Consider the following 120,780-nt stretch of genomic DNA (forward strand, 5'->3'; position numbering starts at 1 on the left):
AATGTCACTGATTAAACTTCGCTGCTTCAAGGACTGGCACAACATAAAGTAAAAAATACACGTTTGTGTGCCTTTAGACCTTTGGTGTCCTATCTTTTTGCCTGCCTGGGCCACAGCGAGCAAACAGGAAATCCAGTGAAAGTGGAGACACAAATATACAAAAAAATTGGTGTTTTTTTTTTTTTTTTAATTCTTGAACACTGTTCTCAATCCCTTTATCAAAAGGAAAAGCTGAGCTGCGTATTTTTTTTTTTTGCTATTCACGGGACTGTGCTTAGACAATGTAGCAAAATGCATCCACAACTTCAGCTTGCTATAATTTATGTTTCCAACCATAACAGTGTTTGAAAAGAAACAGCACAGATAAATTCATTTAAATGAGTGGTCAAATCTACCAAAAGTGCTAAATCTGTGAGCCATTTTTCATCCTCATGTTCTGGCACAAATATTCCTTTGGATTCCATAAACGATTTCGTTCTGCAAATCATAAAATCGTTTTAGTGTTTTGCTCATACTTAGCCATCAGCTTCTGGCTTCAGAAAAGTGAAAGCTATGTCCAACACAGACAGTACCTATACTTCTAAGGAACTGCTGGAATTGACAATGACTCGCTCCCTTAGGTGTTATGAAATTCACAGCTTTATCAATTTATCATAGCATCATTAAGGTTGGAAAAGACCTCTAAGATCACCTAGTCTGCTTGTCCACCTAGCACCAATGTTGCCCATTAAACCATGCTCCTTAATACTGCCTCTACCTGTTTCTTGAGCTCTTCCAGAGCTGGTGACTTCACCACCTCACTGGGCAGCCCGTTCGAGCCCCTGACCACTCATTCTGAGAATTTTTCCCTAATATCCAATGAGAACCTCCACTGGCACAACTTGAGGACATTCCCTTTCATCCTATTGCTAGTTAGAAGGGAGAAGAGGCTGACCCCCACCTTGCCACAACCTCCTTTCAGGGAGTTGTACAGAGCAACAAGGTTTCCCCTGAGCCTTCTCTTCTCCAGATTCAACAAGCCCAGCTCCTTCAGCCACTCCCCGTAAGACTTGTGCTCCAGCCCCCTCACCAGTTTAGTTGTCCTTCTCTGGACACACACCAGGGCCTCAATGTCATTCCTGTAGTGAGGGTCCCAAAACTGAACACAGTACAGGGGGATGATCACCTCCCTGCTCCTGCTGGCTGCAGTGTTTCTAATACAAGCCAGGATGTCGTTGGCTTCTTGGCCACCTGGGCACACTGCTGGCTCATGTTCAGCTGAGCGCTGACCAACACCCCCAGATCCTTTTCATCTGCATGGTCTGTAGTGTTGCCTGGGGTTGTTGCGATCAGAATGCAGGACCTGGCACTTGGTCTCAATAACCTTCATCCCATTGGCCAGCTATCCAGCCTGTCCAGATCCCTCTGAAGGGCCTTTCTACCCTTAGGCAGATCAACACTTCCTTCTATCTTGGGGTTTACCTAGGAACTTACTGAGGGCAGACTCAGTCCTCTCGTCCAGATCAACAATGAAGATGTTAAACAGGACAGGCCCCAGTTTAAGATCAGACAGGACTGATCCCTGAGGAATGTGATGGTGGTGGGAAGGTGGTGGCCACACTGCAAGCTGAGCCAGGCTGCGGATTGGGCATGCTTGCTTTAGCCACTACCTCACAGAAGTAGAAACTTGGCTTTGGACATCAAATGACCTTGTCCTAAGGCCATGCTAAAAGCTTCCAGCCCACAGAAGTTTCCCACTGTACTGCTTCCCCATACGCCTCAATTTGGAGGCAGAGATATTTCCTCTGCTGCATCAGATTCACCGCTGGTTTCCTTGGTTGCTTCACCGAGCTTGCAGACCTGGGTTATGCTGTAGCACCTGTTGTGATGATGTTTTTTTGTAGGATGTATCTACACCTCAGATACTGATTGACGGTACTCACTAGTTATGGTCCTTGCAAATTTAGAAGGCTTGCAGTTTGTTATCAAAGGGCGATGTGCAGATGAAAGATAATGTTTGTAATGCTTATAAATAAATACTTATGCTTATAATAAATAAATAAAACCCCATCCAGGGGTTTATGATGGCAAGCAGGCAACAGAAAATGCTGGGCTGAGATGAAAGAAACTAGGGAAGCTGTTGAGACCATGTTTCCTCTAATTCTTATTTCAAAGCCAGGCAGAATCTAAAGCCAAAGTCGAGAACCTTTCTGCTATTTTCAGTGGCTTAATAAGGCTGAGAGCATCAGCCACAAGAAACTGTACTGCTCACAAAGTTCTGTGCTTTTGCCAAAGGGAGCCAGTGGGGTGTATCCTGCATGCAGTAGCTTTGTTTCTTGGCAATTGTTGGTCAGGAGGATGGACTCCAGCACTTCACTATCAGTGTCTAGAACTTCATTTGTCCTCACTTCTTTGTCCTCAGCCTCACAAGACCTACAGCAGGCTTCTTTAGAAACAGCAATGAATGTATTCAAAGATGTGCGCTGATGCAGAAGTTTTTGTAAACCCATAAAAAAGAAGGAAAATAGCTGAAAGTGCTTCCATTACTCTATTTTTATCCTACCTTACATTGCATATAGAAGGATACTGAATTCAGCAAACATCCATTTTAAACACCTACCCAATCCCTGGGCTATCTGCATAGACTTCTGCTGCTTTGCTGCAGGCAGCCTATGTGACCTTTGGAATTCACTGCTACTGGTGAAATCAAGGCTCAAAGTACTCTACGTTTCAAAGGCCTTTTTTGGAAAGTAATTGCTTGACTGTTATGGTATGAGGATTCATAAAGTGCAAAATGAATAGGGGCACTAGATGTTGGTGATAATCTGCTGGTTTTCCAAGGGAAGCAGTGCATGTGGAGACTAAATAATTGCCCAAAATGTCAAATTGTCAAAGCTAGAGGCTACATTCATAAGCAATGTATGGAGTATTTAGCTAATGCCATATCAATGTAAAAAATTGATTTCATAGCCAGGGATAGGATGGGATGGAAAGTTTCTTGCTAATTTTTTAATGAATTATACCACATGTTATACAATGTGTCAAAGCCACAAAAAGGAACATTGGGTAACACTGGAGTGGCTGGACTCCAAGTTGAAGCTGCTGGTTCTTGTTACCTGATGAGGAACATCGCAACCTTAAAGTAATTTGTACAAGCATAGAGTCACAGAATGGCTTGGGTTGGATGGGACCTTAAAACCCAACTGTTTCCAACTCTCTGCTGTGGGCAGGGCTGCCACCCAGCAGCTCAGGCTGCCCAGAGCCCCATCCAACCTGGCTTTGAACATCTCCAGGGATGGGGCACCCACAGCTCCTCTGGGCAGCCGGTGCCAGGGCCTCACTGCCCTCTGAGTGAAGAACTTCCTCTTTGCATCTAATCTAAATCTCCCTTCCTGATGATTTTCTTAGTAACTCTTCTGTATCTATAGCAGAATAAGCATGATGAACCAAACCTGAGCTGCGTATCAGAAACTGCACTTGCAAGCAGAAACAGAGTTTTTCAGCTTGATTAATTAAAGTGTAATCAATAGCTGGGACACAGCTGTTGACTAGGAAGTGAGCATATGGAGTTGGTCTGTGATTTTGTGAAGAAAATATGAAGTTGTGCGCACATTAGCCATACGCTTCTGTTACAGCAATTGCTGTTTATATTTAAAACTTGTCAGATTGACTGTAAGCCTAATTGTGACTTGATGTTTTTAATTGTTTGGAAAAATGGCAAGTTAAGATGTGCTTTGTGCTAAAAGTGAGCACAGTGCAGTGCTGCTATCTATAGTATTTCCTGTCTCACAATAGTCCACCCAGCTGCCTTCTATATAGCCGCATGCTCAGTCGCAAATAATGATGCACAGAAGACGTAATTCTGCAGTGCAGCACAGTGCTGATGACAGCTGTGGATTCACTATCTCTGCACATTAGAGAAGGCTACAGAGGTCTCTCAGATCCATCAGAGATGCACACAAGCCAGTTGCTGAGCTGAGCAGTGCTGTCGCTGATAGTCACCCCAGAGTATTCAGAAGACGAAGACAGCACTCACATCGAGCCACAAGAAAGTGTTTCACATTCTCTGAAATCCTGCAAAACATTGGTCCAAGTTACCAGACAGCCTGTGTCAGAGAATCACAGAATCATAGAATGGCCTGGGTTGAAAAGGACCACAACGATCATCTAGTTTCAACCCCCTGCTATGTGCAGGGTTGCCAACCACCAGACCAGGCTGCCCAGAGCCACATCCAGCCTGGTCTTGAATGCCTCCAGGGATGGGGCATCCACAGCCTCCTTGGGCAACCTGTTCCACTGTGTCACCACCCTGTGTGTGAGAAACTTCCTCCTAATATCCAACCTAAACCTCCCCTGTCTCAGTTTAAAACCATTCTCCCTTGTCCCATCACTATCCAAAAGCTGTGGAAGCAGCTATGGCAGAATTCACTCATTTGCTTCTCTGTCTTGTGCAAGTAACACAGGCAGGGAATTCACAAGGAGCCCTCCTGGTTTGAGGACAGCTCCAGCCTCAGAAGAGGAGATGCAGCAGGAGGCAACCTGAAGCCAACATCCACTCCTTCTCCAAGCCTCTTCCACTGCTTCCCATCTTTTTTCTTTTAAATTAGATACGTTCTTTGTTCTTTCTGACTTTCTGAAAGGTTGGTTATGGCACAGAGCAGCCCCCACTAGGGTCTTCTCTTCTGGTCAAAAATCAATGTGCTGTGAAGAGGAGGGCTTGCCACTGCTCACCTTATCAAAAGTCCCTCCTTCTCCCTTTGTAGCAATATCTCTCAGCAAGCAGCGAGCATCCCAACATAAATACCTCTTGAGGATCAGGTTATTCCATCTACTGTTTCATCAGAAAGTTTTCAAACTTTGTCTTGGTCTTACGATAAATATTTACCAGACCAAATACGTCAGGAAACTCCTGCCTGATTACACACTTCCCACAGCTGAGGCCAGTCCTGTTCCCACACATGGGCATAGCTAGTCCAGCTAACTTGCCAGTGGTGCTGCTGCACTGATTGGTGGGCACTGTGTGCAGCGTGATGTGCTGAGATGCATTATGATAGATGAAAAAATACACTGTAGTTTGCCATCTCACAAAATCCAGATTATTTACACCACGAGTGAATGTGTAGGAGCTTGCTTACCACTGGCTTCCTTCTCTTGCTACAGCTCATTTCCTTTGTTCTGGCTCTTTCTGTCATGAATTGGAAACAAAAGAAAATTGCCCCTTTTTTGAGTCATCCCAGAAATGATGCTTTATACAAGCGGATGCTGAATTTTCTGCCTTCCGGACTACTTGTCTGTTATTCTAAGCTTAGAAGCTGTATCTTTCTTTTGAAACATTAATGATCCAAGGAAAGCAGATAGTTTCCTTCATCACATGGACGTTATGTGAAATGAATTAAATGAGTCAGGGCTGGGGAAAAAAACACACCACATTGCATTTATTGCTCATTACAAATTCCTTGCTGCATGAGGGCCATCTAAGATAACCATACGCTGAGCCTGATCCCCAGCTCACATACACTGGCATGGTCACGTGCAATCACTGCAGACACACCATCTTCCTCAGCATCTGGCCTGACGTATCAGCATGCAGATCTGTAATTTAATGGACAGATAAAGACACAGAGCCAGGTGAGTGCCCAGTGAGTGTACATGCAGCAAAACAGGTTATTCTCAACAAAGTTTGTGCTAGCTTAAGTTCAGAAATGTTCCCTCCAGATCTGCCTGCTTTGTCTGTTAACGCTTGCTTTAAATGTCATTCTGTGCTGTTTTGACATTTCCCCACCCCTGCAAGCTACAGAGCTTGTCTAAGAAGCTGGAGGGGCTTTTTCCATGAAGTGGGAGCATTCAAGCAGATGGGCAAAAGAGCTGCAGGGCACCAACAAATAAATGATACCAGCCCTCACTGAACATAATGTGGAGGCAAATTTCAGCTGTCAGAGAGATATGCTTGCTCCTCCTGCTCCATCAGAGGATGTACCTTAGAACATGACACAGCTCTGTGGTGTCCTGGCCTTACTTATCAGCCCACCACATTCCCTGGTGCTCTGTATTGTCAGATTAGCTGGTGTGAAGCTGGCAGGTTTCTCCTGTACATTTTGATCTGCTGGAAGAGATGGCTGCTCCAGATGCTGTTAGCTAAGTGTCCTGCCTCTACTGTTTCATTTCCCCAAACACCTCTTTTGGTAAGCATTCATTTCTGGTTTGTGTTCAAAACAACACCATCCTTGCCTGGGTCCTTCTCTTCATGATGGAAGAGTGCTGCACGCTGCCCCAGGCTCTGTGAGGGATGATGATGTGCATAAGAAAACACTTTGCACAGCATCTGTTGGAGGAATGGTGCACATTCCTCAGAGATGCATGTAAGCACATCTCCTGCTCTGGAAGTGCCCTAAGCCTTGTTCTCCCTTTTCATTTCCTGCCAGGCTATCTCCTTGCCTCGCGATCCCATGTGGCAACAGGTGGTGGAGTCTCCTTCAGTCTTTTTCACAATAATATTTTATTGATGCCAGAAGCTCAAGTCATCATTAACAGAGATTATTTCCACGTGTGAAATTCCAAAAGGCATTGGCAGATGTGTTTGCAGCTAGCTGCTTCCCCACTTAAAGCAAATTCTCGCTTAAACAAATCTTGAAACTTAAGGCACAGGAGGGGACACAGCTCAGAGCAGAAGGCAAATTAACTCCCACCACCCATTTTGGAAATGCCATTGCTACGCTATGGGTCAGATGAGACAAAATTTTTGCAGCTGCCTGAAACTCATCTTGGTTGAATTCTACGTCAGTCTCCCCACATACCGTCGATGCGTGTCTCCCAGTTAATGCGGGAGCAATCAGCTGCATAATTTTTATGAAAAGCAAGAGTGCAGCTTGCCTTAATATTCTCCTATATGTAAAATAAGATATATTTAATTTAAAAATACCACCACATACATAATGCAGCTTTGGTAGCTCACAGCCCATATTGATCACTGTAGGCAATAGGGGTCCTGTGGGCTGGATGATGATGGAGGACATGAAAGCCCTAAGATTTTTAAGTCTGTTTTTTCCCCCATTATATTTTATAATAAGAAATGCAGAACAGCTTTTGTTCTGCTTTACCAAAATGCTCTGATAATCTCCTGTCATCTGGGTGGGGATGTGGGCCTCCTGTGCTGTTAGATAAAATAGGCCATGACTCTATTGCAATCGGTATGTTACCAGCTCCTTGTTAAATGCCAAATGCTGCCCTTCCAGCACACAATGGGGAGAATACATGGCACTGGAGTGGAGGACTGTAAGCAGAGCTGCTTGCTTCTGCAGATCTCTGACCTTGACTAAAACCTTGCTGAAGTTGCTGTTCTGCTCAGCCTTACCAGTGGTGTAGCAGCAGAGTTGGCTGGGGACAGCCACTGTGACCCAAATGATGCAAACCCCCAGGCAAGTGCCTGCAGTAGAGCTTGGATAGAAGTTGGGTCCCAAAACATCCACTGACGGAACCCTTGCTTAGCATCATTCAGCTCAGGGTCAGCCTGCTAGCGCCACCTCAGCAGATATGCAGGTCCTGCTGGGAGGGACAATGGAAGCACAGGCAGGTGGGTGTAGAAAGGAGGCTGGATGACAGCCAACATGGCAGGAGTTGGGCCTAGGGCTCTGCAGGGAAGGTGTCTCTCCTGAAACCTCTGGTGTCTTCCTGGGAGATTTCAGCACATACAGCGGCAGTCACAAGCACCTCTGATGGCATCAAATGCTTTGCCCTGTCTCTTCCTGCTCTGGTGCCTTCTCTTCAGTGATGTTGGTACAGCACCTGTGGTGGGCCTCAAGGCAAGGCTTTGGCCATGAGCTGACTCCAGGGGCTGGCAGGCCCTGCTCAGCCACACACAGCCACAACTTCTGCCTGGGGACACCACCAGGCCCCACAGCCTGGGGCGCCATTTTGATGCAGTCCTTGAGCTTTGGCCTGGTGGTGCCAAAGGGTGGTTGCCCAGCCCTGTCCCAGCTCACCGCCTCGCCTCAGGGCTAAGCAATCTCAGGAGCGCTGAGCTGTTCCTTACATTAATGTTCAGGCTCACTTGAGTTGAAAGCTTTGTTCTGTTTTGTTCTGTTCATTTGGTGCTTTTTTTTGCTGGCCTGATGGTCAACAAGCTCTCTGAGGAGGGTGGAGGTGCTGCACAGGTGGCTGGCAGCACTGCTGTGCCCTCAGGTGCTTCCATGCATACTGACGGGGCACTTCATTAATTTACCCTCTTGCGGGCACATGGTGTAATGTGTACTGTGCCATGTGCATCCTGCCGTGACTGACTGAAGGGTTAGGGCTGCTGCATGTAGTGTGTTAAGAGCTTATGTATGCATACATTTATTTCACGTGTATCATTCTCTCCTAACACAGGTCCTGTTACTTACACACGTGTGGGTCCTTAACTAAACATAAGCATGGGCTGCAAAGAGAAGCTGGCCTGAAGTCTACCTGCCCAGTGTAGTGCAAGGCACATCACGCTCAGCTTTCTATCAAAGGGGGACCACCGTGACGAACAAAAACATTTACCCATCTCCTGCAAGAATAAGGAAACTGAGAATTTGTTGTCTTATATCAGCAGTGTGTGCATGCAGGGTGGAGGAGCAGTGCTGCCAATAGCCTGCTGGGTGTCCACACACTCGGTTCTGAGTGCACACGCACATGAAAAACCGTTTTCTCCTTCAGTATTTACAACCAGCTGCTCCGTTACCAACGTACTGTTGACAGGAGAAACAATGGAAAGCTCCTCATAGCGTGTAGCGTATTATTCATAAAACCTGACTCATTCAGACAGATCATTTGCAGCTAGTGAACTCGAAGTGATTACTTCTGACTGCAGCGTCCCTCAAAGCGTGAGGACTGGGAGAGGTGGTGTTTTCATTACTCCTCTTCATTCACATATTTTTGGGCTTTAGTTCCCAGTTAGTTTCTTGGGTTTGAATTTTTCCTGTATTTTTATTTCAGATTATTCAACGCATTCAGCTCCAATATTCTTTCTGCACATATAGAAAAATTACTGTTATCAAAAGCTGGTTCAGTTCAGCCAGTTCTTGTTCCAGATGTTCAGATGGTAATTCCATCACTTCAGAGATTTTATGTTCCTTTAAAACTTTAACAGCAAATGCTTATGGCTTTCACCTTAGATTTTATGACACTCATCTTTAAAATTATATTGTTTCAATAGCACATGGAAGAACGTCACACTTGATTTTAAATAGGCTTATCTCTAAGTAGGATATTGAATTACTAATAAGTCCAGTTCAAGTGTTTACATATGCATACGTAAAAGCATACAAATATACTTTAAAAGAAAACAAGATTTTTCAATGCCATGTACTCTGAAGTCCTAGTTTCCAGAGATTTAGGGGAACATTTATGTTTGCAAAATACCTGCCAAAAGATAATGGGTACTTCTGACTCATGCTCTATCTTAAATGTGAAAACACCATTCCTCAGATGCCTAAGATGGACTGAAGCTTCTTTTGAATGTTCCTTGTATTTGTTTTGTATATGAATTAAAGACCTCATATCTGAATTTAATGACATTTGGGGTTGAATTTTAGGGTGGTTTATGTATGAATACAGCAGTGCTGCATGCAGCTTTACAAGAATCCATCTGAGGAGGGGGAATGGGAGGATACATTATTTGGAAATACTAAAATGGTTCTTACTTGAGTCCAGGATTAGCAGAAATCGGGCACAGATGTTAAGAAGAAACAAGAATAACTTTGGTCATTTAAATTTGAAGCTTTCTGTGAGAACTATTTTAAAATTTAAAATTTTAGGAACCAGAGACTTTATTGTAAAAAATGGATGTAGGTGTTCTCACTGAAGCAGATTTTCTGCACTCATTGACTGAATTAAAGGGGAACTGTTGCTTTAAAGGTGTTAACAGAAGTTTTTGGCACAGAGACAAAAGCCTCACAACAAGGCCGCTGGTGCAGAATCCCGGCCCTGCTGCCTGTGCATTAACAAATTGTGCATTAATTAGCTGATAGGGCTCACAAAACCACTTCGTAGAACAGTGTATAGCCATTGAGGAGCAACAACCACATGTATTTTGTGAAGCTGCAAGGGAGGTGTGCCTTCCATCTTCAGCAAGATTAGACTGAGAGCGTAATTAATCTTGGCTGAAATGCACATTGGCCATGGGCTTATCCAGACTTTGTTTTCTTGTACTCTGTTTTCTTTGCCTTACTTTTTCTTTTGCACAAGTTTAGCTTTTTATCATTCATCAGCCTGCTTGTTTCTGTAAGATAATTCCACCCATGTGTTTGTCACAGTGAAGGAGATGCAGCAGGAGACCTGAGAGGCACAAAGAAGGCCCAGCTCCATGAGGAGGAGTGCTCCTGTGGCCTGGCAGAGCTTCTGTGCTGCTCTGCTTGCCCATGTGTGCATTCCAGCACAGCCTTCACTTTCGATCTTGTTCAGCACTGCTTATCAGATTGAAACTTGAACAACCATTGACATACTCCCATGAAATACCTCAACACCTAGATTCTGATTTTAATATTAACTTCCTTGCCTCCTGTTCTTGGAATATTTCATTTCATGAAAATCCTCAATATTCTTCTCTTTTTCCCAAATGCGTTGCTCTGTTTCTCTGAATATCAAAGCCAGTGCTTTGTCTGGGTTGGAAGCTAAAACATGTAAGCAACCTTAATGGAGACAATGTCAAATAAATGCAATCTGAAAAAGCCTTCTGGTATCTAAATTGTAATATAACTTCAACAAGATACTTCTGTAATGGGAAGAAGCCACCATTTCTCCCACGAACCAGCAGACAGATGAAAGTGTGATCATCCTGCACACCCTTTGATGAGAAAGCAGAAGTATGGTTTTAATTCCTCCCCATTGTTGTCTTGTGAACGATGCCTGAGTGGTTCATTTTAGGTAAACAAGGTAATGAGCTTTACAAAGTCCTATTTATAAACCCTTCATATCAGCCATACTAACTCAGATATGACTTATTACCCACTTAAAATCTCTTTGTCTCTTCTTTTCCTTACCCTTAATACAAAAAGACAGGGCTCACAAGTGATGTGGAGAATAAAGATCATTTTGATGTTTTCTTTGTAACCTAGAGAATAAGTATCTTTCAAAAACAAAAGCTTTATTCTCCTTCTGCCTAAAGTGAAAACTCTCTGGAAAGGGAGAGATCAAAAAAAAGTTGCAAAATTGATGATCACCACCTCGTGAGGTGTGTTTTCCATGTTTCCCTCTTCTTTCTCTAAAATAATCCCCATGTTTCAGTTGCCTGGCACTTTGCACTGAGTGAGGCAAGTGTCCCATTGACTGATGCAGTAAGACAGCATGGTCACCATATTTGTCCTCCCCTAAGACTTCCCCTACCACCACCTGTTTTCTCTAGACCAGAAGATTTTAGTAACTGGGGGTGATTAATTGGCGTGGTGCTTGCTGCCTGTGGCCATCCCTTCCTACCCTGCATGTTGAGGGTGACTCAATCCCGCCGTCCCTCACGGTTTCCCACGCCTGTGAATCACCATCAAAATGCGTCCCACCAGAAGTCACTGGTGCAGGAACGCCATGGTTCAAGTACCTCATGCTGCTTGAAGTGGGAAGCAGGCTCAGTTCCTGTTCTCGTTGAGGCAGGATGTGTCGCCTTCCCCCGAGGCACTTGTGGCACTAGTATGTAAGGAATGTCTGAACCTGCCTTGTTTTCCTCTTTCGAAGGCCAGCTCTGCAGTGAAAGCACAAGGCCAGCTGGTCGTCTGGCTTTGACACTGACTCATTGTCAGATCCTGAGCAAGTCACTACAGTTATGTCTATAGCGTGCCAGGCAGAGATATCTGCTGCTCGGGGCTGGGGCTGGCCCCACATCCTGGCTGCTGTGAGTGCAAGGACTGGGCAGTGTGAGCACAAATATTTGGCTTCTCCATGTTGTGCAGACATACTGCCTCAAGCAGAGGTTTGCTCAGTGGTCTCTCTGTGGTGTTACGCTGCAGGCATGGAAATATCCTTCACCTCTTTATCCCTTGTTTTCTCCCTTGGCACTAGAGAGCGAATAACTTCTCTGCAGTACGGTGCAGTATTTTCAGACTCCCTTAAGAAAGGCACTTTATTGATGTACTGGTGCTTTACTTGCTGAAGATCCCCACTAAAGGGATTTGGGGTGTAGCTATAAGCCTGATTTTAGCAGAACTGTAAGAAGACTACATGCAGCAGCACCAGCTGCTGTTGGTTGGATTTTTGTGTGTGTGGTGCAGTCTAGGAGTTGGTGCAGGTAACAAACTGGCTAAGAGATGTGCCTGGAAAAATGAAGCAGGCATCATTATGAGAGGAACTGATGGATGACAGTGTCTGCATGCAGTGTGAGGCAAAATGGAGCAACATCAGTTCAGAATTAGTAGGAGGTGATAGTGAGAGTTGTACTAAAAGTCAGGGCACAGAAGCTGATGTCACCACCAGCCAGGCAGAGATGCAGGGAAGTGGTGAGGCCAGACGCGAACAACACTGTGAGTTGTACAAGAAATGGTCTTGCTTATATCTAGAAGTGAAGACTCTTCAGATCAGGCAGGTGCTACAAAGGGTTTTCAGTAAGCACCAGGAGAAGTCAGTGCTGTTGGCTGTGTGTCCTGTGTGTCCACCGTGCCTGCTTTTCTCTGTTAATACTGTGCCATGCTGCATGGACTCAGGTGTTTGCCTTGCTGGCTGATCACTGTGCAAGCTCTGTGTGTGTTTAAGTGGAGATGTGCTTAACTGGCACGTTCAACCAAGACCATATCAGTAAAAGTTAGTTCCACTACCTGTAATGCCTCTCTCGCTGACTACTGAGACAACACCAAGTTGTTGAATGTTTCTTTCTTGTGTCTGAAGCTTAACATTCTGGATACCCAAAAGGCTGCTGCCTCGCACTGGATCAAGCTGTCATGTTTACTGAGCACATTGGGAAGCAGCTACAGAACGTAAGAGTTATCTTCTGGTACAGAAAGACAGCAGTGAAAACTGCATGGGCATGATTCTAGAGAGTATTGAGCCCAGTGAAGCTACATCTATAGCCACATGAGTGAGCAGCAGAACTCCATATAAAGAAAAATATGTTTTATATACTTGCAGAAATTTAAGAATGTAAATTTTCTGCTTTTAGTCATAGCAGTCAACCAAAATAATGGGAAGACAAAGCCCAGTTGTGCTGCTGTGGACACAGAAGTTGTTCGTATTCCTCCACCAGAGCCCACAGTGCTTCCCCTCATGCCAGGAGGGTGTCTTGCTCTCCACGGAAGGAACACCATCTTCTTCTCCCCAGCAGTATTATTTTTGTGGTTGGGGTTTAGCCTGGCAATTCTCTGAAGTTCACCTCAGTATTCAGGCTGGAGAAGTTTCTGCTGCCGATTACTTTGCACACTCACAGACACGTAGAGTTTTACAGAAAGATTATGGGTCCACTTGAAAAAAAGCCTTGGGTTTGCTTTTTCTGGTAACACTTCCAAGGGTAACTGCACAAGCTTCCAGATAAAACAAGCAAGACTGCTCATCTCATTAAACAACCTCACAAGGAGGAACAGATTGGTCATCTCTTAAATGGCCTTCTTCCTTCTGGGACACTTAAAACTGGAGAGAAACCTTGGAGCTCCTCGTGTCTCTCTGGCCAGCAGAGGCAATCGGAGGCAGCATCCCACCTGAGCGCAGTAGTGCATGCAGTGTGCAAAGCTTCCTCAGCATTTTCAAAAGCTGAGCTGCAGGAACAGGCAGCGACAGGACAACCAAGGTCACAAGTTTGGCAGTTCTTGGGGCATTATATACTGAGGTTGCTGTGTACTGTTGATGCTCTTAGCACTGAATCTCCTCCGCTTTCCTCCTCTCATTTTTAGTAAGAGATTGGAGGGGAATTTAAACACGTGAAGGAAAGTAAAATTGTTGATTTGACAGCTGTAAGTGGTTTGTACAGTGCTTTGTCCTAGGATGTGATAGATGAGCTCAAGTTCGTGGCTCAGACAGCCAGCTCTGTGATAGCTAAGGGTTTAACAGACAGGGTACCTCAGGTAGCTGAAAGCCAGGGCAGCTCGGACAGCACAGCTAAATGGCAGCTCAGAAAGCAAACACTCCCAAGGTAGATGCAGCTGCTAACAGTAAAAGTGAGCTTCTGCCGAGCAATCAAATCCCAGCTCCCTCAAGCAAAATAAGCCATCCTGACAGAAGCATGGTTCTCCTGCACGAGTGCTGGCGCTGGCACTGCTCTGCCACCAAAGGGCAGCTCTCACTGCAGCCATAGCTGACAATGCTGTGCCAGGGGGAACAGGAGCAAAAACCTGGCCCTAAACCACCTTGACTCAGCTTTGAGGTTAACACTAGGCTGGGAGCAGCTTGCTGAATCCACTTTTTAAGTTCTCCTAAAATGAAAGCATGTGTGCAGCCTTGGTGTGAAATTACCACCTGTGTGGAAGGAGATCTCTCAGCACTCCCAGCTGTCACGTTTTGGTAAGTGATTTAAGTCTAAATGTAAAATTTCTGGGGCCCAACAAAGTGGTGAAATTTTAAAGTAAATGAAATAAAAGAGAATTGGCTTCAGAGTGCACAGCCTGTTGTTGTAGCTAAGGGCCCTGCCCATAAGCCAGAACTGATATCAAGGAATGGGGCTAATGATGGCTGTGCTTTTAAAACCAGAGGAGGGCAAAACTGGAAAGTGAATCACTCCCAGTTAACCAGTGTGGGTCACTTAAACTGTGCAAAGTGTGATAGCGATGCCTGTGAGAGAGTGCTAAGTATAATCACATTAAAAACTGTTTTAAACAATATTCTTATCATTCAGGAGTGAAGCTGAGGAAAAAACATGGAGAAGATACAGCACAGATTTAATAAGAGTGCTGGTAACATGTTTTGCAGTGGGTTTAATCTGCTCTCAGAGTTGCTGAGAGTGGACAGCACAGCCCTGCCCTGGTCCTTTACATGCTGCTTTGCACCAGCAGTCCTGGGAGCCTAATCCAGCTGAAAAAAATTACACTGTGAAAGAAAACAGTCATTTTTCTACGAGTTAAGATGAACAGAATGGGGAAGCTCCTGGTCACTAAGGCAAATGCAAAGGAGGGGCTGGCAGCAAGGATGTGGCACTGTGGAACACAGCCTAGTGGGATGGGCTGATGGTTGGACTAAACGATCTTAGTAGTCTTTTCCAGCTTTATTGATCCTATGATTCTAGTCCATGATTCTAACATGATGAGGAGATAGAGTGATGATAGGAGCTGGAGGAGCTGACATGCAAACCCAGGTCCTGTGTCGTACAGCACTGTGAATATACCAAACACTCCAAACACTACCTGCAGAAGTCAGTGTAAGACAGTGTTTGATGTGCCTTCAAAATGCCTCCAGCTGCTCTTGAAATACTGGGCTTACCACCACTTACTGATCTGTGTTACGACTGCAAAGAGGGGAAAGATCTTTCCCTCACCTCCTTAGGCAGTGAAAAATGCAGAGAAATGCTCCAATTTGTCATCATGTCCCATGACCCTCACGAGAGGGACGTCTCATGTGTTTTCACAAAGGTATAGAAAATCAGCTTTTCCTTGCAAAGCAGCCTGGGGCAACAAGGACTAAGCTATTCTGGGAGATGAGAGATAAGCAAGCCAGAAAACCTTATCAGAGATTTGCCTCAACTTGCATAGGTATTTTCTGTAACGCAAAGGTATTTTCTCGGACTGATGGCTGTTTGAAAGCTCTGTCCACTCAGTTTCTTTCAGATGAATCTCACTCATGCACTGTCCTAACAAAGCCCTTCTGAGCCAGATGCTGTAAGAAGAATCTTCACTTTCTGAATTAAAGGATTAATAAAAATGAAAAAGGAATTAACAGAAATGAACAGTTGACTCAGAAAGCAAAGACTGCTGAATGTGGGACTCCAGTTGGGACTGAAAGCTGTTTCAGGAGTTAGTTATGATGCAAGTCCAGCTCCAGTCTGCCCTGAGATGGGAAATGGACAGAGAACAGGACAGGGAGCCTTGTGTCTGAAGCCAACAGTAAGATGCAGAGCAGTGCCAGCCTTGATGGATTAAATGGAGACTCAAGAAAATGAGCAAAAAACAATGGCAGAAATGGATGTTATGGGGTTGAAACTTGCAGTTGGTCACCAAAGCGTTGAGATGGAAGAGCTAAAGGACAGCAGGGAAGGAGAGGGATTAGGATTGCACAGCTGCATTTACTCCTTTTCTTGCAGCCTGTTCAGTCAGTGATGTGTGGAGCTCTGTGCCCTATCCACAGATGGGTAACCTGATACAGGAAGGTTTTTGGATCAGCTTCTCCCTGTGCACACTGTGCTTGAACAGCAAGCGGTAGACTCCATGTTTTGCTGAGAACCCAGAATGTTTGCTTTCCACACAGTTTTGAATGGAAAAAAAAAATCACTTTAAGAAGTTACGGTAAGAAGCGAAGCAAACCAAGTCACTTTTTCCACATACTAAAACATCAAACCCAGCGTTCGCACAATCCAGCTCCGGGAGGAGGACACGAGACAAGCAGAATAACGCGGTTCGGGGACAACCGAGCCCCAAGCGCAGCTGGCCGTGCCCAGCCCTTCTCCACAACCAATACCATCCCAAACGCCCATCTGAGCGTTTCGCACCGCGTCAGCGCAGCTCCACGGCCCAACGCTCGGCCGAGGGCCGGCCGCCCAGCCCGCTCCGAGGCGCGAAGGCGGCGGGAGGGACACCGGCACCACCGCCCCCTCCTCCCCTCCCGCCTCCGCCGGCTGAGTGACCGCTGTCGGACCCAATCGGCTTCGGCTCTGCCCGGAGCTGCCGCCCGCCCCGTCGGGGAGGCCCGGCCCCGGGGCGGGGAATGAGGCGAGCGCCCGGCGCGGGGCGGCCCCGCTGGGTCCCGGCCGCCGTGTGCCAGGCGGGGTGCGGGTGGGGCGGGCCGGAGGCCGCCCGGAGTTGGCAGAGGCGGAGACGGAGAAAGGGGCGCCCCGCGAGGGCCCGCCGGGGTTTGGACGCGGGTAAGGGGGCACCGGGCGGGCGGGCGGAGGGGGTCCGGCCCCGCGGGGGGGGGCCTCGCCGCGCACCCTCGCCCCGGGGAGGCGCGGGCCCGCCTGGGGCGGAGGAGCGCGGGTTCCTCCAGCCTGGCTGATCCGGGCCGAGCCCAGCGTACCCCGCTGCATCCGGCGGGAAGGGGACGGCGGGGCAGGCTGTGCGGTGAGCTGGTGGGAGTTACTCTGCGCCCGGCGGGGAGGCGTGCGGGGCTGAGTTCCTCTCTGCGGGGCGCTGCGGCTACAAGTGGTGGGGAACTTCGACCGGGAGTTGTGTCCCGAGCGGGCAAGTGCGTTTCGATGTAAGGCCTGGGGTTCCGGCATCCTGTAATGATTTCTTCTAGGTCTGTTTCTTTTAGGTTTGCCACTGGTACGGGCCGAAATAGCCGTGCTGGCTCACGCCCTGGCTGGGTGCAGCCGTGGTAGTGAAAAGGTGCTTTGTAGCTGTTTCCAGGGGGGAGAAGTGAGCTGTGCTGTTAGTGCTCCGCTTCGGTGCGGCACCACGGGTGTGCGCTCCTGGGCAGGGGCAGCGCGGCTGAAGCTGTGCTTGGGACGCGGGTTCGGCCCGCTCTGCGGCTGTCGGGGGCTCTGCTGTGTCAGCCCAGGCACGACAGCAGAACGTACAAGTGTGGGGTGGATTGAAATGGCAGCACGACTGAGCAGTGTGAGTGCACGTATTCCAAAAATGAAGCAGCAAAAATGGGTCACCCGAAGCGAGACTGTTCTTTGTGCTTCCGTGATGGAGTGTGTCTGACAGCAAGAGGTTCCGGTGTGCAAAACCCAGATTTATTGCTCCTATTAAAGATAGCGGCCATCGCTTCAGATTTACGTTTGTGAAAGACAAAAGTGCTTTATAATTGCCGTAAAAACCCGAGTGCGGATCTCATGGAAGCAGCGTACAAGGGTGGCAGAGGCATCCCACAAACCAGGTGAGCTGAAGTCTGTGTGAGGTCTCAGCTCCAAATGCAGCTGGTGTTTCAGTCTCTTGGATTCCCTGTGTCAGTAGGAAGCAAGGAGCCGCAGCACTGCACAGTTTGGGTGGAAGCCATCCCGGCAGAGTTTTAGTGATAGGGTTTAGCACAATTTCTTAAAAAGCTGTATGATGTAGATCAGCTCCTAGCAGCAGGGGGATCGTTTGGCGAATGGGTGACAGTCACTGCGTGCCACATGCCTTGTGCATTAAGATCGCTGCTGCTGTGCCTGGAGTACAAAGTTGCTGCTGTTCTCCTCCACGAAGGAGTTGCACGTGTTTGCCTGGCAGCAGAGCTGGGCCTCTAGGAGCTGTCTCTCTCTACTGCAGCTCTGCTTATGTTTTGAGGCACGCTGCCTGTGAGCTAGGCAGTGGTAGGTGCTCTGCTGCCACGATAGCCTTCCAAAGTAAGATAATGGCAAGGGCGCCAGACAGAACACACGGGGCCAGATTCAAGTGCTTTCTTGGTGAGTTCTGGGTTTAGCAGTTCATCTGAAGAGCATTTGAGCTGCTCTGTCCTGCGTGTACATATCTTGTGTGGTGGAAAAATTAGTGAGTAACGTTTCTGCTTCCATTCAGGGTGGAGTGCCTTGAGGTCGGGTGTCACACGAGGCAGAAGGCTCTGAGTGTTGTCTTTTCCTGAATGCTCTTTCTGCTGTGGCCTGTGCTGCCTGCTGCAGTTTAAAACACATTGCAGGAAGTGATGTGGTCCTGATGAAAAGGCCTGCAGAGATGTTGTGGGAGACCTTTTTTGCAGCAATTGGTGTTCCTGGAATTACAGACACTCTGGGAGATGGTCTTGTTCTGCTGTGATACTACCATCCTGGTCCCATCAGGACCACTGCTTTCTGCTTACCAGATAGGTCAGGATGGTGTGAAGACATCTGTGTGCTGACATGCAGACCCAGCATTCTGCAGAAGGCTTTGTGTCTTATATTTGCACAAGTGGGGCTTCTGTGGTGTTTTCATCTTTTGCCACATCAAGAAATCAAGGTGGTTTCAGTGAGCAGAAAGTTCTCTCCCTGAAGTAAGAGGACAGAAAGCTTAGTCACTTTCTTAACAGTGAGTGATGGAATCAAAATGTACCTTTGGCTTACTGGGGGCTAGCAAGATAGCACTGCTCAGAACCTGCCTGAGTTCTGCAAACCCAACTGATTTTTGTTGTGCTTCATGTTAGGTCTCTGTAAAGGTGAGGGAGCACCGGGAGGTGCTTGGGTCATGGCTCCGGTGTGATGGTCAAAACATTCCCTTGACTCCTGTGGTGGGGGCTGGAGGGGGGGGGGGGGGGAGGAGGAGAGGGATGTCTGCTAGTTCTTCCTAGGAATAGTTCTTACTAGAGAAAGAAATAGGCCAAATATTTGCCAGGATTTAGGGAGAGAATGGAATATCCTGGAAATTCCTCATGGAACACTTGAGAAAAGCCCCCATTCCACTGCTGAATCTATGGGCGTTTTGGCAAGATCCAAGGTGCCTTGGCTCAGAAATGGCCATGGTGGTTATACCCAAGATGGCTTCTTCCCCTTAGGGTCTGTACCTTTGTTATTTTCTGCCCTCAAAGCAAAACTCCAGTGTTGTTACCTCTTTAAAGCTGTGCAGACGTGTTCTGGCCCATTTTCATATGGCCTCACTACATCCATAGCCTTGAAAAATGCAGTAGTTTTTTTGGAAGGGTCAGGCAGGTTTTGTTGTGTTCACTCCTCTTGTGTAGCATCTGCATACAACCGCACGTTAAGAATAAATAAAAGCACTTAGTACCTTAGTAATAAAACTGCTTAATGCCTTTCTGCACTCAGGCTGAGCAGTGCCCCTGACTCCCCCCCAACTGTAATTGTGAGATCCCATTAGTCATCTCATTAGCAACTGTACTCTTGGGTGCAGTCCAAGAGAGGTAAACTACATTGCCTCGCCTTGTGTTTACTGCTGGTGTCTGTACCCAGGCGGTCACTTAACGTTTATTGAACGTGTACTATAAATTCACACCCTGTCCTGCCCTGTGGTCACTTTGTTTGCGTGCCCAGAGCTGAGCCGGTGTTCTGCAGTGTCTCCTTAGCAGAAATACCGTGTCTTTTTCTCCTTCACCAATCTTTGCATTCGCACCGACTGTTCTGGTTTCAGTAGGATAAGGACATCAGCCTGCCCTGTGTCATGGTAGGAAAACGAAGATTGTTGTTGGAAGGTTCACCGCTGCCATTTAATCACTGCCTCAGGAATTGGTGGGTGTCACTGTTCAGGTAGCTCTTTGGAGGTGGCTGATTTATAAACAGCACTCACTGCAGCCTGTGCTAGGAAAGGCTGCGTGTTCCTTCTGAGAGATCACATCTGCCCAGTTTATGAGAAGTCAGCATTTTGTCCAGAATTCAAGCCTGGTCTTTTTGGGTAGCAGTGTTTCTCTTGCCACAGGGTTGTCTTCCACAGCTGTTGCATCTTTAATTTCATTCAGCTGTTGGTTATGTTAAGTCCTAACGCCTATCTCAGTGGGTTTTTCCTTGCTCTGAAGACTCCAGCAAGGGTGTTCAGTGATGAACATGCTGCGAGGTGCAGGGAAGGATGCATCCATTCTCTCTTTTTCACACATTGATGTATGGTTTGGTCCATCTTGGCCTTTCATTTTTCTGGCACTGTCATTTTTCTGACACTGCTGCCTAGATTGTACTTCACTTCTATGTAAAGGTTGGAAGTTTCTCTTAGTAATTCAGTCATCGCACTGGGTTTGCTGTTGCTTCCCCACAGTTTGTGTTGCCCTTTCTGTGGGCATGTATGATTTCCCAATATCTTTAGCTTCCAGAGTGTTTTGTTCCTCTCTGTCTTCTGTTATTCTTGAAGAAAATGTGGTGTGTTAAATCTTTGTGCTTTTTCCCACTGCTCTGCTTCTATTTCTGTAAGAAGACCAAGATAAACCAATTAAGAAGAGATGATTTCTTCCCTCAGCGGAAACACACTTAGGTACAGAACTTGACATTGGCTGTAGCTATAATCTTCTCCCTGTGCTTCATCTGCCATCTTCATCTGCTGCAGAGGAGGCGGGAAGAGAAGTGGAGGGGCACTGGCTGTGTGATACAGCGTTGCAACCTTTGAATGAATAGTGTATCCCACTGAATGCTATTTGTGAGCAAAGGGTTCTGAGATCAAGCATGCTGACCCTGAAGTTGGTGTAGACTCACATCTTTAAGTAGGGACTTTTTCTTTGATGGTAGTAGAGAGCTCACGCCAGAGAATCGAGCCAACTATTGCAGCATCTGAACTCTAAACTGGAGAATCTTTGCGTTGTCAAAGGCAGCCATCTAAGTACATCTCAGGATGATTTAAAATGTGCTGATTTATGGCAGTGGTTATCAGATTTTCAGAGCTTTCTCATCGCTCCAAATGTGGCAGATTTGGGAGAGCAGCTTTATTTTCTTGCTTTGTAACAGCTGCAGCAATGTAAGAGGAAGTCATGATAACGATACAGACTTACATGCCTTTTCTCAAGGTGATGAATTCTGAAGCGAAACTCTAGGGAGGAAGTATAGCATGCATTTTAAATATGAAGGTAGAATACAGCCCCAAATAGTTCCTAGGACAAATGGTATTGAAGGGAGATGCAACATATGTGAAGTTCAGTTGGTAACAGAAAAATAGCTTTAATGTGGTGAAAAAGAGCAAACTGCCAAACATCCCCCCCCCCCCCCCTCCACGCACACCCCCATTCCTTTCACTGTCAAATTGTTTCTCTGCATGAAGGACAGAATCAGGAGCACATGTGCACTTACTGAATAACAGAGGGATCTGTTTTTTAGTATGAGGAAGGGCGACGCCTTTTATCCCATGACAGCTGTGCATGTGGCTGTCCATGTGCTCCATGAGGTGGGCATGCTCTGTGAACCCAGTTCTCTCTTGGTTACTTGATTGGACATTTGTGACAAGGCTGAGGGGCTATCCAGCACACTGAGAATAGTAAGACATTTCATAGTAAGTTGTGAAATGCAGAAAGAAGGTTCTTAAAAATTATTATGTATTTTTTTTTCCAAGAAGAATCGTTTAGTAAGTAATCAGAACCCACTGTGTTGGCATTCACCTCTTGAAGCAGAGCTCAGCAGATACTTCAAGGCTGGCTTCTCTGGAGCAGAAAGATGCTGCGGAGGATTGCTCCTGTTTGCATTTGGAGAGTCCAAGCCATGGCTCACAGACTGTGTTCTGTTCATTACGGTAGTTTCTGTGGCTTGTGGTTTGCTGCTAGCTGCCTGTTTCCCTGGGCACCCACTGGAGTGCTCCACGCACACCCAGCAGTTGGGCAGATGTTCTCGCTGGATGTGCAGAGTTTACTCGGTGTGCTTTGACTACTGTGTGCCATTGAGCAGCTTTCTGCAAAACAGCTCTTGACTAGAGCAGAATCTGCTTGGAACTTAAGTCATTCAAAGAATCATAGAATGGCTTGGGTTGGAAGGGACCTTGAATACCCTCTAGTTCCAGCCCTTCTGCCAAGAGCAGGGCTGCCAGCTGCTAGATCAAGCGCTGGATCAGGCTGCTCAGGGCCCCGTCCAACCTGGCCTTAAACACCTCCAGGGTGGAGTATCCACATTCTCTCCAGGCAGTCTGTTTAGTTCCTCACCACTCTCTCAACGAAAAACATCCCCTGACATCTAATCTAAATTACCTTTCTTTTAGTTTAAAACCATTCCTCTTATGTTGTCCCTGTCTACCCACACTGCTGGCTCATGGTAAGGGCTACAAGTCCGTAAACGTATCTGGGATTGCTACACCCAGGTGCAACATGGATTCAGAGGACCTAGAATCATCCAGGAATTCTGTGTAGGTGTTTATCCTGACGTCTTGACTTGGTATTTTCTCTCCCAAGTGTAGAAAAGCATTAGCAGAGGTGGATGTGTTGAGCAGCTGAACCCCAGGAAAGGCACAGGGGAGCTGGATACCTCCTGATGGGTTTAGGAGCTAGCCTTGTAGTGCCCCAAGTCCTGCTTCCAGAACAGCATTAGTTGGAGGTTATTTCTTTACTCTTAACTGTGGGAAGTTGGTTTTGCTTCAGAGCAGAGACCTGAAAAGGCTTGTCCATTCACCCTTTTTTTTTTTTTTCCCCTCTCTCTTAACCAAAGCTCATTTGACTTATAACAGCACTTTTAATTTGCTATGTTTCTAAAGGAAACATCAGGGCAAGGTTCAGAATTGCATATTTATGTTTCTTGGCTAAGTGTGGATCTGAAAACCTGTTTTTCTTATTTCAGCAAAGGAGATTTTCTTGTCTTAGGTAGAACATTTTTTTCTGTTTGTGGTTTTTTCCTTTCCAAAAAGAGCATGCAGTGGCTTACACTCATCTGACCTTCTTTTGGGCGTGAAAATTGTTAACAGGTCCTAACCAGAAGTGTCCTCTTGGACTTCTCCTAATTCATTCTGGTGTTCCTCCCACTGTGTAGTCTGGACTGGTGCAACTGTGCCCATGCTGATACAGAAACATGGCTTCAGGAGCATCCTCAGGCTAGGAATTTGGACACCACAGGCATGTGCAAGGAGCAGTAGCAGATCCCTCATGGGTGCAGATGCTTCTGCAGCAGCTTGTTGTGCTGGCTATCCCTCCATTTGCAGCATTGCCTGAGAGCATCCTTTTGGTGGGACAGCTGTGAGGCTTAAAATGCAACACAGAGATAAGAGCATTGTGATTTGTTTTCAGGGTGGTGCTGGTAAACTTCCTGCTACTTGGTGGGAAAGATAATCCTGCAGGTTCAGGCTCCATTGTTGTAACTGGGTCTAAGGTGAATTTAAGAAAAATATTTTGGCTGAAAAGGCTTTTCCTCTCTGTTTTATCCAAAGGGAAAAATCTGTTTCAAGCCTGATATGTCGTTCTCATTATTGAGAGATTCTGAATGGGACCTGAATCCATAATTACTTGCCTGTCCTTATCTGTGTGACACAGTGTTTTCCAGCTTGGTTGCTTGGGTTTTGGAATTGCGTGTCACAACATGCGGTCTTAAATCCACGTATGCAGAAGTGTTTGATGTCAGAATGGCAAACGGCGTTTCCCTTGGGGTTCTTTTGGATATCAATGTCCTTTTGACCTCTAAAGGACAGGGTTTACTCTGCTTACAGCAGGCTCTTAGAGCTACTGTTGGAAAGGAGAGCGAAGTGCAGAAGATGTTGCCAGTATAAAGTCTCACAGCATCTCTAGAGAGCTTTGTGTCAGAACAGAACAACAACAGGCCTTGGAAATTACCTCCTTTTCCATGGGATGGTGGCAGACAAAGCTGCAGGTGTTATTCCTTCTGGACCTGGCTGGCAGGCTGTCCCTCTTCTGCCCACATGTTGCATAGCGGTGAATGTTTGCTACCTTGCACTACTGGCGCAGTGCCTGGAGCTCAGGGCTTCTGTGCTGCTGTCTCCATCAGAAATCCTTCTGAACCTCCTTCAGCTTCCTGCTCTCAGTCCTCGTGGGAAGCTCCTTCTTCTTTCCCTGCTCTTCCAAGGAATTTTTACAAACAAATCAATAGCTGTCTAGTTATGACAGAAAGAAGGTGGCAGTAATGTCTCCATGGCTACCTAAAAAGTACTTGCAAAATGCAAATGGAAGAGAGTGCCCTCCAATTATCTCTTATGTTCCTTGCATGCAGACTGAAAATCGTTTGCATTAGTTAAGTCATTGTTGCACGCTTGTCCAGCATTTGATTACTGCAATAAATTGCTGTTCTTTTAACCTTGCGAGGCTGAAAAACAAGCTGTTTTAAATAGAAAACTAACTGACCTGAACTCCTGGTAGATGAGCTGATTGTAAGTGCTCCAGCTTAATCCAGTTTTTACTCCTCCTTTCGTGTTCCGTGTAGCATCTGAAAAGAGACAGCTTGTGGCAAATTAGCTAGGGTAAGGCTACAAAAAGATTGAATTATTCCTGTTTGAACAGCTCCCAGCATGCGAGCACTTGCTGGCTGATTTGTACATAATCTGTATCTTGGGTGAGCTTGCCAGAGCTGCCGCGATTGAGGGGAAAGTAAATAATTTCCAACTGGAAACCTTGTCTTTGATGTAATGATAATTTATGCATTCATTGGTGAAAATACCACCGAGATACGGTGAGCGGGAGTCGCAGTGAACATTTGTTCATGTTCTGGCAACAAATGCCTGGGCCCATTTTGTTTGGTGAAGAAAAAGCAAGTGACGTCCCTGTCCTGCGCTGTCCTGGAAAGTCACTTTGCTCCCAGTGAAATACAGCACTGGTAGGAAAAAGCAGCTGTCAAAGTATATGTGAGGTCGCACTGTGCGTGCTGTTGTTCTGCATGCTGCTCTGCTCCAACTTCAGGGCATGGCACAAAAATAACAGGCTGCAGAGCTGGGTCTGCCGTGGTTAGGCAGGGCTAATTGTACTGTCAGGCATCTGTAAGTGCAGAAGAAGTTGGAACAAGATAATGTTTCTGTAGGGACTTGCCTCGATACGCTGATTTATTGCAGTACCTCTTTGGGAGGGGAGGGACTGGACAGGGAGGGAAGTTGCAGCGTGTGGCAATAGCTGTGGATTGGATACCCGCTTGTTTGGGACGGTGCTTCCAGCTGAACTGCTGCTGCTAAACTGGAATTTGACCGTGATATTGTAGTTAATTCCTCTTCGTACAAAATGTACTATGCCATTTTTTATGGCTGTGGGGATTCAGGCCTGGCCTCATTGTTGCATGCAGTGGAGTCCTGCCATGCCTTACCCTGAAAAGTGAGGAAGTGTCCTATACCCTTGTAACACCTGGTACTGTCAGGGGACTGAGACTGAAGCAGTCGCTCAGACTAATGCTTGATTAAAAACAGCAAAGGAGGCCCTTCCACTTTTGTACTGGACATGCTTACCCTGTTGGCTGCCTTTCTCTCTCCCTTGCATGCTAACAACACTGTGCCAGTGTCCCTGGCCCTATTTGCTGCTCTTGAAATCAAGGAGAGGATCCTGCTCTGGTCAGCTCAGAGTTCTTCCTTTAACCCTTCCTGTCTAGCTTGCATGATAGGGCCCTGAGGCAAGGGCTTCGTCTCTCATCTGTGCAGGTTCCTGCCTGCATCTCGCCTGTGTTTACACAGAAATGTGAGGGCAGCCAGAGGTTCTGCGGAACCTGATAGAAGCCATACGTGAGATTAATCCCAATGAAATTATGTTACGCCTTCTACAGTAAGCAGGAGATTCAACACGTTGCATAGCTTTAAGACTATGAAGTATGTGAAGCCAATCCTCCTCCAACAGTTGGCTGTGCCTGTTCAACTTCACGAAGCTCTGAGACGAGCCAGAGCTCCGAGTTCACTGTGTGGGTGTTTGCAAGAAGCAAAGCTCCTTGGATGGGTTTAGGAGGAGGACTGTGGGTGCTGGGAGGTGGAGTGGTGTCTGAGATATGAAGTAAGGTAGCAAAACGTAGCACAGACCTGCTCAGCATGAGGTTGTGGTTGTGGGCTCGTGTGCTCCTCCCTGCAGCACGGGGAGAGGCCAGGTTGCATGCCGCAGGCCATCCTGGAGCTGGTTAGCCTGCCTGGTGGGAGCTTGCTTATCATCTGGATGGGTGTGCTTTATCCTTGTGCTTGACAGTGGCCGAGCTGGCAGCAAAGACCTGGCGCAAGAAGAGAGGTGTGCTGCTGAGGGAGCTTTCTGGGGCTGCCTGTGGTCCTGAGCCTGTTGGCCAGCAGTTGGGTAAAGGTGTGGAGGAGCATCCAGCAGGAAGGACAGCCTCAGCGGCCAGCAGGATTTCCCCTGGATGGGATCCAGGTCACCCTGCACTGCCACAGTATGGTTTCGAACTGCACATCAGCAGGAGAGCAGGACAGTCTGGTGGAGGGAAACAAGCATGCAGCCTGTCTGTGAGGCTGTGCAGGCTGAGGGCAGCTGTGATCCCACACCCATAGTTGAGAAAAGGAGCAATTCTGTGTTGCACAGTGGGAATCACATGTTGGCTTTTCAAGCATGCTTCTTAGGAATAAAGGACAGAGGAAATGCTGCTGAAGGCGAGGAAGGAACGTGCCAACTCTGTCCCATGTACCGGCGGGGTCCCTCCTCCCTTTCACTGCTTGCTCAGCATATGAGCGTGTTAACTACTTGTGGTGCATTTCCAGAGAGGAGGCTGCCTCTCAGGGCTTCCTTCCTATTGTAACTCATGTATGAGGTGGATGCAGATGCTGCGCTGCAGGCAGTGATTCATGTCCATCTGTGTGCATACAGAGGGAGAGGTGTTATTTTGGCTTCTACAATGACAACTTCCTAAAAATAGTCTGAAGCCATGGACTTGGCAGCAAAAGGAGTTGTCCCCAAAGTTTTGCTTGATGCATCTTTCTGATGGCGTGCTGTGCAGAGCCCTTGCCATGTACAAGTGCTGAGTGAAAGCAGTGTGTTTTTGAGGAGGCAGAGCTGGGGCTGTCACGCTTGGCATTGCTGTCATAAGGTTAGTAAGGCAAGAGGGGCTGGGACCTCTGGTGGCCAAGGGCTGGCTTCATTTTCAGACAACAGAGTAAGGCTGATAACTATTAGCTTGCCTTCACAAGGCTGTGCTGGCTGCAGCTTAGCTGGATTGTGTGAGCTTGTACCCAGGGACAAGCAGGCTTGAAGACAGAATCAACTGTGACTTCGAGCAGAGGGGGAGTGGCTCTCAGCTGTGCTCTTGTGGTTGTGTTCTGTTCATTGACTGTGTGGCTGGGAATAGTAAACAGTAGTGTTGGATTTCTGGACAGGCTTTTGAACAAGAGCTTGCCTTCGAACACTCTGTAAACCACCTACTGTAGTTCAGAGTGCTGGTCTGTTGTTTTGCAAATTCAATTGTTGAAGAGCTCTTAGGAAATTAAAAGATGCCATGTGTTAGTTCAATTTCCTGCATAAGACACAAGCTTAGATATTGGAAAGAAGCACTGGAGATGCTTAATCTGAGTAGAAGTACAGTTTCCTTGTGTATGTATGTGCAATGCTCAAAGGCTTCCAATGGCATAGTGAGCAGGGAGAATGCATAAAAATGCACACCAGAACACAATCCTATAAAACTGGTCTGTTTTAAAGAAATAGCCTTGTTAGTGGGGAGCTGAATTATGGAAAACAGTCAAAAGAAGAATGGAGAAAAATATTTTTGGGGGGTGACATTACTTTTCATCATCTTTTAAATGAGATTAAAGCCATATTGCTTGTGAGCCATCAAGATTCAGTAGTGATTTTGTCAGCATAAAGACCATTATTTGGGCTTCCTGCCTGGGTTCAGAGTTGAGGGATCCTGATTTAGGACATAATGCCTGCTTGCCTTAGGCAAGTGTAACTGTATATATTCATAATTAAAAGGGCTTAGTTGCTTTCTGAATTTGTCCACAGGATATGCGGTTGTTGTTCCTTCCCACCTGTGCCCATTTTTGGGAGAACACTGGGGCAAGCTTGCAGGACTTAAGGATACCCCAGTGCTGCCTGCCCCTTTGGTGTCCCTGGAATGCTCTTAGTTGAGCTGTTGCCTCCGTCTCCTTCTAACACAAATTAAAAGAGCCATATTCCAATTAGAGATGCAGATGGGAGGTCAAGCTAGGGGCACCGCTTCAGTTAAATTTTTCAATGTATACAAGCTCTCTGCTAATTAGTCTGTTTATCTAAGTCCTGCAGCAGTTTTGTGCATTTGTTGTGCCGTTTTCTTCCTCAAAGTCTGTCTCGTTTCAGAAGTGGCTGCCTATCAATAATACATCAAGTGGTGCTCCTCAGGCTGTGTGTATTATAAAATGTATTGTGGGTATAGCTGCTTGTATTGCTTCCAAACGCTTTTTATAGCAAGGGCATGACAATATGGTGTGGTTAATCATGAATTGAATTCACCAGAGAGTAATACCACTGTTAAATATACCCAGCGTGAGTGAAGCTGGGAGCAGGGGTGGTGTGTGTACATTATCTAGTTAGCGCTAGCTTAGCCCTGTGCTGTGGAAGAGCTTTCCTGTCGCTTGTCCCTGCCCCAGGCTTTGTTCTGCATTTGTCCTGTGGGAAGCTGTTACTCAGTTCCCTTATGGATGAATGTTTGGGTGAGCACCTTTCCAGGACTTTTCTGTACACTGCCCACAAGTGAGACCCTGCTCTGCGTGCCCCCCTGCTGATGTGAGCCCCTTTGGGTTCAGCACTCTGCTCACACAGTGAGGGTGGCACAAGCAGTTCCAATGGGTGACCTCATTTTGCCAAGCTTAATGTTACGGGTCACAGGAAGTACCACTATGTTGCTTGGTTCTTCCTTGTTGTTTAAAAGGAGCTCTTGGGAATAAAGGCTCTTTTTGCTTTATTTCTTTGTTTTCTGTCTGCTAACAATCTTGGCTGCTTGTTTTCTATCTTCCCCCTCCTTAAAAAGACCAGGAAAACAATGGCTTCTTTTTTTCCTGAAATGAGTTTGCTTCAGTGTCTGTTGAACTAATAAATCTCCTTTTGCTTTTTTCCTGGATTAAAAATACCCTTAGTTGGAGGGAAACAATAAATTTAAAGTAAAGAAAATTATAGCTTGACCTTTCTTCGTTAGGAAAAGACTGATGTAATGAAATGGCTACCGGGAGGACCAGTGAGATAAACTGTATGGGCTTGAGGCCTTTTATTTGTCACTTCCCTGGCTCTGCTATCCAAAAAGCCCCGTGCTGAGCCAAAATCAGTTCCCTGTGGCTGCAGCCATAATGCTACATGGAGCTCTAAGCTTGTTTGCATGGCCTCTCATCCAACCATCATCCCTGTTGTGTGTATGCTGAGTGATGCAGGACAGCTGGCAAGGGGTTGTGACAGAGCTCCCTGCTCCTGCACCTGACCCTGAGCAGTTCTACCCCATAGGTGCCAGCTGTGCACATCTGGAGCTCAGCCTGCTCTTGTCCAATTTCCTCCCCTCCAGATAAGTGGGAACAGGAGTGAAGAGGGATGGATCCCAGCCTGGGCCTTCACGAGGCTCTGGGGGGTGGTCATGCAGCCCTTTTGCTTCTTTGGCCATCCCACTGGCCTGCTGGCCCTCCTCTGCCCCACCCTGCCCCTTCAAATAATTTCAGGGATAATTATAGCTGCTCAGGAAAGCAAACAGCTCTGGCCGTTGGATCAATGGTTACCTTGTGTGTCGGGATCATCTTCCCTTGGAGTTCACAGCTAGACTGTGTTTTCACAACTCCTTCTGTAAAAAAAAAAAAAAGTCTGTCTGACATGAAAGAACCTAATGAAACATTGAAAATTGGTTTAGCCCTACAAGCACCCTCTCGTGTGCTCTGATGATATGCAAGTATTACAGTCAAAATTCTGGGGCTAACTCAGTGTTGGCTCAAGCAAATGGGTGTTTGTTCCATTAAGTCAGTGCTACAACCCTGTCAAAATTCCCCTCCAGTCAAAACTGTCTCCTTTATATTTAGACAAAGAAAATGCTTGCTGTTAGCAGACCACAGTGATCTGTTCTCTCTCCCTTTTTTGACTTTGCTGCACCTCATTTAGGCCTCAAATGAGGTGTTACCTTGTTTCAGCTCTTTGTGTTGTATGATTGCCACAGAGGAAATCTCGGATGAAATCCTCAACCTGCAGCAAATCCGATGGAGCACGTCGGTAAAGTGCCCTGCTTAAGCAGGGAGCTGGGGAGACTCAGAGTGGCTCACAGACCCTATAATAAGACTGAGGTTGGGTTTGGCAAAGCTTAGCCTTCAAAAGCATTTCTTGTGCCTTCGTGTATTTTTCTTTCTGTACTAACAAAGCTTATTTTTAACTGTATCACAGACCTTGCATGGAAGTTCTAAGATTACCTGTGCATTTATTAGCGCTGACTTCACAGTGTGGGATTTGCATAGGCTTAACAACCCTGCAATGTACTATTTTAATTAAAAGTGGTAGGACCCTTGGATAGGAAATCAAATGCTGAGTTGTTAATACGGCGCAGTTAAGTTTCTCTGTGCCTAGCTAGTAATAATACAAAACTCACTGCGCCGTGGAAAGGCTGTTTGGAAACCTGGAAGCATAGAAGTGTGTAATGGGATTTTTGCAAATGCTGTCTGAATTGTCCTACTATTAACAGTTTTCTTCTCCCTTTTATGTCAAATAGCACTATTTTTTGCGGGTAGGAGTTTGGAACTATAGTCTATTCCTTTGCTTGGGCTGAATTGGTTTTAAGCAGGTAGAGCAAAGAGGTTTGCATGTAATGAGGCGCTGAAAGCCAGCAACAGGGTTTCCCTTCTTGGTGAGAGCAGACACGACATCTGAGGGCTCAGCAAGGACAAGGGCTCAGCCACGAGCTAAACAGTCCATCATGGGTACTTTACGGAAGGCTGGATGCCAATCTGTACCTCTATTTTAGCCTGTCTGCTAGGGAGTGGTAGCCACTGTAGGACAGTGATTATTTCTGTAGTGACCTTTCTGGTACCCAGAACATCTAGTGTCTAATAAAAAGCTGAAAAAGCTACTTTGAGACTGGCCGTTAAAGTGTGGGTTGCATGCACAGGACCACAGTGTTAGTGTAGAGAAGGAGTTCTTTATGTAGGCTGTCTTTCCTTGCTTTATTTAAGGAAGAAATCACAGAATTATAGAATGTCCCAAGTTGGAAGGAGCCCACAAGGATCATTGAGACCAACTCCAGGCTTCACACAAAAACCACCATAAATCAGATCATAAGACTGAGGGCGTTGTCCAGACAACCACAGGGGAGCCTATGCCAGTGTCTGACCACCCTCTCAGGGAAGATCCTTATATCCAACCAAACTTCCCCTGTCACAGCTTCATGCCATTAAGTTTGTGGATTTCTTTTGGCAAGAAACGCCAGGCGAATTTAGGTATGTAGAGTCTCCTCAATTACTCTTCTTTTCCACTCCAACTGCCTTGAAACATTGTGTTTCCATGATACCTTCTTTTCTAGCAACCCAATGTATCTGGCTTCGTAAAGAACGTCTGAAAGAAATTTTGGGAAAGGAGGGCCATGGAATAAACAGCAAATAACTGTTGTTATTTGCTGTTAAGGGGAAAAAGAAGAGTGTAGAAAGGGGAAGAGTGATTGCTATTCTGCAAATTAGACTACACGAGAAATTCTTTATAAAAATTATAGTAAGTGCCCTCATGAGTAACAATCAGTGATGCAGGGGGGAAGGGAAGTGCTTTGTAGGGGCTGCATTACCGTCAAGTACGTAATAATTGCAGTAGTTTAATGAGCCTGATAGGAGCTGCAGTGAGCTGTCTGGCTAATTTCAGCTTGCTGTAGGTGATCTCAGCCTGTGGATCCCCATCTTACGTGAAGAAATGGGAAGAGGATGCATTTTAAAAGGTGGTATTGCATGTTGGTGACTAACCAACTAAATATGAAACATTTATCTACTCAAGGTGAAAATACTGTGGGTGAAGTGGGAGAGATAATAGGGCTGAGATCAGGGGTGAAGGTAGCTGCTTTTGGGGGTCAGATGTTCTCAGTCAGCTGATGTGTTTTTCATTGGGGGTTTAGGGCTTGTCATGCTTGTTGGATGCTTTTGTGTCCATTCTCAAGCTCTGTCTTGTTCCCAGCCCCTGTGTTTCTTAGCTTGATGCCATAAACTTTGTGTTATCTTTCTCCGACACGCTGCAGTGCTTGACACGGAGGCTGAGCTTTAGGTGCCAGCACACAGCTATTAATAAAAGGAGCCAGACTATCACAGCTGAAGAGAGATCATCTCATCGCAGGGCAGATCCGGTGACAGGATCAGTGCCTTTCTCACACTGCTGTAAGGATGCATGTTGCTCTTGTTTCACCTGGGGCATTTACTGCAAAGCAGCTAAGGCTGCTGTGGCTGTCCAACTCTCCTGGCTCTGGTTATGTGCAGCTCCAGTATGTATGCAGGGATAAAATGCACGCTGACGTGTGGGCTATCATCCCAAGGAAGGTTTGCATATTAATACCGTGGAGAGGGTGTAATCATTCTGGGCTTGATGTGATAACGGAGAAGGGAAGAACTATTTTTCATCTTGTTGCTTATCCCCGAAGTCTTTTGCTCTGCCAGCAACTTTTCTGTCTCTTGAAAATGTGTTCTTGTTCAAAAAGGAACATACAGCCATCTGTTTCTTGAGCATGATCAAATGGGTTTTAAAAATCTTCTCTTGAAAGTATGTTCTTATTCTTCCTGATTTAATTACAGGCTACTTTTCCTCCAAACGTGATAACTAAATGGTGGAACTCATCTTTTTCCCTCCCCAGTCAGTACAGGCACCACTTCACTGGTGTTTTTGTTCCTGGTCAGTTTGGTCAGTGCTTCCTGGGTATTTTCCCTGGGTGAAAAATAGTTGTTCTGTTGTTGCAAAACACTGACCTCTCTAAGGAAGGAGAGAGTCCAATAGCTGATGAAGTTTTTCCTCTGAGGATAACACATTGTAATTGCCAGTGGCATCATTCTTACTTGCCCCTTAAATGAAGTGCTCTAATAGATTGATTATGATAAAATCAACCTTGACTTGAGAGGCTTGGTAGTATTAGTGGGGAGGAGGTATTGGCATTCTGCTTTCACGTTACAGAAACGTTTGTAGAAATGAATGCAAATAAAACCTCTGCTTATGCTATGCTCTGCCAGGTACAGAGAGGGTCTGGGCCAACCTGGTTTGCCAGTATTGATGGAATGTGCCTGGGTGCCTATTCCTGACTGGCCTTGCAGAGTGCTTCCATACCTGCCCCGGGGCACCTCTGAGAGTGGCTGCTGCTGGCCCTCAGTTTCCCCTGCTTCTGAATCAGGGATAATAATAACCCAGGTTAGGATTAGGGTTAGTTAGACCTGCCCTGTCCTTGTGCTGGCAGGCCAGACACTGGGATTAGTAAAGCCAGGCACTGCTGAGTTTCTGCAGTAGAGTTTAGCATTATGTGAGGTTGCTTTGCACGCTTGTACTCTACCTACCTACATGTTAATGTCTCCTGAACATGTGGGAGTGTGACATCTAGATCTCTTTTTCTTCTACCAAACACGGTCAAAAGTGACTACTGACTTGAATGTTTAACAGGGTGAGGGCTTACAAGCAAACACTAACATATACATTCAATTCCCTTAAGATTCCAAGCCAAAAATATGTGGTGAGGGTTTTATTCTACAATCATGTGCTTTAATATTGTGTGGAACAATGTGATTAGTAGAAATAACATTCTGAGGATTATTGGCAGTGCATATGGAAGCACATAATCTGAATCCTGTTTGCGTATATATTAACAGCTTAAAAGGGCTGAAACAACTGACGTGTCTGTATAGAGAAATAGCAAAGTAAATGTATGAAACTTGCTTCTGTAGCCAGCAAAGCATCTAGTTATCATTATCTTAATTTTTAGGTTTTTTTCCTCAAATCTTGACTGCATCTTTTTGACAGCAAAAGCAACAATGACAAAAAAAAAATAGTTTTGTTCTTTTTGTTGGTAAGTGCTTTGGTTTTTTGCTGTTCGTATAGCTTCTGCCTCACATCTTGGCTTTGGAAACGTAGAGCTTGTATATACGTGCCTCACGAACAGGGTTTCAGAAGTCTGTGGTGTTGGAGCTACTTAAGTTCCATCCAGGAATGGCAAAGTATCATTAGTCTTCAGAGTGCAGGATGCCTGGAACAGGTGAGGGTAATTGAAGGGCAGGCATCTTTCTGGAAAATGTTACTGCAAACCCTGCATGTGGGCCCAGATCCCTTTCTGTCAGGGGAGTGTTTTGTGCTGATTTCTTATAGAAATACTTTGAGTGAGCCAAGGCTGAAGCTGTCCCATAAGCTTCCAACCTGGAGGCATGTGGAAGCTTTTCCTGGCTCTTGCCTTTGTAGAAGAATAAACCCAAACCGGTGTCTGCGTGAGATGAAGTCCCTTTGATAATCTATGTTAGTTTAGTGATAGTGGTGTTACATCCTGTTGCCATTATTTTACCCTTAAAAAAAAAAAAGGCAATTGTCTCTAGGAAAGCTGCTGCGGCCTTTTGGCCTCCAGCACCAGGGCCACCTGAAACACAGTGGGCAGCCGGTGTCACCTCAGAGGCAGGGATCTGGAGATGGCAGCGTGCGCCAGCTTACTGTGTGGTTTACGAGGTCGGTGAGTTTGGTCACCTTTCTGCTAGCAAACTCAACAGAACTACGAAAGAGGCAGAATCCTGGCGAGCGGTTTTTGTTGGTATTAAATTCGTCCTGTGGCAAATTGAATTATCGCATTTCTGATTGCACAGACTGCTTATCACAACACTTCCATAAGACAGGCGCTGTGCGCGTGGGATCTTCAGTGAAGTTCATAAAGTAATCTCCCATGTCTTTCAGCTATTTCCATATCCCCCCCGATGGACTTCTGTTTTCACAGGCCGCAGCCTTGCTCTGACTTGCAGAATTCAAGCCAAGAGCTGACAGAAACTGTGCGGTGTGGGGCTCTGTTCACAGATTGACTCAGTCAGTGATTAATACAAAATTAGTCATAGTCTTAAAATTCTTCCTTGCCTAGATCATGTCTACTTCCACTTCAAATCACTAACTTAAAAGAGCTTAAAGGTGTTGTTTAAACCTTCTGCAGTTGTAATTTCATTATTTGTACTGTTTCTTGCAGGCGCTTTCTTAAATTATCTATCTGATATTCTCCTTTGACTCAGAAGATTATAAATATTATTTATAATGATCCCAGAAAGTGTTAATTTGCTGTGCCAACTGGCTGTGTTACATGTCCTTTAATGCTGGTATGTTGAGTTAGTGGCATTTGTGTTTGTTGTTTAGATTCACCATTTGGTGATAGGAGATGTTGCATGATGTATCAGCTGCTTGGGGCACTGGGGTTAACCATGTAGTCAGTTTGCTCAGGTCCCTTAGTATTCATTTTGAGTTTCTGTCTGGGCCAAAAACTCTCAGGTCTGGATGGAAGCTTTGTTTTTCAGCCCATAGCTGGCTCTTGCAGATTGGACAAGTACAGCTTCAGGTTTCAGCTGTGGGTGCAGTAATAGCCAAAACCGGACTGGATTGTTAATGTGGATGCTGTGTGTTTATGTGTGCATCAAAAGATGTACAGCCTTCTAGAAACCAAAAATAAGAGCTGAAATAACTGCTTTTGTATGTTTTGTTTAAGTGCGGCTCATCTGTCCCACTGTTAATAAGAGATCAGTTATGTGATCTGCAGCAGCTGAGAAATGCAGGGACAGGATGATTTAAATGTGAGAGAGATTGGGTGTTGATAGATGATACTTGGTGTGAATAGGTGATGTATACAAACGAGGGTGGAATTATTCAAGCTGTAGCAGTAATTATTTCAGATTCAAACTAGCCTTTCCTAAAAGGCCTTTTACAAAAAATTATACCATAAGTGTTCCAAAGTAAAAGACATAAAATCATAAAATATTTGAAGTTGGAAGAGACCCATAAGGATCATCAAGTCCAACTCCTGGCTCCACAGAGGACCACCCAAAAATCAGACCGTGCATCTGAGAGCATTGTCCAGACACTTGATGAACTCTAGCAAGCTCAGTGCTTTGACCGCTTCCCTGGGGAGCCCGTTCCAGTGCCTAACCACCCCCTTGCTAAGGAACCCCTTCCCAGTATCCAACCCCAAACCTACCCTGTCAGAACCTTGTGTCATCCCTCGGGTTCTGTTGCTGGTCACTAGAAGCTCCTGCCCCTCTGTTCCTGCTCATGAGGAAGCTGTAGGCTGTGATGAGGTCTCCCCACAGTGTCCCCTTCTCCAGGCTGAACAAAGTGCATCAATGACTAACCCCTGGAAAATCAGTGGGTTCCCAAATCATTCAAACTGTGTTTCTTCATTGCTTTGCTATGTGACTTCAGATCCCCCATCCACCTTACCAAGGCAAGATGACTGGATGCATGTATCTTGCACTGGTGACTTCCTAAGAAATTAATTAATATATTTGTTAACATTTCTTCATAAAGTTTTGAGACAAGTTGTGCATAGTAGCATTGATTCATTCGTTAAAGAGAAAAAAAGAAAAAAAGGTCTGTTGGCATGGAGTAATGACAGAATTCACAAGATCCAAACATGCTTCTCAAGAAAGAATCTTCTCAGTGTAAGAGTTTATACTCAGTGTAAGCTAAGTATTACTGTAGGGAAATCTGAAAGTTCTGCAGAAGTAACTTGTAATGTATTCAGGTCTGTTGGAAGCCAAAGAATCAGGCTGCAGAAGCTTTCATGCAGGTCTGGACAAGAAGGAGCTATGCCTGCACAGGAGCTGCTGGCTGCTTTGTGAGCCCAAGTGGAGCTACAGCTTGGCCAAGCTGCTGCACGTGCCTCTGGGCTCTCATGAAGATGTCCTGGCTGCATCTGGATGGTCAGGCTCTCCTTGCAGACTGAAGGAAGCAGAGCACTCAGTTGAGCTTTCTTGCCTGGAGGTGTGTGTGTAAGGCAGGATGGGCCAAGGAGGCTGCTTCTTGGCACCTCTTGTGGCAGGCTTGCTGCAAAGAGGGCTGGCTTGCTGGAGAGATCCAAGTGAGAAATCAGAAACTTTCTCAACCTCACTCTGAAGGGCCAAGAGGTTAGGATGTGTACAGAGCTGCTTACAACTGGGGAAGCCTCAGCTGTTGTCAGAGGTTTCCCGAAGAAGCTGCTGTGCTGCTTCAGGTTGGGAGTGCAGTGTATTACAAATGATGCCCTCTCTCGTTGAAAGGCTGAAAGTCTGAATATCCCCAGTGGATTTAAAGAAATGCTCCCTGTCTGTGAAACTTTGGCCACCTTGTTTTACACTGTCCCCTGCTTCTGGATGAGCTGTGTGGCCTGCCTGATGTCAAATCCATCCCCCCTGTGTGCTTTGTTTGTCTGATTTCTTGATGCTGAGAGAGCCCTGGCTGTAGCCCAGATAACTTAAGATGCTACCTCGTGTTGACCACATACATCCTCAAGTGGTCCAAGCAGCCAGCAGGCACAAAGCCTTGTTGTCCCGAGCAAGGCTGGTCTCTGCGTTCAATTCAGGCTTCCGCGTGTAGGAAGTTCAGCTCATGAAGTGCTTTGGGGTGTGAGGGGGTGGTGGGAAGTAATGAAATGCAAGCTGCCTTGAGTTCTGCTGCCTGCAGAAGATGTCACATGGTTTTCCTTAAAATGTAGGAAGGATGTCATAGTGGCTTTTTAATTTATACACAAACACCCAGACATGAAGCAAGTGTGTGGGAAGGAAGAGTAATTTGAATTGTGCTGTGATTGCTTGGGTCCCACGTCACAGAGGCATTTTGAGTAGAAGAGTGATGTTCTTTCAGATCTTGTAGCTCAAAGCCCTTCTTTTCTCGGTCAGAAATGTTTAGGGAAAACTGATCTTTATTTATATCTAGCAAAGAGCAGAAGGAAATCATATTATTTCCTTGCAGTGCACTGGATTGGATTCCTCCAAGAACATTCCTGAACCGCAGCTCCAGTAGGTACAAAAAAAAGGAATCAGGGCCATGTACTAAGAGAAAAGCAGTAGCACTAAATACATTGCAACTTCTGAATATTTCATGTATTCAAGAATGGGGTTGTGTCTCTTTCAAATCCAAACAGCAAGTAATTGCATGCAGTTTTGTTTCCATAATTCAAAAAAGAAATGTGTAGCTGTTGGAGAAAACCTTTGATTGGCAAGGTAAAACATTGCTGTGGAACATGGAAGATTGCAGGGTTACGATTTGTGTTTTCTTCCTGGTTAAGAGATTACAGTTTGATAAGGACAGAAAAATGCAGTGTTTTGTGCCTGTCTTTTGTTTTGCCTTTGTTTACGTTTGTCTTGCAATACTGTCACTTCTTGGCGATATTGCAAAGTTCCTCCAGGGCAGCTGTATTTTGCACTGGTCTCTGCATGAGCGTCTGATGACCTTTTGGTTCACCTGTTGTGCCTCACACTGCAGTTAGTAAATGGTGCTCCTAAAAATCGGCTCTTGATTATGTATGGGCTTTTCTCGGCGGTTGTTTTTCATGCTGAACTTGTAGTGAACTCTGCCTGGAAGAACTGAGATTTGAATCTAGGCTGCAAAATTAGGGAAGCTACAAATGGTATTGTGTCAATCACTTTTCCTAGTAGATTTAGAAGCAAACTGAATCCTTCTGGAACACTTATCCATGTAGTTTATAAGGTGGTTAATTCACTTCTGAGAAAGGTTTGCCTGGTTTTCCCTTTCTCATTAGGTAGCCAGTGCCTATGCTGCTTGCTAGAGGTGTGGGCTGGGTCTTTGTAGCTCTGACTCTGCTCAGGAGGAAATGACTAAAACTTTCTGACAAACCACAGGAACAAAGAGCATCTTTGATTTACCAAAATAGTTGTGGTCATGAGGATCAGGATGAGCTGCTGAAGCCTTGAAGCCAGCACTCCAGGCTGGGAAGAGCAGATCAGCCCAAAATTGAAGGGAGGGAGACCTGGCAGAAGAGTGAGGGAGCTTTCGGCTGAGAGATGTCTGGGGCTCCCTTGTACTTCAGAGCCCTTCTGTGATGGAAGAGATTGGGTCTTTCCCTTCTACTCTACTGCTCCTTTTGGGTCCTTGCAGCCTGAGAATTCCAAAACTCCTTCATAACTGCGAGCCTTGAGTGACTTAGCTGGAGCTGAACATTGGGAGTGAAGAAGAGAAGCTCCATTTAATGATAGATGTTTAGTTTCTGTGCATGGTATTACTTTAAGCCGACTTGCAATAACACCATTAATGTAACTTTTTTTCTCTAGCTTTGTAAGCTTCTACATGACGTTCTGCAGTACCCTTTATAGAAACCTCAAATATTTTTCTTTCCCCGCCTACCATGTTTTGTCTCTTTTTCCATCTGACAGATGTTTTTTTTCTTCCTGTGTTGCACAGGGCATAATTATTCTGTTGCAATAGCCTGAAACCTTGGTCCTGTGACAGTCTTCTAGCAGAGACTTATATATCTCTGTCCTTCATGGTCTGTGTACGTTGTTTTTTTTTCCTGGTGTTTTTCCCAGTCTGTTTTAAAAAAAAAAAAAAAAAAAAAAGAATTGTTCTGAGAAGCAATGAGCCATTTAGAATCATAGAATGACAAAGGTAGGAAAAGACCTCCAAGATCATCCAGTCCAACCTGTCTACCTACCCACCAGTATTTCCCACTAAACCATGTCCCTCAACACGATGTCTAAACATCCCTTGAACACCTCCAGGGTCAGTGACTCCACCACATCCCTGAGCAGCCCATTCCAGTGCCTGACCACTCTTGGAGAAACGTGTTTCCTCATGTCCAGCCTGAATCTCCCCTGGCACAACTTGAGGCTGTTCCTTCTAGTCCTATCTCTAATTACATGGGAGAGGAGACCGAATCCTAGCTCTCCACAACCTCCCTTCAACATCCTTTGTATGCTCCAAGACAATCTATTTTACATTTTTAATATTTAGACCTGAGATTGCATTTTTGTTTTTGTGCCCTATTACCACATGCCGTAAGTCAGCTGAATTCTCTCTGTTTTAGCTCACACTTTCTGGATATTTGCAATCAGTGTTTGTTGTCTCAGATCAACTAGATAGTCTGTTTCTTTAGCCCTTAATATTTCTGAGTCAAGTGTTTGCATTCTGATGATGTTGCTTGCTTGTCTGAGCTTCTCTCAGCTTGCCAGTATCTGCTCTTGCTCTTGGCACAACTGTTGTTCCATGAGCAGTGTCTCAGCCTGCCAGGGCAGCATCCCAGTGGTACACCGAGATCATAACTAGAAGGTTACTGACCTTCCTGCAGAGTGATGCACAATACTGTTCAGCAGCATTCCTCATTGCTTCAGTCCTACCGGATGTATTTCAACTGAGCACTCATATGGGAGTTAGATTTTTATATCTTAATGGAGGCTTGTGTAATTGCCTAGGCTAGGAATTCTTTAACCTTTCCAGAGTTTTATTCCCAGACTTCCCCCAGCATTTCTGAAGTTCATGCAGAACTTTATACCAGAAAAATTTTGTCAAGCTTCCTGCACCAAATAGCATTTATTTTGACCGAAATCTTTAGATGGGACTATCCTCTGTGATGATGGGAAAGAGCTGTAGGATTGTTTCAGTGCCCTGTGCTGCTCTGACCTTCACTGGCTTCTCTTCACACTCAGAGCTCTGGAGGTTTAGCTCTGTGGGGCGCTGGGCTGGCAGTTCTGCAGGTCACAGTAGTGAGAAGGAATCGTTTCAAAGCGTCATTCACCTTCCTTGCTTTGTGTTGTATAGTTGTGATCTGCTGGGAGGTGGAGGCAGGCACAAACCTGACCGCTAAATGCAGAAATTACTGAGCAAGGACGTTGCTGGGAATTGTTAGGAATAAATAAGCTCATTTCTTATTTGTACATCAACTGTCATCCTTTAATCTCTTGGCACATTTTTTGTTGTTGTTGTTTTTTTTAAGTGCTGTTACGTACGTCATCCGCTGTGCTTCCTGTATCCCACGTCACTTCATCATAAACTTTTACAAGATTTCACTTTAAGCCTCCTCAGACTTTGTAGCAATTAATTAAATTCTTTCTTTCTCTCTTTCCAGTGTCAGAAGCTTATATGGATCAGTGGAATTGGCTCAAGCGTAACAGCGGATATCAGCATTGAGGTTGCTCCCCTGGGTGAGTAACCTAAGCCAACAGCTTACTCCTTGCTATTGATGTCAACATATCCTCTGGTTTTTGCTTGATACCTTACACAACAGCTCCTTTAGGCTTTTAGTTCAAACACTGGTAAAATTACAGTGCATTACAGCTTCCTGCAGGAGCTGTAGATGAACATCATGCTGCGTCTGCTTGTATGAAAACCCTTTTATTTGACATCTTTGAAAAGGTAGCCGTCCCTTATACATTCTGAACTGCTGTTCAGGTTGAGGGAGGCTTTCTGCATTTTAAAGACAGAGGCTTAGGAGTTAACATATGGACTGTGGCAGTATAATTGAGTATATTTTGGTGATCCAGGAGATAAAAAGGAAATGACCACTGGAGCCATTCTTGTGGCACACTGTGGACTCAAAAAATGGTGCCAGTGCTTCAGGATGGGCCTCGCTGCACTTGTCACGCCTCTGTGGTGTGGCAGTGCTGTGTGTCTGCAGTTAATCTAACTCGACAGGTCTGTGGCAACGTGTACAGAAACTGCCCAGGGCTTTCAGATCACTGGGGCAAGTTTAAGTTTATGTGAAAACCACTCTTGACAGAATAGACTATCTGTTGCATTAGATGTTGGAAATAGCCCAGCTTAGTAGACTTCAAGGTGTGGCGTTTTGCATTTGGTCTAGACTGATTTGATCCAAGTAGCGCAGTGCATATCAGAGCTGCCAGTCTTGTTTTGGGGATGGTTATCTCCTATCTGCTTAGTTTTGGATATCGTGGTATCATCTGGCATGTGAAGGACTTGAGGCTTCTAAGTTCCAGCAGGCTCTTTGCTTGGAGAGCTGGGTTGAGTTGCTGCACCTGCACCTTAGCTTTGCATGCCATGACTGGGATGCACCAACCCCTTACTATAGCTATACCAGTTTCTGCTTTACAGCCCTGTTGTGCTTCTTCTCAGATGCTATCTTTGCGCTGTAACTGCTTCATCAGGCTGCTCCCCACTCTCTCCACTCCAGCTGGGACCTTTTTTTGTGTGTGCTTTCTCTTGTTTTCTTGTTGCTGTGCAGCCCTCCCATTTACCTATGCACAATGGTGTGCCTCATACTCATGGGGCTGAGACTGTCAGTGGTGACTGCTGTTTTTAACAGCCTGTGCCCCAAGGATTTACTTGCCGTGTCCCCAGAGATTTACTGTCTCTTTGGAGAGAGCAGAAAGTGCCCGTCTGCTGCCTGGGACTGCTGGTGTGATCAAGCTCCAAAGCTGGCTTTGGTCATTGCTGCTCCACAGTGCCATCCTGCATCCCCAGGCCTGCTGGAGATGGGGCTGTGTCTTGTTCAAGATACTATTTCCCTTCTCTTCCTTTCCTTCCCCCTGCTACAGTCCTTGGAGTGCCTCTTTTTGGGCCTCCAACCCTCCCCACTCTAAATCACTATGTGTGAACTCTGTGGGATTGGGATCCATAGGCTGCCCAGGGGCCTGGAAAGAAGCGAGTTATGCTCTTTGTTTGTCAGGAACCCTGAAGTCTGACACCAAAAGCTTTTATTCCCCACACTCTTAATCAGTGGCCTGCTGGCTCCAAGAGCAGTTATCACCTATTGTCCTCCTATGTGGGTCCCATTTCTTCAGTTTTATTGCGTATCAGAGCTGTGGGATTACATTCCAGCTGGCCAGGCACTCCAGCTGGATTTGAATGGGTCATGACTATAAAAACGTCACTGAAAGTCTGATGTTGGCTGGCCTCCACTTTCTGCTGGATGTGTGTTTGGGGATTTTCAGTCTGCTGGCATGACTGTGCGAATGTCTTGCCTTCATTGAAAATCTCCGGATCCTTGCTTTCCAGATGTTGCTGCTTTTCCTTCCCTAGGAATAGGCAGAAGCACTGGGAGCTAAATCTGCCTTTTCTTCCACATTGCTCTGGGAGGAAGTGTGTGCTCCAATCCCTCCTCGTCGGCACCTGTGGGTGCTGGATTCTCTCTCTGTTCCCACAGCCTGAGTGCCAGTGTATCTCTGCTGTTTGGAGGCTTTCTGCTTGAGTTAGTCCTGTTTCCCTCACCAATCTGTCCGGAAGGCTGGAAGTGATTTCTCCTTCTGCTACTTGCTTTCACCATCAAATAAGTAAATAAAAGCCTCTCCTAGTGTGATGGCCAGAAGTCCCTGCCTCTGACTCAGCACTGGGCTATGTTACGAGCTGCTGTCTGCTGCTCCCAGTTGGGCAGATGAGTGCAAGGGCTTCCCGTTGCCCTGTGTGTACATCTCATCATTGCATTTATTAGTGCCTGTGGCTTATCCTGTGGGTACAGCCTCCGTGCAGCTTTTCTTGGGCTTTTAGTACTTGTGCTAAACTCAGATATGCTCAAAATAGTGCCGAGTGTTTCCTCTGCATGCTTATGGGAGGTGTGGCACTGGCCATGGCTGGGGTGGGAAGGCAAGGGGTTGGGGTGTGCTTGCCTAGGGCTTGAGGTTGATTGTGGCCAGACACTGGGGCAAGGCACAACATGGGGACAGTTGCAGGATGTTTGGGGTGGGGGTGTCACTTGTGTGTCAGTGTGTTACCTGGGACCACCGTGTCATCAAGAGTGCAATGCAAGATAAAGCTCCTGATTGGCAGGAGAAGTTGCCCCCTCCTCAACTTCAGCCTTGTTCAACCCCATTGTGCTGCCCAAGCAGTGCCAGGGTATTGAATGACATAGGGATGCTGGTGAAGGAAGGTCGTTTTTTGTTGTGACTCACTGCTGCATTCAAGAAAGGTTAAAGCCATGAATCTGCTAATTTATTTTTGAGTTAACGTTTCTCTTGTGTGAATGGCACCTCCCTTTAAACCATTCATAGGAGAAATGAACTTTGCGCCAGAGGGGAAGAAGTGTGTCACCCTTGGCATGCAGTGGGGGGGAAAGGGGCAGGGTTTTTATATTCAGGCTTTTTCCATCCCTTTCTTCCAAGAGGGAATATTGCAGCTTACAGAAAGCAGTATGCATGTCTCTGTGCTTTTGCTCTGATGTTTTATGCAATGTGGTTTGGGTAACGTTAACATAGCTTCACATTATGTTCACCCACAGTGCTGAAGGCAGCTCTGTAATACACATAAAAGTCTGCGTGGAGAGAAAGGGAGCTGTGTTTATCTGCACACATTAGCTTACTGCCCTGTTTATCTCACATGTGACCTCTCTGCTGCACAGAGCCTTTCCCTGCTTTTCCCCAACTGCTTTTTTCCTTACTTGATTTTCCCAGTCCTGACAGTTGCTTTATATTCAGAGAATAAAAATTCATCCCCCACAGAGCTTTCAAATCTAATTCCATTTCTTCTCTTACTTTTCTGAGAAACTCTTCTTGATTTCTTCAAGACTGAGAATGTGTATTCTCCCCGTTTATTTAGGCAAGCTTATTTTGTCTGCAGAAACCTGGTCAACTGATATGTTTCAGTTTGTAAATATATAATTCTGTGAAGTTTATGTGTTGAGAATAATCTTTCTGAGCTGGAAGAAGATTGTCCAATCTGTTTTAAGATGTCCCACTTTCTGAGTAGTGCATCTCATTAGAAATAGGGCTGTCTGCTTGCATGGCTTTTTTCTTTCCTTAAGTAGCTTGTGGGAAGAAATCTATCACTGCATCATCTGGTAATAATACTTGGCACTTTATTTGCATCTTCAAAATGATACAGCTCTGAATTAAACAATTTCTATATCATTGTGTAGTAGTTTTTATTTGCCCCATTTTACAAAGGGGAAAATGAACCACAAGTCAAGGGACCTTAGGCCGTGAGAAGAGTCAAATTATCACCCTGAGATCCTCCCTGACTGCTACTGGAGTAGCACCACACCTTCCTTGTTTAAATGAAGAAAAAAAAAAAGTAGGAAAAAGTCATGTTTGATTCCCATCAACAACAAAGGAAAAGGGAGAGATGTTTATCGTGAATGATCTTGCCTAACCTTTGTTAACTAAGTGAAGTTGTTGATGTTTCTGTATTTTTTCCTCTTATTTGGCAGCTGAGGCTGACATGGGAAAAGAGAGGTGTCCTAAATGGGAACTGTGTTACTGCACAGAAATTATCTTTATTTATGTCCCCCATCATGTGCCACAGCAGTATTCTTGTTTTTACCCTTCTATTGTTGGCTCTAAGTAGTCTCTGGGATGTTACAGAATCACAGAATGGCCCAGGTTGGAAGGGACCTCAAGGATCACCAAGCTCCAACCCCCTTGCCACATGCAGGGGCCACCAACCTCCCCATTTAATACTAGACCAGGCTGCCCAGGGCCCCATCCAACCTGGCCTTGAACACCTCCAGGGACGGGGCATCCACAGCCTTTCTGGGCAGCCTGTTCCAGCACCTCACCACTCTCATAATAAAGAGCTTCCTCCTGACGTCCAACCTAAATCTTCCCTCCCTCCACTTCAAACCATTTCCCCTTGTCCTGCCATTATCTACCCTTTCCAAGAGCTGTCTCCTGCTTGTAGGCTCCCTTTAGGTACTGAAAGGCTGCAATGAGGTCACCCCACAGTCTTCTTTTCTCCAGGCTGAACAAGCCCAGCTCCCTGAGCCTGTCTTTGTAGTGGAGGTGCTCCAGCCCTCTGATCATCGTGGTGGCTCTCCTCTGGACCCTCTCCAATAGATCCCTGTCTTTTTTGTACTGGGGGCTCCAGACCTGGATGCAGTTCTCCAGATGGGGTCTCACAAGGGCAGAGTAGAGGGGGCCAATCACCTCCCTGTCCCTGCTGGCCACCCCTCTTCTGATGGAGCCCAGGATGCCTTTTGCTTTCTGAGCTGCAAGAGCACACTGCTGGCTCATGTTGAGTTTTTCATCCACCAGGACCCCCAGATCCTTCTCTGCAGGGCTGCTCTCAAGGACTGCTCCTTCCAGTGTGTAAGGATGCCTGGGATTCCTTTGGCCCAAGTGCAAAAACTGTGCACTTTGCTGTGTTGAGCCTCATTAGATTCACCTGGGCTCACCTTTCAAGCCTGTGGAAGTCCCTCTGAATGGCATCCCTTCATCCCTCCCTCGTAAAAGGCCACCAGATTGGTTAACCATGACCTTCCCCTGGTGAAGCTGTGCTGGCTGTCTCCGATCACACTCTCATTCCTCATGTGATCAAGCATGTCATCCGGGAGAATCTGTTTCGTGATTTTCCCAGGCACAGAGGTGAGACTCACCGGCCTGTAGTTCCCCGGGTCCTCCTTGCTCCCTTTCTTGTAAATGGGAGTGAGGTGACCCTTCCTCCTGTCATCCAGGACCTCACCTGACAGCCATTACTTTTCATATACAACGAAGAGTGGCTTGGCAACCACCTCAGCCAGCTCTTTCAAAGGAGATCTGTAAGTAATTGCAGCAATGTTGATAACTACTGCTTTGCATTTGATTAAAACTCCTTTTTTTTCCCCATAATTTTTCTTTTTTTTAATGAAATCTAGAAAAAAGTGCTTCAGAGTTCTGAGCTGCATCAGAGGAATTTAGCCCTGCTGAGGAGGACAGATAGCCTACTTGTTGATGAAGTGGCGTGATGCATAAGAGCAGAAATCACATGAAGAATTTCTTCATCTTTGGAATATTTCTGCTGCTTATCCACAGGTTCTCAGATGCTGCCTGTCCACCTTCTGGCTGGGTTCAGATGCCTTGTTTGATAAACTTTCTGGCGAAAGGCTTGCATAACTTCAAGCAACTTTATTCTAGGCATGCCTTGCTAGTAAAGGCAATGAGGAATGCAACTGTCTTCAGCCACGCGCTATCTGGGAATGCAAAACATTGCCAAGCCCTTTTAGGGGCTTGAGCTTTAACTCTGTGCATGTATTTTTTTTCTGTGTTGGACGGGTAAGACAGATATATTCTGATGCCTTAGATGGTATCTTCAGCAACAGATTGCAGCATCCAGGTACCACAGCCAGCATTTTTTTTTTTCTTTGCTAGGAGGGAGGTTTGTGTTTTTATTTTCAACTTCTAAAATCACACATGGTGGAGCGTGCTCCTGAAGATAACTGGGCTGGTGACCTGGGCAGCTCTGACCACTCCCTCCATTACCTCATTTGTAGCATGCTTTCTTCTGGCTCTGAAGAGAGCTGTCTTGTTCCATGGCATGTTTGCAGGGCTCTCATTTCATCCATTGTTTCACATGATACCTGAATTCCTTATGACTTGTCAGCTGATTTTTTTTTTTTTTTTTTGAGGAACTGAACGTGGCTTATTCTGATTCTGGATATTTTTCCCTCATGCTGCTTGGGAGCCCACAGGGCTGAGTTGGGATCTGAATTTTGCACCAGGAAGAGCAGAGCAGCTGGTATGCAGACTTTCACGCTTTACTTGCAGTGCGTGTGCTCCTGTTGTTGCCTTAGTGTCTTTCCTTTGTTATCTGACCACTTCTCTCCCTAGTCTTTGATTTCGACAGCTCAGGAGAAGAATCTGTGTGGGGAGCTGCATGTTTGCCTTGGACTGTTTTGTTTGTGGGTTGAATTTTGTGTGTGTGTGTGTGTGTGTGTGTATGTAATTTTTTTGAGATATTGCACCCCAAAGGGGTGAATGCTTTTGTGAATGTGTCCAGAGCAAGTTGCTGGGATCTTGCTGATAACCCCCACCAAGGAATTTCTTGGAGATACTTCAGTATCTCCATGTGTTGATTAGGTATTTGAAATTAAAAGAGGGAGGGAGCTACCTAACTCTCCAGACGTTTCTTCCTTTTCCACCCCCACTCCTCTAGTACAAATTCCCCAAAAGGCTGTGGTTGTGCCAAGCAGGAAAATAAGCTTTTTTTCTGGTGGTGGTGATGGTGGTGTTTTGTTTGTTTGTTTGTTTTCACATTTCTTCCAAACTGTTTCCAAGCAGCAAAAAGAAGCTGTTGGATATTATGGGCTGATGGCAAATATCACTGGCATTCAAGGGAATATGAACAAAGTGGGAAGAGTGGGCAAGGTGGAACATTAGGCTTCTATGTGGAACAAAAGAAGCAGTCGGAGTTGGAGGAGGCAGTAAACTGCTGCCACTGGAAAGTGGGAGGCAGTGGGTACCTGAGCCAATGAGGTTCCCCACAGTAACTTGATTGCTGCCTGCCCTGTTTTGCTTGCATAGCCAAGAAATTCCATTCTAAAATAACGTAAGCGAACACAGGGAGTTTTTTAACTGTTAAAAGTTTGAAATTGCAACTTCTTCCACGTCCAACTGCTCGTATCCCCACACCCTCATGAACAAGTCTGGCATTACAGCTTAGCTTCTTGTTACAGTTGTACTTGTTGGAGTAGGATGTCTAGGCTAACCTATCTCTAGGATTCAGGGTCAGTCTGGGAAACTGCTAGAGTTTCTGTGCCAGATGGTGATCCTTATGGCGGATCTGAGTGGTACGAGTGGACGTTTATGGAAACCGCCTCACATATGGCCTAAGGGATGTTCATGGGACCCTTGTCAGCGTGGGCCTTCACATGGCATCAGCTGGGCAGCTCTGAGTTGGGAGGGCTGACCCAGGTGTGCAGAGGCTTCCTGGGTGTGGAAGGCTGGGTTACACTGCCTGGATCTGACTAGCGGGAGCATGATCATTTTTTGCTTTGCTTTCAGAGCTCTAAGCTGGCCCTTTGAGTTTCCCAAGGCGGTAGGTTCCAGACTCAGGTGCCTGAACAGTGTTGAGGAATAGGTGACAAGGTGTGAAAGGCAAGGGCTGCTTCAAAAGATGCGGCCGCTTCAGAAATCTGCTGGTGGTTTGCAGCTGATTGCAGGACCTCAGGAAGGAGCTGCTCCACTGATGACATGGCTCAGCTGTGGCAACACGAGTCACTCTGGTTACAGCAAGAGATGTGCCTAAACAGGATGTCTGTATCGACCATCCTTGAGCCTTTCCAATTTGTTTCAGGGAGGCTCAGATTCATACAGCATAAAATTGACATTTGTTTCAGGTCTGCCTATCTCCCTGCCAGCATATGCTCACATCCTTATTTGAAACAAACAAACTCCCAGGTGTTCTCTTATCTCAAAACCAGAGATTCACCTGAAATTGTTTTTTGGGGAATTGGAGGCCTTTTTGAGTAAAGCTGCCTGTCTGTAAGCATTTTCCAGGGCTCATCACACTTTGAAATCATGGTATTAAAATAATTGCCTCTGAAATGAAGGGAGGGTCACATGCCCTACATCAGAAATTCCTCTTAGTACTTATTAATCCGGTATATAAATGTCATGGCTTACATCCACAGGGTGTTTATATTCAGTTTTTAGCTCTAACAGTATCCCTTACTCTTCAGAATAAATGCCATATAATCTGGTTATGAGCAATATTCTTAATTTAGATACTAAAAATAGGACATAGACAGATCTGAGTTACTTTAAGAAAGTAGGAGAGCAAATAGCTTTGTCTGATGAGGGGAGATCAAGTTCACTTGAATCACTTAGTGTTCGATATAATGGTAAAGCCAGAAAATTCTGTCTGTTTTGTTGTCATAGTACGATTGCTGCATTTTTCTCTTCTCCTTGGTTTGAGGGCCTGGTTCTCCACTATCTTGCCTCCAGTTATACCTCTTCTGGAAATTATAAAGAAAGTGTAGGTTGAGAAACATCATGTTTTTTTTTAACTTTTTTCCCCCTCATTATTTCAGTGCACGCTGATTTTGAGGTTTAGGAAGCAGTAGGAGATGAAGTTGTTCCTAACAGCCTTGCAGTGTTGCACTGATGAGAACAAGATGCACATTCAGGGAGGAGAACTGTCTTTTTTTGTGGTAGGTGGACATCATCCAAGAGGCTTGGACACTTGGAACACTTTCCTCACTTAACCAAGTCAATTGTCCTGTGCTTAGAGGCGGTTGCTGTGATGCTGGGATGTTTATCACAAAATGCTTTCTTATGCATTTGATGGCTGTTTATTTAAATAGTAACAAGAAAAGAATCAGTACCTAACAATAACCAGTACCTGTAAGCTAATGAAACTAACTTTCTTGACTGTCCTTGCAAATTGCTGGATCAGTAGCCAACTTCTTGCTCCTTGCCACCAGCAGTGAAGGTTGTTAACTTTCATCTGAGTCATTCTCTGTTTTCTGGGCAAGGGATGAGCTTCCCCAGGACTCCCAGTTGCTTCTGTGGAGGTGCTTCCTGGAAGCATTTTTCTACCTTGTGAGGGCTTAGCATAGCCCCTATGGAGAAAGATATTATAGAACATCATTTGTTTACCCTGAATCTCTGAGTAATTTTTGTTATCTTTTCTGTATGGACTCGAGCTAAGTGGTCACAGAGGTTCTGTGTAAACTGTAGTATATTTTACCTAGGAAATAGCCTACATAGTGGTTACTCTTTTTATGAAGTGGTGATGTTACACTTGGAGCAATCCAGAGCAAGATCACTATTGACTGTGTCTTTATGGCAGACTTTATTTGAGTTTTCAGCATTTCCCTTGAGTCCAGCGCACACACACACACACCAGTAGCTGTGCTCAGAAAGTCATTTTCATTGGAGAGGGAAGGAGGACTGCAGCCACAATGAGAAGAATGCTTGTGGGTACTTGATCTCATTCAGTTTGTGACAGAGCTCACATCTGGTGGCTGCTGGACTGAAGTCATTCAAGGTAAGGAGAGCTAGTATTTCACTGTGAACCTTATAACAGAGTGCTGATACTGAAAGCACCTGCAAGTTGCACAAGGCCAGCAAGATCTAGAATTGTAGAAAATCCTGTGATGGATGGGACCCACGAGGATTTTCAAGACCAACTCCTAATCTGTATTTTGAGGTTCTGTCTTGATCAATCAGTTGAAGAGGCACTCAGTGTTTAGCAAGTACTCAGTGCCACTGGCTTCAGTAGCATTAGGAACATGCTTATTATCAAATGTGGATTTATGCAACTTGCTGATCTCAGTCTGGATGGATTTTGCTGAAAAAATCCTGTGCCAATGGACAGATCATCATCGCTGTTCCAGGCTGTGGTTCAGCTAAGTTGTCAATCTAATTTCAGGGGAACAGATTATAAACAGGCAAAATGTTGAGCTTGTGTAAAGCCACTTTGTTTGATAAGGAGCTGCTCAAAATATTTTGAAAGTTGAATTCTGTTCTGGGACTGGGCAGCCAGTGTTAGCTGTGCTGATAAGGCTCTGTGCCAGGGCATTTTGGCTGCTGTACCTGCATGGCTTGCTGCTGAGCATTTGGATTTGATGTGCTGTGGTGTCATGCTACCCAAGGTCTACCAGGCAACAGCTGTAGTAAAGCAACCCCAGGGATTCTGCCAGAGCCACCTACCCAGGCAGGCACTCCACCACCTTCTGTCTACATGCTGATGGAAAATAAGCTCAGCATCCCATTGGGTGCTTGAGTGTTGTGGGGAAAGCAAAAAACAAAGCAAAAAAAAAAGCAAACAACAAAAAAGAACCACTTATGGCTGCTCTGGTGCCCTTTGGATCTACTCCAGGCTCATAGCGCAGTGTGAAAATCTTTCAGGTGAGAGATGTCACTCTGCCGCATCTCTGGCTATCTGGGAGATAGCCTTGTTCACTATCAGTATTTTGGCCCCCCAAAAGTCTAGCAACAGAGCAAAGCTGGTCTGCAGTTCTGAGATTCCAAGTTCTCCTAGGAGCCTCTGTGGGTTTGATGCTTTCTGTCTAAGATCTTGGCATGAATTTCTGTTATTGCTGCCTTTTCTTTCCTCCCTCTACTTCTGACCTCTGTCAATACAATAGTTTCGTACTGGTTGCTGCTTGCAGGTTTGACACTTGGAGATGTTAATACTATAATAGTTTGCATCTTAGGAGTAGAGTAGCCAGCTTTGCCTTTGCATACATCTTGAACTTATTCATAGCCTATTTCATGTGTGTGGCCCATGCTGTGCAAAGAAAGAGTTCTGGTATGCAGCTGTGTTCCTATTTACAAGACCTGTGCCAGGCTTTATGCTGTGCCTCAGAGCTTTGGGAAGAGAAGTAGGAGCAATGATGTGCACCCGTCACTGGCATCGCTTACTCTGCATGGACCTGTGAGTGCTCATTGGGATCCTGTGCCTCACGCCATAGGATTTTCTTGCTGCCAGGATCTGGTGCTGAAGTTATGCTTTCTTGTTCAGAGGGGTGTTGTCAGATAGCAGTAATCTTTTGTTATTGAAGATAGGTACAGTACAACTAAGAGTAACTGCCTGTGGGAAGGATGGGAAAGAGAAGCCCACCAACGTTGCTACATCAGAAGAAACCATTAATGTACACACTTGTGATGATGAGAAACCATGTACATACATGACAAGAACTACTAATGGTAGAACCATCTCTTTTAATGTTCCTGCTCTCAGATTAGTCGTCAACATCTGTTAATTCCTGCAGCCACAAAATACGGAGACAGTTCTGAGCTTTGCATTACTAAGAGTTAAGTTGTATGTAATTTACTGTGTATTATGATAGCCATAGAGGATGCCATGATCCACACAGTGAAGATTGTAGCACTGTTACTGCCTTGTGTGTTATCTATAACAAGTGTGGGGCTTTGCTTTTATCGCAGTAGGAAACGAAATACACATGGTCCTATTTCTGTCTCTAGGTGTTTGCAGAAGGCTCTTTGGAATGCTGCATGGTGCCAGATGCTGCCAGCCCTACCAATTTCTTGGGATCATGTCAAATCTTGCAGAGAAATGCTGGGCTGGGCCACAGTCCTTATACGAGCACCTTCAAGACACAGAGACAATGAAGATGTCTTTTTAGTGCCTTTGTGTTTTAATGTGCGTGTTGGATGAGAAGGCACCTGCTTTCTCCCTGCTGTTTAGAAAATCATAGAAAAGAATCATAGAGTCATTAAGGTTGGAAAAGACCATGAAGATCATCTAGTCCAGCCCTCTAGCCACTTCTCCCATAATGACTCATTAAGGGGTGACTGCACAGGCAGATAAATGTGCTTCACTCAGGTAGGCTGGTCCATCAAAGTAGCAGTTTGTGACAGGATTCCTAGCTCATATGGTGACTTGTAGCTTAGACCACCCAAAAGGGCTCAAACTGTTTGTTTTAATGAAGTACTTTCCTTCATTTTGATGCCTATTTTAAGCAAGGCTAGCTCTCTTTAGTTAGGCAGATGTAATTAGGAAAACTATATTATTCTTAGTGTAGATGTACTCTTTGTGTTGCCAGACTCTTTGTGTTGCCAGTGTATTATGTTCAATCACATTATCCCCACTTAATTTGGAAGTTTTGTACTTGGACCACTGTGCTTTAGCATTGAGAAGCCAAGCTGGCATCACAGTGCGCAAACAATTTAAGGTTTCTTCTTCTCCTTAAACAAAGAAGATTTTGTAAATCACAAGCAACTTTTCCTTGAATAACGTTTAAGAAGATTTGCAGAAGCTTCAAAACGGGCACAAAAGCATCACAAGTGTGCCCAAGTTACCAGCATTTGTTTCACTGATAACAGATCCCTGGCTTAGGAAAATGGAGTGGTGTTTAAGTAGCTGTCTTGTTGATATTATTTCCCAGCATCTTTTTTTAGATGCAATAATGCAATGCAGGCAATTAGAACTCTACTTTTTGAAGATTTTTAATTAGCTGACACTAGTGATTGAGATCTTACAAGCTGTAAAATATAGCTCTTCTTTCTCTTCATACTACTTTGTCTCCTATGGCACTACACTTTCTTTTAAAGACATATAAATAGGTTACTAGGGGGAAAAAAACCCTTCAAAACAAACCAGGGCACAGAAATGACAATTCAGTATTCTTGGCATTTCTCAGAAAGCTGCTTAAGATTATCTCCTTAAAATGGCTTTTTTTTTTTTTTGCCTGCAAGTTAAATAGAGAAGCGAGAACTGATATTTCATTAAAATATTGTTAGAGGCCTGAACGCATTTATGATCCCTGAGACATTTATAGGAAGCAATAACTTGCTATTTATTTAGAAGAGCAGAAAAAAATTATCAAAGAGCAAAAGGCAGATCTAAAAGGCCAGCTGCATGGTTCAGGTACTTCCACTTCCAGAGCTGTGGTCATCACCACACTGAGGTACTGGATCCTGTTAATGTACATATCTGTGAAACTTTGGTTAGGCATTGTATGTTGAACCAGAACTTAGATAAACTGGGGTGATGATTGCCAGCATTTGTTGTTAAATGTGTGGCCAAGTGGATTATCTTCTGAATATCTCTCAAAAGTTGATGAAAAATGAGGAAACCACAGCTTTCTCACATATGTCATGTGAACAATGCTTCTTTTTGTTTGTTTTTGGTTGTTTGTTTTTTTTTCCATTGAATTCTGAGTTTTTCCAGATTTTTTCCATCTCTCACTCCCTTACATCAAGGAGTTAGGCTTCTGTCAAAGACTTCAAAATGTAGTGGAAAAAAGGGTGTTGGAAAAGTTGGGAGATCGGAAGATAATTTGCTGGGTAAGGCCAATAGCAGCAGGAACAATTGCCTAGAGCATATTACTGTACCATTTTGGTAGTACTATTTTGGTATTTCTATCAACAAGCACCAAAGGCAACAAGTTGAATGTTATCCAGCTGAATTTGCCACTCAGCTTGCATTGCAGTAAATCTTAGGAAAATAGAAGGAAACTCTCCACTAGATTTATGTTGTAAGGTGTGTTCTGTCACAAGAATTTTTTTCTTACTAAAAAATAATGTTATTGAACTCTATTTGTAAAGGCTTTAACAGGGGTAATCATATACTTAGGTGCATGCATTCAAGAGCTCCTTATAGTTAGGTGGATTTCCAGCAACTTCAGCAGAATTTACTGTTGAACTTGCAGCTTATTTGCACACAGTGTTTATTTTCAGTGATCAAGTGAGATTGTTTCCTTTAGGAAAACAGTTAAATTGTACAGTGAATTGCAGGAGCATGTAGCTTTTGCAAACTTTGGAGTACAGTTGCAGTGGCTGGTCTTAAAAGTTTGCCCTAGAATAGTTCTTATATTGTAGCATTTAAGTTACTAGAGCTTTCTGTGGTCTTGCTTTTTGGACTTCTCGATAGAAACTCAATAATAATAGTGTTATTTCAGTAGCCCTGTATTTCCAGAGTATTTCAGCCCTTCAGAAATGTATATGGTGTATGTGAAGTGAACATTTTTGACCATGTTGGATTTACTTTTCTTGTATTGTATAGCAAGAACCTCAGAGTTGGGGCCTTGGCATCATCACTGTATTTTGCAAGCTCAGCCTGGACTAAGTGCTTTCTCTGTGTTCATCAGGGTAAGGTGTTCAAGGGAGCTTCCAATCCTGTGGCTGGGGAAGCAGTGTCCACAGTTCTTGAGAACTAAATGTCACCTTTCTGCAAACAGTTGCCTTACAGATGGCTCAGTAGGCAGGAGGGTAGTATTTCCCTGACAAAGGGAATTACAGGAACAATAACTTTGTTTTTATCAATTTGCTACATATGAAGCTATGATCAACCTTATAAAACTTATTCAGTCCTTGAGAACAAGACATCTCTCCAGGTAACTCATGGATCTCAATGTGTGAACATCAGAGACTTGGCCCCAGGTGTTCACATGGCTGCCAAGGAACTTGCTGGTTTGTGGGAATGAAGAGAAACTGTCATTACTTGTTTACTTTCTGTTTTGTTTTGTTTTTTAACACCTGCTAAACTTTGTAAGAACTTTGACAGTGCAAGTGGACCTTGGTTTCCCTCATAAACAGTTTTCTCCCTCCAGTGGCCTTCATGAGCCATGCACTGCCATTAATTACAAACTCAACCTTGGTGTCAGCAAGACTGAATCCTGCAGACTAAGCCTGTGCTGCTTGCTGGGACAAGGATCTCAGCGAGAGGAGGGACTGGGACTTGTACCGTGGTGTGGTTTCATTTGACCTTTGATAGCTGAAGAAATCCTTCTTGGGCAGCTGCTATAGTGCAAACCTGAATATGATTAACATATGATTTTCTGTGAGACTGGGTCTTCTTCCCCCCATCAAAGGTTGGGAATGTATGGAATAGTTTTTTTGTCTCCTTTTAGCATCAAATGTCTGATTTAATTTGTATGTAAGTGGGAAAACTTTGAAGTGTCGTTGAAATACAAATGGAAAATACTTCAAAGAAATGTAGCATTAAAAGTGTATCTGATCCCTAGAGGTTTTTGAAGTTTTATCTTGAGAATGAGCATTCAGGGGAACATTTGTATGAAAATACTGACTGCTTAATTCATCCAAAATATTTTGAGTGTAGCCTGTCAGCATTCATAGAACTGTGCTGTACTAGTTTTGATTTTACATGGAGGCAAGCAATTGTCTGTCTGTATTGCAGCATCCATCACTCAGAAGTTTATGTAAAGTCTGACAGGGAAACCAAAGCATGAAGATGCTGCAGCGTGAGATTAAGTATTATTACCTCATGCCCAGCATAGATTACAGGATACAGCTGAATAAAGCTGCAGTGTGTTAAGCTCCCAAAACTTCAGGCTGAGGGAGCTGGATTTGTTCAGCCTGGAGAAAAGAAGGTTGTGGGGTGACTTCATTGCAGCCTTTCAGTACCTAAAGGGCCTATGAGTAGATAACAGCACGACAAGGGGAAATGGTTTTAAGTTGAGGGAGGGGAGATTTAGGTTTAGGCCCTGGGCAGCCTGGTCTAGTATTAAATGGGGAGGTTGGTGGCCCTGCATGTGGCAGAGGGATTGGAGCTTCATGATCCTTGAGGTCCCTTCCAACCCTGGCCATTCTGTGATTCTGTGAACTTCAGATGGGCTTCAGTTGCTCTGCCAGGGAGAGGGCAGGGTGGTCCATGGGAGACGATGGGGTGGAGCTTGCCACTCCAGTTTGATGGTGGATTGCGCATTGCTAATAAGTGTCTTGAACTTTGGCAGAGTTCACATCTTAGTTCTGAGATTTTGACTTTGCTCCTGTAAAAACATGCCCCATGTGCTGGAGCAGGGGGCGGTGGTTTTTCCTTTCGGCAAACGAATTCTGGTATCAATGTCTTTAATTGCAGGAATTATACTAGCATTTCCCAGAGCTCAAGGGTGTGTGTGTGAGGAGCTATCTAGGTGTGTATAAATCATGGGTGGGCAGAACTTTAAATACTGGACATATTGTTCCATCCTTGCAATCTGTTACAGTGGGGCTTCACAAAGTTGGAAAATTATGAAGTTTCATAAGAACTGCTTTTTCTCAGCACAGCCATGAAACAGCAGTGAGGTTCTTCAGGCCTCAACGTAGTAAAATCAAATTTATAGAAAATAGTTTTAAGTGACTTGTATTATTTTTGAAGCTTTATTTTAGTTACATCTTTGGTTGAGGAAAGGGTGGAAGAAAGGAAACAGTTAAGCAGCCTATACTGTTGTGTTTTTTGGTTTTTTTTTTCCAGTGTTGTAGACTTTAAGAAAGCAGGTGATCCTTCTTCCCCTCAGCCCCCAGCCCTTCTATGCCTTATGATACTGCATTTTAAATGAAGGACTTCCTGTGTTCAGACTCAGGATATTCTCAGCTGACAGCAAGCTTTCTTCAGCAACCATGAGATTCAAATATGGTTTGTTATTTTACCTTTTCTTTATGAAAACTAAGATCCTAGTGGAATTACTTCACTGTAAGATCTTCGAGTCTGGGAAGAAATCAGATATTGCAAGGTTTGTGGTAGAACAGGCTTTCCAACAGTCTGTGAACCCAACTGGAGTATCAGAGATGTAAACTGGCACAAACACATTAGATGTGAAAGGATGGGACAACAGTGAATGGGGATGTTTCTCCACTGTTACTGTGTGATTTAACCATACCTTGATTTGTTTCAGACTTGCTGACTTGGGTTGTGGTGCTGCTGGCTGGGCAGCACAGAGGGACATGTGCTAATCCATTTGCTGCTTACATGGGTTCCTAGAAGACCTAGGCTGCTCTGGGGACCTCAATCAGATTTATAGGTACATGGGCTCTGTGACTGGGTTGTAAACTGTCATGTACTGCTCTTTAAAATGGAGCACAAGACCATTTTTATGCTTTAGAGCGGTGTCTGCTAAAGGCAGCCTACTGTTAGTGAAGTCAGTAATGAAGCACAGTATATTACTGTATCTAGTGAAACAGGCGTTTTTCATTACACAATCAAAAAAACATTGTTTCATACTTAGCAGATTATCTGTAGCAAGTAAACTCAAGTCTTGTAGGCTTTTTTTAATCACATCAGGAAAACATTAATTCTTAAAACCTTTAGATAAGAAACTTCAAAGGCTTCTGGTGCTGTGCATTGTCCACCTCCCAGCAAGGCTTTTCCTTGCCAAGCCACTCATGTCAGTGTGACCCATCCCCTCATGCAGGGCACTGTGCTGAGTTGGAGCGCTCATGCCAAACTCCATTGCTAACACAAATGAAGCTATTATCAAATATGCAGTGACAGTCTGTGATGTGTGGGGCCCACTTCTTTTTGATATCTTTGCCCTGCTTCAGTAGGAGTATTATCAACATAAAGGACAGTACTGGCCCTTAATACTACTAGTTCTGCACTCCATCTTTCTAGCTTTAGCAAAATAGCAAACTGCCTTGAGTTTAATGACATGAGGTCCTGCAGAAGGCCCACGGCTTTGTTTATCCTCTGGTGGATTTGTGTGATGCTTCTACCCCTTGTCTCCACCTCAGCTCCTTCCAGTGCCTCTGAGAGACCGCTGGCTGAGCAAGCTGGCAGGAATAGGTGCAGGTGGCTCTTGGCATTTGAGCAGTAAAACTTGGGACATCTTTCAAAACAAACATGTTTGTAAAGGATTTTTCTCTCAAATTATGTTTTTTATGAATGAGAAGAGTTGGTGCAAGGGAACACCTTCTGAACTGAGCTGGTGTACCAGAAAGAAGGCTGCTGTATTCTGTGCCCTGGGAAGGTACCACATAGCCTCCCTTGTTCCCATCCCATTCCTGCTCTGTGCTGTGGTGAGTGTAAGGTAGCCAGGTAGGACAAAGCATAGTTCTAGCATGCTTCTATGGAAGCTGGTGGTACTGCTGTCATCCTGTTGGCTGTCAGTGTGGAGCATGCCCTACCATGTTCCTTGCACCTTCAACAAGTCTGCAGATGACATTCAGCTGTGTGGAGTTGTTGATAGAACAGAAGGAAGGAATGCTATCTAGTGGAATCTGGGCAAACTGAAAAGTGGGCACGTATTAACCTAATGAGGTTCAACAAATCCAAGTGCAAGGAGCTGCACTTTGGTCAAGGCTGTTCCAGATGTGTATACTGACTGGGGGAAGAACTCATTGAAAACAATCCAGTGAAGAAGGGCTTAGGGGTCCTAATGAACGAAAAGCTGGACTTGAACCAGCATTATGCTCTTGCGGCCCAGGAGGCCAACAGTATCCTGGTCTGCATCAAGAGGGGAGTGGCCAGCAGGATTGAAGGAGTGATTGTCCCCTTCTACACTGCCTTTGTGAGGCCCCACCTGGAGTATTGCATCCAGGTCTGGAGCCTGCAGCACAAGAAAGATGTGGAGCAGTTGGAGTGAGTTTGGAAGAGGCCACAAAGATGATTAGAGGGCTGGAGTGCTTCTCTCTTAAGAAGAAACGCTGAGGGAGCTGGGCTTGATCAGTCAGGAGAAAAGAAAGCTCTGGGGAGACCTCATTGTGACCTTCCAGTACTTAAAGGGAGCTTAGAAACAAGAGGAGAACCAACTTTTAACACTGTCTGATAGTGATGTGTGAAGGGGGAGTGGTTTCAAACTAAAAGAGGGGTGATTTAGGATTTTTTTCTTTTTTTTTTAAACTCGGAACATGGGGAGGTACTCACACAGACTGTCCAGAGAAGTTGTGGATACTCCATCCCTGGAGATATTCAAGGCTGGATTGGGTGGGACACTGAATAGCCTGAGTTGGTGCATATCAGCCCTACCCACGGGAAAGAGCTGGAACTAGGTGTTCTTTAAGGTCTCTTCCAACCCAAGCCATTTTATAATTCTCTGTTATACAATTGCCTGTCAGACCTACCATTACAGTATCTTCACATTCTTTATCGGCTCACTGCCTCCTTCCTTAGCTGTATTTGGCGTGCTGCCTCCTCACCCTATTACGTCATGTGGGTTATATTCCCACAGAATTAATGATCCCTTCCATTGCTGCGGCATTTCCCTCTGTACATACGTACGCTTTGACTGTTTTCCTTGTTTCCTTTCCCTGTGCAACCATACTGTGATATTTTGAAGTTTCAATGGGTCCCACGTAGAACAGGTCACTGTACCACCCAAGCCCTGTTTTCTACAGTAAAGCTGACTGATGAAATTCAGCCAACACTTTCTCTTGTTGGTGAATCTCCCTCAAATTCTGTAGATGCTTTTTCTTGACTCTCACAGATTGCAGGTTTACTCCATCAGTAATTTTCTCATCCTGCAGAAGCCTAGATAGGTTTGTGTCAGCTACAGAGCTGTCTTGGCTGGGCTTCAAAAATGCATCAATGCAATTATGTTCTAAGTTTCTGGCTGCCAAGATTCTTCTCGGTCTCATGAGCTGCATCTTACTCTGTTGTTAAGCTGACACTGTCTGCTCATCCTGCTGCGGGGACTGTGGGTGACACATGGGATACTTCTGCCTCTTACATACGCACAGAGGCTTCTCCATGATTCAGGATGGAAGGAAGCAGCCACTCTCCATGGCTTTCTCTCCTGCTGGAGAGGAAGCAGAAGCAGGTCACTGTTTCCTCTGCCACCTTTCTTCCCAGTTTCCTTACTTTTCCTGCTTCAGAAGAAAGGCAAGACAATAGGGTTAAGACCAGGGTGGGATTTTTTTCCTGTTTATGAAGAGGTCACAGCTCTGCCTTTGTGCTGACCTGCTGCTGCCTCCCATCACCTTGCTAGTGAAAACCCTCCTACCCTTCAGTGCCACCCATATCCCATGTCCATATTATCATTAAGGATGCATGGCTCCTAAAATTTACCATAATAATATAAATTTGTATGCTCCTCATCAGTGTGGCATTTGGAAAAAAACCTGCCCTTTCTCAGTGATGTGGACAAACATGCAAGTTTTAGGTATACATTTGGTGCATGAACTTCTCAGGCCTTTTCAAAGCTGAGAGTTAATTCTAAATTCAGGGTTTGAAATGCACAGTACATATGTCTGATATTTCAGTAAATCCCCTAAGTAGAAGATCCTTTTCAAATAGCATTTAAGGCCACATGCTGCCTAAAAAAGGTTGTCTTGATGCAGTATTTCAGATTCCTGAGTGTACTACTTGAAAACAGGTTCTTGGCAAAGTTTTATCGTAAGGTTGATGCAGTGGAATTACAAGATACCGAGTTTTTAACAGTTTTTTTGTTTGTTTGTTTTGTTTTAAGGCACTGGTGAATGTGAAAACACAAATCTAGTTAAACATGTTTTCTTGATTTTTCTGGTCTTTTGATGATTGGTGAACTGTACTTTTGCTTCACACTGTGGTGACTCTCCAAGTGTGGATCTTGAAGGTCTGAAATCCAGGTTCTAGACCTGAAGATCAAAAATCCAAATCGGAAGCCTGTCAAATTTTTAAGGTTGTGAATTAGGTCTTTGGATTCATCACATTAAAAGAAGGAGGCATGAGCTGTAAAATTGGATCTAAACATGGGTTTATACAGCAAATTTAGTGGTTCTTAAGCTATTTTGAAGAACTACCTTCCAGACTCTGGATCAACAGTGCCTCTTTGTTTCATAGGTTGTGTGGCCACAGAATGTCAATAACATGTTGATGGGGAATGTGAGGCATTTCCTTGCTTGCGATAGCAGTCTCAGAGAGAGGAATGAATATCTTAATTGTTTTCTAACCAGTGGACCCAAGTAAAACGTGAGAAAACATTAATTTCTCAGGCCCTAACGTGAGTAGTGGAAAGGATTTACCGACTAGCAAACCAGTAAAATTTGAACAGCCTTAAATGAAGTGTTCATCTACTCTTATAAGCCTCAATTTGACCTTGGATTATTGCTTGTGCATAAATAGTTAAAATGAGTTTATGTAGTTTATACAGGCAGGTCTTCACATGACACATCTTTGCAGGTACGTGCTCCTGTGGCATGCAGAGAACACAGATCTAACTTCTGCATCACAAAACAAAGGAACCCATCATATGCTTTGATTTTTTTTTTTTTTTTTTTTTTTTTAATTTCTTTCAGTTAGAACAAGCAAAGCACTACTGGGACATAGAATAACAGAGGTAGGCACCCTGAGACTTCAAGTGTTTGCACAAACTGTTTGCTGTGTGCATGTCTCTGTCAGAGTTTCTGAAGGATGCTAATCTTGTCAAGGCTTAGCTTTTGCACCACTTCTGATATGTTTAACAAATTTTAAGGCAAAGTGCAGAAAAATGTGTGCAGCTAAGCTGGTTGGTACTGAAGTTGTTTCATAGTTAGAAGTAAGTTTTTCCCAAATACTAACAGTTATAACTTGGAAGGAACTTTTGTGCTTTATGCAATTAAAATAATTCAAAGCGTTTTCTATGGCTTAATAACTTTTGTGTCAAGAATGGCCATCCCTGGAGGCATTCAAGGCCAGGCTGGATGTGGCTCTGGGCAGCCTGGTCTGGTGGTTGGCGACCCTGCATATAGCAGGGGGGTTGAATCTAGATGATCGTTGTGGTCCTTTTCAACCCAGGCCATTCTATGATTCTCTGAGGATGGTGGGATAGGCCTTCTGCCTCTGTGTGTTTCCAATCAGCTTTACCAGTAAAAGGAAGTAAGTAATGATTGTAGGATAACGGGAAATAATGAAATTCAAGGAACAAAGTAAAGATCTAGAGTTAGGAAACAAAAGTCTTGCTTAATACAGGTATAGTATTGCTTTGATATCACTGAGTTTAACAAATTCAAGAACAAATGTATAGAAAAAGTAAACAGAAAACTGTTTAAGTCTTTGCCAACATTTGGATTGTTGTTGTTGTTTGTTTGTTTTTTTAATTCATTGCAGTATTTACAGTATATCCTTTTTGCATGAATGTGCAAAATACTGCATTTGGCCATTTCAGAAAGACCTTGTAGATGTGCTTGAAGTCAAATTTTTTGACTGATGCCTAAGCCTGTTTCCCACCCTCTGGCATAATGACAGTGTCTGTTGTGATGGGCACCTATCTGTTCCAGCATTCCTCCCTTCTGTCTGGATACTACAAGTGCTTTGTGCTGGCATAGGTGGGATGTTTGGTGCCAACAGACCTTGCATCCTTAACTGGTGTGGCAGTTCCCACCTGCTAAGATGAGCCCACTGGAAGATGATGAAAACTGTGCTTCGTGAGGGACACCTGACATGTGGAGGAGCCACGTGTCTGGCCCCTGGCTGGTGCTGGGCCTGCAAGTTGGTGGTGGCTGGAGGGCAGCCACACTGGGCTTCTACTTTCACTGGACCATACAGTGGCTGAGGTTGGCAGCGCATCTGGGTCCATCTGCTCCAGCCCTTGCTCAAGCAGGGACACCTAGAGCAGGTTGCTCAAGGCCGCATCCAGGAGACTTTTGAAGATTTCCAAGTAGGAGACTCCACAGCCTCTTTGGGCAACTTGTGCCAGTGCTTTGTCACCTGCACTGGAAATTAGTTCTTTAGGGATGGGTCTCCTTATAGCCATCCTCCTGAAATGGAGCAGCTACCTTTTGTGTGGAAGGTCCAGCCAAGGGTCCACCCTTTCTCATCAGTCTTTCTTGCTTCAATATGACTGCTCTCTTGTCACAGAGGGAGTGGCCTCCTTTCATGGAGAGATGCTTCACCATTTCCCGCTGTGGTGTGCATGTGGGTTTCATGGTTCTTCATGAAGGCCCTGGGCAGTCAGAGTGATGGGGAGGAAATCAGCTGTTGGATGTTGCAGGCAGAGGTGTCCACATACCACATGCCCAGGAGGGGACCCTGTCATAGACCAGCCATGCCAGCAGCTTCCTGGCAGGTGATCTTCAGGTGTCAGGAAGCTTCTTGATGCTTCATGCCTCTGAGGTGGCAGACGGGATGTGGTTTTCTTCTCTTATTCCTGTTCCAGACGTAGACACAGCTCAAAACATACTATGGGATGAATTTGGAATCTTAACTACTTTCTTGTCCTTGCATCATGCTGAGATTTTTCTCCAAGTTATTCCCACTAAGATATTTCCAGCATTTTTTAAATTATACTTTTTAAACTTCATCTGTTTTGCTGTAAAATACCAGGGCAATATATTCAACAAGGATCCATTTTCTTTTTTAAGGATTTTTTTTTTCCAGGCCTAAAACATATGAAATGAAGTCGTCTTTTTAACTTAATTGTTAATGACCCCTAGTGTAAATGAGCTGAATGTATTCATTACTAAGTGTTAAAATGCTGCTGACTGGTAGCACTGTAGTTGAATATCTTTGAAGCATCCCATGAGAAATGATGCTGGGTATTAACATGGAATTCATTTGAAGTAATCTTTAATTGTTATTGTAACATATTTCGTATATAAGACTTTCTGTTCCTGTTTCTGTTCTGGTCAGCAAGTAAGAACACAAATAGGTGTCATAGTGTGTCTGAAATGACATTTATCTTCTTGAAATAGAGCTTTACCATATAGAAGTTGATTGCAAAGGTGTGTTGTTTTTGTGTTGTAAAGTGGGATTTGCTCCAAAAGACTCTTCAGGCCTCTTACACAGTCATCTCTTAGTGCAGGACTGAGTACGGTGACATTAATTTTTACAGCAAAGAGAAGCTGGGGTTCTTGCTTCTGCTATGGAACAAGTTCTCTCCCCCCACCCTGCCCATAAAATATGACTGTAGTTTGTGGGCTTTTTTATTGCATTTTTGTGGCAGACTGCTAGGGCAATAGCTTAGTCTTCAGGGTTCTTTTTCATTCTCTTCAGCAGTCAGAAACAAGACCTAATCAAGATTTTCCATTTCTGTGTATCAAAATTTCCTGTTTTAAAGACTGCTATGTAGCACTGGGAGAACTGGGAAACTCAAGCCATCCATCTTATTGCATCACATTGTAAGAATAATCTGTAGCTGATGCTTTCTTTCCTAATGCTGAACATTTGCAGAGCGTGTGCATGGGGAGGAAGGCAAGTAGGATGAAAAGGCCAGACTGCAGTTCCCTGGGCTGCAATCAGGGCATAGTGTGTCCTTCCAGCTGCTGGGCTGCAGCTGATTCACCACAGCTCTGTGGACCTTTGCGCTTTAGAGCCAGGTGTGTCTTCTACCAGATGTGGACATTCAGAATAAGGCCACCCCAGAATTAAATAATAATAATAATAATAATAATTAGAGGATGTGGGACTTAGACGTATTGTCCCTAGATGCTTCAGGGTGTGTTATTTGATCTGGGAAAGGGAAAGCCCCTGGGTGGGGAAAATATAATTTTCCTGTGTGTAAAACATTTGAGCACTTTTTTTATTTTTATTTTTTTTAAGGTCTGCCATCTTCATTAAATGTCTGATTTTGAAATCTGTATTCAAACAGTTTTCCTGTGTGACTGCAGTTGCCATTTACAGAGCTTGCAAGCCCCTCGTTTTTGTAGCTTTCCTTGGATTCATTTGCAGGGGAGCGTTCTGTTTCCTCTGTAAGTCGTTTGGAATATATCTTCACTAGCTCTGTAGCCGGAGGGTTTGTATGTCATTCAAAAATAAAAATAAAAAATCTCCACCTACTGAAAAGTGAACAGCATAGCCCTAGCAACCAGACTGCTGTGTCGGGACCAGAGGAGAGGGCATTAAACAAGTAAGGCCAACTAGCATAATCTCTCTAACAGACAGGGATGCAGTGGAGATGTAGTCAGTGATAGGATTGATTGCAGCTGATAGAGCAGATAGCTGCATGTGTTTGTTTTCAATTTTTTCAAATGGTGGATTGTAAACACAGCCTTGATGAAGCAGTGCTTGTTCTTGTCAGTATGAGCTCAGTGTTCAGCTGGGAACTCTTAGAAGAGGGACCTGCTTCTTTAGAAAAATAATTGAACAACCCCCCACCCCAGCTTGCACTGATTGTGCATATTCACAGGAGGAATACAAAAGGTAAGTCATTTTCTTGGAAAGCAAGGGAAAGCTTGTTTAAATGGTCTGTCAGACAGGGTGCTGTCAGTGCCTTCCTCCCAGCTGTGCTCTTGGCTGTGTTCTGCCAGGAGTGCGTTTCATGTGTCTGCCTTCTCCCTGGGCTCTGTGTGTGCTGTGGTTTCTTGTTCTGCCATGTCATAGATCTGTCTGCATTAAAATGATTTCCCTTTTTGATTCTTCTTGTGAATGAAAGAAACTGAAACCACTCAATGTCCTCTGAAATATTACATATTTCTTATTTCCTTAAGGAACTTTTTTTAGGATTTTTGCTTGTTAGCTGATACTGGAAGGAAAAAAAAAAGTCCGTGAGTTTTTTCCAGGTTATCATTTTATTAGAACAGGATTGTAAAAAGCAAAGCACAGAAAGAAGCATTTTTTACAGGAAAGGTCAATTGGTTTAGTGGTCAGCAGGGGCTTCTCTCAAGCCTTGTCAAGTCGATGCTCTGATAAGGCACAGTGAGTAATCATTTGCTGTTACAGTGTAGTCTTTCTATAATCCACAGAAGACTCTGATTTACAACTTTGTCTAATAATTGCATTTGTCTCCTCCCTGCACCTTCCCTTCCCATGTTCTTCCTCCTGCTGTTTGTTGTCTTTTCTTGTTTTATGCGTTTTGGTTCTTTAGTTTGCTGGTGTATGAGGTCTTTGATTTCCTCCCTACCCATCCACTCCCTGTGTGCTAGAGGTGGTGTGCAAAGGATAAAAGTGATTCTGTGCCATTACAAGGGAAGAATGCTTCCAAAATTGTTTTTTATTGCAACAGTTTTGCTTCCTGACTGCTGGATGGGATGTACTGTGCTGGGAGAATGGCCAGAGCAGGATGTGCTGTTCCAGCCTAGTTTTCAGTGACCACTTTTAGGACCAAATAGCTGGGCAAATGGGATCTCATTGCATCATGTCCAGCTGTTTGGTTAGGGGCTTTTTTTTTTCTTTTGCTTCTTCAAATTTCTCAGCTGTAGGCTTGTTCTGGCAGTTGAAAGATGCTCACAGATGGTGGAAGGGTTTTTGGAGAGCACTGTGATCTTGTGGTCTTCACCAAATTTTATCTTAGAATTTTTCGCTGTTGGTCCTGAAGGTGCAGCTCCTTTCAGGATAGCAGGGAAGGAAGCTGTGCAGGCTGGCATCTTGCTGGCCTCAGAGGAGGGCCAGGTAATAGCAGGGGAATGCTGGAGGCATCCTGGTTGCTGTCCCTCCCACTGTCTGTCCTGCAGCTCTCATCAGTACTGCTAGCTGTCTTGGGGATTTTTGGTCAGCACAGACAACACTTTTGTTTAGGAAGAACAAGAAGTGGGTTTTTTAGAAATTGGTCTGGGGGGCTGTGCCTAGATGAAGTGCAAAGGGAGATTTATCTCTTGCTGTGGCTGTACTATTGAAGCATAAAGTAGCAGCTCCTTGCCTCCACTTAATGTCTTTCCAAAACATAAGGTAAAAAATGGGGTGCAGTGTGAGCAGAGGTGGTAAGGGATAAAGTTTTCCCTTATTATATCAGACTTTGAGCCTGCAGATAAAATGTTTCCTGGAATTTCCTGTGTTTTAATTTGTTCCCACTGGCCCATGTCCTGTCACTGGGTGCTGCAGAGAGTCTGGCTCTGTAGTCTTCATTGCTTCCCATCAGGTGTTAAAGCACACTGTTGAGATAGGCACTCCTAGTTCCCATTTATTAATTGGCTGTTATAATTTTGTGGGTGATCCTTTTCCACATGGAGCTACAAGGAATCAGGATTTTGTCTGCAGCATCAGCAGCAGTTCTGTGGCTGTGTACTCTTGGTTTGCAGAGAGAAATCCAATGTCAGTCATTCGCACTCTGCCTATACTTACTAGAATTTGTCAGGATCTGGATATTGCAGTGAGGAAATCCTAAAAGAGAAAGGATGAGACTGTTTTCAGAATTGTCCGTGAGAATACCTTTGCAAAAATAGTTTCCTGAACCTTTTAAGCAGGCATAGAGGCATTGGTCTATATATCTTGCAGGAGCTGCATATTGTGCAGGGTTGTACTGCTTGAAGTTTATTAATTATACGATGTTTAAAATCAGACTCTGTTTCCTTGAAGGCTGGAAGTCTTCAACTGTGGTGCTTCCACATTTCTAAAGGTTTGCAGTGCTTTGACTTCCAGCTATTTTGACTTTCTGAAGTTCTCTCAAGCTTTTCTAAAGTTCTCTTGGCTTTTATAACTCTGGCAACTAAGTAATAATAAAGCTAGGCATTTGCCAAAAGAGCATTAGTCTTTGTGTTGTCATTCAAAAGTTATCTTAGAGTTTGGACCTTTTTTATACGTGCTGTGATCGAGCAGATGAAGTATTTGCTGGTGTTTGAGGTCTGGCATTTCAGCAAAGCTGGCTGGCAGCCTCCAGTAACAGCTACCTCACGCTGGGTCAAACCAGTAAGGTGATCTGTAGGGGGGAAAATGTAGTTTATAAACATGTATTTCTGGTACGTTTTGGTTTTAGTAGACTCTGTTCCAGGACTTAAACCGGAGATACCGTGAACAACTTTCTTAATTGCTTATGTTGGGGCAAATGTCAGCAGCAGTGCGGCCTAATACAAAAACCAATTAGCAGGATATGCAAAAGGTTAAAGTGCATTTTCCTTCCTGGTGTTTGTTTAATTGCGTTCTACGAGTGTGCTTATAGCAGAAGTAGTCTATCCTGTTCTAGATGAAAGCAGTGGCAGTCTGGGCTGTTTCCGTGGCTTGTGTCTGTTGTGCTGGGCTGGAAGGATCAGCTGCACCTCAGACCTGTGGCCTCAGCTCCACCGAGCACCTGAGCATGTGCTCACTTCACAGCAGTGCTGTCCTCGAGCCCACTGTGGTTCCAGCTCCGCTCCATGAAGACAGCTGCTCTGCTAGCTAGTTTTTGTGGACTTAACTGGGAATACTCTGAGGTCCAGTTCTGACTTTCAGGAGCTTCATGGTGAGAGCAGGTGCAGCATTGCAGCATGGATCAACACTAGGCTGGAAGTGACATCTTTAGTGGGGTTTAACTCTGACTTGTTGCTTCTTGTTAGCGTTAGAAGGCCTTTTGTCTTCTGTGCAAGGTTCTCTGAAGTGCCAAAGAGGAGCCTGGGTCATTAAGCTGGTGCTTTGATTATTCAGAATGCCTGTCCAATCCTGATGATGAATGTCTCACATCTTGTGGACAGCAACTGTCCCCAGTTTTGTTACTGGTCTAGTGACGGTGGTGTCTGAATTCAGAGAACATGCAGTGAAGTGAAATTCTGTTTTGCAGATTGAACAGCTGACTTGAGGCTCTGGATCCAACTTGCACTGCTGGTGTTTTATTGTTCCTTGTGGTGTAGCTGGTGATTGTCCCCAAGAAGAGAGAAGATGATGAGTGATGCAAGTGACATGCTTGCTGCGGCCTTGGAGCAGATGGATGGCATAATAGCAGGTAAATGCTTGGAGCTGCTTGTTCGTTTAACTGCTTCAGTTCTCCTTTTTCATATTCAGAATGTGGAGTGCCAGGCTGGGGTCAGAATGTGCTTGTGATTTTGCTAGGTATCTTGCCTTGTGACTTAGACATTACAGGCATATAGAGTGGGTGTATTGCACACTCTAACGCACAGGCACAGCTGAATTGGTTGCAGGTTTTCTCCCAGCCTGTATCAAAGTGCTGCTTGCAGAGGCTGAGTTCTTCTGGTACACACAGCACCCTGAAAGCCAAGGACAGTGCACATTTCAAACCGGGGTAAGTGTGTTTGAAGAGCTACTGCAAGGCAGGAAGAGAAAGATTGACTAATACCAGCTATTCTGGCCATCACTTAATTCGCAGGAGTTAAAACATGAATTGATTTTTCCTTTTCTCAGAATTGGAATGCTGTGGGTCTAAATGGTTGGTCTGGACCTACCTTTAGTATTAACACTTTTTATAAGTACCTGTAAATTTTAAGTGCTCTAAAGAGAAGGATCAAAAAGTATACAACTTGGACTTTTTATGTTGAATATAATGAGTTGGAAAGTAATATAAATTCACAATGCAGGGGAGCAAGGCAGCAATAAGTTAATATTTCAATCTTATTCCTGCAAAGCTATGCAAACAGCCGAGTTGAGAAAATATTCTGTAAGAGTAGCAACACGGTTATGAAATCTTTAGCAGTTCCACCTAAAATAGTTTCCCTTAGGGAGAAAAAAAAAAAGTCATACAGTGTGTGTGTTTTGCTTAAACAACAACTTTTCTTTGCAGTTTTCTTAAAAGTATTAAGAACATATAGCAGGCACATGTGTGAAGTGGATTCAGTTGGATCATAATGACCTCTAAAAATACATTTAAGCTGTGACTTTGGAAATTTCCATAAGTAGATACTGGTATTCGGATCAGATAGCGCCATCTGCATTTCCAGGAGCCTAAGTTGGTTATGGCAGGATAAGATTTAATATTTTAAAAAAAAAAGCAATTGGGGTGTTTAAGTTACCACAGACCTAATTTATCTATGTGTCTGAGTGGACCTAATAAACAATATAATGAAAGTATACCAGCTCTTATGCTTTTGTGGGGATTTTTCTCTATTTTTTTTCTGAAGGGAATTATGCTTGCATTTTTTTGGCTTCGCAGATGAGATGAATGAAGGTTCATGGCAGGGCATGTATGCAATATCTCTGTAGTTTCCAAAAGTTGACAGTACAAAAGCTGATGTTCTGTGATGAGCACATCTCATTGTGCTGAGGCTTTACAGTATTAAGGCCACGAATCAATGTGCTGAAATTCTAGTTGGAATTAGCAGGGTTTAGTAAAATCAACTTTAATCCTGAATTTGTAGTTTCCTTCCTTACTTAGCGTACAGCAACTTTTAATGTAGGTCAAACATAAATACTGTGAGTTTATGCAAATAAGAGATATATTTTTCTTTATTAACATGCAAATATCAGTGCTAACATGTCTAGCTGCTGAACTTTATTTTTTTTTCCTTGTTGAAGTGATTTAGTCTTTTTAATTGTCTTCATATGTCTCTATTCTTGAAAAAGTAAAACAAAATTCCAGTGCACTGGAGCAGCATAACAAATTTCTGCATGAAAAGTACTGAGCACAGCTTCCTCTGGAAACCATCAGCGTCTGACTTGGGTCGTGCAGCCTCTACAGGGTGACTCAGAGCATTACCAGCTGAGCCTGTTGTTCCCTCCACAGTGCTTTCAGCCTCCAATATATCCTTGAGAGCAGCAGCCCAGCTTATGCTTTGAGCTGTTGGGCACTCTTGTGCCACGTGTCTTCTGTCTGATCAGCCCACCTCCTTCTATCCACTAAAACTGTCTGAGATGTTGAAACTCCAAGCACGTCAGCAAGGGCTTACCCTTACCAAATTGCAAGGTGATACAGGGCACAGTGCACGGAGGGGGCACAGTGCAGCACGTGCACTGAATTTGTTTCAGATCGATTCCCACCAGCAGCAAATGCCACATGACATTTCTATTTCTTGCTGCAGGTCTCCCATCACTGCCTGTCCTATTTGCTTGTCCTGTGCCTCACTGTGTGGTTTTACTCTACCCAGGTTCGAAGGCGCTGGAATATTCCAATGGCATCTTTGACTGCCAGTCCCCCACTTCCCCTTTCATGGGGGGCCTGCGGGCGCTGCACCTGGTGGAGGACCTGCGGGGCTTGCTGGAGATGATGGAGGCAGATGAGAAAGAGGGTCTGCGCTGCCAGATCCCAGACTCAACAGCAGAGGCTCTGATTGAATGGCTCCAAAGTCAAATGGTACGGTCTCACTTTCTTTCACCTGTGTTTTATGCTGGGCTGTTGGAAGCTTTTGGGTTGGTTTCATAGAACCAAATGTACATGGCTTTGTTTCGGAGGTGCTGCTGTGGGGCCTCAGAAAAGCTGCTGCCCAATATCTCGTGCAGTGACTTGACCTTTGCTTTCTTTTATGTACACTGTGTCTTGTTTTGGTGAGCAGAAAGTTTTCAGTAAATGAATTTTGTTTCAGAGGATTGAGGAAAGGCATTTTATAGGAGTCAGACACATAAATGGAAAAAAAAAATGTTGCTCTCAGTGTGAACTTTTCACTAAGAAGCTTTTTTGGCAGAGTATTTTCTACAGGGGCCAGAGTTGTTACTGGGTTTCTTTACCTGATTTATAACAGAAGTGAGTGGTAAAAGCTCAGCATCCCTTTAACCTAGAAACCAAACAGTATTTATATTTTCTATGTTTATAAATCCACCATTTTTTGTCATCTCAGTTTTAAAAATACACCAAAATATACCAAGTAAGGTAGTTATCTTCCTACGTGTTGGCTTTCCCAAAAATCAAATAGAGTTAAAAACAGAGGCTACGTGAAAAGTACAGTGGGAAAGAACATGTGTTTATCAAAAGGCAAGTTACATGGCATCACTGTCTAAGCTCTGACTGGTTTTGCCTCTGTGTGCCCTGTGACTAGTGACATCCTAGCAGGGCCACCAAGGAGTCGTTGTGCTCAAATTGTGGCAGTTTGCCTTGCTGTAGTGGCATAGGTGTGCATAGATTTGAGATGCTCTCACACTGGGAGTCAAGGCTTCTTTCTGGAGGCTGTTTCAGGGCTTAAATTGGCCTACAACTGCTACAGCAGCTGAGGATGTGTGCTTCTGCAGATCATATTACCACATCTGCCTATGGCAGTGCTCTGGTCTGTTCTCCTGACACACGTGGCATTGGCCAAAGTGATGCCGTGCTGCTGGTTTGAGGCTTGCTAGCTGATGAATGCAGGTCTGATGCTGAACAGGCCAGCTGTGGTGGCTCTGTGTTGCATTGCTACTGCTGGTGGCTGTCAACATGGGAAGCTGCCAATCACCTTCTCCCTTTGCAGGATGGATGTGATGCCTCCCCTCAAAAGGGACTTGGTCTCCATGGGGCTGTGGATGACAGTATGGGATGGCATTTCTCTCTCGATTTTATCTCTGTGCTCAGATAGAGCAGGCCACACCTCAGCCCAATGTGCTTCCCCGCCAGCATGGCGGAGCTTGGCGTGGAGAGACCTGATGTGCCACCTAGCGGTGTGCAGGCTGGGTGCAGCACTCTGGGACAGAGAGGGAACCAGGGTGACGCAGCTTATGTAGCTCTTGTGAAAAGATTTGAGCGGAGAGTGGTGTTTTTCTGTTTGTTTTTGTTTTTTGTTTTTTGTTTTTTTTTTGTTTGTGTGTTTTTTTAATGATTTTATTTTGCTTTCAACTACTCATTTCAGAGTACCTCAAACTTACTGAAACACACAGGAGCTTTTCTACTGACTCCACTGGTGCTTGGCTCTCACCATCACTGTCAGTATCACAGTCACCATTATTAAGATGGGGAGGAGGAGGCAGAAGTGACATTCAGTCAAATCTTTGAAAAACACAGAGTCCTGCTAGCATCAGCATTTCATTCTCCTGTAACATGCAGCAGTGAACATTGCTGTAACTAGTCTCTGCTCTGTCTGGAGCAGAAGTCAAGAGGCTTCACAGGTTTCGTGCAAGTATGGCCTTGAAAAATAAATGTCCATGTGCTACATAAACAGTCTTAGAAAATTAACCTTTCCCCGGGGGGTGCATAGTTAATGATAGTCCATTGTTTAGCAATGCTGGTTTAGTATTACTCCCATTCTGGAATAAAGGAGCCCAACAGCACAGCTCGAGGCTGCAGTGTCTGCTGAGATTAGTGAGGTGAAGGGCAGGCATTGCCCTGTGGGGCTGCAAATGTGTGATTCAGGGATGCCTGGCTGCTAGGAGCTGGAATGAGATCCTTCAGACTCATTTGACATGGATCACCGCATCTTGGTGAGGCAGTAATGGTTTTCATTGGAGCTGTGAGCTGAATCTGGAAGAGGAAGGGCTCTATTATGCTATTCAGCTTACAGCCACCTGAGTACTGAAAACAATTCTGCAAAAGGCAGCAGAAAATAACTATTATTTCTATTTTCCTCAGTCTGCCTGAATGATTCTCTCTGGCATCCTTAAAAACCCCAAGTAGGAAAAACTGAAAGTTGGGCTTTGTACTCTGCTACAGGGATTTACAGGTGCCAACAGTATCACCATCCCTATCTGAGCAGGGCAGGTGTTAGGTAAACTGCCCGGGCAATTTGCAGGAAGGCTTTCTGAAACAGTGTCCATTCTTACAGAGGAAGGGAAAACACCTCCCTGGAGTGAAATTGGTTTAATCCTCAATGCATGAACAAGTTGCAGCCACCAGGCTATTCAAAGCTGCTAGAACTGGTGCATGACATCCCATCCAAAGCTGTAACCACGTCTCTCATGTCTCAAAGGAAAACAAAAATAGTGTTCACTGCTGCCAAACAGTGTGTCACAAGAGAAAAATCCTCCCCTGGTCTCCAGAGAGAAACTGCTGATGCCCTAGTTGGGAAAAGGTTCTGAACATAGTCTCCTGAAGTTTCTTGTTCCTGTAAAATAAGGCAGAGGATTCAATTTTGCCATGTCCAAATGAGCTGCCTTCTGTCCCTGTGCCACTGCGATCTCCTCCTTTCTGCTCTTCTCTGTGTGCATGGGTAGTACTAGGGAAGTCTGTGACATGTACTCAGAAAGGACTGAAGAGTTATAGTGCCTTATCCTGAATTTTTTAACCAGTGAATGCCAGATGGCCACGTGACACCAGAGCACGTGTACAGAGTGCTGACATCTGGCAGAGCATTTCTAGGAGGAGTGGTCAGATGGTTCCCCTGGGGAGTTCCGAGGAGTTGTAAGTGCGGCATTGTCTTGCACAAATAAACTGGTTTAACTGCAACATGTCACTTCCACTTGTCCATTTACAGCTGAAAACTAATCTCTGTGTTGCTGAAACATCTCCCTGTACAAATGGATGGCAGGTAAATGCTGCAATTTAAGCTGGAAATGAGGCCGTTTGTTCAAAATCTAGAAAACAACTGGAGCCTTCCCTAAGCTCAGAAGTGCTAGGACTGTATGCTTGCTCTGGGGACCAGCTGTGAAACGCATTTCCAGATCACAACTATTCCAGAGTCTTGGGGCATTTCAGGTCGCTTCTGATCAACAGAAATGCATAATATATTCTGATGTGTGCTTTAATGAAACATATGCTGTAGCCTGGTTGTGGAGCTTCTGGTTTGAATACAGACATGTAAGCAATCTGTAACATGGTCACCAGTAACAAGACCATCTCAGTTGAAATTCTGCCTCTTGCAAGACCAAGCCCATGGTGTTGGGGTTGTTGGAAATGCCAATGGAAGTTGATCTGTTCATTTCTTGAAGAACAATTCTCAAAATAATTGCTTCTGGTTGTTGCAGTTTCTCTTCAATTGAAATAAGCAAGACAGTTTTATTTCTGATTTTTTTTGCCACTTTAAAAAAAAAAAATACATTTTATTGAATCGACCTTCCCAAAAAGAGGAAACCAGATGGGTCTTATTGAAAAGGGGGGTGAAGGGTAAATGTGGACGGGCAGTTCCTGAGTGTCTGAGGCCCCTTGGTGTGCTCAGCCCAGAGCAGAGGAGCTGAGGGCAGGCGCGATGGCGGCTGCAGCTTCTCACAGGGAGCGGAGGGGCAGCGCTGAGCTCTGCTGTGTGACAGCGACAGGGCCAAGGGAACGGCATGGAGCTGTCAGGGGAGGGCAGCTGGGGGTCAGGGACAGGGGCTGCAGCACAGGGCGGTGGGCACAGCCCCAGACTGCCAGAGTTCAAGAAATGTTTGGACACTGCTCTCAGACATAGGGTTTGAATTTTGGATGGTCCTGTGTTAAGCCAAGGCTTGGACTCAGTGATCCCTGTGGGACCCTTCCAACTCCAGAGATTCTGTGACTTTTTCTGTAAAACTCCCCGTGGACCATAGCAACAAGTGCAGCTGTGATTTTAACTCTCTGTGGCACTGTGTTGAATATGATGAGAGTATTAAAAAAATGAGAAACTTAATGGCCTTCGAAGATTTCTCAAGGAATGCTGTCAACTCGCTTGGGGATGACAGTGTGAGCTGTGGTCTCCATAGAAACTTGTGCAATCCAGAGTGGCATCTCACAGACCACCCTCAGCTTTTGACATTCTTTCAAAAGTCCGTTCTTGAGTGCAGTGAGAGTTAATCACAGAGGGAAGTTTTCCTGCTTGGATAAACACAGCTTGTAGTCTTGCAGAGATAGACTAGCCCGTCTGGAAGATGGTGGTTCCCAAGTGGTGGAAGTGGTTTGGTTAGCCAGAAGTCATTGCATGTTTTTTATTCATGGAAACATCTTGTCTTCAAACCAAAGTTTGTTGTTTGATTGTCTTAGTGTGGGCGTGCGGTGCATTCATTTGGCTCAGCTTGTGTTTATGTTGAGTTTAGCTATTGAAAGTAATGTGTTGCACATCGGTTTTACCACCAAGCACCTGTCTGAGATCTCTCCTTGAGCTAAAGAATGAAAGGAGTCTTGTGATACTCCACCAGTCTGTCATTATAAACTGCCTCCTGGTAATACTTTTTGTTCATGAGAGATCTACCTCTGAAAACTCTTGAAATGCTTCTTGATAAGAATGATCATCCAGACTGGTGTGCTTTTAACATTGGAAGATGATATAGGTTCATTATCAGCATGTCTTGGCATGGCATTGTCATGCCTGGCAGAGTTCATCAGCGGTGAGAACCACCTGTACAGTCATGCCCTGGAATGCAAGGTAGCCCCAGTGGTATGGCAGTTGAAAATCACCATTCTGACTCCAGAATGCATCTGTTTAGCTTGGAAAGCACAGCTGCTGATCTTCTTCTGCTCCATTTTTTTATTCTGGATTGTTCAGCATGCCTGTTTTTGAGACTTTTTAGTCTACCAACATTAGTAGTAAACGTTCATTTTTCATATTAAAAGCTGTGCTTTTTTAGATAATCATGGGATTTGCAGAGCTAGGCTCTAGTAGTCAAAAATACAAAAATAGTTGGGATTTATTGTGCTGCTTGAAGGTACTGTGTGTATTGGGACTGAAACGTGAGGGTGAACACTGGTTATTATTATCGCATTTTACATGGTTTAGAGTACAACATAAACTTGAGACAAGCCGCTGGTAACATCTGGGACCAGTTAGTCAGCTCCTTCCTTCCTCTTTTTCTTGGCACCTACACATGAATTACATGTGCTCTTCCTGCTCTCACGATTAAGAGCCTATCGAGAAGCGAAAGCCTTCTGCTGATTGTCCTGCGGCAGGGAGAAGGGAGGGGTGTGCATATTGTGCATACCAGGGTCCCTGCTCTACTGGCAGACCTAGGAGGCTCCAGCTCCTCTTGGCAAAAGAGGGATTGAGTTTCCCGGGCTTTGATGTGTTAATTCCTGAAGGAGCTGTTTGCTCCGCCTGAGGAGCGCTGCAGCCCAGCTCCGCTTCCCACATCTCCCGCCTGGTGCCACCTTCTCCTGCAGCTCTGGTGAGACGGGGAGCCCTGCCCTTGGTTAACCCCCTGTCCGGGTTTGGAGGAGCCCTGACAGCACTGCTGGGCGCTGCTCCTGCTGCTCTGTACCTCAGCTGCCTGCCACGGCTGCTCACATCCCTCTGTGCATGAGGATAGCTGCGAGCAGCATGGAGTACAGCTGGGACATCCACGGGCACTGCGTCTGGCTAAATAAGGTAGGGTATCTCTGCTTGCTCAGGCTCCTGCTTTCTCCCCGTGACGAGCCATAGCTGGGCAGCGCTGTCAGGGAGTTAGCGTTTTGTCTCCTGTGCAAGAAACCAGCTGGGCTGCCGCTGGAGAAAAAGAATATTCTGAGACGATTGCATCTTCGATTCAAGTGCAATTCAACAGCTGTGCTATTTGTATTTAGAAATGTTTCAGGTAATCCTCACAGTCAACCTCTGGCTCAATCTGTTTTTCTTTCAGAATTCATTTTTATTTGAAAGGCTTTAAAATACAATGCAGAGATTTTAAGTGTGTGCTTTTTTTTTTTTTTTTTTTTTTTCTTTTTCCCTGCTTTTCCTGTAGGGAGGATCTATCTGTGAACTTTGGGAAGCCTCAGCATGCCTGCTGTCAGCATGTGGAGCAGGCTGAACATCAGGGGGAGGTGCAGGTTCTAGAGGGCAGTGATGGGCTTCCGCGCAAACTGGTTCAACACTGAGAAAACAGACCAAGCAATGGTAGCTGTGCTTAGCTAAGTGTAGGTAATGTGTATTATAACAATCTGAACAACTAAAGCATGTCGATGAGCTCTAATTTAACTCCAGATGGTCAGGAAAGAGATATCAGGGAAGGCCCACTTGCCCGACTGTTGGCTGGGCTGTGGTGGTCAGAACTGTGCAATCTGCTGTATGAGGGAATAATTCTGTGGAGTGGCAGTGCCTCTTAAAAAAATCAGCTTGCATCTTTGTCAATAACAGTGTGACTTGTTCTGCTTATGCTGTCTCAAAAGCAGAAAAGAAAATGAAGGGATTATAAAGGAATCGGCTCCATAAGCTAAAACTGGGTTCTATTTTTGAAAGGAGAATTCAGCAAGTAAGACTTTTTTTTTAATGTTTTTTGTTTGTTTGTTTTAGAATGCTTAAAGAGGCAGCTGTTAGAAACTTTTTCTGTGGCTTGGAATGTTAGCTTATATTTTAAGAAAAATGGATTAAAGACTGAGGACAGGCAAACTGTGAAAATTTGTGATGCATCTCCTTATTATAGGAATAATTCTCTGTAGAGCAGTGTGGGTTTTGACACGTGTCTGCAGACAGAGCTTACAGATACACAGCAAATTAGCAATGGATTGATCTTGCAGAGATTTAAGTGCACTGAATCTGATCTTGTAAGGCATTTTAAGTAAATGTCTAACCTCAGACTTCTGAGAAGCCTCAATGGCATCGCGATAATTGCTCTTTTGTTTTTAGGATTGTATTGGTAAATCTGCATTCTCTTCCCATAACTACTATGCAGTTAATCCCTAAATTGAAAACACATGCGAAGTCTAACCACTTAATTGAAGATAAATTCTAAATTGCTGATGAAAAAGACCCTTTTGGAAAATGGAAAAGCTTGTCTTCCACAGCTTGTAAACTTTGTTAATCTGGTATTGACTTTGACAGTATACATTTGGTCCAGAACTACCAGCTGCCACAAATACTCTTTACAGTTGCTATTGAATCAAATGCTTTCTTTTTTATTTTTATTTTGTGAGTAGGTGTGTGATGCAATGGTTGCTGGGCTCTATCATCTACTTTATTCTTCCTGGGGAAAGAACAGAGCAGGGGAGAGATGTTATAGGGCATTGAGCAGCTGTTGTCCACAGCCTGATGCTCCATGATCTCTGCACTACTACAGAAGGGGCTGGGGCTGCTACTCTAAAACACTGATGTGGTGGCCTCTCTGTGTTGTTATTTGCTGTCATATTTTCCTCTAGGGTGACTGAAGACAGTGACTGCCTTGTGATAGCTAAGACGTGCTCTGATATTACAGTCAATCCTAGGTATTATGGAGAAGTTACGTTTCAGGTGGAGGACAGCCTGATGTTGGGTTGTACACAATGTTTTGTTTTCAGTATACTACAGGAGGTCATCTTTTATGCAGAGTGCACTACTACTGCTTTACTATGTAAAGACATATTTTTGTTTGGTTTTGTGGCAGAACAGCCTTTACTCCAGTTCTTTCCAGGGCTCTTATCGTTTCATTTCCATTTCTGTTGGCAAAGTGCAACCATGTCCTGAACTCTGCCTCCAAATAATTCTACTCTAAAATCAGGAACAACATGCTGAACAAAAAAAGAGGTTTTTGAGGAATGAGAATGGAGTTTAACAACAAAAGTGTCTTGGCAAGATGTTGTCCCAGTGACTAACATTCTGCTTTAACACCTCATCGGTTTTCACAGCACTGTAAAGACATTTTCATTGCAGTGTGAAGCCACTATTTACCTCTTCACACAGTCTGTGGTTTGAGATAACTTGTGTCTGGTCACACTAGAAGTAACAAGAGGTTCAGTGGTTAGGGCACTGCTGAGTTGTTTGGGAGGCAGGGAATTGAGCATTGTGCTTTGGGGAGGATATTGGTGTGAGCCCCAGCAGAATCGGGGCACCTTTAGACCTCAGCTACCTTCTTGCAGTGGGGACTGAATATCCCTTTTCTACATCACAGACACAGTGCTTTGTTGATAAATGTGTTCTGTGTTACAGAGTTCAGACTAAGAAATTGATACTGAAAGACTTCACCGGAGAGCTACACAGAATAACAAAAGTACAGAAAAACCTGTTTTTTGTAGTATGCATGGAAGTCAAGTCACAAAACTTAAAGCATAATCTTCTACCTGAGCTGCCAGCAAGTTTATATTGGAAGCTCTTTGACTTGCTTCACCTTAATTTAAAGTGTTAAAAAAAACCTGAAGATCTTGAATGGGAAGCCTATGATATGATGTGAGTACTGGTAGAGGTCGGGGAAAAGCATTCATACTCTGAGCATACTCAGAGGTGTAGATTACTTGTGCCTTGGTTTAGTTTGTAGATGGTTAGAAAGCCTGGTATTTGCTGCTAAATAATTCAGGTACAGGGTATCATTATGGTATGAGGTTTTAGTACAAATTTTCAGGGAGCGTTCTTCATTAGTCTGCAGTAGCTCTGATGATTTCAGGGGAGATATTATGGTCATCTTGTGACAGTTACACATGTGTGCCTGGAAGATCCATTTGCTACTAATGTAAAAGCTGTCCAACACAGCCTGATTACCTGAAAATAGTGCTAAGGTAAGCTCAAACACTTGATACCTCTTCCTATTTGCTTTGCATCCAGTCTTCAGCTGATGATGTCGAGTGTTTCGTTCTTCCAGTTTCACACAAAGGAGTTCCTCCCCCCGGCCCAAACTCAAGCACATAATACAGAAAAGGTGTTTTAGCCAGCCGGTCTCCTGAGACATGCTCTACAACACAAGGGGGTACAACCTGCTTGAAAGGGAGACAAACAGAAGCCTGAGCCTTGCGCACAGCTCGTATGCGGGATTGGCCTTTCCTGCCAGGGTAGTTGGGGCACCGCAGGCACTGGCTTAGTTTCTTTCCACTGCACATTAAGCAAAGACCAGGGCCTCTCAAAGTCAGTGGGAATCTCAGTGCTGAGCATGCCGAATTTCAGAACAGCTTCACGGTCTCCTCTAAACAATTCATGGAATATTTTGAGTTGGATGGGACCCTTACAAGTCTTCTAGTCCAACTCCTCTGCAATGAACAGGGATATCTACAGGAGGATGAGGTTGTTCAGAGCCCCATCCAGTCTGACCTTGAATGTCTCCAGAGATGGGGCACCATCTCTCTGGGCAATCTGTTCCAGTGCCTTACCACTCTTATTGTAAAAAAACCTAATTAGTTATATGCAATCTAAATCTCCCCTCTTTTAATTTGAAGTCACTCCCTATTATCATATCACAACAGACCCTGCTAAAGAGTCTGTCCCTTTTTATATACAGAAGGGCCACCTTCAGGTCTCCCTTGAGTCTTCTCCAGGCTGAACAGCCCCAGCTCTCTCAGCCTGACCTCATAGGTGTTATTTGTTATATATGTTAGAATGAGATGTCTAACACCTCAGAGGTCCATGTCTCTCCAGTACTGAGAACCCCACATCTGAATGCAGTTCTCCAGGTGATGCCTCACCAGCACAGAGGAGAGGGACAGGGTCACCTCCCTCGCCCTGCTGGCTGTGCTTCTTTTGATGCAGCTGAGGATATGGTTGGCATTCTGGGCTGCAAGGGCATATTGCTGGCTCATGCCCAGCTTGCCATCCACCAGTACTCCCAAGTGCTTTTCAGCAGGGCTGTGCTCCATCCTTATATGCCCCCATCTTGTACTTAGAGTGGAGGTTGCTATGCAAGACCTTGAGCTTGGCTTTCTTGAAACTGAAGAGTTTCACTTATGTCCATGGCTTGAGCCGGTCTGGGTCTCTCTGGGTGGCATCCCGTTCCTCAGGCATATCAACCACACCACCCATTCATGCAATGATGGGAACAAGAACTTCTTTCCTGAGCTGAGACGTTATTGTGGCATACATCACAAAGGGCTTTGAGACAGCTTTGAATATGGAGAGAGGAAAATCCTTCTCCCAGCTCGAGAAAGAAAGTAAGTTGCTGATTCCTGTAGACTTTGATAGCATTAGTATGTATTTTTGTTTCTCCTTAGCTTCAGGCAGCTCTATAAGGAGTTGCATTTAGAATGCAGATGCTCACCCATACCCAGTAAAAGGATGTCTCTTACTGTATGTTTTAAAAAAAATAAAATCATTTGACTTGCAAGAAGCATAATGCACATTTTGTGGATTCTAAGTTGATTTTCTCCACTTGCTGAACGTCTTGTGGTATTTGTCTTTGCAAGTGTTGTTTGGCATGGTACTCCACTGAGCACAAATTTTGCTAACAAATGCTGAATGTGCAGTAAGTGAATTCTGCAGAACTGGGTCACCAGAAGGTTCTTCCCTTCTCGTCTGGTGACTGAGACCACTTCTCAGTAGTGACTAAGAACAAAAGCCCCTGAACAACTCTTGTCTTGAATTGTGGTCGCGTATCTGTTGACAGTATATTTGGTTTGTATCAGACCGCTGAATCTCTAAATCCAATCTTGAATGGTGCATACTAATAGTAATCCTCAAAAGTGTAGATAGCATTAGGTTTTTCAATTGGAAAATCTTAACGTTATCAATATTGAGAGTCCACAGATGAAAAAGTCATTATTATAATACAGTTGCTTATAAAGCTTGTCTGTGTTGATGTTACTGTTAGTGTTTGCCATTGCAAATTATTTATGATTGTCATTTGAAGCTGATGAAGTGTACAAGACAAAAACTTTGTCTGATCTTGGGAGAGTGGTAATCAGAGTAAACCTTTTGATTAAACTTATTGCTGTCAGTGAGTTATGTATGGATCGTAATACTGCATGTTGTATGTTCTCCTTGCAGTGCTAAGTGTCACAATGTTTGGCATGGAATGATTTGAAAGCTGTACAGAAGAATGCTGCTTATCATGAGATAACTGGCAATATGATATTTGCTGTCTTTTTCAGACTAATGGACACATATCTGGGAATGGAGATGTATATCAAGAAAGGCTGGCTCGTCTGGAAAATGATAAGGAATCTCTTGTTCTGCAAGTGAGTCATCACCTAATTGATTTTTTTTCCCTTGCATTTATAAGACTTTTTGGTATTATGTGATTACACTTCTGAGGATATATTTGCAATTATGTTGTCTTGGGCAGTGATTAGAGAGCTTGCTGATACCTGCAAGTTAAACCAGATTAAGATATGTTATTAGGTTGTAGTAAAAGTCTAAATGCCTTTCTTTCTGTGGGTCTGCTGAGCAGGTCTGCAAAGCCACCAGTGGCTCACATATCTATCCTTAAGATCACTGTTTTTTTGTGGCTGTTTGCATGCTGTTCACATCAGGTGACATACTCTTCTCATGCAAGGTGACAAAAGCTGTGGGGGCTTGCTGATGGGCAGGAGGAAGAGAGCGCCTCTTCAGAAACCCTGCTGTCCTGTCAGGCTGCACTGGGCCTGAATAATCAGTTGTCTTGGAGCTCAGCCCCAGGTGCCTGGCCAGCTGGGTTACTCCTGCCATCATTGTTGGGGTTACCTGGCACCTCTCTGTCTGTACAGGCATGCTTCAGTCCTCAGTATGCATCCAATGTGAGGGATGCCTGTGGAAGCATCAGGGTGTGCTCCAGCCAGCTTGCCATCCCTCCTGATGATACTGCAGGCTTCCTCAAAATAACCTGTTTGAAAATGTAAAGTTTATTCAGAAGCAGTGTGAAAGGGGGAAACTGTACACTGTGCTGTACTGTGTGCAATCACTTGGAAAGCAGAATAGCTGGCATTTGGTGAAGTTCAGCAAGTTGGTTGTTAAGGCAGGAGCTTTAGTCAATACACTGTCACAGGCAAAGATAAAATTGTTGGCCATAAAATGCAACAGCCACTCTGGCGAAAACTGTCAAGATGAGTCAGAAGGGAAGATGAAGAATTGCAGTGTGTCAACCAGAAGATTGGCAGAAGTTTCCATAAGCATGGGCGGAAAGATCCAACAGCTTTGCCATGCGTTGCATCCATTGCAGAGCTCCTCTGTCCCATCTTCTTCCATGGTCCCATTTTGTCCATATCACAGGCAAAGCTGTTATTCCTATAAAGTTTTTCAGGTGATGCATACTGTACTAGTGCAAGTAAGTGCAGCTCTTTATCTCTGTTGTGCAGGTGAGCGTACTTACAGACCAGGTGGAGGCCCAGGGAGAAAAGATTCGGGATCTGGAGTTTTGTCTAGAGGAGCACAGGGAGAAGCTGAATGCCACAGAGGAGATGCTGCAGCAGGTATTTCACAAACACATGTCTGTTGCTCCTAGGGAACAACATTTTGTTTTTGAAAGAGTGGTGTGCCTCAGTTCAAAGTGTATTTCTGATGACACTTAGTTAAGTGACAATTTTCTACCATGTTTGCTTTCAAGTCTTTGTACTTAGTAATGTCAGTGCTGTTTTACACTATAGGAATCCAGACCTGCTCTGCTTTGAGCCTTTCCCCACTGAACTTCAAAGAGACTCGGATGAAAGCCTCTGGCAGGATGGGTGGATTCCCCTGAAAGCTCCCTGCTGCCCAGGGCAACTGTGATGACAGACAAGCTTTTTTCTCAGCCTGGCAGCCAACCTGTGATAGTGATCCAGTGATCTCAGCTGCATCCTAGCTGCCCAGAGTCTGTCAAATGGTTAATTGCTGTGTCCAGCACTTCAGGGAGCGCAGAGTGTATGACAATTTGCTCCTGAAAGGGGCCTTTAGCTGCTGAAATAAATGACTGATTTCTTTCCCCTTGGATGAATAATTCTGTTTTGTTCCTCCTTATCTCGAATCAGGAGCTTTTGAGCAGAACATCCCTTGAAACTCAGAAGCTGGATCTTATGGCAGAGATTTCCAATCTGAAGCTAAAGCTTACATCTGTAGAGAAGGATAGATTGGACTATGAGGACAGATTCAGAGATACGGAGGTGAGTGAAAATCAGTGAAATAAATTATGAAAGCTGTGTGTGCTTCACATTACCAGAACATTTATGGGAATGTTTTTTGTTTTGCTTTGTGTTCGTTTGTTTTTTTGCCAGACAAAGAAGATATTCATCTTTAAGGTTAAAACGCCTGTATCTCAAAATCAGTGTCCCCTTTGGCTTGGTAAACCAAGATTTTTACAAAGAAAGATTTCCCTAAAGAGTTTTTGATTCTTGCCCTCAGGTTTTCAGGCAGGTGGCATTTAGGATGACTTTAAATATAACTGTGTGAGTGCATTGCACTTTTCCATCCCAGCTTGCAGCTGTCTTTTTTGAGTAAGGCATGTCTGTTTGAGACAAACTGTGTCCATTGCAAGGGCAGAAAACATGCCAACACATGTGCCATGTCTTTGCACATGCTAAAACGCATAAATTTTGTTTTCAGTAACAAAGAATGAGGTGACTTTGTGAGGGCATTTTGAAGCCTCACTTCAGACCTCAGCTCCACGGAAGGGGGCTGCAGATACTCTTCTCAGCCTGGCTTTGGCCCAGAGCTGTACAGTGCCAGGCAGAGCTGCAGCCTGAAGCTGCCATCCTTGGAAGCACTCTCCTCAGCCATTTGCCCTCTGTGCCCCTTGGAATGTGTAGCTGACCCTTGTTTGTCTTTGAAGCTAGAAACCCAGAGACTGCAGGTTGGCGAGCTGAGTTTTTACAGGAAACTCCAAGAATTAGGCTGTGCTTCACTGCAGGGGTAACATACCCTTGTCAGAAATACCTTGGAGCCTGCCAGGGAAGAAAATTTCAAATACTGTTTTTTTTCTGAGGATTTATAAATGAGCTGAAATGTCTGATGTTCATATTGTAGGTGTTCCAGATGTCATTCATTTCTAGAAGAGAAGCAGCTGTAACAAAGGGCAAAGATTGACCCTTTCACTTTAATGTGTTTTTTAATTCCCTTTCAGGTTCCTACATGTTAGCCAGTGAAGTTATCAATTATCATTCATATTAAATCCTTCATGTCATCCAGTTTTTAATTATGTTTCTCATTTCAACTTCCCCTTCTAGCTTGGTAGGTTTCTTATGTTCACCATTCTTTCTCTACAAAGATGCTTTGCTAGATGTGTTAGCCTTTTTTCCTTTGTGCTCTAGGACTTTTCCTGTCTACATGTTCAAATACACAGCTTTTTCAAAGCTAATTGTATAATTTATAGAGATTTATAATTGATCTGTTCTTTAACCCATTCCAGTCTTTCCACTTTCTCAGCAGACACTAAGATTATTTTCCATAACAAGCGTGGACAGTCTGAGTTGAGCTTGGTTTTTGTAAGAAAATATATTAGGGAGTTTATTTAGGGAGGAGTCCATAACCAGACATGGTCTTTGAAGCAGGAGCCAGAGGTTAAACTTGCTAACTCATGGAGAATTCTTCATAACTTAAAACACCACCAGGCTCCTTTGTGCGGGTGAATTTCTCAGTGGAGGAGAATTATGAACATAGTTTGCATTCCCAGTACTGGTAAGGAAGCCTCTGACCCTCAAAGTCTTACGCTGCCCTTGGTTTTTTGTGCCTCTCTGGCCCCACAATGGAGAGCAGAAAGTAATGCAATCAGGGATGGAAAAGAGTTTTGGAAATAGGAGTCCATGTCAGCCCCATCAGATACAGTTGTGGGTCCATACAAGGAAAAACTGTTGCTTGTTTGCACGGAGGGATCTGTCTCTGGATCAAAAGAGGACTACTGTGCATGTTTTTTAGTGATTCAGCAGCAGGGGAGGCAGGGCTATTTAGTATTTTTCTTTTTCCTCTGCTTTGTTTTGCAAAGCCTGGCCGTCTTGTTTGTACTGTTGAGGGTCTCTGTGGAGCCTGGTGAATCTTCAGTGTGACTTTATGCCTAAAAAAAGCTGAGAAGGAATGTCATTATAGTTACCATGCTTTAGATAACCTTAGACATGAGAGATGTCTCTTGTTGTACGTGAAGGTGAGTAATTAAAAGTATTTTTAGGGCAAAGCATGCTATCAGGACTCCTCTTTAGTTCTATTCAGCCCTTGGGTGAATTGTACAGTATTTTTGGTGACCAGTTGCTACTGATAATGGATTCAGTTATGCAAGGCCCATATTAAAATAGGAGATTTTAGTTTCCAATCCAGGATCTCGTGCTCTTGTTTGCAATATAAGTCTGTTTCTCTGACAGTATGAGTGTATCTTGACGCTTCTGTTAATCTTGTGTTATTTTTTTCAAAAAAGGAGAATAATTTTGTGTTTTTTTTCATTGCTTCACTGTGGCATTTTGAATATAGATAACTGAATATGGATAATATGGATTTCCCTCTCCCCCTCCAATATTTTAAAAATCATGTAGCTCAAGTGAGAAGTACGTAGACAACAACTTCAGCACCTATTGCCATGTGTAGGATATTTTGACATTGGATCATAGCATAGAAGAAGTGATGGCTGCAGGAGATAAAATCTGAAACGAACTGTCAAAGTGTCAAAACTAACTCTCAGACCTGGAAATGTAGATTTGTTAGAGGTCTTTAGCACCTAGCACTGTTGAGGAACAACTCAGTTAATAGTGACATCTGTGTGTATTTATAGTTGAGTGATGTGATTTATAGAAGTTGTGGTTTGAAGAACCAGTAAGGAATTGCAGATGTATTGAAATTAGTCATACAGAGAATCATAGAATCACTCAAGTTGGAAAAAACCTTAAAGATCATTGAGTCCAACCACAGCCTAGCCATACGACCCTAACTCTAACAACCCTCCACTAAATCATGTTCCTGAGCACCACATCCAAATGGTTTTTAAACACATTCAGCGATGGTGACTCAACCACCTCCCTGGGGAGCCTATTCCACTGCTTAACAACCCTTTCTGTAAAGAAGTGTTTCCTGATATCCAATCAAAACTTACCCTGGCACTTGAGGCCATTTCCCCTCACCCTGTCACCTGTCACCAGTGAGAAGAGACCAACCCCGCTCTCGCTGTAAGCACCTGACAGGTATTGGAAGAGAGCAATAAGGTCTCCCATCAGCCTCCTTTTCCCCAGACTGAACAGCCCCAGTTCCTTCAGTCTCTCGTAGGACATATTCTCCAAGCCCTTCACAAGCCTTGTTGCCCTTGTCTGGACCTGCTCCAGCACCTCAAAACTGAACACAGTACTCGAAGTGAGGCCTCACCAGTGCCAAGTATAGGGGCAGGATGACTTCCCTAGTCCCGCTCACCACACCATTCCTCATACAATCCAGGATGCCATTGGCCTTCTGTGCACACTGCTGGCTCGCATTCAGCTGACTATCCATCAGTACGCCAAGGTCTCTTTCTATCAGGCAGCTTTCCAGCCACTCCTCCTCAAGCCTGTAGGGTTGCCTGCAGTTGTTGTGACCAAATTGCAGGACCTGACTCTTGGCCCTATTGAAACTCATGCAATTTAATTTTGCCTGTACATTACTAGCAGTAATTGTTATTACCATCCTCAAATGTTCTATGTTTTCATTGTAGTTGTGGTAATAGAGCTTGGACTGTGCTAAGGAAATACAGGTTCTGCTTGGTCGCTATCAGATTCATTATGCATGTATAACCAGAGGTTTCTAAGTTAGGAAAATATGGAATGGGGGTGGGAAGGTATTACCAGGGACCCGCACAACTCCTGGTAGTGTAGAAACCATTATGCGGCAGTTTGAGTCCACTTCTGTTTTATAGGGTGCCCAAAGAGTTAATCTTCTCTTCTGAAGAGTTTCCTAGTGATAAGGCACTACATTAGCTGTTCAGGAATGGATTTTTATTTTTAATTTTTTAACTTGCAAGTGTAACACTTATCTGAGATCCGTGCATCGGTGCAATAAATGTGAAACAGAAGCTTGCTGGATGTCTTGAAGATGTGCAAAAACCACAGCTTTCTGGTAATGTGCTCCCCTTCAGAGCAGAGGGGGTGATTTTCCCCCAAAACTGTAGCTCTTATTCTCTGTCTTGTATGGAAAAACACTTTGTCCTGCCTGTTGCACAGGCTTCCTACTCTGTTTCCTGATCTGGAGGATGGGGAATTTGGGGGAAAGATGACTTTGTCCATTGGTGGGACACAACCTTAGCATTCAGTTAACCTCTGCAGGAAGAGAATGCTCACAGTTAATGTCCAAATGTGGTAGGTCTCTGCTGTTGTGTTTTTACGGTCTCGTCAAAGCATGCCTAGTCAACTGTCACTCTATTTACTGATTTTTCCTCTTGTTTCTGGTCTTGTTTTCTCTTTCACTCAGGACTTGATCCAGGAGATAAATGAATTACGATTAAGAGTAGGAGAAATGGACAATGAAAGACTACAGTACGAGAAAAAGCTTAAAACAACCAAAGTAAGTGAGGTTGAGGGGAAGGTGCAGAGATGGGTGCAAGTCACAAGTTTTAGAACTTCTTCCTGTTTTTCCCCAGTCCTTGCCTGCACCTTGCAAAATTCTGAGTGTGCTCAGGCCTAGGAGTTTCGTGGTGCTCACTTAGAAACTCAAACAATACGTAAAAAGGGATTGTTTCCAAATGTCATGGTTTTCAGATCCAGACATTGTTTTTTATAAAGGATAACTCACCACACAGCTGGTCAGTAACCGTAAATATTTTATTGGTTAGACCCTTGGTTCACTCGTAGATCAATACCAGTTGTGGTGCATAAGGCACGTGCCATGAGTGAGACCAAAGCTGAGTATTTCTTTTTTCCTAAATGTGCTGAAAATCAGCCACTCCTGAAAACATTCCCCTAACTGACTGTAGCACTTCTTTTGTTCCTGTAAGTTTCTGACTTCTCTTTGCCATTTAGCTTTGTCTCTTTTCTGTCTTTAGTTTTCTCTCACTCCTCTATCTCTGTTACCAGTCTTTAATGGCCAAACTTTCTAGCATGAAAATCAAAGTGGGTCAGATGCAGTATGAAAAGCAGCGGATGGAGCAAAAATGCCAGATGCTAAAGGTGTAGTAGTTTATGGGTAACATTTGGCCTGTTTCGAATCCTTCATGTTCCACCATTTTATGGTCTGTCTTGCATTGTGCTGTCATGCTCTGTTCTTCATTGATTGCTGTGTGTTGATATGCAGTCCTCCCTTTCTCATTAGATTGCAAGGCTCTTAGTGTAGATATGATTTATAAGCTTTTATATCAAATGGGAGAGGATTTTAGTGTCATGAACTTTGCATGGGTTATTCGTAGTTTAATTAAGCTTGGATTAAGTTCATTCCTCTTCCAAGGGAAAGCAGCTTCTTCTGTAATTTACTTCCAGTATTCAAAATGAACTTTTCCTCACTTTTTTAAAGAGAACATTTATTCATTTCTAGCTAGAAAACAGTGATTCTCTTTCACTGTCCCCTCTCCCAGATGTTAGTTTCATATCATGTTTCTAAAGGAGGAAAGATAACATAGCATCAACAACTACAGGTAGCTCCAGTTCCCCTTGATTTACCACAGCTTTCATATGACTGAGAAAGGGTCTTGTTTTGGAGAAGCACAGGTCTTACACTGTCAGAAATCCCATCAAAATCAGTACCAACTTGAAGCACTGGAGAATTGTTTGGGCCATTGTTTGGGTTACAAATATCACTTCCATGCATATTTGTAATAGATTGTTTGAGGGAAGCTCATGAAAAATCTAAACCATCACAGTATTCTAATTGATTTGTTCCTTAAAGAATTTAACACTCACGTAGGAGCTATAAATGCCAAAATTGAGGCTTGTTTTGTTTACAAATGGAGCAAATTAAATTTTTAGTGTTGGGTACCTTTGCTCTAGGGGTTCTTGTCTTGATGATGCTGTTGCACAAGATATCTTCGGACATCAGGGAAACATTTTACTAAGCTGGATAGGATTTGACTCAAATTTTAAAAAGCTACATGCGTGGATCCATGCCAGTCTCTTGCTGGGTGCAGATGGTTAGATATAAGTTATAATTTGACAGCATTTCTCTAATATACCCCAACTCCCCCAAAACACCATCTGTCTTGTTCCCATGAAACTCAACTCTAAGCCTTCTTTCCCAATGCTATATCAGCAAATCTAAACTGTGGCAGAGGTACCATGTTTTTGTCTGAACTGCTTTTCAGTATGTGTTTGTGTTTGATGGCATTACAGTCAATTTGTGCTTACAAGCAGTGATTGTTTCTGAAACTGTCCTCAGCCTGTTCCATGAGAACAACTCCAGAATTGTCTGACTTTGAACCTGCACAATGTTCTATAAAAATCAAAATAAGTACTGTAAATCTTAGCTGTCAGCCTCATCACTTGAAATTTTTCTGTCTGTGCAAGTTTAAACAAGTAAGAAAACTGCTTTTTTGCTTTATGCTTTCTTCTTTAATTTAGATGTAAAATCTTTTTTTTCAGATAAATTCATGAGACTGACACTTTTGTCCATTGGTCCTCTGGTTTTGCCCTCTTGAGAACTCAGTGGTCTGTTGTGATACTCAGAGGCAGAGTGTCCCCTCAGCTAGGGTAAATTTTAGAGCCCTTAGTCACTTCCACTGTCTGAAGAGCTGTTCACTGTGCTTCATACAATTGATTTTTGAAAACATCTCAGATGTGCATGGAAACTGTCACTGAGTGATTCTGTGTCTGTTACAGGATGAACTATCAGCTTTGAAAGAGAAACTGGAGCAGAAGGAAGCTGAGGTAAAAAGGTTGCAAGAAAAATTGGTATGCAAGCTGAAAGGAGAAGGAATTGAAATACTGGACAGAGGTAAGAACATGGAAGGCTCTCTTAGGACTGTGCAGAGGCAACATGTCCTCCTCAGTCGCTTCATCGGAGGTAGTGCTTCTGGGTGTGAACTGCAAATAACAGATAAAATCCTCAACTTTCATGCACTTTCTCTTTCTAGTTTACTTCTTTTACCACATTTAGTGAGTATTCACAGTGCTGCTGCTGAACCTACCATTGGAATAGGTTCTTGATCAACACTGAACTTATCTTGGTAATCCCTAGTTACTACTTCATGAGGCTTTTGCATCGTGCCTCAAAATACACAGTTTATGTTGGCAAAGAAAGCCTTGAACTGATTTCAACCTGTTTTCTAGAAAGCTTATGCTAAGAAGTTCCCTCCTCAATATATCTTCCACAGTGTTTGTGTCTGGGCTTTGCTTATACACCCCTTACTGTTAAGGAAGAGGAAAAGCCATCCTGCAAACCTAAGTATGATGTACTCATATTCAGTGTGGCCCCAGCCCAAGAAGGATTGAGGATTGGTTCTGGGTTTGCCTACTGGTTAATTCTAAGTCCTAACTAAACCTGAATTAGCTCTGAAATGTAATGTCAAATACTTTTATTTGCTTGCAAAGAAAAAGCACAATTGGTATTTATTTGGAGGAAACTCAATTTCAGGATCTTCATTTGAAAATAGAAAACTTTCTTTAAGGCCTCAAAAAAAAATTTCCAGTTTTTCACTTGCTGAAATTTCATTTCTGAACATATCTCACAAATAATTGTCCTAGATTTTAAATCCAGCTTCAAGAGATTGATTGTTCATTTCTGACCTGAGGTAGAAAAAGCTGTGTGTAGGTTGTCAAATTTTACTTAATAAAATTCTGTTTTTAAAATTTGCTCTGAAAGAGCACTAAAAGTGACAGCACTGAAATGTGATTCCTGTTTTTAAAATATTTAATTGTAAACAAGGTCTTGCTTTATTGGTTTTTTTACTACCTAAATGGAGCTTTTCTTTCTTGGGGGCTGCTATACATTGAACCTTCATTACCCTTTGGTTCTCACCTGTAGGTCAGTTTTCAGTATAGCTCAGCAGAGGGATCTTCTGCCATGATGAACCATGGATTGTGCTTTCTGAACAAATTTTTGTACATTATAACTTTTCTGGCTTTCACATAATGTTAGCTTAGGAGTAACTATTGATGTAAGCTTTTTCTGAGACATTGTTACCACCTGTTTTTTAACAGGTGGAATCAAATCAATATCAATAATAATATCAATAATCAATAATCAAATATCCTTGAGATAGGTAGACATATATCAGCAGGGAGACCATTTGAGTCATTTGGAAAATCAGCAATGAGAGTACAGTGCAAAACATGAACTGTTTGCTTCTGCAACACTATGTGAGGAACAGTTACTCCTTAAGTAGCAATGTTTTGTTAAGTTTATTTAATTCTGTAACCTTCGTGCTAATTTCAAATCCAATGAACTTTTCTGCACAGATGAAAATTGTAAAAAGAAGCTCAAAGATAAAAGTAAGGTTTCTGATGTCTTTCCACAAGCATTCCAGAAGAGCTTACTGCATGTGATTGTGAAACTGCTTTAACAAGCACTCTTAGGTTGTGTCATCTGTAACCCTTAGTTACGCTTACCTGTCCATATTCTCAAATTTTACTGTATATCACACTTGAAATACAAAGTTTTCAGAAGAAAAGCTAATAGACAAAGATTTGATTTCACGGAGAATCACAAAATTCTGCTTCAAAGTAGAGTGCACAGATTTTTTTCCTTAAAATGCACACACAAAGAAAACAGTTGCCTCCTAGTGAAATGCAATTACATTCCAGTAGTCCAGATTTGCTGTAAGCATAACTTAGTGAAAATCGTTGGAACTGTATCAGTTGCAGTATTACCCAATTTACCTAAATGGCTTTTATCTGGAAAGGCAGCTTGTTTTTCATTAAGGAGGAGGGTGTTCTTCCCACTGTGGGTTTTTGTTTGTTTTTTTTCCAAAGGAATTTGAGGAGGTTAAAATGCTTTCTTGCCTTTGCATTTGCCCACCTCCAAATGTTTGTAATGATGTTTCAAGTTTATTTCATTTAGGCAAGGTAGATTTTTAGATTTAGAAATTGAGATCATTTCAATTCTTACATTTCTGTAGTCCAGAACACCTCCAAATTCAAACCACATAGACTGTTAAAAATACATGGAGACATTTATGTTCTGTTTCCTCATAAATAAGGATTACAGATGAAACTCTGATGAACCACAATCTCTGTATTAGGGACCTCTTTCAAGTCTGAACTACAGTATGTATTCTAGCATGACTGCTTGTCATAGCAAATAATTGCATCATTTCTTTGTGCCATCCTCATTTCTACATCCATACTGAATTATGACTAAACACCACTGCACAATGCTTTCTTTGTCATGTTTGTTAATCCTGTTGCTTTGTATAGTGAGTTTTTGAGATGTCACTTGGGTGTTTGTTGACTGTTGTAATGAGGATGTACGTTGTTGTGCTCCAGTTGTAGTATTTTGGACCTCTTGTTTTGTGGTTATTAGATCACATGAAGAACAGAGTGATATTCAAACAGTAACTGTACTCTTGACTTTCATTTTTATTGAAACTGAGGAGTAGGTAAGGTAATTTCATGAACCTGGTCATTTCCTAGGTTAAAGTCAGAAAAAAGGTTTTGGAGAAAAGTAGTCCACATATTTCCATCTAACATAGACTGTAAGTGGCTTGTATTTTGCTTTGATTTGTAAATTTACCTTCAGATATTACTGAGTTGATTCTAGGGTTGTTGTTTTTTTTCTTATTTCCTTACACTGTCTCATTTAACTTGACCTATGTAACTGTGTTGTGTTTTTAGATATAGAGGTACAGAAAATGAAGAAGGCGGTAGAATCTCTTATGGCAGCAAATGAAGAAAAGGTAGCAAAGCCATTATTTTTTGCATTAATAATTTTTTAGATTCAGTTATATCTCTTTTAAAAAAAAAAAAAAACAAACTGCATATGTGAACTTCTCACAATTCAGTACAAAATTAAATCTGTAAGAATCAAAGGATCACTACAGTCAGAAGTGTTGTGGAGCCTCTTAAGAGGGTATAACTGGGCATTTATTCCCATGCACACAGAGTCCTTGCAAATCAATGTCACAAAGTTCAATGAGACTGGAATTTACACCAGAATTCTGCACCCTGTCCCATTCGTGCCTCCCAATTACTTTTAGTTTTGCAGACAATTATTGAGTAATTGTATTTATTAATTTTGATTTACTAAAGGAAAAAAAAAAACATAATCACAATTCTCTTCTGTTTCAGGATCGAAAGATAGAAGAGCTTCGACAATCTCTGAATAGATACAAGAAAGTTCAAGACATGGTGATATTGGCTCAAGGTAAAAAAGGTACTGTGCAGTTTATGAAGTTATAAACTCTACTCTCACTCAAATAGTAGGTGCACTGTGATAGCGTTACATCAAATCTTAGACTTACCTTTGGAGGTATCTCTTAGAGTAAAGGCCAGTTCTTCAACTAGTGCAGACTAGTAAATTGCCTTTTCTGACCATGCAGCTGAACATTTGGTTCCTCTGGTAGTAGTAATTTTCTACTGTCGTGTTGCATATTAGACTGTTGTAAAGTTAGAGTGTGATGAATTCCCGTGCTCATTCCATTGCCTCTTAAAATACTTTTCTGGGCTAGGTACTATATTAACTGTTGAATTTCACCATTCCCTTCACTTCCATGTGTTCCTTGGGAGGCATTGGAAGCTGAGCAGAGCAGTCACTAAGCAGGCATGTTCCTTCAAGTCAAACCAGCATTGCACCAGCAGCTGCACACACCGTAATAGCAATGCCCAAGAGCTGCAAAAAATATAAGTACCAAAGTGGACATCCTGCCAAGACTGTGTTGCAATGACACACCATGTCTTTGGCATGTGATAGAAACTTCACAAGCTGCCAAATACAGCAGCTACAGAATAATTCTCCTTCCCTGTTACAGGAGGGCAGGCTGGCTTTTCCTCATCTTTCTTAGTAACCTCTTCTGTCCTGCACACACATATGTAACATGTAGTGTTACAGCCACTGTAACATGCAGTATCGCACATCATACGTTCAAAGACTGGTGGAGTATTCCAGATCTAGGAGCTTCTGATCCCCAAAGGTAATAAAGGTTGAGGGTGGTCATTGTCAGTTCAGTGTAACAGCCCTCAGTACCTCTCTTTCTCCTTTCTCCCTGTAAAGAAAAGTAAAAGAAACACAGGGAGAGCATGAGTCATGAGAGCAAAGCAGCGTGCTTACTGTTATGGAGAAGGAGGAGCATTTTTGAATTAGGGATTGCTTTTTCACACAGTGCCATGCCTTCAAAGTCTGGAAGATGTTAAAACAAACCTCAAGTCTACCTGCCCTCTACCTCAAGGATAGATGGTAACAAATGGGCAAGGAAGGATCTGGTAAACAAACATGGCTTATTTTTGCACCAAATCTTTGGCAATAAGTGCTAGACTTCTGCTTGCCTTTTAGAAAACATTGTTTGTCTTGAACCAGTTAACTCCTATTGGAGTCAAAACTGTGACACTATGATGTGTGGAAATCTAAGTCCTGAGGTTGTAGTGAGGCAGTTCAGAAGTGGCAAATTGTTCAGTGGGCACAGAGGATGCCAAGTGATGTAGGCTACTGTGTTAATTAAATGAGACGTGCTTAATTTATGGCAGTCTTTAAATGTAATGCAGTCACTTAAAACTGGTTTTAGGCTTTTAGACTGTGGGCTGTTTTTTGTTTTTTTTTAATGGGTAACTTAAAGATACCACAGGGGTAGGTGTTTTTCTCAGCACAGACTTTGACCCTCCTAGTCTTTCCCTAGTGAACACAGGGAAAGAGGTACTTAGTATGAAAACCCAGGACGTGGGACAGGAAATAACTACTCCAGTTTATTCAGCTTTTTGAAAATGATCCCACTGAACGTTTTGAAGAGGGGTTGGGCTTTTGCTGTCAGATGCATATTTCCACCCTGCTCCAACCCTAGTGTGCTGTGGTGGTTGAATTGGGAAGCAACATTTATTGATGGCACCCTTCTCCTATTGTACTCTCTCCTGAAAGTAAGGCTGCATTGCATAAGAGCAAGGGTCATTGTGTCAGATAAACAAATTTCCATCTTCTCTCCCTCCAGGCAAGGACAGTGACAGTGAAGACTTCCTGAATTCAGGATCTATCTCCACAGTTTTATTGGACACACCAAGTCTGACTGACCCAGAAAAAAGTCCATCCCCAACCCCAGCAACAGCGTCGCCAATCCACGATGAATTTAACACAAATATTCATGAAGAGGTGTATTTTTTTTCTTCCTCTATTAGTGCCATTACTCCTTGAAAGCTTGCTTGTGCTCGACTTATGTTACAAACACCAAGACTCAAGATTTTTTCTGGGTCACACAGTTTTAGTAATATATTCTTTTTGATAATGTCCTTTTGATTATCCTTTTGGATAATGTGAACTTCTTGTGAAACCTGCTGGGGAGTTTGATTTGAGTTCAGTTTAATGTATTTTTCTTAATCAGATGGAATCAGGAGATAACAAATCACTGTATTTGTCATGAGAATGCATCTAAACTATTTCTTGTATTAGACATAGCTATTTTAGGAGCTACATTTCATTTGTCAAGAACTTGAAGTAAACATGCTGGAACTTGTTTAATGTATCCTGTCATATTTAAAAGGTTGCAATCATTGTTTCATGTTTACATTCAATGAAATGAAAAATCTCTGATTTTTACAGTCACATTTTCCAGCAGTAAAACTATAGATCTCTTAAAGCTCTGAGTCAAGATAGGGACTTTGAACACACTATGACGAACTATTAACTAAATTAAATATTCAGCTGCTGCTTGGTATCCTGTGAGTAGCACAAGAACAGGAGCGAACCTAAAAAGTGAACTGCTCTTCTTGGAGACTGGTGGAGAGAAGTTTAGCAGGCAGGCTCTGGAGGCTTTGAAGATTTTTGCCTGTGCTGTAGCTTATCAGTGCAGCAATTCACGCTTTATCTTCCAGTGCCATCTTTGGAGTAGTAAACCTCCACTCTGTGACAAAGGAAAGAAAGCAAATATGTATTCTTTTTATTTTGGAGCCTTCTTTCCATAGTTTATCTATTACGATTTTCATTTTTGGCTGCTACTTTTGAGCTCATTTCAATGTAATGGATAATGTTCTTTTTTTTTTTTTTAGAATTCCTTACAGATTCACAAAAGTATTCTGCAGATTTCAATCCCATCTTTTTCATCAACGTCCAAGAGCTCAGAAACTGCTGCAGAGAAAGTGAAAACACAGCCCAGACCAGATCCTACAAGTGATTTGAGGTATTACTGTTTCCCCACATATTCTTCAATTGTAAATTCAATATTTGGCATTTAATGAAAGTAATAATCTGCCGATTACCATACTGTAAAGTCATTGAGTCCATTAAACCAGGGTAGCATTCACTTGACTAGCAATAGTGAACTCAACTTATGTTCATAAAGTACATTGGTTAAATCTTTTTCAGTAAGTAAGCATTAGTGTGTTGGTTGTTGCTTGTAGCAGCACTCATATTCTATGCCAGCTGCTTCACAAGTAATGAACAGAAGGAGAGAAAAACTGATCTAATGTAATGAAGAACACAGAATTTTTATTTTTATCTGGTTTTACATCATGTAGGACTGAGATAGCGTTGTCTGTGCTACCAAATGTGTTTCTGATAATTTGCATCCAGATATTTTCCACAGTTGCTATGGATTGGTGTAAGTGCAGCAAAAAAACTGTCCAGCACTTATCTTGGGCTGTTTCCAGAGGTACAGAAAGAAACTAAGAGGCGTTTGAAAAGGTTAGAGAAGGAGATAAAGAACCACACTGAATCTGAAACAATGAAGTGCAAAGATATTTCTTTGATTGTTCTTATAGGCACCCTGCATGAGGTACTCCAATGCCAGGCTAAATTTGTCAGTGCAGAATCCCAAGGAAGCTGGGGCAGTAGATGTGTAGCTCTACCTGGGGGCTGTGGCTGAGCTGTAGCACCTGTGCCCCATACCACAGCCTGCTGGATGAGAACCTCATGCAGCTCTAGCCATTGCTGGCAAGGGTTTATATCCTGACTCTGAAGAAGAAAACAAGCAAAGCACCAACAGCAAATGTCCTAGCACTGTGGCTAAACTGCAGGGAGTGGGTCATCTTTGCCTCTTGGTGCTTCAGACTCTCTGCATACTGTATCCTCTGCATTTATTTAATTTCAATGTGCAGCATTTTCATGCTAAGAGTGTTTGTTTTCTTTCCTGGTCCACTTTAGCTCACCTTTGTCTTTTGGAAGACTTATGACTGCAGAGGAGAAAATTTGGTGTGTTTCAGTGCAGTAACAGCTGAAACAAAAACAGGCTTAAAACATCATGGGTTTCTGTATTAGCAAGACGTTTGGAGTTCCCATCCAAATATTTTATTTTTTTTCATGTATTTCATTTTTACAGTGAAGTAAGATCAACACGTTCCTCTCCAGAAACTCAGCCATGTGATAGTCCAGTGTAAGTATCACAACCAAATATATTTGGGAAACATTTATATGCAACTTTTGACTCAAACCTCCTGACCCATGTTTCACAGACACATGTAAATATGTTAACTAATTCTAGTCAAGATGATATACAGTGGTGGTGTTCTTTTGCTCATAACTGTTATTTTCCAGTGCTTTATTTGTGCAGAAGTACTCGCAGTTTATTTTATGTTATTAAGCATCTCTAATTGAGTCATAAACTGTTGTTGTACCTGCACCCTAGTTTGGTTTTTGTTCTTCTGGTAATGTGGAAAGGTCAATCAGATGACTACAATAAAAACATAATTTTAACTTCTGCCACATAGCCTTACTCCCCAGTGAAATCAGTGGGACTATTTCTGAATGTGCATTTGTGTCAAAGCAGTTTGTTAGCAAGGAGCACAAGACAACAGGGCTTATCTGCTACACAGCATAGGATTCAGAGCCTGATTTTCTTTTGAGTGACTTAGTGCTGTGAGAACATGCCCAAAGTCAAATTTTATTCTCTTTATGCTGGTATAAAGATAGATGACTTTGTGAGATTCAATGAAGTTAAGAGTAACTTAGACCTGGCTTTGGGGAGTCTTTAATGATAACTCTCTTTTCAAACTTAAGCACTCTAGACTTTGTCCCATCAGAACAGACAGATATCTGGTCTGAAATGAAAAACAGAACTGTAGATAAAATACTAAACCATGATTCACTTAGCGTGTTTGGCTTCTTTAAGGATTAAATTAGTCAGAAGCCTGATGCTAATAATACTGTTTTTCATAGCTTCTGTTTATAGCACTTCCTTTTGCCTGCGTAACTTCTGCTTGTACTTCTGAATATACTACTTTAAATAAAAAGCCAAAAATATCCCAGGTAGGCATTAAGTCACTGCAGCATTAACATCAGTAATTATGAAGTGGAGATTTGTAGAATGTGTCCTACAACTGTGTGGGCTCTGATTAGTGCATTGATTGCATTCATTCAAAATGTCTGTGTTTTTGAATATGTTTCATCACATACTGTTATTTTTAAAGCAGTCTCCTGAGAGTGTATCTATGTTTAAAAATTTAATGGAGTTTTTCAGCTCATTTTTTTGTGTTGTTTCAGGACTTCCTCACTGCAAAAGTCCAGCAGTCTAAGTAGTTTGAAGAAAGAGACATCTGAAACGGTGTGTGTGGGCTCTCACTTCTCCCTCTCCCTTTGAAATGCGAATGACATCTCCAGTGGGGCTCTGAATATATGAATGTCCTATTGCCTTCCTTAAGGCCAGAGCAGGTGTAGCAATTGGACAGGTGAATATGATGGGAAAGGCATTACAGCAGAGGTACAATGACAGAAGGACCAGCATGATAGAAAGGTGCTATAAAGGAAGGGAAGAAGATTGCTCCCCTGTATCAAAAGATTCCAGGTTCAGAGGAGAAAGCTCCACTAAGGAGGGATCTCCAATGAGAGATCCTTCCCCAGTGGCAGTCAGCCCTTAAATGAGGTCTAAGAGAGGTGCAGCCAGTCTCCGCCCCTTCTGGTCACACTACTGAATTGCCTTCATCTGTGTTCCCAGGGCTGACCAGGTCCTTTCCCCAGGTACTCAATCAGTGGTTCAGGCCATGACTCAACAGTTCCCATACAGCAGGGCTCCTCACATCACGCGTTACCAGTGATCATAGACATGTCACATCTTGCAGATTTAATGAAAAAAACATAGGTTTTGCTAGGAGGTGTTTATGTGAGATTCTCGTGGCTGGTTTTGTTTTGTTTTGTTTTGTTTTGACAACCTGGACTGTTAAAACTCATAAATTCTCTGATATTCAAGCAGCTGAGCTGTGCTTTACAACTTAGAAAAGATGTTGATAGGATTGAAAGTGTGAGCAAAACTTGATGATAAAAGCTAGAATTCTTGACTTGTTGGGGTGGGGAGGTCGGTTTGTGTGAACAGCCAAGGAATGGAGTCTGTGGATATTTGGCCACTACCTTGTCTGATTCCTGGTTTGGGTCTCCTCAGCTGACTGAGCTGCAGGTGGCTAATTATATACACAGCTAATCCTTTCCAAAGTAAACTAAAGCAACTGTATTTTCATGTCAGCTCACTGACCTCAAAAAAGTAAGAATTAATCTGAATTAATACAGCTTTGAAGAGATTTCTTTTGGGAAAAAAGAATGCAGAGAAGGGTATTTCAGTAAGAAACAACTTAGGGTAATGATGATGAACTGAACACTTACTATAAACTGTGAATTCTTAATGTGTTTCTTAATCTTTCCCAAACAGGACAGAGATGCTGCTTCACAAAAGCCAACAGAGGTAATGTTTGTGTGTGTGTGCACTTGTGGGTATACGTGGAGAAGCGTGGGCTGCGTGGATGTTGGAAGGCTCAGTCATCTGAAATTGCTATATTTGGTTCCAAAGGGGGAATAGCAGACATGCAGACAAGATAGTCAGGAGTATACGATGATTGCTGCAATCACTTCTGCATTGTGCTTAGGGTGTCTCACACGTTCTTTTCTTTTCCCACAAGGATTATCTTCCAGTCTTGTTGAGCATAAGGTTGCCATCTCATCTAATGTTTCCCTCACATGTTCTACCACTTGATAATTAGCAAAGCTAGCCATTAATTATTGTACTGACTCTGTAATTACCTTTGATTAGTATCTCTGAAAACCCTTGGGTTTCCAAATTGTTTTCTGTAACAACTGTGTTCTTCAAGAGACTATCATTACGGAACAGTTACCCCATGGTACTGTATGGCATGGTTTGCATACAGCAGTCATTGCATGAAGACCTGAGCAGAGAACACCTACATGAGAAATCGCTGTTAGCTGAATGCTCTATCCATTCAGCAAAAGCCAAAGGATCTTGTTTGGATTATGAATGGATTTTTCTCTTTTTAAAGAAACAGTGAAACAACCAAAAAGGTTGAAACTATTACTTTAAGTTGGTTATGTGATGTTTCAGATTTCAGTTCCTGTCATTTTTACTCTCTGCTTGATGCCTACTTTCCTTTCAGCTTGGGCAGTTGGCAAAGGCAATTAGTTAAATCATTCTGAAATTGCAAAGCGATGACAGATGAAAGGGGCTGTTCAGCACTTGCCAGAGAACCAATTCAGCGTGAGGGTCTTGTCTCCTCCTTTGATTCCACTGTTGTCAAAGCCTTACAGGTCTATATTTTTACCTTTTTAATATATGTAAGCTGTACTTGCAGAAAATGAGCAACATCTTTCATATAGCATGTTATTTTTAGAATGTAGTGATAGTAATCCCAAGTCCTGAACTTGTTCAACTGAAGATCTTGTCTGTTCTTCATGGTTTTTGCAGTGCTTTCTCAAAGTAACATGTGAGATCCAGTGACTCTCCAGATTATCTGTCAGTGGTCACTTTGCATCTTCCTCAAAGGTCTTTTGCAGTTCCCTGGTATTGACTGTTTGTTTTCCTAACTTAAGCAGGTTAAACCTCGCATGGAAGGTAATAATTTTGCCACTCTCCCTCCAAAATCTCCTTCTCATGGCATCACAGGAGATGAGGATAGTTTTGGCACCCGTAAAGCCAGATCTTCTTTTGGACGGGGCTTTTTCAAGATAAAAAATAATAAGAGGACCGCAAGTGCCCCCAATCTAGGTAGGTATTGTACACCTAGATGCAGGTCATGTATGTGTTGAGCAATGTTTCTGATAACAGGGAAATTAAGGTTTATTTTTCTGAGTGATGTAACTGTCCTAAAAAGATGAAGGCTGGCTTTTCAGCTTGTTTATGACATGGTGGTGTTTTTCTCGATAGAACGGTTGGAAAAACTCAAGAAAGAGCAACAGAAAAACAGAGAGAACCTCACTGATGTAACAAAGTAGTTGGTCTGTTTCCACCTGTGCTGTGTTATCTCCCCTGAGACCATGTAATGCATTACTGCAGTTTTCAATTGCTGGCTGTCTAGCCAGCAACTCAAATGTGGGATTCGTGGATATCTTTTCCCTTGGCTCCATCTCCAGTTTATCTTTCGTAAGATTTTCTGATGTACAGAAATGAGGCAGCTGCACTCAGTCTTCCTCTTTGTTTTATTTGTTTATGTAGTCTTGCAAAAGAGATTGTGACAACAGGAACAATATTGGTAAGGTTATTTAACCTCATTTTGAGTTCTGGACTCATGTAGGAGGGTTTTCTGTTTTGGTCTTGTCAGTTGCGCAGTGAAGAAATGAACAAAATGTTCTGCTTAATACAGTATTTGCTTTTACCAGCAGTTGAAACCTAACTTGCATTAGCTGATTTGCTCCAGTATTCTTTCCACGTCAAGTTCAATCATCGAGTGAGTCCGTGAATCAGAACTATTGGCATTTATCTACAATTTTTGGCTCTGTTGCACAACAGAGTTTGTTTGGAGTTCAGCTCTGTCCTTCAGAAGCATAAAGGCAGATAATGTCTTCTGTGTTGAGAAAAAGTCTATTGCTTTTACTTGTCAATGACCATTCTAGATCTTTTTTCAAACGAAGCAACATACCCACACATTTATTATGCATTGCCCCTCCCTATTTTATTTTCCCTTATCATATGGTATGGGAACTTGCTAGAGTACTTGGGGTAGATGTGCAGTCTGTTCTGAGGGTTAGACTCTTTGCTTTGGTTTATTTTGTCTGTGTTTGTGTGTAATCACCTGTTTCATCCTGTGATTAATTTGTCTAACAAGATGGAGGTCTTGTGGCTGTCCTAAAGGATTGGAAGATGAGCCGTCTAGAGCAGGCTCCTGTGAATTTGAATGATTTGTTATCCAGATTTCAGTGCATTCACCTATAAAGTTGGTGCCCAGATTCTTGCCACCTCACAGGAGCCCGTGTGAGTCGCAGAGTGGGTGGCCTCCCTGCACTGCAAGGACTGAGGTGCTGCTTTACCCTCTCCAACAAGGAGCTCTACTGCATTTATTTTCTAAGAGAGAGATGAGCAGTGAATTGTTTATCCTAATCTCTGTGTGATTCATTGCTGTGTGTGACGCATGCGTCTCATTTACCTCCTTCCTTTTGTCTTGTATTTTGTTGATGTAAGTTTTGAATTATGTTTTACCTTGTCCTTCTGCGTGTTCTCTCCCTTTGTGCTGCGTGTGGTTATGTGCGTTGTTTGGATATCTGAAGATCGCAGTCGAAGTGCAAGCGCCCCTACTTTAGGTACAGTAATCCTGCATGTCTGCCTGTGTCAGCAGCTGTGCTGTGGCTGTTGCTAATGGCTGGTTATAGCCACGCACTTTTCAAACAAAAGCTAGACACCAGAGCTCTGCATCAAACTCTTGTGCATCACTAAAAGGAGTTTTCATGCAACATCTGTCCTCTGCTAAAAGTCAGCTGTGCCATTTCTTGATAACTGCTACTAATGAGATTGCGGGTTAATTTGCAGAGACCTTTACTGTAACTTTGAGCACAAAATTACTTACAGACCAAGGCAGCAACAGGGAAAACAACAGTGTATGAACACCAGGAGTGCATCTGTGCTGTTATCCATAGATAACATATGGATAACATGTCATAGAGCCCCCTGGGAAAGCTTGAAGGGTTGTGAAACAGGGAATTGAATGTGCTTATATCTCAGGAATTAATTTAGGGGTACTCTGAGTGAAAGAGTAAGTCCTCTTCTGAGAAATAGCTACTTTTATTATGTAGTAAATGAATGAGAAATAACTGGGACAGATTTAGATGGAGCCATTCATATGGTAAAAACTGCTCATGTGATGTGAGTGTTCCCTGGGTGGTTCTGGCAAGGGCAGAGAGAAGCAGCAGGGCCAGGTGCTAGCAAGGGGAGCTGTCTCAGCTTTGTTTAGCAGGTGTGGTGGCACAGCAGTCGCATGTGGCCCTTGCTGACAAAGAGACACAAGTCCTCTTGGCCCTTCCTTGGTTTACCTTGGTTGGCTCCTCTTAGGGGTTATGCATCTGGGAGCAAGGTGGAGCAAACATTGCAATACCCGCTAATCTCTGCTACTAATTAATCCACCTTGTCCTAGTATTCTCTCTTTAGAGTGCTGTTTAAAGATGTATTTTCCATTGTTTTTTCTAAGCTAGGACTTTTTCTTACACAAGTAAAGCAGAATCCACAAGTGCAAAGGCTTTGTTTGATGTGCTGCTCTCTCTCACCAGCAAGATTGCCTTGTTATTCTGCAGCAGTCAAACCACAGTGCCCCAAAATCATCTTGCATATGACCTTGTTCCCTCACTACAAGGTTTTCACTTTCATTGAAAGAAAATGGGACAAGTTCATGCATAGTCCATCTAAACGCCTAAAACTTTGCCCTACGGGAAAATACTCTTGAGACCATGTGTCCCAGCAGTATATGCTCTAGCTCAATTCATATGATTTGTTTGGTTTTCTCCTGCAAGTTTGAGGGTCCGTTTGAAAGACACAACAGTCATCTTATTACATGGCTATGTGAAAAGGTGGTAGAAGTTGCTGCAGGCCTGACTGCCGGCCTGCTGCAGGCTGCCTTGCCACAGCTGCTTCATCTCAATAAGCTTGTGTTGACATTGTTCCTCAGCAAGCATCATCAGCTCCACATGGTGACTTTCTTCAGCTACCTGGCACTTTGCTGGCACACCTCTGCTTATGTAGTCTTATAGATATTGCAATTTGTTTACTTTTCTTTTTAAATGGTCTTACGTAGTCTTATGCTTTGTTATTTCAGCTGTTACTGAACAGTGTTGTCACAATTTCACTTTCATAGACAGGAACCTTTAGGTTTGTTGTGAACAGAAAACAAGGGCTACAGATCAAACTTTTCATGTGGGAGGTAGTGTGTAGGCTCTGTGCATCCCTTCAAAGGAAAAATGCAGTTCAGAGTGTAGACTTCATGGTATTTCTCTGCAGAGAAACAAAATGCTCCACAGCTTGAAGGAGAAAGCTTTGTTTCCACCAGCAAGGTGAAAGGGCCCTCCTGCTCCTAATGTGGGAGGAATTATTCGTTGCTGGAATTTCCTCATCAGGGAGTACAGAGATAATGGAGGTAATTAGGAAGGTTGCCCACTGAGAAATAATTTATTTTTCTGTGCTCTGGGGACTCCTGGTTGAACTCCTGCCATGGACTGATTTATTCCTGGGAGATGGTCCCCAAAAAAGAGTGAACCTGGGATTTGATTCATTGATCAGTTCACCAAATATTTGTTGCCTGGTTTGGATGCAAGGCACTCAGCTAGTGCAGGGCTTTGCCTTGCCCCTACAGTCAGGCCCATGAACAAGAAGCACGTTTTATTTCTCTTGTTTTTTTTACATCACTCTTTGCCTCATTTTCTTAACATGGAGGCTATCAGTAATTTTAGCAAGAGTCATTCCAGAGTTCAGGAGTGAGCCTGTACAGTCCTGCAGAAGTAAGTCTTGACAAAGCTTTGTTTTCTAATAGCGGAAACAGAAAAAGGATCTGCAGATCACCTGGATCTAGCTGGTTTGCCCCCTCGACCAAAAGAAACAGATAGCTTGCAGATGACTCCACCTTCTCCAGATTCCAGGAAGAAGGCCAGAGGAATCAAGAAGTTATTTGGAAGGTAAGCAAAAGATGTGAAAGTACCATTCTGCAGAACTCAGGCTTGCAGGGAATCCAGCCGGGCACTGGAGTTGCTCAAGCTGATGACTCTGGGAGGAAGAAGGTGGTGGGCTTTGCTGGGGCACTGCTGCCCCTTCCATCTTCTTTATGCAGTTTTTCTCAAATGATCTTTCCTTTTTTTCCCTTTCAACTTGTGGCTCTGTAGTCTGTTCCAAGGCAGGTTGTGGACGCAATTGGTGTGATCATCACAAGAGTGGGAGCTGGCATTTGAGGGACCCAGTGATGGGTCATTGTTGGGTGGAGGAAGGGCTACAAATGCTACAGGAAATCTTGCCTGTCTTGGTCACAGTGGTGAAAGCATACCTTTTCCTTAGGCCCATGTTAATATGCTTCCTTTCTTTAATCCAGACTTAAAAGAAGTCAGTCTACAACCTTCAACCCAGATGACATGTCAGAAACGGAGTTCAAAAGAGGAGGGACAAGAGCAACTGCAGGGCCACGGCTGGGCTGGTCTAGAGACCTGGGGCAGTCTCGCAAGTAAGACAATCGGTGGCTAAGTGTGCTGTGCATGCCTTCCTGGCAGCTCCAGTCAGGTGCGGGATTAAAAGGAGGAGTGCAGTGCCAAAATAAAACGTCTCTTCTCCTGGTAAATGGAAACAGGTGGATCCAGGCTGTTTCCTCCCTTGAGAGATGATTTTGGCAGGGTTGAGGCTGGTTGGTGGTGGGAGTCCAGGTTCCTATTGCTGAGTGAATCTTGAGTGCATCTGCAAGGCTGTGCGAAGTGGAACGTGAGCCCTCATGTGGCAGTGACAGATATCCTCCAGTGTGTTTCCTGCTGCATTTCTGGGATTGCAAGCAAAAATGATACATTACAGTTTTTCTTTAGCGTTTTAGCTACTCTAGGCAGTAAGGGCAATTATGTCAGCAGTATTAGTAGATAGTGTTTATTGTGGTGGTGACAAGAGATCAGCACAGTGCATCATGGTGCTGACAGTTCAGAGGTAGAGACACACTCTTCCTCATAAGGCTCACCTGATTGTGATGCATGTACTTCCCTGGAGATTATCCCAGCTCCCACAAAACACCTATGAATGAATGGCTCAGATTTTGGTTGTTTTATTGGGTATGAAAGCAGGAAATTTGAGGCATGGGATTTATCAGTCTCTTTTTAAAAAAATCTTCTGCAGTGAGCTGGACATGCCATTTGCAAAGTGGACAAAAGAACAAGTTTGCAACTGGCTGCAGGACCAGGGGCTAGGCTCTTATATAAGTAACGGCAGACACTGGATACTATCTGGGCAAACCCTTCTGCAGGCCTCTCAGCAGGATCTGGAAAAGGTGAGAAGTACTAGAAACACTACTTTCAGTTCAACTTAAAAGAATGCTTTTAGCTAAACAATTCTTTTAACCTTGCCTGCCTAGGTAGGAGTGGAAAGTAATCCAACCAAGTATTTTTCTGAATACTGACACATTTTAAATTATTTCTGTGTTGTGTTTTTGGCTTTTTTTATATGCAACCTCTGATATGAGAGTGCTAAGTTTGATATTTTCATATAGTTTTAAGAACCTGCATTCCTTAATCCACTGCGGTGAGCAGGTGTTTCCTAAAGCTGAGTGTGTGCTGAGGTGGCGTTGGTACTCAACAAATAGAAATACAGCAGTTGCTGGTGACTTGGCAGATGTATTCAGTGAGACTCTCTGAAACAATTCTTATTTCTTACGTAACAGACTAATAAATAAAATACAGTATTGTATCAAGCTTTGCTCTTTCCTTTCTTTCACAGGAGCTTGGGATAAAGCACCCATTGCATCGGAAGAAGCTTCAGCTTGCTCTGCAGGCACTTGGGTCTGAAGAGGAGAACAATCATGGAAAACTGGATTACCATTGGGTTACCAGTAAGACTGTAGTACATGCTGAATCAGCAGCTTTTTGTAGGGGTTCCTAATCATGTCAAGTGTAGGGTTCAGAGAGTGAGAATAACACCTGACTGGTGGTGCGGACATGGTTGCCATCAAGAAGAGCTTTGCCACGTTAATGTTGGTTCTGTCTCTTTGTTAGGGTGGCTGGATGACATTGGCCTCCCCCAGTATAAGACCCAGTTTGATGAAGGAAAAGTGGACGGCCGCATGCTCCATTACATGAGCGTAGTGAGTAAATGGCTTTTCTTGTCTTGACATCTTTGTCATGTTCTTAGTTTTTACTGACATTTAATGCACACTAACATTCATCCAGACAACTCACTGAAAATCATGAGTCTGGAGAGATCTCCTGCATAGCTGTTAGATTCACTTAACACTTAAACCTCTTCCACTTAGCCCTTCTGTAGTAGCATCCATCAGCCAAATCGTGGCTGACCTCACAAGCACCCCATTAATAGAGCACTGGAGGGCACGTGGGGCTGCTAGGGCATCTCTGACATTGCAGACAGCCACTCTCACATCCCTCTGGGGCTGGCAGAACCAAACAGACTTCTTACAGGGCCTGTTGTCTGTGAGGAGCCAGGTCACGGCAATCTGGCCTGTAGCTTCCTAGAGCAAAAAGTTGGCACATGAGCCACGTGGTCACCATATGCAGGCTTGACTTTTGCCCCAGATAGACAGGATCTGAAAAGAAGCTCAAGCTGGCGGTTACTCTTGCAGAACTTACACGTACATGTACATGATGTACCAGATGCACAGAGCTCACTCCAACAGCTAACCATGTCTCATGAAATGCTACTGTTTTCAGAGCATAGTTCATAAATTGGGAAAGGAAATTCTCTGCATAATTGCAGGGAGAAAATCAGGAGAGTCGAGAGAGTCATAGACACTGTTAATGCTGGAAAGATATTCCAGGATCCTTGATTTGTGCACACTACCTCAGAGTGTTTAGAGGGCTGCTTGAAACTGTAGTGAGTGTCCTGTGCCAAACTAATGCTAATATCCATAACCTAAAGTAAACAGAAGCCCTGACAGTAAAACTCACCTGCATGTATTTCCTGCATTCTTTCCATCTTTAAAGACAATATCTTAATGTGGGAGAGCAAATAGTAAGCAAAAGCCCAGTTTTGGGCCCCTCACTGCAAGAAAGACATTGAGGCTCTGGAGTGGGTTCAAAGAAGGGCGACAAAGCTGTTGAGGGGCCTGAAGCACAGGGCTTATGAGGAGCTGCTGAAGGAGCTGGGAATGTTCAGCCTGGAGAAGAGAAGGCTCAGGGGAGACCTGATTACTCTTTAACTACCCGAAGGGAGGTTGTAGTGAGTTGGAGTTGGCCTCTTCTCTCGTGTAACTGGTGATAGGACTAGAGGGAATGGCTTCAAGCTGCACCAGGGGAGATTTAGGCTGGAGGTTAGGAAATACTACCTTTCTGGAAGAGTGGTCAGGCACTGGAATGGACTGCCCAGGGAGGCGGTGGAGTCACCGACCCTGGAGGTGTTCAAGGAATGTTTGGATTTTGTGTTGAGGGACATGGTTTAGTGAGAACTGTTGGTGATAGGTGGGTGGTTGGACTGGGTGATCTTGAAGGTCTTTTCCAACCTTGGTGTCTCTGTGATTCTGTATGTGAGAAGTGGATAATCTTGTGCTTAAGAGCTGTGCATGACATTGTCTGATATTCTCAGGCAGCATCTGTAAGCATACAAAAGTACAAAATGCTGTGGTTGCATTTCATGCAGCTTTTTACTGTTCAGATTACTGTCAATTAATAGAAGTAGGTGGAATGTTTTTCTTCTCAGTGAGCCAATGTTGTGTAGTTATCTATTCATGTGGATTCCTAGCGTAAGAAAACCAAAGCAATTTTCTTTGAAGAGAATTGCAGTTTTAAGAGCCAGCTTGTTTGAAAACAGGATTCATTATTAACATTTGCATTATGTATTTAAAAATGTACAGCATGGTGTCAGCTCCTCACTTTACTGCCTGTCAAGTGAAGCCAACCGGTTCTTCTCTGGAGATGTAAATGAAAACTGAATGTTGCCAATATTATTTTCTTCTCTGTAACAAAGGAGAAATCAGTCACACCCTGGGCTCTGTAAAAGTTAACTATTTTATGGCATGTTTGCATGTTTTGTATGTTCTTTATGTGAGATTGACTACCTGACATGATTTTGCTGTTTAGTGCATTTCAGACAAATGCTTAGTACTGGCTGCTTACATAGTGTTTTCACATTTGTTGGCTCTAGTTTATTGAATTTGCACATCAATATGAAAGTAAAGGCAGCTTGTTTCTTCTGTTAAATCTTGGAGATCTGATGCCAGTAAGTTCTGCTGAGCTCAATCTCGTGTTGCGATGCTTTGTTGCTGTATTGAGTGGGTGAGCACTGGGTGTTGGTAAAATGCAGCATAGGCAGCAATGTGAAGGATCTTCACGTTATGCTTTTTTTACTCTACATGTTAGTCTTCTTTTTCTAAAAAAAAGAGAATCCATCTGATGGGTGGACAGAGGAGGAACAGGCAGTGGAAGCTTTGCCTTTGAACTAGATAACTCTCCCTGTCAGTTCCTTTTAAATTAAATCCCTAGGAATTTTTTTAGACAGTATTTAACCATCAAGTTACAACAGCAGATTCTGTGTAAATAATCAGCTAAATACAACTGTATGTAAAATGAGAAAGAAAACTTCCTAAAACCACATGGAAATTCACCCTTACTCAAGCTAAAATAATGAAATAACATGAAATAGAAACTCTAATCTTAAGTTCATCATAAGGTTAGCCAAAAGCAATGAACTGTTTGGACAAGCATATAATTTAATCTTCACTTATTCTGGCAAAATCATAAAACAGTCTGCTGTTTGTAACACACAAGTGGTGTTAACACATAGCAATCTAGGTTAACCCTAGCAATAAAGATACATAAATTCACTTGTCAGCCAACTTGCACCAACAAAGTACCAGACTTTGAGACACTTAGTGACATAATAAGGATTGAACTATAACTGAGGAGCCTAGTTTAGCAGGAATGCAGATCTCACAGCATGTGACCACTTTTGCAGGTTAGGACAGGTTCTTTGTTTGCAACCCTTCCTGGAGCTATGGATCTGGATGATCTGGGAAGTCTTGCCAGGCTGGTCACTCAATCCTGTGTAAACATTTCCCACGTCTGAGCTCCATGAATGAGAAAGAATCTGTTTTGGTTTTGACATGCTACATTTCTGGGGCTAGACATTGGAGTGAAATCAGAGAGAGGCAAAAAGGTGTCATCTTCTGTATTGCTCATGCTGCAAGGTTGTCAGCAGGTCAGGATGTTGGGTTGTACCAACGATGTTCAGTAACCTGTGAGCCTCATCTAAATTGTGTATCTTGTTTACAGTTGTTCACCACGTGTGTCCTGTGAGTTAAGTTCTCTTGGTTGCCAAAAGTCTTTCCCTCTCACTTATCAGAGATTTAAAGGAGCTCTGAGTACCAGGAGGTATAATGGAGCAAAACTGCTACTTGCTGCTGTAATCATGAAGGGGGAAACTTGCTCTTCCCAGCTTTTGACATCTGAAAGCTCCTGGTCCAGCCAAAGGCTGTAGTTGGTGTCAGTGCAGGGAGAGCAGGCTTTGTGAGGCAGCGTCTCATTCCTTGATGTGGCAGAAATTGTCCTCAGGAGATGTCTGACTCTTTCTGTGAAGGCTGGTGGGAGCCTAAATAGCTGATCTGTATGAGCTGTAAAAGGAGTTCTTCTGTGAAATTAATGTTGAAGTAAAAGTTGTTGAGAGGATTAAGATTTTAGAGAAAGAACTGGCTGCTTTTGTTAGTATCACCGATGCTTTGCAGGGGGGAGTGTGGGGTTGTATCTTGGCATGCTCTTGCCCTGCTGAAGGTGAGAAGGGATTCATCCTTACTGAAAAAGATCTGGCTGTGCAGTTATGCCTTACAGTACCTTGTCACAGAGGCAAGCACCAGGCCACCTATGGGATGGATGGCTTGGCATTAATCCCTTGTCTCATGCATTTAAATTCTAGGATATACTAGATGTGACATTTTAAGCCACAGTTCAAAGCTGTTGAGGAAACTGAGTGTTGGTTCCACTACTAAGTGCTTTTGTGTGTATTAAATCCTCCTTCCTCTTCCACAGGATGACTTGCTGTCCTTGAAGGTTGTCAGCGTCCTCCACCATCTCAGCATCAAAAGAGCTATCCAGGTTCTGAGAATAAATAACTTTGAGCCCAACTGTCTGCGCAGGAGGCCATCAGATGAGGTACTGCTTTAGGATGGAACTGTGAAGAAGAATCCTGTAGGGTTTTTTCTCGGTGTTTTTGACTATTTCTCCTCTACCCTTTCCTCTTATATTGGTTGCTTCCTATTTTGTTTTATTTCAGTTTTGGTTTCTTTTTGTCATTTTATTCCCAAGTTTTATGTCCTGCTGAGGCTACCTTGCACACAACTTTTTATCCTTGACCTGCTGTGGCCCCAAAGTCATGTCTCCTTACCAAATCTCACATTCCTTCTTGCTAAACAAGTGTCCTTAATCTTTGATGTGGTTTCTTCAAAATAAATAGTACTGAACTTGGTGCACAGCTTCTGTCAGGCTAGCGTAACTGTGAAGTCTGTGGCCGTGTCAGAATTGTCTCTGTAAAACAAGTTTAGTCTATCAGGCAGGAAACTGCCACTGATTTGTGTTGGAAAGAGCATACACCAGCTAGGGCAGTGGATGATGAAGCAGCCCAGAGCCTTGTATTTAGATTCTAATGCATATCTGCAGGAAAAGCACACCAGCTCATGGAGCTAGCTAGTTTTCAGCTCTACTTGTAGAAATTGCAGCTAATCCTAGTGTGCAGCAAGATCCTCAGGCTGCATGAAGAATGATACAGACCTGTTCACTGCACTCAGGAATACAGCTCATGTTGTTTGGCACAACCATCCTGCAAGCAGAGCAGGAAAGATGATCGCTTCCCAGTAGGATAAACACAAGCTAAGCTGCTGTGATAAGCTCTTGGCTTGAAATTATTAGAAGGATACTGTGTTATGAGTGAACAGTGATTGAATCTGACTGATTTCAAACCTTTCTGCCTCGATGGAAGGCTTTAGACTTCTCCTGCAATGATCAGGAAAGTGTCAGAAAGATAGCTTCATGTCAGTGTTTCCATCAGCTAGCATCAATGTTTTAACTCTTAAGTGAAGAATCAGCTTAAGAAACTCAGAGGGGAGCTCAGCATACTGTATGCAATGCTGAGATAGAAGATTTCTCATGAAATTGTGATTTACATCTGCTCTGAAATCTTTCAGTGCTTTGAGGAATGTATGAGATTTGGTCCAGACCCAATTCTACTTCAGTATTGCTGCAAGATAGCAATCCAAAGAAAGCAGAAATCTTTTTATTTCCTCAAGAGCAAGGTGGGGTCATATGCATAAAGGGCAGGGGAGGTTTGTTTCAGTAAAGACTGGGGCTGGGGCATCGGTGTTCGGAAGCCTCCTTAACTGCCTGTTCCTCCTGTTCACAGAATAATGTCACACCTTCTGAGGTCACCCAGTGGACCAATCACCGTGTGATGGAGTGGTTACGCTCTGTTGATCTGGCAGAGTATGCACCTAATCTGAGGGGGAGTGGTGTGCATGGGGGGCTGATGGTAAGATACTCACAGGCTTACTTTATTTGATTTAAAGTAAATCATGACTGAGAATTACTAGTTCTGTCATCTTTGCTGCACACATACTTCTATCTTCTTTTTCTTCTTAATAATAAGTTGCTGTCGATATTTATTACCCAATAGTTTTAAAGGCACTTTTAAAAGGCCTAAAAGTGGCTTGGACAAAGTTTGTTTGGAAAGCAGTGAATTTGTTTGCCTGCATCCCCTTCACAATTTAATGGCATTTTCTACCTCCTACCTGCAACACAATCATGCTATTACACAACCACCATTTTCCTTCCTACACACGTGAACATGTTTTTATTTTTGTGGGGAATGCTTGATTCTTTAGGAAAACCTGGAATTTCAGTGTCAAAACAGCATTGTTTTTAATTTCTCTAGCATGAGATCCTCCAGGCTAGAGATTTACGCTTGTAGCAGTTTGTAGTGGTTGAAACTTCTATCCCTTTTCCAGACATTTTATGTTTATTTTCCATCATTCCTTTGACTACATTCTCCAGAATTAAAGAGGATGCTGGATAAACATTTTGCTAGAGCTTTCCATATCATGTGATCTAAGGGTGGATTTAGCTCTTCTTTCTATTTGCCAGTTTCCTTCTGTTTATAATTCAAGAAAGAAAGGCTGGAAATAGCATTCTATGAATCCTTTAACTCTCTTTTCTCTGTCTTCGTTGTATATTTTCTCTAAATTAAAAACCCAAAGCAACTTTAAAAAGTGACTGGGCCACACATGCCCATCAGCGTCCTTAAGACCTCATCAGACAGTGTTGACATCAGCTGGACTCTGTGGTTTTGTTAATAGGTTTTGGAGCCACGTTTCAATGTAGAAACCATGGCCCAGTTGCTGAACATCCCACCAAACAAGACACTGCTGCGACGGCACCTAGCCACTCATTTCAACCTCCTCATTGGGCAGGAGGCCCAGCAGCAGAAACGTGAAGCCATGGAGTCCCCAGACTACGTCCTCTTAACAGCAACTGCTAAAGTTAAGGTAGGCCACTTGTTCTGGGTTCGTATGTGAGCTTCCAGCAGACATTTAGATCTCCAGTGTGTTAGTTTTATCCATTCTTGGAGGGCTGCTCAGTAAGGTTTGAGAAACAGGGTTGGCTGCTAATGTGAAAACAAATGAAAAAGCATTAGGGCAGGACTCAGCAGATATGGGTTTGACTCTTTTATGAGCACACCACATCTCAGCTCCTCATACGTGCCAAAGAGAGGTGGCACTCTTGTGGGTTGTCCATCTGACTGTATGATAACGTGCTTGGGACAGAGGTGGTCTCTTACTGTTTATATGCTCGTGATTTTGTGCAATGGGATTCTGATAACATTTGGGATCCTTTAAATGTTATTTTTGTAGTAATGATGGAATGAGGGATGCATCTTGTTCTTATGGGTGCAGTTACCTGGAACTGCAGCTATTCAGAAAGCTGTAAGCAAAGTGGTGGAGTCTTAACCCTTCAGCATCTGCTTACATTGAAGCATCAGTTGCAGAGACACCTGTTACTTCTTTGCTGACTCTTAAGTTTTTGTGAATTTTCTTTTCACAAGCCAAAGAAACTTGCCTTCAGCAATTTTGGGAGCCTGAGAAAGAAAAAGCAAGATGACGTGGAAGAGTATGTGTGTCCTATGGAGCTGGGGAGGGCCTCTGGAAGTGCATCGAAGAAAGGTTTTAAGGCTGGCCTGGATATCCGAGTATATGATGATGATGATTTGGACAGGCTGGAGCAGGTAAAACTGTAGTACTTAAATGTGCTGTTAGATTTGGTGGGAAACTTCTCTTTCACAATGAAACCTTTCCATTCCTTTAGCCTGTGAAGATTCTCAGTTTTGACAGTCACAAAGCACTACTCACAAACACAAACATGTCTCTCAGCCCAAGAACTGCAAGCCACGAATGCAGCAGCTGTAAGACTGTCTCTGACATAACTCATCTTCTGCCCCAACAGGGCACACTCGTCCCTCACTCTGAGCATGTGGGACTGTAATAAAGCACTTACATTATTTGCTGAACTTAATTGCCACTGCACGCAAGGGATTCATTATTCATTCATTATCTGTTATCTGTTTTTTTTGCAGATGGAAGATTCAGAAGGGACAGTGAGGCAAATAGGAGCATTTTCTGAAGGCATCAACAACTTGACAGTAAGGCTTAAAACTGTGATCTGTAGAATAAAAAGTCTTTTTCTGTAAAAATGAATTTGACTCTTCCCTCATTTCCTTTCTAGCACATGTTGAAAGAGGATGAAATGTTTAAAGACTTTGCAACTCGCTCTCCTAGCACCAGTATAACAGATGAAGACTCCAATGTGTGACAGCAACCAACAGGCACTGATGAAGGCTCGCTTCCTGTGTGCAAGAAACGTCATCACTAGATGTGATGGGCAGCAGATCATATACACTATGCTGCTCTTGCTTCTGTTTGTTAGAAGTAATACTGGGGGTGGAAAGTTTAAAGAAGAACTGAAAAAAAAATAAAAAAAAAAGGTGCCTACTTTAAAGTTGCCATAAGAAACACCCAGACACTGGTGAATGGAAATTGTTTTTACTATATTTAATGTACAAACCGGTGATATGTTTCAGAGTGTTGCATTTAAAATTGACATGGTATCATAGTGCTCCTTTTTCTTATTCATGTCCTGAGATAATCCTTTGTACTATTACAAAGTAAAGCAAATTGTTAGATAGAAAAGCATTGCACCTGTAGTTGTCAATCAGCTTTCTCTTATTGCTGTCTTTTTCAAAGGCCTTTGCCCCACGCAAATGCTAGTTCTGCCCTTCCTTTGGTATCCAACATAGGATTTTAGCCCTGCATAATCTCCCCAGTAGCTCTTTACTGTTGCTTTTATTTTTATACTGTTTTATAAAAAAAAAAAATTAAAAAAAAAAAAGAAGTATATGAAGTACATCTAAAAGCAAAAATTTAAATTTTGTGACGTAGAGTAATGGAAAGTTCAAGGGAAGGGGAAGGGGGAGAGAATTGTAAAAGATTATCCCAGTTTGCACACCAGCTGGTTACTGGAAAAGGCAGGCTGACCTTTGGAACTGTTTGCTTTTGTTGCTTTTTACTGAATTCACAGTTTAATGATCTTCCATTTGGGATGGAACAGTTGTGAAGCATGTTTCTTCTAGCAGTGACTCCTTGGGAAGCTGCAAATCTCAAAATGTCTTCTTCCTTGTTTCCAGCAGCAGTAGTTTTATAGCATTTGAAGTTAGTAACACTTCCGTGACTTAAAAATGTTCTGGAGAGTTTTTCTTCAAGTTGAGAGTACTCCCTGCACGTGGAAGGGATGTTTCTGTGCTGTGACTAACGTGAGGATGGTGTAGTTGCAAACAAATAAAGTTATATAGAGAAATGTATAGGAAATATATTATTTCATTATATTAAACCCAAGGTGGAACTTTTCCTTAAAAAATCCAAATATCAAACGTGTTGCTCATCATTTTGCCTTCTTAGAGCATAACTATTTTTCCTTAAGGTCATCAGACTTTAAAAACATTAACTAGCCAGTGGAAGTTTGTTGTCAGGCTTTCTGTATTGCAAGATGTCCTAGCCAAAGCAATGAAAAAGTAACTGTTTATTACAGCAGTCTTTTATACAGTGTTGAACATTGCATGTATTTTAGCACAATAGCATGAAGCTTCTTTGCCTTGTAATGGGAAAAAAAGCCCAGCTGTTCTTTTTGGATACTGTTTGGCTTTTACAAGAATGCGTCGCTCGTTTCATCATTGCCCGTGCTGGAAGTGAGATCATGGCTGACACACTGATGTGTGGTGTCATGGATCATGGATTTGTGCTGGTCCTGTGGGTAGGAAAGGAAGGAAGGGGATTCCATGGACCTTGCACCAGGTGTTGGGGGTAGACCAGAGACGTGTTCTAGCACTCTACTGTTGTAGCCTTATGGGCTGTAACCAGTCAGGTTGGTTTTTTTGTTATTGTTTTTATTTTTTTGGAAGATGTGCAGTTTGGGCTAATTTTCATGTGCAAAGAAGAAAACTGTGATGTGGACCAGTTGTGTTATATACAATATCGAGTGCTGCCATTCTCTCTTCAGTAGCTGGAGCCAGGCAAATGAGCCATATAATCATGAAACAGTTCGTGCCACTTTACATTTGTGTACAGACAGATCACACCTGGTGCTTTATTCAGAACTTCGGACTGAGGAGCATCCACAAGTAATTTGCTGCCTGTTGTTTCTTCTGCAGTTCTGGGGGTGGCTGAGCTATTCCAAATAGGCAGAACTGCCCCATTCTGTAATGCCTGCTCGCCACTGTCAGGTACAAATCCTCATGGTGTCGGTTCAGGGCTTGCTTTCTGTGAATACTTTGCAGTGCTTGGCCCAAGACCCTGCTCTGCCATATGCAGCAGAAGCACTGGAAGACATAGTGCAGGCTTCTGAGCAGAAGTATTCCTTCAGATTCTCCTGAGCAGATGCTGGCTAGTGGACACAATGAATGAATATTCACAGTAGAAAAGGGGCTAATGACACTGTGCTATGTGTTGAAACAGGTACAAGCAAATGCTCTGAGATTTTCTTCTCACACTGGTGCTGCTAACAAGCCTAGCAGCAGCAGCAGACAATCATTTCTTTTTAAGTCCAGTGTAAGTAAAGTTCTGCTTCAGACACCTTGTTTCTGGGCCTCCTGGGTGGAGAACAGGTTGTCATTCAGAGCTGCCTATCAGCTGAACTATGGCTGTTTTGTGGGGGTCTGTTAGGAAAGCATTGGTAACAGTGGGAGATTTTTGCGTGCATGTGCACACAGCTGATACCATTGTGGTATTTTGTGTTTTTGAAGAGGCAACGTAACTACTGTGTATTGCCATGTAAAATCCAATAAAAATCTGTGGAAAATGCCGACTGCTTCTGGTAAGTTTTGGTGTGGGTTTGTTTTTGGTTTTGTTTTTTGTAATGCATCCCTAATTTCTTTTTTTTCAAATTCCTAGGAAGCTCATTGTGTTCTACTTAAAAGATGAGGGACAAGGGGCAAACAAAATCACAGGCAGGATTCACCAGTTCATCTGTTGATGGTGCCATCAGGAAAAGTCAGGTAACAGTCAAGAAATACGCAGGTTTTTTTGTTGATTTTTGAGATCCAGATTTGATGCACGCTGGGTTGCTGGGCATGTGTGACAAGGAGGTGTGTCCCAGCCCCTGTCTGCTCCTCAGTGAGCCCTCGTAGGGTGTTGGAGGACCAGCAACGTTTGTCTCCATTGCAGAGAGTATCTCCAGGTGTCATCATCCTTCCCCATGTCCTTGTAGCCCTCAGCAGCTGTAGAAGTACGAGTTGTCTTCCCCACTTTGTTGCTGGGATGCAGGTACAGATGATGATAGATGTTTTGCTTGGAGTAGCCCAGGTAGCAGTGCAGAAACTGCAGAATTCCTCTTGTGACCCTCATTTCTGTTTTGTTCGTCAGGTCAGCTTTTTTGTGTTAACACTTGGGATAAATGCATTGAAATCTAGAGCACAGTATACCATTTTCGTCTTTATAGTGACATGAAGCTTTATTCTTCAGTATTTTGGCATTTTCTTTTGCAGCAAGAGCTTTTCCTATGGAGTCCCTTTATCTTCTTCTTCCCATCAGAGGACAGCATTCTTTGATGCAGCTGTGAAAATGAACACAAGCCCATACAATTGCTAGACAATTAAGAGAAAAAGCTGGCAAGGAGGGAGTGTTGGTTGCTGGGGAGTGCTGATGTAGAAAGGAGGAGAAATTGAGAGTTAGAATCAGAGGTAATGGGAGACTCAGCAGTGTATCCCCTGCTGATTGCTGTAGGACAGTCACAAAGGAATGGAGGTGAGACAAAGAGACGTGAAGATCTGTGGGAGAAAAGAAATGTAATACTTAGGGCATAGTCTATTTTCTGGAGAGAGGGACCCAAGAGTGACCTAAGATGGGGTGTCTCTTGGGGGTTTCAGTAACACCATGACATCTGTAGGCAGTGGAGATGAATCACAGAATGGTAGAGGTTGGAAGAGACCTGAAAGCCCATACAGTTACACCCCTCTGCCACAGGCAGGATTGCCATCCACCAGATCCAGGAAAGCTGGACACTTCTCAAGGAGGTGTTAGAGATGCAGGGGCAGCCTCCAGTCAACCTCTGATCAGGCTGCCCAGGGCCCCATCCAACATTGCCTTGAATGCCTCCAGGGATGGGACATCCACAGCTTCTCTGGGCAGCCTGTGCCACTGCTTCACCATCCTCTGAGTAAAGAATTTCTTCCTGACATCTAGACTACATCTCCCCTTTTTTTAGTTTAAGATCATTCCCCCTTGTCCTTTCACTATCAGACCATGTAAAATGTTGGTCTTCTAGTTTATAAGCTCATTTTTACGCAGTGAAGTAAGGGAATTTTTGAGCAATTAGAATGCGGAGAAAGATCCTTATCACTTTTTTGTTATTCACTGAGAATGGGGAGGAGGAGGAACAAGAGCAGCACTCAGCAGGGTAGAGTGTTTTCTGGGAATGCTGTTGAGATCCTGGGACAGTGAAGAGATGGTTGCAATGTATTTGCACTAGCAGCTGACCTGGCTGATGCCTCCTGCAGCAGAAACATGCAGTCCAACCTTAACAGTTATGGAAACTGGATTTTGTAACTTTAAGAATCTTGTTTAGTTCTAGCTGTGCCTGGTGTGTCACCTCTCTGAGGTAACCCAGCTGCAGGTGGCAGCAGCAGCTCAAGCTGCTCCTTTCT

The 120,780-nt window shown here is 43.6% G+C and overlaps 1 protein-coding gene across 14 annotated transcripts; it reads left to right on the forward strand.

Moving 5' to 3' along the window:
* The first annotated feature begins 16,761 nt into the window (after window positions 1-16,761).
* PPFIBP1 (PPFIA binding protein 1) lies at window positions 16,762-116,983 on the forward strand. Of its 14 annotated transcripts, XM_048933486.1 has the most exons (31): window positions 16,762-16,915; window positions 41,207-41,282; window positions 69,266-69,427; window positions 71,520-71,725; window positions 82,886-82,972; window positions 84,068-84,181; window positions 84,716-84,847; window positions 89,094-89,186; window positions 89,696-89,788; window positions 91,427-91,541; window positions 93,005-93,037; window positions 94,379-94,440; window positions 94,832-94,916; window positions 96,679-96,836; window positions 97,730-97,860; window positions 98,998-99,051; window positions 100,158-100,218; window positions 101,314-101,346; window positions 102,483-102,657; window positions 104,154-104,186; window positions 106,400-106,541; window positions 106,949-107,077; window positions 107,728-107,878; window positions 108,325-108,436; window positions 108,600-108,688; window positions 112,575-112,697; window positions 113,941-114,066; window positions 114,890-115,078; window positions 115,636-115,815; window positions 116,164-116,229; window positions 116,313-116,983. In XM_048933486.1, the coding sequence occupies exons 3-31, from the start codon at window positions 69,364-69,366 to the stop codon at window positions 116,397-116,399; spliced, it is 3,123 nt and encodes a 1,040-aa protein (XP_048789443.1). In that variant the 5' UTR covers window positions 16,762-16,915; window positions 41,207-41,282; window positions 69,266-69,363; the 3' UTR covers window positions 116,400-116,983. The 14 variants fall into 14 exon arrangements, with proteins under 14 accessions (XP_048789443.1, XP_048789442.1, XP_048789446.1 ...); XM_048933485.1 differs by lacking the exons at window positions 16,762-16,915; window positions 41,207-41,282 and adding an exon at window positions 47,408-47,517; XM_048933489.1 differs by lacking the exons at window positions 16,762-16,915; window positions 41,207-41,282 and adding an exon at window positions 47,408-47,517 and having other exon boundaries at window positions 102,486-102,657.
* The last annotated feature ends 3,797 nt before the right edge of the window (window positions 116,984-120,780 follow it).

Source organism: Lagopus muta, chromosome 1 (genome assembly GCF_023343835.1).
Source record: "Lagopus muta isolate bLagMut1 chromosome 1, bLagMut1 primary, whole genome shotgun sequence".
Classification (NCBI taxonomy): Eukaryota; Metazoa; Chordata; class Aves; order Galliformes; family Phasianidae; genus Lagopus; species Lagopus muta.

Excerpts from the sequence above, each read along its gene's own strand:
- PPFIBP1 (XM_048933486.1), top strand. The coding sequence starts at position 69,364 with ATGATGAGTGATGCAAGTGACATGCTTGCTGCGGCCTTGGAGCAGATG. Across the intron at positions 97,861-98,997 it reads GATCCTACAAGTGATTTGAG|TGAAGTAAGATCAACACGTT; the intron begins GTATTACTGTTT and ends TCATTTTTACAG. Across the intron at positions 108,689-112,574 it reads TGCTCCATTACATGAGCGTA|GATGACTTGCTGTCCTTGAA; the intron begins GTGAGTAAATGG and ends CCTCTTCCACAG.